General features: G+C 38.6%; 1 protein-coding gene across 2 annotated transcripts; it reads left to right on the top strand.

The window, feature by feature from the left end:
- The first annotated feature begins 40,671 nt into the window (after window positions 1-40,671).
- Window positions 40,672-88,509, top strand: PTGFR (prostaglandin F receptor). Of its 2 annotated transcripts, none has more exons than XM_049879590.1 (3): window positions 40,672-41,102; window positions 42,638-43,507; window positions 84,033-88,509. In XM_049879590.1, exons 2-3 carry the CDS (start codon window positions 42,710-42,712, stop codon window positions 84,333-84,335), a joined length of 1,101 nt encoding a protein of 366 aa, XP_049735547.1. In that variant the 5' UTR covers window positions 40,672-41,102; window positions 42,638-42,709; the 3' UTR covers window positions 84,336-88,509. The 2 variants fall into 2 exon arrangements, with proteins under 2 accessions (XP_049735547.1, XP_049735548.1); XM_049879591.1 differs by lacking the exon at window positions 40,672-41,102 and adding an exon at window positions 41,753-41,969.
- The last annotated feature ends 55,670 nt before the right edge of the window (window positions 88,510-144,179 follow it).

Consider the following 144,179-nt stretch of genomic DNA (forward strand, 5'->3'; position numbering starts at 1 on the left):
GTGATCTCATTCAACCTCACAGCTTTAAATGTCATCTATAGGTTGACAGTTCCCAAAGTTGTATCTTCAGCTTGAACTTTTCCTCTGATCTCTAGACTTATTATACAACTGCCTAATCAACATTTCTACTTATATTTCTAACAGGCATATCAAACTTGTCATATCTGCTGCTGAATTCCTAATCTCAGTCACCAAACTTTATCTACCGCTGGTTTTCTCCTTCTCAGCTGATAGAAGCTCCAACCTTCCAGTTGCTTTGGCCAAGATCTTTGAAGGTATCCTTGACTCTTCTCTTTCTCTCCAATCCACATGGAATGCATCAGCAGATCTTATGGGCTCTACTTTCAAAACATATTCAGAATTTAACCACTTCTCAGATTTCCGTAGCTCCCACTCTGATTTAAACTACCATCTTATCCTGCTTGGACTATTATAGTTACTTCCCGTGTTAGTTTCTGTCTTAGTTATTTAGTGCTGCTATAATAGAAATACCACAAGTGGATGGCTTTAACAGACAGAAATTTATTCTCTCACAGCCCAGGAGGCTAGAAGTCCAAATTCAGGGTGCTGGCTCCAAGGCAAGGCTTTCTCTCTGTGTAGGCTCTGGGGGAAGGTCCTAGTCATCAATCTTTCCTGGGTCTAGAAGTTTCTCAGCACAGAGACCCCAGATATAAAGGACGTGCTCCACTCCTGGTTCTTCTTTCTTAGTGGTAAGACGTCCCCCTCCTCTCTACTCACTTTTCTCTTTTAAATCTCAAAAGAGATTGATTCAAGATACAACCTAATCCTGTAGATTGAGTCCTTCCTTATTAATGTAACAGTCAGCTCACTTCCAAATAGCATTGTAACAACAGGCACAGAGGCTAGGATTTTACAACAAATAGGATAATTATATCAGATCACAAAATGGAAGACAACCACACAGTGCTGGGGATCATGGCCTAGCCAAACTGACACTTATTTCTGAAGGACACAACTCAATCCATGACAGTTTCCTAGGGCTTATGTAACAAAATACCACAAGTTGAGTGGCTTACAAAAACAGAAATGACTGTTTCACAGTTCTAAATGGTGGAAGTCCAAATCAGGCTATTGGCCATCTTGATTTCTTCTGAGGGTTTTATGAAAGAAATATTTCCAGGCTTCTTTCCAAGTTTTTAGTAGCTTCAGGCGTTCCTTGGCTTGCAGCTGCAGAATTTACAAGGCTCCCTTTCTTCTTCTGTCTCTTTGTGTCTGTTCTCCCCTTTTATAAGGACAGCAAGTACCCAGGTGGAAATAGGACCCACCCTATTGTAGTATGACCTCATTTTAACTGATGACATCATCAAAGACCTTATTTCCAAACAAGATCATGTTCATAGGTACCAGGGATCAGGACTTCAACATATTTTTTTGCGGGCGACACAATTCAATCCGTAACACCTCCTAACTGGATGTCTGATGCATAAGAGTAAGTCAACGGTGAGCACAGTAAGAGTATTTATGACAGAGGAAACTGCTAGTGCAACGGTCCTTAAGTGTCCTCTCCCATTACAGTGTAAGCTTCATGAGGGGAGGGATTTTGGTCTGCTTTGCTCACTGTTATATCCTCTAAGTGTAATACAGTGCCTTAACAATGCCTCAAAAACTATTTTCTGAAAAAATACATTTTTACTTTTCGTGGTATGTTATGACAGGGAGCCTATGAATCTTTGGCATACTATTTTTATAGAATTATAAAAACGTTGCAAATAATTTTTTTCTTCCTCTGTCACTGTCTTTGCCTTGAATATCTATTGCTTTTTTATTTGACCTTTTGGTTATGCTTTATATTTCTAAAATCCTTCCACAAACTATTGCCTCATTTTAGGAAGAGAAGGAAAGTGGGATAAGGGAGTGATTTTTTGTGATCTCATTTATTTGCAACTTAGTATTTTATTCTTAAGGGTGCATATTAAGATTTGTAACAGTCATTAAAATGTAATAGGAAGAATTACAAAAATTTATTTTCATGAAGATTTCTTTATGAACATTTGTCTTGTCATTTCTTAGGAAATATTTTCAGTGTAATAATGATGCATATATTTATCTAAAAATTTTGTACTTCTTAAAAATAAGAAAAATATACTGCTACTAACTTCTAATATTCCATCCACCAAAGAAAATTTAATTAGAATCATTTAGAGTCTCAGATATTTCCTTTGATAAACAATGACCATTTTTCAAAGGGAAAGTTTTTATTTCTTCCCTTTTTTAATGAGGAAAAAAACAGTAAGACTCAGGCATTTATTTGAAATAGTCTGGCCAGTCCTTTCAGCATAGTTTCATGCTCCCGTCTTCGTCTCAGGCACATGTGTATGAGAGGAGGATGATGGAGTGTCTGGCTTCCTCTCTGTGACCAGTCAGCCTGCAGCGGCTGGGAATAGCCTGACTTGACAGCTCCTAGTTTCCCAGGGCTGCCATAACAAAATACCACTAATTGGGTGACATAATTATAAGAACTAAGATTTGTTGTCTCACAGTTCTTGAGGCTAGGAGTCCAAAATCAGGGTGTTGGCAGGACCATGCTCAAAGCCCCTGGGGGTAGATCCTTTCTTGTTTCTCCTGGCTTCTGGTAGCTAAAGTTGTTCCTTGGCTCGCAGTTGCAGCATGACTCTCTTAACATGGCTGTCTCCCCTCTGCCTGTCTCTCCGTGTTTCTTTTCTCTCTTCTATAATGACACACTTGTACAGGAGTTGGACTTACCCTACTCCAATCTGATCTCGTGTTAACTTAAGTAAAAACATCTTCAATGACCCTATTTCCAAACCAGGTTCACAGCACCGGTTCTGGGGGTTAGGAATTCAACATATCTTTTGCGGAGACACAATTCAGTTCATAACACTTCTAGAGGCTTTGGACCTCTACTCTCTGTCCTCCTCTGAATCACTTGATCTACTTTTCTGTGTTTTGGAATGCTGCTGGTAGATGGCTAACATTAATTTTTTATATTATCTCCCAACCTTTTTTTTTTTCTGGAAGATGTCCAAAATCTAGGTTTCAATTTTTATAAAATCATCTTGAACCTCATAAAAGTATAAAAGAAGACGTTTTAGTGCTAAGAATCATAAACCTGTCTTCAGTGCTCATAGAAAGAAAACAATTCTGGACAAAGAAATAAATGTACAGTTAACATTGTTATTGCTTCAGTAATAAAAAAAATCTTTTTTTCTCAATTATTATTTAGTTTTAAGAGAAAGTGAACTCATTTGAGCCGTTGGTTGTTACTTCTGACTTATAGCTGGTTAATTCAGCCTGGACCAGTTTCGTACTACCTGCTCTCTCACTGCACACATGTGCACACACACGTGCACATTTATTTTTTGAAGTTAAATGTCTTGGAACCACTAGGGAAAAGAAACAGCTTTCAGTTGATAAATACAGTTTTTCATGAGATTTTAAAATCAAATGGTTATAATGACTTATAAAATTCAACTATTTTTGCTGAAATAGGTATTCGATCTTATATTTAGAAAAACCCTCTTTGGATTATTATTTTGAAAGTTTGCTTTTATTTTTCAATGCTGTAAAAGTGTTCTTATTATTTAATTAAATTCTTACCAGACTCTAGAGAAAAGAGACTTTTTGAAAAGCATTTATTATATTAGAAAAGCTCGTGTTTTGCAGTGGGAGAAATATCATGGCTCTATCCACATATAGCATCATCATTATTATTATTGGATCGGACTCTTGACCTCTTCAAATTTATAAATCTAAGATAATTCATTTGTTTTGTATTTTTGTTATTAGTATGCACACCCATTTACAGTTGCATTTTTTTAGGGAGTTTTTTTTACTGGTTCACTTTTACTACTCTGAGAAGTACTAGCTTTGTCCTTCAAATACCCTTTAGAAATGAAGTTACATGAAAACAAATGAAACATATTTTAAGTGGTGCATGTGCTTGTTCCTGTATATTCCTTGTTTTTGTTGATCATAGAAATATTAAACATTTATTAAGCATTTATTGTAATAAATGTGAAGTTTATTTACTCCGTGATACAACCCTATGAGGTGGGTAGAGGTGACATTCAAAACATTTAACAACCTGTAAGGCATGGGCTCTGCCCCACTGGAATGGATTTGGGCCACAGAGATGGAGCCCTCTGCCGTGCAAGGAGTTAACTTTTTAATTGCTGCATTATGGGGTAAAAGTGATCTAAGGGGAGGGGCACTGAGGGGCTTCAGTAGGTGGCTATTTATCTACTGGTATGAAAACATTTAGCTATTTTAGGAACCAGTGTTCCCATACTGGTGTACACCACGGAACATCAGCACTAGAGGTAGTATCAACAAAACAAAACAAAACAAAAACAAGCCCATTGCTGTTGAGTTGATTCTCACTTATAGCAACACTTTGTCGAATTTGAAGATAAGAAAATCAAGGTACAGCATGATCAATTAAGGCTAACAACTATACTGCTGAAGCCGGAATTCAACTAGAACATTGGTGGCACCAACTGTGCTCTTAACCAGTGTGTAATCCTAATTCACACAGATGACCTCTGCTTATGTGAAGCGATGGACAGTGTAGAGCTTTGAGTAGAAAAGGAGACCAATGGACTCTAAAATCACCATTCAGACTGCTAGTTTCTACATTCCAGGTGACATCATAAGTAATTCAATTATTGTAGTGACCCTCATAAACCATGGAGCTGAGAATTGCAACTGGATATATCTGGGTATTTTTTTTTTTTAACTCACAAAAAGTATGGAAAACTTTATGAAATTATGTATCTTGTCTGAAAACAGGCTGATTTAAAAAGAAATGGGAAAGGGTTGTAAATGTATTTAATGAAATTTTATTTTTACTCTAGATGAAGGTTTACAGAACTAGCTTCTGATTAAACAATATACATATTGTTCTATGACATTGGTTAATGACCCCATACCATGTCAACACTCTTGCTTCTGAACCTTGGGTTCCTTATTACCAGCTTTCCTATTCCCTCCTGTCTTCTAGTCCTTGCCCCTGGGCTGGTGTACCCCTTTAGTCTCATTTTGTTTTTTGGGCCTGTCTAAAAAAAAAAAAAAGCAGGGTGAACCTCAGGACTGACTTCATTACTGAACTAAAAGGGTTTCCAGGGGCCATACTCTCAGGGTTTCTGTTAGGCCAGTAAGCCTGGTCTTTTTTTGTGAGTTAGAATTTTGTTCTACATTTTCCTCCAGCTCTGTCCAGGACCCTCTATTGTGATCCCTGTCAGAGCAGTCAGTGGTGGGATCCACGCACCACAGTGGTGGTATCCATCTAGTTATACTGGACTCGGTCTGGTGGTAGCCATGGTAGTTGTGGTCCATTAGTCCTTTAGACTAATCTTTCTCTTGTGTCTTTAGTTTTCTTCATTCTCCCTTGCTCCCGAAGGGGTGAGACCAGTGGAGTATCCTAGATGGCTGCTCACAGGCTTTTAAGACCCCACACGTTACTCAACGAAGTGGAATGTAGAACATTTCCTTTGTAAATTATGTTATGCCAATTAACTAGGTGTTCCCTGAGACCATGGTCTCCATCGCGCTCAGTCCAGCAATTCTGTCCTTCAGGAAGTTTGGATGTGTCTATGGATCTTCCATGACCTTGTCTTGTACAAGTTGTGCTGACTTCCGCAGTATTGTGTACTGTCTTACCCTTCACCAAAGTTACCACTTATCTATTGTCTATTTAGTGTTTTTCCATCCCTACCCCTCCCCTCCCTTGTAACCATCAAAGATTGTTTCTTTTTGTGTGTTAACCATTTCATGAATTTTTTAAGTAGTGGTCTCATACAATTATTTAATGAAATTTTAATGTGAAAAAACATAATAGTTATGAATATATAGTGTTGCATATCATAAAATGGGTATCATCATTCAGTAATTGTGCTATAAGTTGTACTACATCCTTTAATTCTTAATATTCCTGACTATATATTATTTAAGCCTTGATCTCACAATGGTTTTATTAATGAGCATAAGAGCATGGCTGCTACTTGGAGGGTGAAGATGGTGGTGAGGTCTGTGTAATGTCTTAGCTCGCAGAATCCTCAGATCCAGACCATTTTTCCTGTGTTTAGCACAGCATCTAGCTGATGGAGCTCTATAAATATTTGTTCTAAGTACAACTGAGTGAAGTTCTGGGATGAGCACAGAAGAAGAGAAGCTTTCTGAGAATGTATAAATTCTTCCGTGAGGAAAGTTCCATATTTACATATTTCCTTTCTCTTTTGGTCATTTTGGTTTTGTTAGAGTAAAATAACAGTAACTGTATATTCCAGTACCCTTTGACTTCTTTGCTGTGGGAATAGTCAGTGAATTGATTAAACATGTGAGCTCTGGATCATTACCACCGAAGTCTGAATCTCAACCCACCACTTACTAGCTTTGAGACCTTGGGTAATTTATTTACCTTCTTTGTGCCTCAGTTTCCTCATTTACAAAATTGGGATAGTTGTAGTACTGGCCTCATAGCATTGTTCTGAGAATAAAATCAGTTAATGTACGTAAAGTACTTAAAACAGTGTTTGGGTCTGTAGTAAGTTCTCCAAAAATGTTAATTACTTCTGAAAGCCCAGGTGCACTGGTGAAAAAGTATGAAAACAGGAAATGTCAAGAGGTTCCAAAGTCTATAATACTCCATGAGAACAATTATTAAATGTCTTATGAATGATTAGGAGAAATAAAGAGACTGGCCTCACTTTAATGGGATCTAGTCATTTTGTTAATTACAGGTTAGGAGATCAAGATAAAGTGGCAAAACAGAGGCCCACCTGACTGTGGTCCTGATGATCAAGGCTTCATTACTGAGCTACCAGGAGGAATAAGACAATGGCTATGCCTGATGAGGTGATCAAAGAAACCAGTACAACAGAATCTTCAGATTTAATTAAACATTAATTTTAATGATTTTTTTTCATTGAACTGCTGCTTGAAAGAAGAAACATAAACTAATTATTTTGAATGTCAAGTGTATGCAGCGGCGGAGCATGATCTGAACCATTCTCTATTCTCATCATGTATTTGAATGCAACCATCAGCCATAGTTTGTCCAGCTATGTAGAGGGGCTGCTCCCACTGGAGGGTAGACATGTCTCCTGTTAGTTTTGCCGTAATTCCCTGGAAACTTTGGGCCAACTTCTAACATCTTCTGGGCAGTATTTCCCCATTTTTAAAATGAGGAGTTGCAGTAGATGTTCCATGATTGGACTTTTTGAGTCGGTTATTACCATAAGACTATGACATTAAAAAAATTAGAGGGAATAGCCTTATCAGCTACTTACTTGCTGACCTGGTTAGACAAACTACTTAAATTCTTAAAGCTTTAGTTTCTTTATTTGTACAATGAGGAAGAGAATACCATTTACCTCATAAGGTGTAGTGAGGATTCAGTGATACACTGCATCTACTCCTCACTTACTATCTCGTTATCTGACATTTTGCATTACGATAATAATAAAAAATCTACTATCCAACTATTTTGTGCATTAATGACGTACATCTGGCAGTAACGAGGTGTGACCCACCATAAATGAGGCAAGAATAATGCTGGCTGTGATGGCTAGGGTTATTTGTCAGCTTCTCTGGGTCATGATTCTCAGTGATTTGGCCATTATGTAATGATGTAATTTGGCAGTTATGTAATGATCTAGTCATCCTCTATTTTTGTGATCTGATGTGGTCATCCTCCATTTTTGAATAATGCTTGTTTTGGCAAAACAACTGGGCCTTGGAACTTAACCACATCGATAAGTGAGGAGTGGGTGTATATATAAATTACTCAGATTAGTGTCTGGCTCCATGGTAAAGACTTAATACATATTAGATATTATCGTGACTTTTTATATAGTAGAGTTGGAATTTCTGGGTGGTTCAAATTGTTAACGCACTTGGCTGCTAACTGAAAGATTGAGGGTTTGAGTCCACTTAGAGATGCCTCAGAAGAAAGACCTGGCAATCTACTTCCAAATAATCAGCCATTGAAAAGCCTATGGAGCACAGTTCTACTCTGACACATGAGATCACCATGAGCCAGAACAGACAACTGGCAATTAATGGGGTTTTATAGTAGAACTGGCAATATATTTAGAAACTGATATACTAGTTCTATCCCCTAATTATTTATACAAAAATATACACTAGAGCTTCACATTGGGCTTTAAGCTTCCAGTTAGGTGCCTGTATGAGACATTTATTTTAGAGCTAAAATGCTAGTGAATGTTAATAATAGTCAACATTTCCCAGATCTCTTGGCATAGTGTCTGTTCTTGGGCCTGAAACGATGCATTACTTTGCATCATTTTCTTTACGCAACAATCTTTTAAGGTAGGTATTGTTATTTCTGTTTAGTTACTTTGCCTGCAGCACCCTATTTATTCTTTGTTGTTGTTGTTAGGTGCCATTAAGCTGATTCCAACTCATAGCGACCCTCTGTACAACCGAATGAAGTACTGCCTGATCCTGCACCATCCTCACAATCATTGTTATGCTTGAGCCCATTGTTGCAGCCATTGTTTCAATCCATCTCATCAATGGTCTTCTCTTTTGCTGACCTTCCTTTGCCAAACATGATGTCCTTCTCCAGGGACTGGTGCCTTCTGATAACATGTCTGAAGTATGTGAGATGAAGTCTCACCATCCTTACTTCTAAGAAGCATTCTCACTGTACTTCTTTCAAGACAGATATTTGTTCATTCTTTTGATAGGCCACGATATATTCAATGTTTTTCTCCAACACCACAATTCAAAGGCATTAATTCTTCTTTGGTCCTCCCCAGTCATTGTCCAGCCTTCACATACATATGAGACAATTGAAAATACTGTGACTTGGGTTGGAGCCCTGGTGGCGTAATGGTTAAGAGCTCAGCTGCTAACCTAAAGGCCCCAGTTCAAATCCACCAGCTGCTCCTTTGCAACCCTGTGGGACAGTTCTACTCTGTCCCACAGGGTCTCTATGAATCAGAACTGACTCAATGTCACCTAACGAAACAGTGACAAGCCTGGCTTGGGCCAAGTGCACCTTAGTCCTCTATCGACATCTATGCTTTATAACACTTTAAAGAGGTCCTTTGCAGCAGATTTTCCCAATACAATAAGTTGTTTGATTTCTTTACTGTTGCTTCCATGGTCATTGATTTTGGATTCAAGCAAAATGATATCCATGACAATTTCAGTCTTTTCTCCATTTATCATGCTGTTGCCCACTGGTCCAATCGTGAGGATTTCTTTTTTTTCTTTATGTTGAGGTGTAATCCATACTGAAGGCTCTAGTCTCTGATCTTCATCAGTAAGTGCTTCAAGTCCTCTTTACTTTCAGCAAGAAAGGTTGTACCATCTGCATAACACAGGCTGTTAATAAGCCTTCCTCCAATCCTGATGCTACATTCTTCTTCATATAGTTCAGCTTCTGGGATTATTTGATCAGCATACAGATTGAGTAAGTATGCTGAAAGGATACAAAGCTGATGCACACCTTTCCTGGTTTTAAACTCTGCAGTATCCCCTTGTTCTATTCGAAACACTGCCTAGGTACAGGTATAGTTTCCTCACGAGCACAATTAAGTGTTCTGGGATTCCCATTCTTTACAGTGTTATCCATAATTTGTTATGATCCACACAGTCGAATGCCTTTGCCTAGTCAGTGAAAGACAGGTAAAAATATTTCTGGTATTCTCTGTTTTTAGCCATGATCCATTTGACATCAGCAATGATATCCCTTGTTCCACGTCCTTTTCTAAATCCAGCTTGAATTTCTGGCAGTTCCCTGTTGATGTACTGCTGCAACCACTTCTGAATGATCTTCAGCAAAATTTTCCTTGCATGTGATATTAATGATATTATTTGATAATTTACACATTCTGTTGGTTCACCTTTCATTGGAATGAGCATAAATATGGATCTCTTCCATTTGGTTGGCCAGGTAGGTGTCTTCCCAGTTTCTTGGCATAGACAAGTGAGCACCTCCAGAGCGGCATCCATTTTTTGAAACATTGGTAGCCTGTCAATTCCTGCAACCTTGTTTTTTTGCCAGTGTCGCCAGTGCAGCTTGGGCTTCTTCCTTCGTTAACATTGGTTCTTGATCATATGCTACCTCCTGAAATTGTTAAGTATCGACCAATTCTTGTTGGTATAGTGACTCTGTGCATTCCTTCTATCTTCTTTTGATGCCCCTGCATCATTCAGTATTTTCCCCACAGAATCCTTCCCTACTGCAACTCAGATCTTGAATTTTCGTTCAGTTCTTTTAGCTTGAGAAATGCTGGGTGTGTTTTTCTCTTTTATTTTTTTAACTCCCGGTCTTTGCACATGCCATTATAATACTTTACTTTGCCTTTTGAAGCTGTCCTTTGAAATCTCTTTGGCATTTTGATTTCATCATTTCTTCCATTCGCTTTAGCTACTCTATGTTCAAGAGCAACTTTCAGAGTCTCTTCTGACGTCCATTTTGGTCTTTTCTTTCTTTCCTGTCTTTTAATGACATCTTGCTTACTTCATGTATGATGTCCTTGATGTCACCCCAAAATTTGTCTGGTCTACAATCATTAGTGTTCAATGTGTCAAATCTATTCCTGAGAACCAAAAAAAACCCCACTGCCGTCAAGTTGATTCTGACTCATAGTGACCCTATGGGACAGAGTAGAACTGCCCCATACAGTTTCCAAGGAGTGTGATGGTCTCTAAATTTAGGTGGTCTATACTCAAGGTCGTACTTTGGCTCTTGTGGACTTGTTCTACTTTTCTTCAGCTTCGTCTTGAACTTGTATATGAGCAAATAATGGTCTCTCCCACAGTCAGTCTGTGGCTTTGTTCTGACCGATGCTATTGAGCTTTCCATTGTCTCTTTTCACAGATATAGTCAATTTGATTCCTGTGTATTCCATCTGGGAAGGTCCACATGTGTAGTCGCCATTTATGTTGTTGAAATAAGGTATTTGCAATGAAGACGTCATTGGTCTTGCAAAATTCTATCATGCAGTCTCCAGCATCGTTTCTATCACCAAGGCCATATTTTCAAAGTACAGATCCTTCTTTGTTTCCAACTTTTACATTGCAATCACCAGTAATTATCAATTTACTCTTTATAATAATACTATTAGGTAAATATTTTTATTTATGTAAACAGATGGGAAAACTGAGGCTTACAGAGGTTAAGTAGTAGGGCTAGTTTTGACTTCAGTATATTTAACTACCAATGTGTACTACATGTTGCATTAGGTTACACATATTACATCATATTTTCTTTTACCCATGTGCTATGAATAGCTTTTTTTTTTTCCCCTCCAAAGAATGGATATATCCCTTCTCTTCATTGTAAAAGTCATAAGACTATTTCTTCCCTTATTCTTTGGCTGCTTAGCTCCATAGATGAGGTTCAATCAATAACACTGATGAATTGCCTGTTTAGACTCTCCTGTTTTCCATACCTTACTCTTATTTGCATCTTTCCCAGTTTTTATCTTTAATTTTAGCTTTCACTTTTTTATTTTATCATCAATTTTAATGCCCCCTTTAAGCCACAGTTAGATCCTTTGTGGAACAAAACAGTGAATGAATAAATAAATAAAGCATATATTCATAACCTTATAAACTGCTCTACGAAAAAGCTGGGCAATGAATGAGAAAGACTGAAGAATAACTGATGCCTTTGCATTATGGTGTTGGTGAAGAATATTGACTATATCATGAACTGCCAGAGAATGAACAAATCTGTCTTGAAAGAAGTACAGCTAGAATGTTCATTACAAGTGAGGATGGCAAGATTTTGTCTCACATACTTTGGATGTGTTGTTTGCAAGGACCAGTCCCTGGAAAAGGATATCAGCTTGGTCGAGTAAAGGGTCAGCAAAAGAGAGAAAAACCCTCAATGAGATGTATTGACACAGTGCTGCCACAATGGGCTCAAGCATAATGATTCTGAGGATGGCTCAGAACTGGGCAGTGTTGCAGTCTATTGTGCATATGGTTGCTATGAGTCAGAATCAACTCGATGGCACCTAACAACAACACAAACTGTTCAGCAAACTGGATTAGAGGTCAAACTTGTTTCCAAGTTTGGTTGTCACAATCAAGTGATAAAATACACATTTTTAAGAATCAGTATTGTGAATTGTTTTCTGGAGTTGTAATTTCTTTTCCATGAGGTAGCAAACATTTTTAAGAGCATGCCAAGTCTAATATATCATTCAGTAATTGTTGACTGGCTAGCTAAAAATTCTTAATTAATAACTTTAAGTGTGTATAGTCCTTTACAGATATTTTACAATATATAGACAAAGCAGAAAGGTAAAATAAAATAACAAAAGGAAACCAAGAAGGGCATATTTCAATACAATCATTCAGAAGAGATTCAATTAAATTATTTTGGAGGAAGAACGGTTATAAAATGTCATACATTGTGGCAGAGGTAAATTATGCAAATAACAACAGGAAGGGTGGCTTCTTTGAACGCCTTTACCAGATTGTGAAATCCTCTGTCAATGGTTCTTGAGGTTGCATATTGTCATGGATTGAATTATGTCCCCCAAAAATGTGTGCATCAACTTGGTTAGGCCATGATTCCCAGTATTGTATGTTTGCCCTCTATTTTATGATTGTTAATTTTATGTTGAGAGGATTAGGGTGGGATTTTAACACCATCCTCACTTAGATCACCTCCCTGATCCAAGGTAAAGAGAGTTTCCCTGGGGCATGGCCTGCACCACCTTTTATCTTTCAAGAGATAAAAGGAAAGAGAAGCAAGCAGAGTGTTGGGGACCTCACACTACCAAGAAAGCAGCCAGGAGCAGAGAGCATCCTTTAGACCTGGGATCCCTGTGCTGAGAAGCTCCTAGTCTGGGGAAAGATTGATGAGAAAGCCTATGGAGAGAGAAAGCCTTCCCCTGAAGTTAACACCCTGAATTTGGACTTTTAGCCTACTTTACTGTGAAAAAATAAACTTCTTTTTGTTAAAGCCATCCACTTGTGGTATTTCTGTTATAGTAGCACTAGATGACTAAAACACATATGATGCATTCAAATTCTGAACTAAATATTATAAAATGCAGACATTAAAAATTCTCATTACAATTCTATTTACACAGCAATTCAACTTTATTATCCCAACTGCTATTATTGAGTTTCTACTATGTTCTGGGCTTGGGCTTGAGATATCTCAGGGAACAAAACAAACAAAATTCCTATCCTTACAGTGGTAGGCTGAATAGTGGTCCCCAAGGATGTCCATGTCCTAATTCCCAGAACCTGTGAATATGTTATTTTATATGGTAAAAGAAATTTTACAGATATAATTTAGTTAAGGATTATGTGATGGGGAGATTATCCTGGATTATCCAGTTGGGCCCTAAATGTAATCACAAGGGTCCTTACAAGAGAAAGGTAGAGGTAAATTTTACTTCACAAGAGGAAAAGGAGATGACACTACCAAAGCAGAAATAGAGTGATGTGTTTAAAGATGTAGGAAGGGGCCGCAAGCCAAGGAATGAGGGTGGTCACTAGAAGCTGAAAAAGACAAGTAAACGGATTCCCCATTTGAAGCCTCCAACCCCTTGATTTTAACCCAGTGAGATTCATTTCAGACTTCTGACCTCCAGAACTGTAAGAGAATAAATTTGTGTTGTTTTAAGCCAGCAAGCTTATGGTAATATGTTACAAAAGTCACAGGAAACTAATACAGCCGTGAACTGTATAACGTCTGTTCAGGCAGTGTTCAATTGCATATACGTCCCTGGTTCCATAAGGTTATAATAGAGTTCAGAACTCCTGATTGAAGAACAGGACTTAGCAGATGTAACTGGACGTGGTGAATGCAGCAGCTTCCCACATGCAACACGTGTATCTCATGTCTCTTGTATACAAAGTGATTGCACTGCCAGGCATATAATGGTACAGTGTGTACATAGCCTATAATACGTAGGTCTTCATAGTCATAATAAACACCTATGTTACTGGTTTATGTAGGTACTGCACTGTACTGTACTTTCTATGTCCCTGGGTTACAAACATATATGACTTACATACAACCTGTAGTTATGAACAAATCCCATAAAGTCTATTATATTAAAAATTTAAGAGGCGGGGCCAAGATGGCGGACTAGGTGGACACTACCGCGGATCCCTCTTGCAACAAAGACTCGGAAAAACAAGGGAATCGATCACATACATAACAATCTACAAACTCTGAACAACAAGCACAGACTTAGAGATGGAAAACGAACAAATACGGGCAGACAGCGACCGTTTTCAGAACTAGGAGCCAGTGTACCAGGCAGGTGACCTTTGGAACCTGATCTGGGGCAGAGCCCAGGGGGGCAGACGCCACAGAAGGGTGGCCCAGCCCTTCCCCCCCAAACCCATCCTGGGAGGAAGTCTAGCTGGTTGGCGTGGGCGGCGTAGCGGTGCAGCCGGAGGGAGAAGCACCCGGGAGGCAGTGACTGATCTGGGAGTGGGGAGAACAGCGTCCTAGCCGGGGAGCCGTCCTGCCGGGAGTTCGGCGGGAAGTGGGTGGGGCGCGAGCGGGGGGGGGGTCAGCTATACTTCCCTAAAGCGACCCTGGGGCGGGGCCCACACGTTTGTGCCGGGGGATGCACACCCAGTCCGCGCGCGTGGCACGACGCACCAGAGGGAGAAGTCCCCGGGAGGAAGTGACTGGTCTCGGAGCGGGGAAAGCGGCGTCCCAGCCGGAGTGCCATCCCCCTGGGATTTGGGCGCGCGCGCGGGCGGCGTGTGAGTGCGGGGTCCAATTATATTCCCCTGAATTGACCCAGGGGGCGGGCCCACCTGGTCGTGTGGGTGACGCCCACCCAGTTCGCGTGAGAGGTGTGGCGCACCAGAGGGAGAAGTCCCCGGGAGGAAGTGACTGGTCTCCGAGTGTGGAAATCAGCGCCCCAGACGGGGAGCCGTCCCGCTGGGATTTGGGCCCCTGGGCGGTTGGGGTGTGAGTGCGGGGGTCCAATTATATTCCCCTGAATTGACCCAGGGGGCGGGCCCACCTGGTCGTGCAGGTGACGCCCACCCAATTCGCTTGTGCGGTGCGGCGCTCCGGAAGAGGAAGTCCCCGGGAGGAAGTGACTGGTCCCGGAGTGGGGAAAGCAGCGTCCCAGCCGGGGTGCTGTCCGGCTGGGATTTGGGCGTGCGCGCGGGCATGGCGTGACCGCGGGGTCCAATTATATTCGCCTGAATAGATCCTGGGGGCGGGCCCACCCGTTTGTGCAGGAAACGCCCACCCAGTTCTCGCGAGCAGTGCTGCACACCGGAGGGAGAAGTCCCTGGGATGAAGTGACTGGTCTCAGAGTGGGGAAAGCAGCGTCTCAGCCGGGGACCGGTCCCGCCCGGATTTTGGCGGACGGGGGCGGAGCGTGAACGCGGTGTTCAGCTCTATATTCTGTGGTGCTACACCCCTAGCTCTCTGATCCCTCCCCCACCCTCCCCAGGCGGCTCCATTAACATCTGAATACCCGGAGCCAGAGGGAGAATTCAGATAGGGATCTGACTGCATTTTTTTTTAGCCGATTACCTGGAAAATCTAGTTTCCCAGCGATGGCTCGGAGACAGCAGTCCGTATCAAACCACATAAAGAAACAGACCATGACAGCTTCTCCAACCCCCAAAACAAAAGAATCAAAATCTTTCCCAAATGAAGATACAATCCTGGAATTATCAGATACAGAATATAAAAAACTAATTTACAGAATGCTTAAAGATATCACAAATGAAATTAGGATAACTGCAGAAAAAGCCAAGGAACACACTGATAAAACTGTTGAAGAACTCAAAAAGATTATTCAAGAACATAGTGGAAAAATTAATAAGTTGCAAGAATCCATAGAGAGACAGCATGTAGAAATCCAAAAGATTAACAATAAAATTACAGAATTAGACAACGCAATAGCAAGTCAGAGGAGCAGACTCGAGCAATTAGAATGTAGACTGGGACTTCTGGAGGACCAGGGAATCAACACCAACATAGCTGAAAAAAAATCAGATAAAAGAATTAAAAAAAATGAAGAAACCCTAAGAATCATGTGGGACTCTATCAAGAAGGATAACTTGGGAGTGATTGGAGTCCCAGAACAGAGAGGGGGGACAGAAAACACAGAGGAAATAGTTGAAGAACTCCTGACACAAAACTTCCCTGACATCATGAAAGACGAAAGGATATCTATCCAAGATGCTCATCAAACCCCATTTAAGATTGATCCAAAAAGAAAAACACCGAGACACATTATCATCAAACTTGCCAAAACCAAAGACAAACAGAAAATTTTAAAAGCAGCCAGGGAGAAAAGAAAGGTTTCCTTCAAGGGAGAATCAAGAAGAATAAGTTCAGACTACTCAGCAGAAACCATGCAGGCAAGAAGGGAATGGGACGACGTATACAGAGCACTGAAGGAGAAAAACTGCCAACCAAGGATCGTATATCCAGCAAAACTCTCTCTGAAATATGAAGGAGAAATTAAGATATTTACAGATAAACACAAGTTTAGAGAATTTGCAAAAACTAAACCAAGACTGCAAGAAATGCTAAAGGAGATTGTTTGGCCTGATGACCAATAATATCAGGTACCAGCACAATACAAGGTCACAAAACAGAACGTCCTGATATCAACACAACTCAAATAGGGAAAGCACAAAAACAAACAAATTAAGACTAATTCTAATAAATAAATAAATAAACAAAATAATACACATAACAGGAAATTATGGAAATCAATAGATAAATGATCACAATAATCAAAAAGAGGGACTAAATATAGGAGGCATTGAACTGCCAGATGGAGAGTGATACAAGGCGATATAGAAGGATACAAGTTAGGTTTTTACTTAGAAAAATAGGGGTAAATAATAAGGCAACCACAAAAAGGAATATCAATTCCATAACTCAAGAAAAAAGCCAAGAAAAACGTAACGACTCAACAAACACAAGGTTAAACATTATGAAAATGAGGATCTCACAAGCTACTAAGAAAAACGCCTCAGCACAAAAAAGCATGTGGAAAAATGAAATGGCCAACAACACACATGAAAAGGCATCAAAATGACAGCACTAAAAACTTATTTATCTATAATTACGCTGAAGGTAAATGGACTAAATGCACCAATAAAGAGACAGAGAGTCACGGACTGGATAAAGAAACATGATCCATCTATATGCTGCCTACAAGAGACACACCTTAGACTTAGAGACACAAACAAACTAAAACTCAAAGGATGGAAAAAAATATATCAAGCAAACAATAAGCAAAAAAGAAGAGGAGTAGCAATATTAATTTCTGACAAAATAGACTTTAGACTTAAATCCACCACAAAGGATAAAGAAGGACACTATATAATGATAAAAGGGACAACTGGTCAGGAAGACATAACCATATTAAATATTACGCATCTAATGACAGGGCTGCAAGATACACAAATCAAATTTTAACAGAATTGAAAAGTGAGATAGACACCTCCACATTTATAGTAGGAGACTTCAACACACCACTTTCGGAGAAGGACAGGACATCCAGTAAGAAGCTCAATAGAGACACGGAAGACCTACTTACAACAATCAACCAACTTGACCTCATTGACTTATACAGAACTCTCCACCCAACTGCTGCAAAATGTACTTTTTTTTTCTAGTGCACATGGAACATTCTCTAGAATAGACCACATATTAGGTCATAAAACAAATCTTTGCAGAGTCCAAAACATCGAAATATTACAAAGCATCTTCTCAGACCACAAGGCAATGAAGCTAGAAATCAACAACAGAAAAACTAGGGAAAAGAAATCAAACACTTGGAAAATGAACAATACCCTCCTGAAAAAAGACTGGGTTATAGAAGACATCAAGGAGGGAATAAGGAAATTCTTAGAAAGCAACGAGAATGAAAATACTTCCTATCAAAACCACTGGGACACAGCAAAAGCAGTGCTCAGAGGCCAATTTATATCGATAAATGCACACATACAAAAAGAAGAAAGAGCCAAAATCAGAGAACTGTCCCGACAACTTGAACAAATAGAAAGTGAGCAACAAAAGAACCCATCAGGCACCAGAAGAAAACAAATAATAAAAATTAGAGCTGAACTAAATGAATTAGAGAACAGAAAAACAATTGAAAGAATCAACAAAGCCAAAAGCTGGTTCTTTGAAAAAATTAACAAAATTGATAAACCATTGGCCAGACTGACTAAAGAAAAACAGGAAAGGAAACAAATAACCCGAATAAGAAATGAGAAGGACCACATCACAACAGAACCAAATGAAATTAAAAGAATCATTTCAGATTACTACGTAAAATTGTACTGTAACAAATTTGAAAACCTAGAAGAAATGAATAAATTCTTGGAACAATACTACCTACCTAAACTAACACATTCAGAAGTAGAATAACTAAATAGACCCATAACAAAAAAAGAGATTGAAACGGTAATCAAAAAACTTCCAACAAAAAAAAGTCCTGGCCCAGACGGCTTCACTGCAGAGTTCTACCAAACCTTCAGAGAAGACTTAACACCATTACTATTGAAGGTATTTCAAAGTATAGAAAAAGACGGAATACTACCCAACTCATTCTATGAAGCTACCATCTCCCTGATACCGAAACCAGGTAAAGACATTACAAAAAAAGAAAATTTTAGACCTATATCCCTCATGAACATAGATGCAAAAATTCTCAACAAAATTCTAGCCAATAGAATCCAACAACACATCAAGAAAATAATTCACCCTGATCAAGTGGGATTTATACCAGGTATGCAAGGCTGGTTTAATATCAGAAAAACCATTAATGTAATCCACAATATAAATAAAACAAAAGATAAAAATCACATGATCTTATCAATAGATGCAGAAAAGGCATTTGACAAAGTTCAACACCCATTTATGACAAAAACTCTTACCAAAATAGGAATTGAAGGAAAATTCCTCAACATAATAAAGGGCACCTATGCAAAGCCAACAGCCAATATCACTCTAAATGGAGAGAACCTGAAAGCATTTCCCTTGAGAACGGGAACCAGACAAGGATGCCCTTTCTCACCGCTCTTATTCAACATCGTACTTGAAGTCCTAGCCAGGGCAATTAGGCTAGACAAAGAAATAAAGGGTATCCAGATTGGTAAGGAGGAAGTAAAGCTATCACTATTTGCAGATGACATGATCGTATACATGGAAAACCCTAAGGAATCCTCCAGAAAACTACTGAAACTAATAGAAGAGTTTGGAAGAGTCTCAGGTTATAAACATACAAAAATCACTTGGATTCCTCTACATCAACAAAAAGAACACCGAAGAGGTAATAACCAAATCAATACCATTCACAGGAGCCCCCAAGAAGATAAAATACTTAGGAATAAATCTTACCAAGGATGTAAAAGACCTATACAAAGAAAACTATAAAACTCTGCTACAAGAAATTCAAAAGGACATACTTAAGTGGAAAAACATACCCTGCTCATGGATAGGAAGACTTAACATAGTAAAAATGTCTATTCTACCAAAAGCCATTTATACATATAAAGCACTTCCAATCCAAATACCAATGTCATACTTTAAGGGGATAGAGAAACAAATCACTAATTTCATATGGAAGGGAAAGAACCCCCGGATAAACAAAACATTACTGAAAAAGAAGAAAGTGGGAGGCCTCACCCTATCTGATTTTAGAACCTATTATATAGCTACAGTAGTCAAAACAGCCTGGTACTGGTACAACAACAGGCATATAGACCAATGGAACAGAATTGAGAACCCAGATATAAATCCATCCATGTATGAGCAGCTGATATTTGACAAAGGACCAGTGTCAGTCAATTGGGGAAAAGATAGTCTTTTTAACAAATGGTGCTGGCATACCTGGATATCCATTTGCAAAAGAATGAAACAGGACCCATACCTCACACCATGCACAAAAACTAACTCCAAGTGGATCAAAGACCTAAACATAAAGACTAAAACGATAAAGATCATGGAAGAAAAAATAGGATCAACCCTAGAAGCCCTAATACAGGGCATAAACAGAATACAAAACATTACCAAAAATGATGAAGAGAAACCAGATAACTGGGAGCTCCTAAAAATCAAACACCTATGCTCATCTAAAGACTTCACCAAAAGAGTAAAAAGACCACCTACAGACTGGGAAAGAATATTCAGCTATGACATCTCCGACCAGCGCCTGATCTCTAAAATCTACATGATTCTGTCAAAACTCAACCACAAAAAGACAAACAACCCAATCAAGAAGTGGGCAAAGGATATGAACACACATTTCACTAAAGAAGATATTCAGGCAGCCAACAGATACATGAGAAAATGCTCTCGATCATTAGCCATTAGAGAAATGCAAATTAAAACTACGATGAGATTCCATCTCACACCAACTAGACTGGCATTAATCCAAAAAACACAAAATAATAAATGTTGGAGAGGCTGCAGAGAGATTGGAACTCTCATACACTGCTGGTGGGATTGTAAAATGGTACAACCACTTTGGAAATCCATCTGGCGTTATCTTAAACAGTTAGAACTACCATACAACCCAGAAATCTCACTCCTCGGAATATACCCTAAAGATACAAGAGCCTTCACACAAACAGATATATGCACACCCATGTTTATTGCAGCTCTGTTTACAATAGCAAAAAGCTGGAAGCAACCAAGATGTCCGTCAACGGATGAATGGGTAAATAAATTGTAGTATATTCACACAATGGAATACTACGCATCGATAAAGAACAGTGACGAATCTGTGAAACATTTCATAACATGGAGGAATCTGGAAGGCATTATGCTGAGCGAAATGAGTCAGTTGCAAAAGGACAAATATTGTATAAGACCACTATTATAAGATCTTGAGAAATAGAAAAAATGGAGAAGAACACATACTTATGTGGTTACAAAGAGGGGAGGGAGGTAGGGAGGGAGAGGGCTTTTTATTGATCAATCTGTAGGTAAGAACTGCTTTGGGTGAAGGGAAAGACAACACTCAATACAAGGAAGGTCAGCCCAATTGGACTGGATTAAAAGCAAAGAGGTTTCCAGGATAAAATGAAAGCTTCAAAGGTTAGCGGAGCAGGGGCTGGGGTCTGGGGAACTTGGTTTGAGGGGACTTCTAAGTCAATGGGCAAAATAATTCTATTATGAAAACACTCTGCATCCGACTTTGAATTGTGGCGCCTGGGGTCCTAAATGCCAACAAGCGGCCATCTAAGATACATCAATTGGTCTCAACCCACCTGGAGCAAAGGCAAAGGAACAACACCAAGGTCACATGACAACTAAGAACCCAAGAGACAGAAAGGGCCACACGAACCAGAGACCTACGTTATCCTGAGACCAGAAGAACTAGTTGGTGCCCGGCCACAATCGATGTCTGCCCTGTCAGGGACCACAACAGACAATTCCTGAGGGAACAGGAGACCAATGGGATACAGACCCCAAATTCTCATGAAAAGACCATACCTAATGGTATGATTGCGACTAGAGGAATCCCAGAGACAATGCTCCCCAGAACTTCTGATGGCACAGGACAGGAACCATCCCCGAAGACAAATCATCAGGCATGAAAAGGACTGGTCAGTGGGAGGGAGAGAGATGCTGATGAAGAGTGAGCTAATTAAATCAGGTGGACACTGGAGAGTGTGTTGGCAACTCTTGACTGGAGGGGGGATGGGAAGATAGAGAGAGAGGGAGGATGGCAAAATTGGCATGAAACGAGAGACTGTAAGGGCTGACTCAATAGGAGGAGAGCAAGTGGGAGAAGGGAGTAAGATGTATGTAAACCTACATGTGACAGACTGATTGGAATGGTAAATGTTTGCTTGAAGCTTAATAAAAATTAAAAAAAAAAAATTTAAGGCACACAGAACAGTTCATAATAACAAACTATTTTGTGATGTGCAAGAAAACATTATTATTACTGTATTATTATGTTAAAGATGTTTTAGTGTATCTGGAAGTGTTTCTTTAATGTTTTTATGCATAGAAAGTTATGGTATCTACTATATACTAAGACAAACATTTCACCAACTGACATTAGGTACAAACCATACCTAACTGTTCTGACTTACATACAAATTCGACTTAAAGACAAGTTTAGGAGCAGAACTCATTCATAAACCAGGGGCTGCCTTTGTATAATATGGTGTTCACACAATGTCTAACATCCTATTTCACAGACTGTACCATGGACACTAAGCAACATATGACTGTATACTCATGGAGATGTCATTCTAGAGGAAGAAACACACAGTGAATAAAAATTACTATCAATCAATCAGATTGTGTGTTAGAAGGTAATAGGTGCTATGGAAAAGAGAATTGAAAGTTCCTGGTCTGTGCAGGGGTGGTGGTGGTGAGAATAGACCTCCCTCATTAAGAAGGTGAGAGTTGAGGAAAGATGTGAAATTGATAAAGGAGTTTCTAAGTGGATATCTTCAGGAAAAGTATCCAGGCAGAAAGAACAACAGCACAATTGCCCTAAGGCAGGAGTCCGCCAGGTGTGTTTCAAGAGAACTAGTCCAGGCGACTACAAAAGAATGAGTGACAGGGAGAGGAATAGGAAAATTAGAGAGTTAACCTCAGGCTAGAATACGTAGGACCTTGTAGATCTTTGTAAGGCCTACTGTTAACGAGAGGAAACCCTTTTACAGAAGTTATTTACTAGAAGTTATTTTCTAGAAGATAATAAAAACTTGGTCCAGTCAGTTAAATTGCAAGTCAATTAAAATTTATTGATAGAGTAAACTATATACAGGATAACGAGGTATCTCCTAAACTAGTTTCAGAACACCAAATGCTTTGGCAGAATGAAATGAATCAACTGATTACGTGTGTGACACAAAAATTTTCTGCTGTTTTTGAGTCTAAATACATAACAAGTCTTCTTGTTGTTTTTAGTTGCCTTTGAGTCCATTCCAACTGCTGGTGACCCCATGCGTGCAAGGTAGAACTGCTCCATAGGATTTTTAATCCTTTCAGAAGAAGATCACCAGGCTTTCTTCACCAGGCGTGTCTGGGTGGGTTTGAACCACCAATCTTATGGCTAGTAGTTAAGCACTTAACTGTTCATGCCATCCAGGGACATAAGCCAAATAAAATCATTTCACTTCCTCCTTTTAGTTTTTACCTTGTTGAGCAATTATTTTAAGGTCAAATTTTCATAACTTATAATGAAATAGTTTCATCTTAAAATTTTTTTTTTTTTCTTCTCTAACATATAGTTTTTGGACTACATATTCAGTCTTGGTTGAGTCTACACCTGAGGCGGATTCTATATGTGAGGCCGGCATGTCAAAAATAGTGACTAAATTTCTGCCAGATGGATCCACTATGGGCCTGCCTGGTAGAGAGCCTGGCTGACCATCTTGAGCAGATGTTCTGGCAAGTTGTAGGCACAACGGCCCAGCAACTGCCAGCGTAGACCTGGCCTGGCGATTCATTTCGTATTCCAACCAGCTTTAGCCTTTTAACTGCAGCAAGGTTTACCCAATGTGTTTTCCATTCAACACCCTAGATGTGGTTAGATTCTAAAATCACCTGCAGATGTGGTGCGATTATGAGCTCAAATTCCCTGTCCTTCTGGCATGTTATATTTGGTTTGTGTCTACTTTACCATTTCTATCAAAGGTCCCTTGCCCACTTAGCTCAAATTTTGGCTGTGTAACTTGACAGCAAGCTTTCTCAGAAGCAGTCTGGAATCCTTGCATTAGAATTTTCTTCAAGCTAATCAAATAAATATTCATTGAATAAATGAATTAACCAGTATTAGAATTAGCCGGGAGGATCTGTCCTTCCCTCCTTCAGTCCCTCTTAACTTTATGATTTTGCATAATCCTGGACCTGTTCTGATGTTAGCTGGAAAGATATCAGTGGACTTAGACCATCAGCCAAGGGGAACTGGAGCAGACCTTGTGTACACAATACCTAGAATGAGTCCTAGGCACTTTCATGTCTTCCATTAATCCCACCATGTTCATTCAGTCTGTACAAATGGGTCTAGGTTTCTTATTTTATGCTCCAGTTCCTTGTGTAACTGGTGCTCTGTCCTGAACAGCACCCCCTTTTGGCTGGGCCCTTGACTACCTGCATAGTATACGGGAGAGGGCCAGTTTCGTTTAACAGGCCAAGGAATAGGTTTGGGAGTGGTGGAGTAAGAGAGGGCCTGTGAGGCTTGGGGCCGCCTTAGCCAGCGACAAGCTCAGTACTTGGTAAACAAGCTTGCGTGCACATTTCTTTTTATGCTCTGTGATTATTTTCTTTTTATTACTTTAGTTTTTAGAAAAGTCTTTGTACCCCCTATGCCAGTTTAGCTGTGCAAAAGGGGCTCTGTATTTGTGACGATTAGAGCATTAGGATAAAGCGCTATACACATCAGAGCTTGTGAGTTGCTGACAACAATGATTTAAGTAAGAGGGTGTGAAGGCAAGCCAGGCGCTAATGGTTTTCTCAGGTACTCACCCTGCTGACATCTTTAGGCCTCAGAACAAACCACCAGCCCCACTGAGACCTGATGTTTGTTAGCAGGTTTAAAAAGATATAGCTCTGGGCTAATCACTCCCCCTTCTCAGGAAGTCAGGCAGGCATGATGCCGTAGGTTGTTTGTTAAAACCAAACAAACCCATTGTCATCGAGTTGATTCCGACTCATAGCAACCCTGCAGGACAGAGTAGAACTGCCGCATAGAATTTCCAAGGAGTGGCTGGTGGATTTTAACTGATGACCTTTTGGTTAGCAGCTGAGCTCTTAACCACTGCGCCATCAGGGCTCTGGTTGTTTGTTAGGAGGGTTAAAAAATTACAATTAGTCAGGTAGTCTGGTTGTATAAAATAGCTGGGAGAAGAAGTTTCCTTTGTCTCCTCAATTACGGTGTTAGTGGGGCACGCATAGCATTAAGTTTATAGCTCACCTAAGTGGACTTACCTGGCCAGGGGTAGACAAGAAGGAGGTAGTTTCCCATTGTTTCTCTCAGCCACGATGCCAGGTGGAGGGCAGGTGTGGAAGCATATATCCACTGGAGCAGTTTCCAGAAGCCAGGGGGGATGATGTATCATGTAACTGTGCCGTTTAAGTCTCTCACCCATGACACAAAATGAGTGGAGGAATTGTTATCTCTGCCCAGACAGCTTTTGACCCAAGGGGACTGCTCATCTGTTGTATACTGTCCACTCCTTACTATAAGTAATAAAAGCTACTTTCCATGTGTTCTGGCTCTCATCAGAAAGACATGATAGAATGGAGCAATCCATATTAGTTCCTGGTGGCCTTTTTTACTGGGCTCCTGGCTGTCCAGAGATCAGGGATGACCTGAGAGTACATAGCAGGTTTATCATGTTGCACCTTAGATCAGGAGTAGCAGAGCTGGGCCTGACAATGCTGTCACTTAGGGAGTCCCATGCAAAGGGGAAGGTCAAGAGATGCAATCAGGGATTCTCATCAAAGCTTTGAACCAATTTGGACTGGTTCAGTCATGGCCAATGAAGTGAAACCAGAACAGACCTGAATGTTTAAAGTTTGGGTGATCTGAAACAATAACCGGAAAAGGAAAAATCAAAGCCCTGGAGTGGGAAACTCAGAGTAAGTATAGTGAGCCCTTTCAGGAGCCTCATGTGTGAGACTGGATTATTGGCAGGACTGTGGAGAGTGACACGTTCAAAGTGGTTCGGTCGGCCGCCATCCTTGAGAGGGCACCACTGTGTTTCTGACTCTGCTCAAAATCTAATGGACAATAGATTTGGTTGCTACGTGCAACGCTTACTCTGCCCTTGTTTTCTAAGAGGAAGGTTAAGTTTCCAGCAGGGCTGCGACTCATAGTTTCTCCCATTCCAGCTATCCTTCCAGATCACCCAAATTTTGAAAATTTGGGTCTGTTCCAGTTTTGCTTCCTAAGCCATGAATGAACTGGGAAGAACTGGTTCAAAACCCACCTTCATCCATTTTTTTCCACCTCCTCTCATGAGATTCTTTTCCCAAAACAAAAACAGCTACACTAAGTTCAAAAAAAAAAAAAAAAAAACTTCAGGGTACTTATAATTTTATGTACCACTTCATTATTGCTTTGTAGTATTTAGAATTCATCAATTCAATTTTCTCAAAGTATTTTGGAAAAATATTCACATCTGTCTGGTTGTTCAAAATTCCATTACGTGTCCATTTACAAAGATGCATATATTCATTTGCTAAAAAAAAAAAAAAAAAAATGATGTCCCTGCCCTCATGTAATTAATAGCGAGGGGACCATGAGATCGAAACACAAACATCCATAATGCAAGATAAAGAGTGATGGCTTTGGAAGAAACAAAAATTAGGAATTCAGTGAAATAGCTTTCCAGCTTGGGATAAGATAGAAAGAGGGATGTTTGGGGAAGGTTTGAGAGAGAATTTGGTGATTAAACAGGCTTTGAAATACGGGCAGAATTCATGAAGAGAAAGGGATGGAGGACGTTTTAGGAAGTGGAAATAGTGGAAGCAAAAGGACAGAGGTGAGAAAGCAGGGGGAGTTTTAGTGGATGGTTTGGTCAAAAAGTATGGTAATTGAAGGGAACAGGTGGAATACAGGGCCAGACTGGGGAGGTCTAGCTTATGAGACTACGGAAACTGGGTGATTTTAACTTGCTGACTAATTGGAAGCCAATAAAGAATTTTAAGCCCAGCTCTCTACTTTTGGAAGACAAATCTTGCAATAATACATACAGTATGATTTAAAGCAGGAAGAGAAAGGAAGCAGGGAGATTGTCAGGAGATTAGTGTATTTGCTTAAGTGAGAGGTGAGACTCTATCTTTTTTTTCCCCCCCACAGTGGGGTTGAAGAAAAGTAGGTGAATGTGAGAATTTCAGCAGAGCTGGAACTAGTTGGACTTGGAATTTAATTTGAAAGAATTTTCTTGGTAGAAGGAATTCTAAAGACCATTAAAGATGCTTTCCAATATGTAGATTAGACATCTGAGGATCAGAGAAGTTAAATGACTTGCCCAAGATCATTGGCTAATTAGTGAGTGGGTTGGCGTGTCGAGATTAGCATGAGGAGATGGGGGAGGGGAGGGGGGCATCTATGGTGACTAATACATTGACCTGCTGGATGCCTGGGACCATTTACAGGATAAAGATGTAAGAAGAATGTACATATTTTGAGGCAAAGTTTTACCCTCATTCAATTGTATTTACCACTACCCATCTGTCAGTTTGTTGTACTGTGGTTGACTGCATGTTGCTATGATGCTAGAAGCCATGCCATTGGGTTTTCAAATACCACTAGGCTCACCCATAATGGGCAGGTTTCAGCAGAGGTTCTGGACTAAGATTAGGAGGAAAGGCCTGGAGATCTACTTCTGAAAATTAACCAATGAAAACCTTATGGATCAGACAATGTACCAGGCAATGAAAACCTATTGTCTGATTCAGTGCTGAGAGATAGTCCCCTGGGTTGAAGGATCATGAAGATGGTGCAGGACCAGGCCACATTTTGTTCCTTTTTACATAATGTTGCCATATATCAGTGCCAATTCAATGGCAACTGACAACAACAATTGTATTTAAAGCATCGACTATGGTAGAAATGATGCAGACAGTATTAGATGTGCAGCAGAGGAGTTCTGGCTTTCTGGAAAGGGAGACATTCCTGTCTGATGATTATCCTCCTACTGAGAATAAAGGTCTGATTATATGAAAGAACAAACTTCCCAATGTGTGAAAAAAAACTCAACATCTCCAGTTGTCAGAGACACAGCATTCTGACAGCAGTTTTTTTTCTCTCCAGTTAGTGATAAATGGCTCTGACTGATACTTCCAGAAGTTGAGACCCTTTTACTGTCAGAAAAACCATATTCAGAAGAATGAGAGCTGAGTTTTTTTTTAATATTAAAAAAATGTATTACAATGCGATGCTTTCAATTTTCAATTTGATTTTTTAGAAATTCACAATAGAAGAAAAAATGACAACCATGCTAGAGAACGTTATGACTGGCTTTTAGAAAATAAGATGTGATGCTTCAACTATGCCTAGAAATGAAACGTGTTACGGAGAATGTGGGTAATTAGTTGCACAATTCAGGCTGAAAGCTGCTTTTTTCCCTCATTGTTTTTTCTGCCTTGTGGTTGAATAATTTGAGAGTAACATCTCTTGTTTTAATTTATTCAGCCTAGCTTTTCATTCTCCACTTTACATTGTCTAAACCAAAAAACCAAACCCCTTGCTGTCGAGTTGATTCTGACTCATAGCGAACCTATAGGAAAGAATAGAGCTGCCCATAGGGTTTCCAAGGAGCTCCTGGTGGATTCGAGCTGCCGACCTTTTGATTAGAAGCCTGGATTCGAACTGCCGACCTTTTGATTAGAAGCCATAGCTTTTAACCACTATGCTACCAGGGTTTCCTCATATTGCCTAGACAGATAAAAAAAGTTTATGTAGTTAATCAACACACACTAGTAAACACCGACAAAGAAATTGTGCTAAGTTTTATAAAGGATGTACAAATACAGGGAATACAGCCTCTTTGTCAGCTTAACAGGTGGAGAGTTTTTGGTGCCATAAAGGAAGGAAACATTGCTGTCGAAGTTTATTCAGCCATTTACCAAATACCTATTGATTTTATATTAAAACCAAGCACTGTGACTGGAGCTGTATAGATGACTAAGACCCAGTTTCTGCATTCATTTTGTGAAAGATGAGAGATAAATACAAAAAGAAGGAAAAAAGTGCAGTTAAATGTACTAAAATATAAAGCTTTTTCTTTCCTCTTGTGGTCTCTCTCTCAACTTGTCATGGTAATTTTTTAATTTCTGTTTAATGTTTAAGTAAATAAAAATTAAGATGGTAAATTGTTGGCATGAATGTTATTATTTATCTTTATATTGCTCAATGCCAATTACATGCTAATATCAGAGCATTTAATTTGTGTGGAATCACTGAAACTACATAATTTTTATCATGTGTTATATTGTGGCTTGTCATGGGAGAGTGCCTCTATCTGCTCAGAAGACACAAACTCAAGCCAGAATCAGGAAGGTTGGAAAGAAGAAGAGAGGATCTCCTGAGGCATAAAGCGGCATGGCGGCTTAGGGAGCGCTCTGGGCATAGGATTGGTACAGACCCTCGCAGGAAACCAAGGGCCCTGCTCTGTGATTTGGCCTGTGCACATGTCCGTTTGGGCCTCATGGCTACTGGGTTCCGCCTCTCACCCGCTGCTGGACCTATGTGTTGTGTCCCAGCAAGGGGGCCGGGTCAGGGGAAGTCAAGCCTGGTGTCTCCTATTCCCATGAGCCTACTACCCTAACTCATGTGCCTAGGACTGTAGTAACAGCAATACCACATAAAAAACAGAAATTTATTTTCTCAGAGTTCTGGAGACTAAAAGTCCGAATAAGGGTCTTGGCTAAGTCAATTCCTTCTGCGAGCCTCTCTGCTAGTTCCTGGTGTCTGCCGGTGATCCTTGGCATTCTTTGGTGTTTCTTGGCATCTATTTTCCTCCTCCATGTGTTTCTGTGTCTGTTCTGATCTTTTTATAACTCAGAAGTGATTAGGTCTAGGATTCGCCCTCATCTGGTATGACCTCATCAATATAACAACAACAACAACAAAACTCTATTACCAAACAGGGTCTTATTTATTTACTGGACAGAGTTAGGGCTTCAACATATATTTTTGTGGGACACAACTCAATCCATAGCACTATGGTAGGTGGTGACTCCTAAAGAGCTTTAAACTTCTGTGCCAGGATGTGCTGCACATATGGATGACGGTGGGTGAGAAGGTTGCCCCTGCCCTGGTCGAGATATACCTCAACTGGAGCAGGAGTGGCTGCTACCATGGCTGCCCCAAGATCTTAGAGGGTGTGTGTGTCCAACCCCAACCCTACCCAATCTCTAGGCCAGGCCCCTTCCAGAATGAAGGGTAGAAGCAGTTGCTAGACAGGAGTAGAAAAGGGGAGGATGCTGGGTGAGGTTTGGGGTAGGGCAATGGGTGGCTGAAATCCTGCTCCCATAAGACCCATCCCAGGGAGGTGGGACTGTGCTTCAGCCTGAGATTCCAAGCCCCTGGAGCATGCTCCATTGTTCCATTGGACTTCACTGACAAAACACAAATTCAAAGATAAAATTATTAAGATCACGGCTGCATATATGTGACAGACTGACCTGATTTGTAAACATTCACTTAAAGCTCAATAAAAATTATTAAAAAAAAAAAAAAGATCGTGTCTGCAAAGCACTGAGCCCTAAGTGTGACACCCTGTGCAACTCCCCTGTATGCATTTCTAAGAAGCCAGTCCTATTTAAGAGTCTAGCTTTTAGCTGTAAGCCTACCAGTATTTCCCCTTCAAGCTCTCTTTTATTGAATTACATACAGTTCAAGAGACCAATTAAAAATTTTTTTTAAAAGGGTTTTTTTTTTTTTTTTTTTTTAACTTTTCCAAGGATGGTTTAATGATCCTTCATGGTGGTTTCAGATTTACTCTGGTTTTGGGTGCTGGTGTTTTGATGTTTCACTAAAGCCAAGTTCACGTGAAAATTATGGACAAATTTTTTTTTATTGCATGCAGTCAAAGAGTCAAGATGACCCCTGATAACCACTTAGCCACAAAGGAACATGCCATGACAGCTGCCAATACTTGGACAACCCTCTGTTTCCCCATACAGTGTGCAGGGGAGGCAGTGGTTAAGACCATGGGCTTGGGCATTGAACAGACCTGGGACTGAGGTCCTTCTTGTCTGTAGTGAGATTTAACCTCTTAATCTTTCTGTACCTCAGCTGCCTCATTCGTGAAATTGGGATCATGGTTTTGTGTTTTCTCATAGAGTTCTTGTGAGAGTTAGTTGATAAATACATGTAAAATGTTTAGTTCAGCTCTCACTACCCAAACCCCAGTGCCGTTGAGTCAATTCTGACTCATAGCGACCCTACAGGACAGAGTAGAACTGCCCCATAGAGTTTCCAAGGAGCACCTGGTGGATTCGAACTGCCGACCCTTTGACTAGATAGATCTAAATCTTCTAATAGGCAATCACGAACAAAAAGGTGAAAGGAGCTGTATTAATTTCCTGGAGCTGCCATAATAAATTACCACAAACTAGGTGGCTTAAACCAACAGAAGTCAATTTTCTTACAGTCCTGGGGGCTACATGTCTGAAATTAAGTTGTCAGCGAGGTCTTCTCTCTCTGAAAGTTCTACAGAAGAATCTGTGGCATGGCTTTCTATTACTTCTGGTGGTGTTGGCAATCCTTGGCTTTTCTTGGCTTGTAGATGCATCATTCTCATCTCTGTTTCCCTCATCGCTTGTCATTCTCCCTGTGTGACTGTGTCTACGTTTCTTCTCTTCATATTGGATTAGAGTTCACCCCAATGACCTTATTTTAACTTGGTTACTTCTGCAAAGACCCTGTTTTCAAATAAGGTCACAATCACAAGTGCTAGGGATTAGAAATTCAACATCTTTTTGGGGAACACAATTAAACCTATAACAGAGGCAAAGTTTGCTTCCACAGCACTGTCCTCTATTTCAGCACGCTGCTTTGGGAGGCCCAGTACCTTCAGGCTAACATTTCTATGATGCTGCATCTAGTCCATTCTCTCCACACAAAAAAACTTTTTTTTAAATTGTGTTTTACATGAAGGTTTACAGAACAAATTAGTTTCTCATTAAACAATTCATACACATACTGTTTTGTGACATTGGTTACCACCCCCACAACATGTCAACACATTCCCCTTCAAGACCTTGAGTTCCCCGTTATCAGCTTTCCCGTCCCCTCTTGCCTTCTCATCCTTGCCCTGGGCTGGTGTGCTCATTTAATCTTGTTTTGTTTTATGGGCCTGTCTAATCTTGGTGAACCTCAGGAATGACTTCAGTACTTTAGGGGCTTCTCCAGTCTCCATCAGACCAGTAAATCTGGTCTTTTTTTTTTTTTTCGGCCACACCTAAAAAACTCTTGGTTGTTACTTTCAACCTCATCAAATATTATTTATCCTGTGTTCTACCTGCTGATTACCATTAAAAAAAAAAAAAGTTAACTAGGTAGATTAAATTTTTTCTTAGTTAAATCCTCAATATCTTTGTCAAATATTAAAGTCAGCTAAGTCAGGAAGGTAATGTTCTAATAGAGCAAATGGGAGCCTGGAAAAGGATGAAGGTGAAATAGAAAAGTAAAAATAGAGGGTTACTAATAAGAACTAGGGTGCCCCTGCTAGATTTTAGGTTTCTGGAGGGTGGAAACTGTAACCACATTATCTCTGAACCTTTAACATCTTTAGCACAATGCCTTGCTCATTTTCAGAGTTCAACAAATTTGTTGGATAGTGACTGACACCAAAGAAAGGTGAGGTGTGGGATTTGAGGAGACTTAGGAGGGCCTGCACTCTTCCCTGTGTTCCCTGAATCAGCAGAAAGAGCTGAGCACTTCGTGGTTTGGGGTTGTATCTCACTTTTACCAGTGAGACCTTGGCCATATAACTTACGCTCTCTGGTCTTCAGTGTCCTTGTCTCTGCTCTGTATATAAGGCTAACAATAACCACCTGGTGGGGTTAATGTGTACTTTACAAGAGCCTGTCACAGTGCTTGGCACAGATTAAAAAAAAGGTATTCAAAAATTTTAGCTTTCTATTCTGCCTCCTCCCAACTTTTTCCTTCTTTCTACATCCCAGATTTTCTAAGATGCTCTTGTTATGAAAAGTAAACAAAAACATTAGTGCTAAAAAAAAGTGCCACTGTTGGTCCTGGATATTGTAAAAGAGTGTAGGTGGTTACTGTAAAACCGTCTACACTAAAAGAAAAACAATATAGGCGCCTGTCTTTCCAGTGGCAGGGTAAGCAGTGGTGTCACTAGGGTTGGCTCACCCAGTGTAGTAACTCATGGTGTCACTCGCCCCAGCCACCCACGGGCCTCCTCCTGTACCAGACCATACAGAATCCTTAGTAATGTTTTTCATACTAAAGTTACTCATACATCTTAATTCCCATATATCACTCGTTCTTTTCCCTTAATTACTACTTCATTCTCAAGTTATTGATATAGGCTAACAAATACTAATCACCACAATATTGCAGCTAAAACATCAGAAAATTTGACAAAATTAGCAACTATAAAAACATCAGCAGCAAAAACAACAGGACATGCTTGTAGTACGTGCAGCCAAAACCACGTGATTTGAAGCATTGTTGTAATTGGGTAATAAAGACAGTTCTGACTGGAGGGCATTAGAAGGTTCAAGAAGTAAATTAGCATAGAGTTTTAGCCTTGTAGGTATATTGATACATGTAAGCTGGGCTTACGAAAAATGTTTTTGTTGTTATAACTAACTGCAGGGATATTTTTATAAAAAATAATAAATTTCTGCTGAAACGCTGTACAAAAATTTTATAACAATCATTTTTGTGTCACCTTCTCTGACAGTGTCACCTGGTGAGGTCCGCACCCCCCATACCTCCCTAGTGATGCCACCGAGGGTAAGCAACAACAGCCCTGTGTGTAAAGAATAGCAGTTTATGCGTTATTTGACCCAGAGGCAGTGTGGAGAATTGGTTTTGTGGTCATACAGACAGGGTTTTGTCACATACACTTGCCTTTCTAATCAAGCAAGTTATTTCTTTGTGCTTGGGTTTCCACATCTGTAACATGTGAGTAATAATCCCTACCTACTTCATTGGTTTGTTCATTAATTCATTCCTGAACATCTACCACAGCATGTGCAAGGTGCTGGAAACACAATGAACATGATACACTTGCAGTTAGTGTGGATTACAGAAAGCACACTAACTTGGATCCCCGTGCTGAGCCCTGAAGACTGAATAGGAGTCAAGGAAAGCTTGAGGAGTTGGAGGAAGATTGTTAAAGGTAGAGGGAATTGTGTGTATGAAGGCCAGGAGATAGGTTTCAGGAGCTGAAGGAATGTCACTGTTCCTGAGGCACAGAGTTCTAGGGGATGAGGAATGAGAGTTAAACCTGGAGAGAAAGTAGTTGGATAGATTAGGAAGGGCCTTGAAAACCATGTTAAAGAATTCAGAGTTTATCCTAAGGATCACAATAAAAAAAAAAAAAAAGGATCATAATAGCACTTCCCAAATAGTACTTTCTGGTAGGACCAGAGTCCAGGAGGACTCACTGAACAGTTTCTCCCTCCCAGAAGACTTACAATGCACATTAATATCTGTTAATGTTCTACGGTGAAGAATTCTATTTAACATTTGCTTTATAGCTTCCCCAAATCGAATTAATCTCTTTAAAAAATATTAACCTCTAATGAACAGAGGCTCCAGAGAGCATACTTGGAGAATGATAGGAAATGGGAAGCCATTTCATTTCAGGGTTTTAAGTTGGGGACAGACGTAACTATTTTGTTGTTCTTAGAAAGCATTTTAAAACCATAGTAATAATATGTACCATATATGAAGTCTCCCCGGGTGGTACAAATGGTTAGATGCCAGACTACTAACTGAAAGGTTGCTGGTTGAAACCCACTCAGAGGAGCCTTGGAAGCAAGTCCTAGTGATCTGTTTCCAAAAGTACGCAACGTTGAAAACCCTATGAAGCAGTTGCACTCTGCATGCTTGGAGTCACCATGAGTTAGAAACAACTTGGGAGCAATTAACTAACAACAAAAACAACACCATACGTGAAGCATCAGGCATTTTTGAAGCACTTCAATCGTCATAAAAAGTCTATGAGTAGTATTATTATTTTTCAGTGTTATAATGAGGAACCCAAGTCATAAGGGGATTAAGTAATTTCCTAAGGTTACATAACTTGTTATAAGCGGAGGTACTCGGATTTGAACTCAGTCAAGTCTTGGAACCTACCCTCACCAGATCAATCTGATTGCTTGAGGACAATGGACTGGAGTCAAGCAAGACAGGAGATGATTAGCAGGAGGCTGATGCTGTAATTTAGATTGCAGATGATGGCCACTTGGGCTTCATAGATTTGTTCAGAGATTTGAGCGTTACGCCATGATTAAAGCAGCTAGTATAATTTTAGTGGGTTTTTTTTTAGTGTAGTTTTTACTATCTGGCAGGCAGTCAACCTATGGTAGTTTTCCCATACATATATAAAAACATGATATATGAAAGATGTGGAATTCTAGATTAGTGTATGTGGGGAGGGATTATCAGTAATGTTGCCATGAAAATTGGTTATCCCTATAGGGAAACACGTTGGATTCCTACCTCACGCCACACACAAAATCATTATCTGAAGGAGTAGAAATTTAAATGTGAAAGGCCAAATGTTAAAACATCCAGAAAATATATAATACAATATCTTTAGAATCTCAGGGCCTAGAATTTTTAAAAAATACAACATAAAAATTGCGAGCCATAAAGATGAGATTAAAAAAAATTAATTTTGATGGCATTAAAATTATTAATTTTTTTGGTAAAAAAGTTTAAAGAAAGTAAAATACAAGCTGTAATTTAGAAAAACACATTTGTAAAACATAACTCATAGAGGATTAATATCTAGAATATAAAAAGAATCAATAAGAGCATGGCAAACAACCCAACATAATATTGGACAAAAGACAAAAAGATTTCACAAAAGAAGAAAAACCTGAATGGCACAGGGAAACCTAATTTAGACCCACAATGTGATACCATTTTACAACTACCTGACTGCAAAAATTAAAAAGCTATGCAGTACCAAGTGTTGTCATGAATGTAGATGAAGGGGAACACTTACACACAGCTGGAAGGAGTGTGAATTGACACAACCACATTGAAAAACATTTTAGAATTATCTTGAGAAGCTGAACATTTGAATACTCTATGATACAGAAATTTTATTCTAGGGTATATATCCTAGAAAAAACTCTTATACAAGGTGACAAGTAGGAGAATATTTATAATAGAATATAAGAACAAAAAACTTGAGATAACCTAAGTAGCTATTCACAGAAAAATAAAAAAATGCATAGTGATATATTAGGATATAATAGAACTTTGGAGGTGAATAAAACACTATTGCTCTCAACAATATGTATAAATCTTATAAACTTTGTATGAGAAAGGCAAGTTGAAGAAGGCTAATCTAAAAAACAAATAATATTAAGTGACATATCATTTCACCTATGTGATAAAACAATATACATAAGTTGTAGAATGATGGCAAACATACAATTCAGGATGGTGGTTGTTTCTGTTATCACTGGGGGAGAGATACAGGAGACTGGAATGAAGGGCACACAGATGGATGTAACCCTATTGGTAATGTTTTATTTTAAGTAGTTTCAAGGATGTTTATTTTATGATTATAATTCACAACTTACAAATACGTTTATGTTATATATACTTTTATGCATCAATAGTTACATAATAAAAATAAAAAGATGAAAGATAGTGATTATTATTTTCATTACTACCACATTGAGTCATGTTTCCACCATTAATCTTGATGCCAGAAAAGCTTTTCTGAACTGTTTCATTAAACTATAAAAGTCAACTTCCAGCACTCCCTGGATTTTTATGGTGTTTTTATTTGAATCTCAGTGTCACCAAGTTCCTGTTTCTCTGACAATAGTTATAGTGTGTACATCTTTTGAGCAAGGTGTCTTGCTTCTAATCCTAAATGAAGGTGGTTTCCAAAAACCTACACACCTATCATGGATATATTTTCTTCTGGAAAGGCTGGGCATCAACTCTGCCTCCATTTTACACAAAGGATATCCTGGATGTCTACAAGCACATCAAAGTTCTGGGCATGCATGTCAGAAAAGTAAACCCATTCCTCTAGCCTTGAAGCTACACAATAACAGGGACTTGTATGTTTTGTTCACACAGCTGTATCTCTGGACCCTAGAAACACTGCCTGGCACAAATAAATTACTAAATGAGTGTATACATGAATAACTTTGTCAGTGTACATTCAGAAGTAGCAAAATAAACTGTACTATTTTGTAGAAGGGTTTATCAGCACTTACCACCCCCCCCCCCCCACCCCGCTAATATTTGATGTGATAGCTTTTCTCATCTGCTGGCCTGTCTTTGAGAACTTTGACTATGGTTGGTTCAGATTTGGGTTCCACAAGTCCAGATATGCACACTGTATTTCTTTTGAGTGTAGTCGCTTGTTACTTTGACTCTTCCTTACACATTAGTATTTTGTTCCATTAGTATATTTTCTGCCTTGAGGAGAAGATATTTTGGTGTGAGAATCTTTAATTTATTGAGATTTATTTATTTCTAATTTTATTTTAACATTTATTCAGAATCTTTTATAGGTACTCAGGTGAAATGTGTCTGTATTAAGGAATGGATTCTAAAAAACACTTTAAGAATACATGCAAACCTGTACAGCAATGTTCATTGCAGCACTTTTCACAACCGTCAAACAGAGGAAAGAACCGAAATGTCAACAGATGAATAGACAACCAAAATATGGTATATATACACAATGGGATACTAGTCATTCATAAAGAGAAACTAAATCCTGATGCATGTTACAACAGTGATGAAAGCGGAAAACATGCTGAGTGAAATAAGTCAGTTGCAAAAGAACAAGTACTGTATGATCTCACTTATATGAAAAAAAAAAAAAATCGACATTGAAGTTACCAGGAATGGGAAAGAGGAAATTTTTGCTTAGGGGGCAGTGTGTTTATGTTGTACAACTTGAGGAATGTAGCCAATGTCACTGAATTGTAAATGTAGAAATTGAGATGGTGTATGTTTTGTTATGTATATTTTCATCAAAATAAAAAGAATACATGCAAAGAGATTCATATTTATGCTTATGCCAAAAAAAGGTAATCCAACAGAATGTGGAAATTATCAAACATTTTCTTTAATATCACACCCAAGTAAAATTTTGCTGAAGATCATTTAAAAGCAATTGCAGTAGTACATTGACAGAGTAACTGCCAGAAATTCACAGCGGATTCAGAAGAGGACATGGAAGGAGGGATATCATTGCTGATGTCAGGTGGATCCTGGCTGAAAGCAAAGAATACTAGAAAAATGTTTACCTATGTTTTAAGGACTATGCAAAGGCATCTGACTCTGTGGATCATAACAAATCATGGATAACACTGTGAAAAACGGGAATTCTAGAACACTTAACTGTGCTTGTGAGGAACCTGTACATAGACCAAGAGGCAGTTGTTTGATCAGAACAAGGGATACTGCGTGGTTTAAAGTCAGGAAAGGTGTGCATCAGGGTTGTATCCTTTCACCATACTGATTCAATCTGTATGCTGAGCAAATAATCCGAGAAGCTGGACTATATGAAGAAGATTGGAGGAAGACTCGTTAACAACCTTGCTTGCAGAAAGTGAAGAGGCCTTGAAGCACTTATTGACAAAGATCAAAGACAATGCCTTCAGTATGGATTACACCTGAACATAAAGAAAACAAAAATCCTTACAAGCAGACCAATAAGTAACATCATAATTGGAGAAAAGATCGAAGATGTCAAGAATTTCATTTTGCATGGATCCACAGTAAAGGCCCATGAAAGCAACAGTCAAGAAATCAAATGACATATTGCATTGGGCAAATCTGCTGCAAAAGACTTCTTTAAAGTGTTAAAAAGCAAAGATGTCACTTTAAGGACTAAGGTGAGCCTGACTCAAGCCATGGTATTTTCAATTGCCTTATATGCATGAGAAAGCTGGACAATGAATAAGGAAGACTGAAGAATAATTGACACCTTTGAATTATGGTGTTGGTGAAGAATACTGAAGATACCATGGACTGCCAAAGGAGCAAACAAATCTGTCTTGGAAGAAGTTCAGCCAGAATGCTCCTTAGAAGCAAGGATGGCAAGACTATGTCTTATATACCTTGGATATGTTGTCAGGAGGGACGAGTTCTTGGATAAGGACACCGTGCTTGGTAGAGTAGAGGGTCAGCAAAAAAGAGGAAGACGCTCCCATAGCGGCTGCAACAATGGGCTCAAACATAACAATTATGAGGATGGCACACAACTGGGCAGTGTTATACATAGGTCACTATGAGTTGGAACCAACTCAACTCAAGGGCACCTAACAACAACAACAACTTGCACAGTAGGTATCTTTTTTTAAAAATGCATTTATGTAATACTTTGAAATATGAAGTATTATAGTTTGGAAGATATTACATTATGAATGTTATGATCTGACTCTGCATTATTGAGAGATCCTCCTCCCCTCCCCCCAGTAGGTAGAGCAGCTGATGTTAGTGAGGTGCTCCAGTGAGAGCCTGAGAGGTTTCAAGATTCTGAATTGTTGTATTTGGAAATGCTGACTACAGCACTTAATTGAAGCCACATTTGGTAAGCGGCCAGGCATTGACCTAGGTGAGGATGGGGCGATGAACAAGACCTCTGCAGGAACTCAGTGAGAGATGTAAGTAAACAAATAGTTGCAATGTAATTTGATTTAGTGCTGTTAATCATTAAAGGGAAAAATTAAACAGTGCTATGGAAACTCTGGTGGCATAGTGGTTAAGAGTTTCGCTCCTAAGGAAAAGGTTGGCAGTTTAAATCCACCAGGCACTCCTTGGAAACCCTATGGGGCAGTTCTACTCTCTTACAGGGTTGCTATGAGTGGGAATTGATTCAAAGGCAGTGGGGCAATGGGCATGTGTCACAGTGCTATGTGTCATGCAAATGTTTTGTGCTGGACTACTAACTTAACGGTTGGCTGTTTGAACCCACCTATCAGTGCCTTGGAAGAAAGACCTGGAGAACTGCTCTCGTAAAGACTACAGCCATTGAAAATCTTATGGAGGGAGCTGTGCCATTCACGTTTTCAGTGTGGTTTATTATATACTTGTTCTTTGGATATTGGCCATCCAGATATAATATTGCTCTACTAACAAGAATATCTGATTAACCAAAATGTTCAATTCCCTGACCATATCTAATTAATAGTTTATTTTACAAGTTAGGATTATATAATTAAAAAAAAAATCCCAATATCTACCACAGAGGAGAACAGTGCAATCGTTCTTTCTATAGTTAATGGCTAATTTATTTTATCTCACTTTAGCATTTTATGATCCTTTTCAATTTCCAGGAATTTAGAGGCCCCTTCTGATTTTAGACTGGAGAAAAGGGAGTTTATTTCTGTGTGCCACTGTTTTTTCACCTAGACGTTGGCAACTTTTTACTAAAATAAAAGGAGCAAAGGTCAGTAACACAGTCACATAATTGTTTAGTTGGAAAAAAGGTATAGCATCATTACTAGGTATGGATCAAAATGATATTAGGAAAAGCCACCACGACAGTGCAACAACTGCTCAAATCATAATTCCTAATGAAGCAGTTGAATGTTCTTTTCTGACGGCAACTAACAACAACGATCAACGCTAAAATGATTTCTCCCAAATTTGTTAGATGCACATTTCTTTGGGCATAGCACTAGAAATCCCCCCACCATGGGGCTTTTACAATCACTAAAATGTTATTAATCCGTTATCTCCATGTGTCTGTCCTTCAACAATGTGTTCATCCCTTTCCTTTCTCACATTCCTTAGAAAGCTAGAAATATAGTCCAATCCTCTGTGCCAGTGAACCTTCAGGCTGTGTCTCCATTTACAACCGTTGCCTTGAATATTTATTTTCAAGTCCTCCGGGACGTCGTCTGGTTTCTTTATCCTTTTCGAGCTGCACCTGGAACGAGTGCGTTCCGCAAGCTACAGTTCTGACAGTCTAACACGCTGTCAACAAGCTGTTTCTCGGGCCTTCCTAAGCTCCCCAAACTCCTATCTTGCAGCCTCCGAGGAGATGGCCCTTTTGGCCTCAGATGAGTTGAAAACAAAACTTTTTCCTAGCTGGTCCTGCCGCTGAGAGGGCAGCTCCGATGCTGATGGGGTGAATGTTGCATCTCAACGCCGAGCTCTAGTCTTTTCCTGGCCCGGCTCTGGATTCATGGAAAAGGGGCGGAGAGGAGAGGAGAGGAAGGCGTGGAGGTCATCCGCGCCCTCCATCCAGCCCTGGCTGCGAGCGCCTTTAGGTGTCGAGGGTTCGGGGAGGGCGAGCGCGCCTGGCAGGCTCCGCGCCCGAAGAGCGTGAAGAGGGGACGCGCGCCGGGACCCGAGGTGGGAGCGCGGCCCTGCGAGGGGAGTAACCTGTGGCTGAGTCGAGGTGGAGTCAGGGGCGGGATGGCGCACCGAGGATCGCGCTCTTCTGCTCTGTTTAGAGCTTCGCCGGCGGCCGGGGATACCAAGGTAACCACCCCTCCAGCGGCTGGATTACCACGCGCCAGGCTCGGGTGCTCAATCCCAACAAGGTTTAACCAGTCCACTCACCCCTCTGGACGCTCAGCTGGCCGCGCTGTCAGGGTAACTTAACCTGAGCTTGGCAACAAGTTTGGACCAGCTTCTCCAAGCTGGGGAGACTCGCAGAGAGAGATGGGGTCCCTAGGCTGACATGTCCCGATTCTGAGCTGCGCGGATGGGGTCCAGGTAGAAGGAGTCTCAGAAGAGGTTGAATGGGCAAAAGGAGAGGTGCCCTTGTGTCCCGTGATTCCCCTGTAGGCGACACTTCAGGCCCCCGCAGGGGCCGGTGCAGGCCTTTGGCGCCCCCCGGGGTGGGAGGGAAAACAGCTTTCTGGTGTTTGAGCAATCACAGAAAGTTTAAGCAAGTTAGGAGGTTTGGGAGGATGTTGCAAGCAGAGACGAGGGGCGGGGGCTGGGGGGAGCGGGGGCGGGGGGCGGGGGGCAAGTAACGGGCGAAAGTCGAGCTGTGAGTAAGATCTGGACAGAGCGTCGGCCCTCGGGGCAGCCCGGGCGGCCTCGCTCGGGCCGGCCCCAGGAAAGGCTGGCTCCGGAATTCCCAGCCTCCCGGAAAGCTGTTCGGGAAACGCCAAACGAATTAGCACAGGCGGAGTAGCTGTGGTCGCGGGTATCCAGTGTCGGTGACTCAGGCCTTTCCCCACTAGGGAAAGAGCGACAAATAAATACTCGCATTGGATGTTGCTACTCTTCAGCTTTAACTTAATCAGCTGCATCTAGGCAGATGTGGACAGAGATAGATGTGGACAGAGTGAGCATGGCCTGCTGCCATCCCCTTCTTGAACCAAGATCTCCACGCAGGTGATAGCTGGGCCAGAAAACTTTCCTCTAGATTCCCCACTCTGCCCTCCGTGGGTCAGTGGGTGTGATCTACTGTTATTAGACTAAGGCTTTAGAAATGTATTCAGAGGGGCCCATGTAACATCAGTGAGCTTGCCAGTTCCTCTCTTTCCCTTCTTCTCCTTACACCTCCCTCCCTCCCGCGGTCCCCCAAAGTTTGGAGAAGCCTGTTATGTCTGCCTGACAAACAGGTGGCCTTTAGTTCAGGCCTTTAGTTCACCTAAATAATCTGTACTTTAGAGATAAAGCCCATCAGAGAAAACAGTAGAAACTTGAAAAGTTCATCTGGGTATTTAAATAAATTATCATCATTTTAAAGACAGTAGTGATTTCTTAAACCTTAAAGTTTTAAAGTGTCAGTGAAGTGTCAGCTGAAGGCATTTAGGAGGTGCCCATTTGCAGGTAGATCACAGAGGTTAACCACGAGGCCTCAATTTTGGCAGCTTCTTTCCTTTGACAATGAAGTGTGGAACCGCAGGCAGATGTGTGCTGCTTTCAGTATGATGCAACCTTGCTTGTGATAGGCCGGATAAATCAGATTCCCATCACAGGGTGCTGTGGTGCTTGGGTCTTAAATGTCAGACGAGCAGCACCGCTGTGTTCATAGCCTCCCTCTCTTTATGTTACAGATGTCTGGACTGCAAGCCTGCACTGATTTGAGAGGGAGATGACTTGAGTGACCAGCTTCTATCTCCACAACAATGTCCATGAACAGTTCCAAACAACCAGTGTTTCCTGCAGCTGGACTCCTTTCAAACACAACCTGCCAGACGGAAAATCGGCTTTCGGTATTTTTTTCAATAATCTTCATGACAGTGGGAATCTTATCAAACAGCCTGGCCATTGCCATTCTCATGAAGGCGTACCAGCGATTTAGACAGAAGTCCAAGGCATCATTTCTACTTTTGGCTAGTGGCCTGGTGATCACAGACTTCTTTGGCCATCTTATCAATGGAGCTCTAGCAGTATTTGTATATGCTTCTAATAAAGACTGGATCCGCTTTGACCAATCAAATGTCCTTTGCAGTATTTTTGGTATCTCCATGGTATTCTCTGGTCTGTGCCCACTTTTTCTAGGCAGTGTGATGGCCATTGAGCGATGTATTGGAGTCACTAAACCAATATTTCATTCTACGAAAATTACATCTAAACATGTGAAAATGATGTTGAGTGGAGTGTGCTTATTTGCTATCTTTATAGCTTTGCTGCCCATCCTTGGGCTTCGAGACTATACGATTCAAGCATCGAGGACCTGGTGTTTCTACAAAACAGAACACGTCGAAGACTGGGAAGATAGATTTTATCTTCTACTTTTTTCTTTTCTGGGGCTCTTAGCCCTTGGTGTTTCATTCTTGTGCAATGCCATCACGGGAATTACATTGTTAAAAGTCAAATATAAAAGTCAGCAGCACAGACAAGGCAGGTCTCATCATTTCGAAATGGTCATCCAGCTCCTGGCTATCATGTGTGTCTCCTGCATTTGCTGGAGTCCGTTTCTGGTAAGAGCCTAATATTTTGACCAGTTTTTGCTTTCTTCACTTTATCCATTTTCAATACAAGGTTGGTCTTCTTTTTAAAAGTTGTTAGTCTTGATGGGAAATGCTGTTCAGTCTTGTAAATGCTGGAGTTAACTCCTAAGCAAAACTTATTTCAGCACTCTGCTCAGGCTTAGAATTAAGCTATTTATGACGCACATGATCATCTTCCCACAAACCTGAATAGAATTAAATATATTGCTAAATAATTCTAACGAGAGTATTATCTGCTTGCAGTGTAGCATAGTTTTAACAGAAGGAACATGTTTTCAATATACTGAGTATGATTAGTGTCTAGAATGTGAAAAAAAAGTTACTAAATATAACATTGGAATGGACTCCAGTAAGTCACATAGACTTTTAATTTGTAAACAAGGCATATTAGCTGTCTTGTTCTTCTAAGCATGGGATGACCAGGCTTCTCCACTTGCAAAGGCAGGCATGAATAGAAATATTAATATATAGAAGTCAGGCTAAAAAATCACTGGTTCACTGACCTTGAAACAATGCAGGTATTGCAGAGGGAGGTGTGACGGGCAGCAGAGCCAGGATCAGGTACAGAATTTGGAGCACATAATGGTGAAAAGTGAAGAATATGAAAGGACTGTTCTGCTATTTGTTTTCCAAGTTCCCATGCAGTCATTTCATTCTTTTTAAATTTTTAATTAATTAATTAATTACTTTTTTTTTTTTTTTTTTTTACCAGCAACTATATGTGACAGGTTGGTATTTTGATTTGGAAATTAAGGTTAAGGTTAAAAACTTAGAAACAAATTTAAGTCATTTATATTACCTGCCAGTTAGAAGACAAAACAAATCATAATTGATAAGTATGACCATGTCTTTCTCCAACATCCTACTTTATGATGAACAGAGTGTCAAAATGCAATGAAAGAGAAAAAAGTCTTCTATAGGGAGCTAGTGACAGCGAAGATGGTTTTCATTCTACTTTGTGTGGCAGTAGGGAAACTGCCTGGCACTCAGAGAGGGTAACACAGGTGATAGAAAAGTGGAGGTGAGACACAGAGGTAAGATAAAGGTCATGGTGATGAGAAGGTATCTACCTTGCACAGTAGAATGAAGGTGCTGGTTGCCAATGCAGTTTTCTAGGCTCCAGCAGGCCCCCTGTCTAAGAATATTTGCTAGTGGAATTTTAATAAGCAGTTCAGATGATTCTGATGCACATAAAAATTCGTGTGAGCTGCTGGTGCAGAGAGATGCTAAAGTAGAGTCAATTTTATTTTACAAAGGATTTTTTACTTTCCTAATATTTCTTTATTTTCTATGTATATTATTGCCTCACAATGAAAAATTGGCTTCTTGAATTGTTAAGTCATTTAAATATATTCCCATGCTGAGTTGGCCAGTACATAAGACTCCAACTAAGGGGAGGCTGGGCCTGTCACTGGCAAGTCAATCCTTGGGGGCCTACTTGTTAATTTTGGAGGCTTTAGGTGAACCCAGGCATAGATCTGATCTATGCTCATGCCAAAAACCAAACCAAACCCATTGCCATTGAGTCGATTCCGAATCCTAGCTACCCTATAGGACAGAGTAGAACTGCCCCATACAGTTTTCAAGGAGCACCTGGTGGATTCGAGCTGCCAACATTTTACTTAGCAGCCATAGCTCTTAACCACTATGCCACCAGGGTTTGCAAGCTCATAGAATAGTCATTTTAATCAGTATAACACAGCCCAGTTCTAACAACACTTGGGATCAGTTCAGTGTTCATTTTTGAAGAGTTTATATCACTTGACAAAGTATATTTCTTTGGAGTGATGATTCTTTATTCTTAGTTACATTTTAAAATAAAGTAGTTTTTCAAAATAAAATAATGAGTTTGAGTACAATCAAAATTAACTTGGGGTTGGAAAGATAATATGAAAAAAAATGAGAAAAGAAATGACTAAAACCTTAAACAATGAAATACTGAACTAAAAGAGTGACAGCTAATCTGGTCAATTGAGGTAATTACTTGTGTTTTAGTTTTTACTTCTGAGTTACTCTTAAAGTTCCACTTAGTTCTGGCTGTTGGCTTTGAGAAGCAGGAGTGGTAGACTAACTACTGTAAGACTATGGAAGGTAGCAAAGTTTTGGAGTGTTGCCATGAATATTTTGAATTTGTGTTTTTCTTTAGTTTTCTTTCCTGAATTTTTGGTTTCCTTTACTTCCAGAATAGATACTATAATGTAATTCAGATTCTGGATATATGTCCTGGTGGAAACATAGTTTCATTTTCATGAAAGATTTTCCGTGGTCTATTTTCTATTTAATTATGAACCATTGAAATATCTTGTGACACAGATGTATCAGTACTTCTAAAGTACTTATTTTTAGTGTGAAAATTTTTTCTGTGTTAGACACATAGTAGGTACACCACAGATACTCCTTGAGGCATTGATATTTTGAGTTGTTTCCAGCATTCTTTGCATTCCTGGTTTCTCTTGTGGAAACTTGGGTCTTCATGCCAATTTCTGACTAGAGGATTTTTATCTTTGCAGGTCTGGACATAAGTGCCTCTGGGATTAGGTTAAGATCATCAGACAGGTCTAAGTTGAACCCAAGTAAAAAATTCGGATTTGAGAATCCCCAAATAACACCTGGCCTTAACACCTCAGTTGAAACATTTCTTCTTTTAAAGCCTAGAGGGAATTGCTTAGATGCTAATGACTGAGCCATAGTTATCCTGCCCAACCTGTATTTTACTAGTTTTTTAAGTTTTTCAAGCACCTCTGAAACCTAAAAAAAAAAGTTTCTAGTTTCCCATAAATGATGACAAAGGTGACAGCATGCAGGTCAATGCCCTAGTTTACACCATATGCCTTTTCCCTATGATTGATAAGGATGAATTTCTGGATTTGTAATCTGAATGAACATTGCACACACTCTCTGAGCTGTGTTCACTGTCATTTTCAAGCCTGAAAATGAAATAAAGATATAAGTGCATACATGAAAAAGAGACAATAAGCATCGTGTCTGTGTTTGACAGGGTGCTTTACAGCAAAACTTACCAATGGAGGCATAATTTCTAAAGTTACTTAAATTTGTAGCTAAAAATAAAGGGGATACTTAATTTTGTCAACTGGGTTTTAATCAATTCAGAGTTGAGATAATTATGACATTGTTTGAATTCTCTTTTATTTTTCTGTGTTTTTGTTTTCTCAAAGGGATGTATCCTTTTAGAAGCTGAGATTTAGAAATGTAGTATAAAAATAATAGTAGCTTAAGATACATCAAATATCTTATGGCATTTAAAAATTTAAAATATCTGGATTTTGTAGTTTTAAATATGGTTCCACAATTTATATAAATTAATTTAATTATAATCCTAACTGAAAAAACTCAGGAAGCTACAGAAGGCACTTATTAGCTTACAATTCCATTTAGCAACAAGTTAATTCCAAAATCTTTGAGAGTCACACAACAATCATAATATTGTTTCATGCGTTTCCTAGGTGAATCAGTTGTCCTAAATAAACAAATCTTGAAAACATTCTTTTGATGCTTCTATTATGAGGAAAAAAAAAAAAAAAAAGAGCTTTACAAGCAATTTCAAGTAACATTTTCTTGATTTTCTTTGCTTCTGCCTGTATATGGGTAGTGATTCTTTTTAATGCACCATTTCCAGAATGTATAATCCTAAAAGAAATTCATTATTGTTGCTTTGTGTATTTCGCCAGATCAGCAGAGCAATAAATACTTGTTGACTGGTTGACTGTAACTTAAGTAGTATGAATGTGAAGAGATTGGTAAGGATTGACCAGAATGAGGATCCTGAGTTTTGCAGCTATGAGTTAAGCAAATACTAAACCAGACGGTAATTTTTAAATCTGTTCCCTAAGTCAGCAATTTTGGACTTAGAACAGTATTAAGCTGAGCTGTCTTTTACTAGAAAGCCATACTTTGTTTTGCCTTTTCTTCAAGGACAGAGGATCATTCTGAATTGAGAAAAGAAGTATAACGTTCGTACATGAAGAGCTTCTTAATTTCTTACGTAGGTTAGTTTACACATGAGATGTGTTCTCTTGCATATGTAGAATTTGGATTTGATTTTTCTAAGGTTGTAATTCGCACTAATATTTCTAGTCAATGTAGTTAAACTAGTCACTGAATGACTAAATTTGGCCACTAAGGTGTTTGTCAGATACAGACCAAAGAACTGGGTGACCAATTAGGTGGACTTTGACTGAAATTACTATAGGTATCAGCATCATATTGATTTGATCGTAGCAGGCTAACGATAAATGACGGGACAGAGTGACATCATGGAACATTTGACTACTAGAGAAGAGTGTTTTCTTTGAAAGGCAGCCCTCATCATCATATTCATCATATTTAAGAACTGTGTAATGGAAATCTGTATGTGTGTCTTGTGAACATGCCTCAACACTAAAAGGATGGTTAATGGATGTACACTTACATGTTTTAAGTTAAAACAAAATTTGGGAAACATATAAACATATACATACATAAATGTGTGTATACACACCTGCATAATTGTTAAATTGTTTTCCAAATTAAAAAAAATTCGATTGCACCAGATAAGAGGGTTCTAATGGGTTACATTCTCAAAAGAAAATGGACTTTTAGAGTTTCAGGTCAGATTTTGTAAAACAGGGTTTTTTTGTTTTACTCTTGGATTGTTGCTGATTTTAGAGGCAATCTTTTCATAAATTGCTTTAGTTTGTTTCCTTCGTGCGGTGGGAATGCTCCTTTGCTTGGACTAGGAAAACAGAAATGGTATTGTTTGAATAAAGGACACACTGGTACCTGGGTTCTACTTGTGTGAAATCCTTAAACAGCTCTGAAATATATAACTCAAAATTAACATCCAGAAAAAATAGTATATTGTAGAGATGTATTAGCATAGTTTACGTGATGAGAATTCAGGCTACTTTCAGGTTTGGGTGGGTGTAAAGTCAGTGGTGTGGGTCAATGACAGAGGCTGGCAGACAAGCGGTTCTGGGAGATCTGGGAGCACATTCCCATGTCCAAGCCTTGGTGTTCTGTCTCTTGCCTAGAACACTTTTTTTTTCTCACAACCACTTGACTCTTTCCCTCATTCTTCTTCAAATAAACCTCAGTGCTGTCGGGTTGATTCTGAGTCATAGTGACCCTATAAGACGGAGTAGAATGAATAAGGAAGACCAAAGAAGAATTGGTTCCTTCCAATGATGGTGTTGACAAAGAATATTGGATATACCATGGACTGCCAGAACAAACAAATCTGTCTTGGAAGAAGTACAGCCAGAATGCTCCTTAGAAGTATATCTTACATACTTTGGACATGTTATCAGGAGGGATCAGTCCTTGGAGAAGGACATCATGCTTGGTAAAGTAGAAGGTCAGTGAAAGAGAGGAAGACCCTTAACGAGATGGACTGACACAGTGGCTCCAACGATGGGCTCAAGCATAGCAATGATTGTAAGGATGGCACGGGACTGGGTATTGTTTCATTTTCTCGTAGATAGGGTCACTATGAGTCAGAACCAACTCGATGGCACCTAACAACGACAGCAACAGAAGCGCCCCATGGAGTTTCCAAGGCTGTAATCTCTACAGGCGCAGATTACCAGGTCTTTTCTCCTGTGTAGCTCCTGGTGGGTTCGAACTGCCGGCCTTTTAGTGAGCAGTCCTTTTCACTCTTCTCAGATTACTTAAATCACCTCTTTAGAAGGCCACCTATCTAGGTTATCTTAAAAAGTACCCTTTCTCTTCTCTATTCCCTTCCTTTATTTCTCTTTGTAGAGCCTAGCAGTATCTGCTAACATGAGATGTATTTCTTTGTTTATTTAGTTGTTATTTGGTGTCTGCTCCTAGAACGTAAGGGAAGGGATCTCCTGAGGGAAGGGACCTTGTTTATTGTGGATCCTCAGTTCCTAGACCAGTGCCTGGCACAGTGTTGGGTCAGTAAGTATTTGCTGAATGAATCTCACCTAAAGAAGGGCTCAGTGGGTGATCGCACCCATCTCCACTTTGGATCCACTTTCTGTTGAGGTCAGGAGCTGGTAGGTAGGCCTTGGGAATACTTCTAATTGTGAAACGGATTGGGGAAGTCTGAGAAGGGAAGGTCTGTTCAGAAATCGCCCAGAAGTATCAGTTTAAGAGGTGAAGTCCTGGAGAATCCTAGACATTCTAAAGTTTGACTCTGGGGCTAGAACTTAGGAATTTTACCAGCATTCAGAGAAATTTCATGGATAAGCTAGGTTTGGTATTATTATGGTGTTACAATTATTTTCTTACATGTTGATTTCTCCTTTTAATTTCAGTGAGGCTTGGGGGCTATTTTCTTAGCTTGTATTTTAGTTTCTACACACAGTGGGCCATTAACCAGTTTGTTGAGTGAATGAACTAATGATCTACATATTGAATGGGAAGCATTGAAGGCAAAGGAAAATATTAGGCAATATAAATTTGAATTAATTTTAATTTTGCCCCATAACATTTAGCACCGTCTATAGTCACACATTTTTTTTTTCCCCCAAAATGTATTTATTTTTTTATTGGTGCTTTATCTTTGAGGGAGTCATCTCAGGGAACAAGAGGAGAAAATTATTTTGAGTAAAGACTTCCAGACATTGTTTGTTCAGTGTCATAAAATAAAATATCTCTGTGGTAATTGTTGAAATTTTTCTGGATAAAGTGCTTGCTTACTTCAAGCCTTGAATGAATATACAGGGCTCAAATTGTATTGTTAATGAGACTAAAAGTTTGGTTATGTTTTATATTCTGGTTGGATTAATTCTTGGAAAACTCCAACAGATGTTTGTAGTGGATACTGTGGAGCCCCACTTAGACCCCCGTTTTGGGTGCATCTTACTTGTGCACAGTTATGCACCCTTTTCTGGGAGCAGCCTGTGTCTGGTGATAGGTGGGTGTGGGGATACAAAGCATTAACTCTTTTGCTTCATTTGGGGCATTTCTGAAGGGCCACTCAAGCTCCAGAACTCCCCGAGAAATCTACTGAGGCTTTTCTTGCAGCATCATTGCCGCTCAGCTTCTCTCTCTGCACAATCCTGCTTCCCTCACTGACGCCTCACACACCCCAGTAAACTTTCTGCATGCAAATCTCGGTCTTAAAATCTATTTCCTGCAGAGTGCTATTTAGGACAGTCTTCCAGAAGTCCATTTGTTCATGAATTATTTAAATATAAAGTCTATTATGCATAGGTTTATGGTGATTTGATAGATATTTTGTGCTGTGTATGCTGCTGTTAGCTGCTGTCCGGTTAGCTCCTGACTCATGGTGACTCCATGCACAGTGGAACAAAATGCTGCCTGGACCTGTGCCATCCCCATGATCAGTTGCAAATTGGGCCATTATGATCTATAAGGTTTTTACTGGCTAATTTTCAAAAGTAGATTGCCAGACATTTCTTCTTTGTCCATCTTATTCTGGAAGCTTCACTGAAACCTGTTAATCTTCACAGCAACATTCAAGATCCACTGACAGAGGGCTGGTGGCTTTGCGTGAGGTACATTGACTGGGAGTTGAACCCAGGTATCCCTCATGGAAGGTGAGAATTCTACCACTGAACCACCAGTGCCTCCCTGTGCTTGCTATATATACGTTTCCTTTGAGTGGATTCCGACTTAAAGCAACCCTATAGGACAGAGTAGAACTGCCTCATAGGGTTTCCAAGGAGCAACTGGTGGATTCAAACTTGTAGCCTTTTGTTTAGCAGCTGAACGCTTAATCACTGTGCCACCAGGGCTTAGGCCTTTGGGCCTTTGAAATTAAACTTGTAGCATCACCTCCCTCTGTGGAAGTGTATAGTGTAAAACTGGTCAGAAAATGGCAATCAGTTAAAGAAGAAAACACTCCTCGGTTGGAAATTCACACAAAAGTCTGTTGCTTTGAATCTGCACAGTGGTCTGCAGTAATTTGGTATTTTAAGTTCCTTTACTCTTGGCAAAACACGACTTCCTGTTTTTAAGGAGAAAAGACTTCTAAAAGGGCCCAAAGATATCATAGACATGGAGACGGCACTTACAAAACATTAGTTGAATGATTTAAGTGTAAACGAGTCAAAAACATGTGGATTAAATTTATGCCCTCATGGATATAAAAAATCTTCTGGCTTAATGTGTTTGGGGCTTTTTATTAAGCCCCAAAACATTTGAAGAACAATTCAAGATGTTGATGTGCCCCAGATTTCTCAGGGTTGACACTTTTAACTTTATTTGCTTAAGACTTATCCTTACAGCAGCTGTATAAAATACATTCCATTTATGTTGGTTTTGGAAGGCATTCATAGACACACCGAAACTGACCTGGTATATCAGTGTCATTTACCTGTATTCAGAGAGGACTCCATTTAAAAAGAAGAAATTTGTCTTTTGATATTTATCAACATTACCGTCCAAAGCTTGTGTAAATTTGTCATTCTGTCCGTCTTCTGCCCTGGGTGTAAGGGTGCTAATGCCACAGAGCAGTGACTATAGTTGTGGCTTTATACAGACTGGGAGGTGGTTTTTCTTATTCCTCCAAAGTTATTGAATCTCCACATAAAATTCAGACTGTGGAATGTGTAAACTGTGTGGTTGTGGTGTGATGGTGAAGGAGACAGAAACAGTTAGGTTATGTACAAGGAGCAAGTTTCTTATGCACCATCTCAAATCAGACCTTCCCTTTAGAGCAGTGTAGTTGTTCAGAGTACAGGCCGCGGGTGTGAATCCCAGCCCCACACCCTCTTAGCTGTGACCTAAGTTATTCTAAGCCAATTTTGCACGTCTGTGAACTGATTATAATAAAGGTACTTGCTCAGAGATGCTGTCAGATTAAATGATTTGGGCTCCCTAAAAGCTCATTTTTAAAAGCTCACAATGGAATGATTAGCACATAGTAAATGCTCAATAAAATAAAAAGTACTCAAAAAGCCTGTTGCTATTATTGCCACCAACCATCTCAATTAAAAATAATCATCTGTGTATAGTTCAGATGTTTTCCATTTTCTCCACCATTAAGAAGGGTTGGTTGCAGGGGAGAGAAAGATTGGGAGCACATAGCTTCAGAAAACTTTTTTGGACATTTCCATTTGAAGTTTCAGATTATTACTCCTTATTCACTGTCGCATCAGAAGTAGAGATGTTGCCTGATACTCTTTTGCATCGTATTCTAGTAATGATTAGACTGTTAGCTTATAATAGATTCTTATTAAATAATTCTTATTCTTAAATAATGCTTAAACATTAAAGGATTCTTATTCTTCTTATTAAATAAATCTCATTAGTCTTATGAAGTATTAATTAATTTATAAATAATTGTAACCAAATTAAAATTCGCCTAAAATTATCAAGACCATTATGTGTAAGGAACTACGCTTGAGCTTGCGAGTGGTACCAGGAGTAAAAACTATAGCTCCTCCCTCAAAGAGCTTACAACTTAAAGTAGTAAGACATACACTGTCTAAGACCTAAGTTATTACTCTTGGAGAGAGAACAGAGTGCAGTGATTAAGAGCTGGGGTTAGGGTTCTCTTTCTTCCACTTCCTGGTTATGTGACCAAAACCACTCTGTGACTCAATTTCTTCAGATGTAAAGTAAGCATAGTAATAGTACCCACTTCTTAGTTGTGAGGATTAAATGTATTAATATATGTAAAGCATTTAAAATAGTGCTTGACATACAGTAATACCCTATGTTTTAGATATTATACTATTATGATTATTGTTGATGTTACTATTAAGTAATAATGTTATAATTAATCGCCAGTCAATAAGTTTGTCAATGAGAAGATCAAAGGCACTATATTAATAGTTGTTAAATAATATTAAATATTGAGTGCTGTGGGATGGAGGGATGGAACTGTCACTTCTCGATTTGGTGATCCACAAGTAATTATTTGTTCATTTATTGGACAGATAATTTTTGAGTGCCTACATGTGTCAGGAACTATTCTAGATGCTGCAATATAATCACTGTGACTTAAATGTTCACAAGTATCTATGTCCTTAAGCAATAGTTCTTATAGAAAATCAAAAAGAGGACATGAATAGGATACTAAAATACGAGATGGCAGGTATTATGTTCTGAATGTATTTGGTTATTTTTGATAACTGATAAAAAGGAAAAATTTCCATAGTATATCATTTGGAAAAGGAGCCCTAGTGGCACAGTGGTTAAGGTCTCAGCTTCTAACTGAAAGGTAAGCAGTTTGAACCCCCTAGCTGCTCTGTGGGAGAAAAGACCTGGCAATTAACAGCCTAAGAAACTATGCGGCTGTTCTACTCTGTCCTATAGGGCCGCTATGAGTCAAAATTGACTTGACGGCACAACAACATATCACTTAGAAAAAAGATAACTGAAAATAATGTGATTCAAAGTCAAGTAATACAAATTCTCAAAACCAGGGAGAAAAGGGATAATAATGTAATATATAATACCTAGAGATGGGAATATGTGCAAATAAGCAACTCTTTAGTATTTGGGACAGACTTTAACAGCATTAAGATAACAAACAAACAAACAAAAAAACCAAACCCGTTGCAGTCGAGTCAATTCCAACTTGTAGTGATCCTGTAAGACAGAGTGGAACTGCCACATAGGGTTTCCAAGGAGTGCCTGGTGGATTCCAACTGCCGACCTTTTGGTTAGCAGCTGTGGCTCTTAACCACTATGCCACCAGGGTTCTGCATTGGGATAGCAAACCAAAAAAAAAAAAAACCAAACCCATTGCCGTCGAGTCAATTCTGACTCACAGAGACCCCACAACTACAGGGTAGAACTGCCCCACAGGGTTTCAAAGGAACACCTGGCAGATTTGAACTGCTGACCTTTTGGTTAGCAGATAGTAATAAATATTTAAAGTTAAAGGATTTTCCAATTAACAGAACATGAGTAGTAGGAAAATTAAATACTAAAAACTTAAGAATTCAAATTAGTCATTTTACACTTTTTTTATTATGATAGTTAAAGTGGCTGAAGATGTAGAAGAGAAATAAATGGTTACAAAAGTCATTAACTCTTAGAATTTAGGTTAAGAATGTGTTCTAGGGGTAAAAATAAAGAAAAGCAATTGAATTGCTAAGAACATTAATAGTAGAAATGAAGAAAATAAAAAAAGTCATTTATGCTTTTATGTACTCATTCATTTATTCATTGATTTATTCTTTCAGCAGACATTTGCTGAGCAAAAGGCTGGGTGTCTCTCTGGTGGAGTGTAAAGGATAGAGACAGAGACATGACCTGGGGGAATGTTTTTCAGCCACATTCTAAGCCTTGTGCTCCCTGTATCCTTCACGTTATCCATGATATTTGCACTGTTCTCTCCAACCTCTAACACTTACATGAATTCTCCTTTCCCTTCTTTGTTCATTTTTAATATGGGGATAAATATAATTATTTGTATTTTTCTGGCTCTGCCTGGGAGCAGGGAGTTAAATGCTTAGTAATAGCGGAGGAACCCCTGGGCCGAAAGGTGCATTAGTAAGCATTAGAATCATAAAATTGCTGTCGCATCAGTGGCTGTTGTGGTGGTGATGGTTATCATTATTATTTTAATATACAGTCTTCCTCTGTGTTTTTTCTTGCATTTATGTTCATGGTAGAGATCCAGAAAGTGAGAGGAAAAATAAAAACCACATGAATGACAGGCAGAATGTAGGGGAAAGAGGAGCAGGGACAAGGCAATGGAGGAACAGAAAGCAGTGTAAGAGAGAGAGAGGCACTTATGCGTTAGGAACTTGATTGGAAAGACAAGACCTCCTTTTATTTCTATGGACCTATTGAGGAATATTAAATTTCGGGTATTATATTCTAAGTTACTTTAAAAAAACAATGTTTTCTTTAACTGTAAAATCTTCTTGTAAAAACATAAACTACAGAATAAAATAAAATAAACCTTTCTAAATGTCACTTGGAAATCCTGGTGGCATAGTGGTTAAGTGCTACAGCTGCTAACCAAAAGGTCGGCAGTACAAATCTGCCAGGCGCCCCTTGGGAACTCTACAGGGCACTTCTACTCTGTCCTATAGGGTCGCTATGAGTTGGAATCAACTCAAGGGCAGTGGGTTTTTGGTTTTTTAAATGTTACTATCCAGAGATAACCACTATTAGCATTCTGGGTACACTGTTTTGCTCAAACTGCATGTGTTTTTACATTTTTATTTTTGGCTTAATATGCTGTGAGCATACATACATGTATGTGTATAAAAAGCCTGTTGCAAGTTGATTCTGACCCACAGCAACTGTATAGAACGAGCAGAACTGCCCCACAGATTTTCTAAGGAGTGGCTGGTGGATTCCACCTGCAGACCTTTTGGTTAGCAGCTGAGCTCTTATCTGCTGTGCCTCCAGGGCTCCAATGCATATATATGTGTACACCTAAACAAATTAAAAAAAAAAAGAAAAAACCATTGGCGTCGAGTCAATTCTGACCCCATAATTACATGCATCTGATATTGGATTGGGGAAGAATATTTTTTATTTCATATAAGTTCTATAAAGGAGAAGTCTGAAATAAACATATTTACATGTATCTTTTTTTTAATTGGGTTAGGGAAGAATATTTTTTATTTCATTTAACTTTATAAAAGAGAAGTCTGAAATCAATCTACTTATTTCCTTAGTGTTTGGTTGCTTGTAAGATTATTCTTGGGATTTATCTCAGTGTGGGCAGGGCATATTTTTATTACTTTTTGCTTGTACTCAGGATTTGTTCTAACCTCAGAGAAATTTTCTTTTTATCTTCTATTTATACTTCTGCCTACTTTGTTCTTTCCTTATGAAATGCCTATAATAGGTATATCAGAGTTCCTTGGTTTATTCTTCAAAATAGTTACCTTTTCATGCATCATATTTATCTTTTTATTGTTTTCTACAAAAATTCCTTAGGCAAAATCTGTTTTCTGTTTTTATTACATTGCTGGTATTTTGAAATTTGTTGTGTTGTTAGGTGCTGTCAAGTCAGTTCAGACTCATAGTGACCTTATGTACAACAGAACGAAACGCTGCCTGGTCTTGCCCCATCTTCATGATCTTTGTTTTGCCTGAGCCCATTGTTGCAGCCACTGTGTCAATCCATCTCTTTGAAGGTCTTCCAGTTTTTCACTGACCCACCACTTTACCAAGCATGATGTCTCTCTCCAGGGACTGGCCTCTGCTGATAACATATCCAAAGCATATGAGACGAAGTCTTGCCGTTCTCGCTTCTAAGGAGCATTCTGGCTGTACTTCTTTCAAGACAGGTTTGTTTGTTCTTCTGGCAGTCCATGGTATATTCAATATTCTTCAGCAACACCATAATTTGAAGGCATTAATTCTTGTTTGGTCTTCCTTATTCATTGTCCACATTTCGCATGCATATGAGGTGATTGAAAACATCACGGCTTGGGTCAGGCACACCTGACCCAAAATTTGGTAATAGTATTTTCCTCTAGTGTGTGCCTGAGAACTTCATGGTTTTGCTCAATAGTTTCTTTCCATGTGCGTTTTTTCAGTCCAAAGTTACCTGATGCACTGCCCCTGTCCTCAGTCCTCGTGGTCCTCATTAGGAGTGTGTAGCTAACAATCATTATGGATTACTGTGCATGGGTTCATTGTAGTGAGCAGAGAATTTATTTCTGATATAGTTTAATCTTTATAGGCTTCATCAAAAATATAATTTTTATGACTGACAATATCAATATTTCTGTCATATACTATCTCAGAATAAAAAAGAAATAACCAATGTACCAAATAATTAAAAAATAATTCCGTAAGGTTTTTTTTTTTAATCAACTTTGATAGCATGAGGTGGTTTTGAAACTATTGTAGAATGGGTGATGATTCTTTTCTCCACTGAAAATCCTGATGGCTAAGGTAGACTGTTTCTTATTTCAAGGAAAAATAAAGAATTACTGCTGCCAGTCAAGAAAAAAAAAAATGCCAAACACTTGTGATGCATGGCATTTGGAAGACATCTTTTCCTTTTTAGTGTATGTGTCTCTAAGCTCATAGCTGGCTGATCTATGGATATGGATGCCAAGACCAGCCTGCTAAAAGGTTTCCTGGAGAATGGAGAAGGCAGCAGTCTGTCAAGGAGTAATTTCCACTGTGTGTTATTGACCTTCTTCTAATTGCCTACTTTAGGTTTGTCTGTATAAGCTAAATGGTCATTATACAAAAGCCAGTCTGCTTATTTTGATAGTTTAAAAATTGATGTGGGTTTCCACATGGTTGATTTAGCAAGACATTTTATGTTTCACTGTAAAGATGAATGGATAACCCGTTTTGCCTGTATCAACGCCCTGTCTTTAATGCCTCTCTTGAGTTTGAATTGACATTAAGGTGTAACAACAGTGTCAGTGCTACCTTTTTCTTAGACATCTGGCTTGTTTTTACATGATTCCCAAAACTCAAGTTCAAATTACCTAGAGAATATTTATCTACTAAACGGTTTAAAGAGACAAGCGCCAATCAGTTAAAAATCATGCTTTATAATGATTTCTGAATAATGCTGTTATGGATTGAATTGTGTCACCCAAAAGTATGTGTTATAAATCCTAACCTCTATGCCTGTGATTGGAAACCCTGGTGGCGTAGTGGTTAAGAGCTAAGGCTGCTAACCAAAAGGTCGGCAGTTTGAACCCAGCAGGTGCTCCTTGGAAACTCTGTGAGGCAGTTCTACTCCATCCTGTAGGGTTGCTATGAGTCAGAATCCACTTGACAGCAATGAGATTCCTGTGGTTTCAAGTCACTCTCTTTTGACATATAAAAGAGATTAAACAAGCAAGCAAGAGAAGCAGGGATGGGGGAAGAGAGATGCCAAGCCATGTGAAGATTGCCCAGGAACAGAAGCTCAGAAGAGATAAGGACGCTCCTCCAGAGCTGACAGAGAGAGAGAGAAAGCCTTCTCCTAGAGCCAGCACCCTGAATTCAGACTTCTAGCCTCTTAAACTGTGAGAAAATGAATTTCTGTTTCTTAAAGCCACCCATTTGTGTATATCTGCCATAGCAGCACTAGTTAACTAAGACAAATGCCCTGTAGATTCAAGTACTCAGCAAAGTAATAGAACCCAATTTCTCTGGCACCCCCCTAGAAGGCCAAAACACCCTCAAAATATTTCAGCTTGAAGGGTGAAAATCTCTCTTTTGGAATTAACCTGACTTTCCTGTCCACTGAAGGCCACTGGGATTTGTGGGAAACATTCAGGAAACTTCTTTGCGGTGGGTAGAGGGAAAAACCCAGCCTTAGGCCTCCCAACTCAGTGACAGACCTTCCAACCACCCAGAGGAGGGGACAAGACAGAGAAATTAATGTGCTATCATGAGTTTAAGACCATACAAATAGTTTATCTAATAATGCTTTTATATTTAAGGGAACCCTGGTGGCATAGTGGTTAACTGCTACTGCTGCTAACCAAAAGTTCGGCAGTTTGAATTCACCAGGCATTCCTTGGAAACTCGATGGGGCAGTTCTACTCTGTTCTGTAGGGTCGCTGTGAGTTGGAATCGACTCAATGGCAACATGTTTGGTTTGGTTTTGGATTTTATATTTAAAATCAGAACACTTGGATGCTCATTAAGTAACTAACTATTTTTACTTCAAAATTTTATGAAGAAAATTCAATGTTTCATAAAATGCCAAAGTTACATGGTCTAACATGAAAAAAAAGTTAAATATATACATGACTGGAGGCTAAAAAGCTCTCTAAAAAGAATGTGTTACCATAGCCCGTTGCACTGATTCACGCATAATTTTCTTTCAATAGAGAATTACATTTCTGAATTTCTTGATTTGTCTGCATTTACGTTTGTAATATTTTTCTCCATGAAACCTGCTGTCATGATTCTAGCTCTGATTTATCTCTCTTTCTATGGGCACAGCATAGGCTATATAATGTTATCATTAGCTCTATTTGTTTTTCGACTGTTTGTCTAATCTCTCAAGCAGAAAAAGAGCTCCTTAGCGACAGTCAACTTCTGGTGTTTCTACAATTTCCTCTGGTGCCTGGTACACCACTTGGAAAGGCTCAAGGAAAATGCAGCTTGTCCTTTAGTATCCTTTAATCACAAACGACGTTCGTGAATGAAATGGCATCCTCATAGCTATGATAAGTAAATGCACATAGAAATATCACATTAGGCTTGTATTTTTAAAGTGTTATTTTTGGAAAAAAAGAGCAAAATGTTTAAAAATATAACTATTAAAATATCACTGTGATGATCATTTTAAATTTAAAGATCTTGCTTAGAAATTTTATTGTGTTTCATAAAATTTTGTAGATTTTAGTGTAAGGCTTAATTGATGAATTAATTATCTCTCTGCCAGACAGTGTTCTAAGCACGTTACAGATGTTACCTCATTGAATTCTTGTTACATTTTCCAGTTGTATATTTCCTCAGACATGGAAAATATTTATGACTAGTTAGAGGGCTTACCAAGGATGCAGTCATATAAGACTTGACCTTGTTTCCCTCCAGCACTGTGAGCAATTGCACAACATCATTGGCCATATGTTATAACTGAAGGTTTAGCTAAAATTAAAAAGTCTTCAGAGTTAAGTCAGAATTCATGGGGAAGAGCTCTGATACAAAGAAAACGCTTAGACGCTGAGCTGATTGTGACTGAGAAAAATGTTATTCAAGTGTTGTCAAATTGGTTCTGAGTCAACTCAGTGAACAATATGTTGCCCAGTCATGAGACATCTTCACAACCATTGGTATGTTTTGAGAAAGACGAACATAATTAACAGGAAGATTTTTTAAATGCCGTTGTTATATGGACATAGCCTTGATTGAGAGCAATATTTAAACACTACCTAAAAAGGCTGCCTTCAATAAATTAAAAAAGAAAATTTGCCTCTTTGCTCCTATTTAGAGGACTGATCCCACCCTTAATCTCCCACCTTCCTCTGCCCCAACCTAAGTGGGTCCTCGTTTATCCGGATAATTAAAAAAATTCCAAAGTAAAAAAATTTGTGCAGAATTTTTTACTCTTTGAAAAATGTTTTTCTCTCCCCGTCTGCCATTGGAAGGTTAAAGTTTCATCCAGGCGAACAAAGTCATTGCTGAGTCTTTTGTGGGGACCAGTCAGACTTTGATTAAAACCAGAGACTGCCATGAGGAGCCTGCTTCAGAATTTTGATTACAACACAACAAACTTTTGTCTTGAAAATATGTTCAGCTGTCACTGAACTGCCTGTTTATCCCAAATGTCTTGCAAAATTTGATGATTTTTCTATCAAGACAGTACTGTTTGCAGTCACCTCCATCCAGCTTACAGCTGGAGGATGTCTTCAGCTTTGATTTTTAAAGAGAACCAATCATATGGCCTTAGTGAGAATTAACTATAAAAAAGCAATTAAAACAACCATAAATATAATACATTTAGAAATTCTCATTCATTTTTTTGATAACTTTTTCTCGGTGCCTTCCATGTGCCAGACACTGTTCTAGGTGCTAGGGTTCTGGTACTGAATAAGACAGGCAATATCCCTGCTCTCATGGAGGTTAAATTCTTCTGGAAGCAGAGCTGGGAGTTAGTTGCAGGGAGCTGGAACCTAATGGGCGAGGGATTGACAATAAGTAAACAAAAAAAATTAACAGGGTGATTTCAAATAATGATAAGTGCTGGGACTGAAGGTGGGGATGGGGCTGCTTTAGACTGGGTGGTCAGGGAAGTCCAGAGGATGAGCTTAGCTCTGAATGTCATGGGAAGGTCAGATGTGGGGGCAGGATGGTCCAGGCAGAAGAACAAGCCAGTACAAAGCCCAGCTTCTTGTGGTGAGGGACAGTTTAGAGGCCATTAACTGAAATGCGAGAAGCACAGGTGAAGGTGGCAGGATTTGAGGGGGGCAGAGCGGATTGTTTAGGACCCCGTAGACCATGGCGAGTTTGGATTAAAATTTGATTGGAAGCCATTGGAGGGTTTTAAACAAGTAGAAGATACTACAGTGGAGCCTGTGGGAGCTGGAACTGAACAGGATTGCCTTGTTTTTCTGGGTCTTGAAAGTTTTCTGCCTTTGGCAGGGGCAGTCTTACCACTTTTCTAATGCCCATTTTAGTGGAAAATATTTGAGTTTTCCTTCTCTGACAGGTTTCTTCTTGTTGGGGATTGAATTGTGTCCCCCCCCAAATTAGTGTGTCAATTTGGCTAGTCCATGATTCCCAGTATTGTGTGATTGTACACCATTTTGTTATCGGATGTGATTTTCCTACATGTTGTAAATCCTACCTCTATGATGTTGATGAGGTAGGATTAGTGACAGCTATGCTAATGAGGCAGGATTCAATCTACAAGATTAGGTTGTGTCTTCAGTCAATCTCTTTTGAGATATAAAAGAGAGAAGTGAGTAGAGAGACTTGAGGACCTCATACCACCAAGAAACAAGAGCCAGGAGAATAGCATGTCCTTTGGACCAGAGGTCCCTGCACTGGGAAGCTCCTAGACTAGGGAAAGATTGATGACAAGGACCTTCCTCCAGAGCTGACAGAAAGAGAAAGCCATCTCCTAGAGCTGGCACCCTGAATTCGGACTTCTAGCCAATTAGACTGGGGGAGAATAAATCTGTGTTTATTAAAGCCATCTGCTTGTAGTATTTCTGTTATACAGGTTCTGGGTTTCACAGGTTTTACTGTATTTTATTCATGGCTTAAAGTGATCACTTTGCCTGCTGGGTGGAGGATGGATTATAATAGAGTAGGCATGTAGCAGAAAATTATTTGTTTGAAATTTTATTTGATGCATAAGTAATGCATATATTACTTTTCTATACTTCTACTGGGAAGTAAGGCAAATGATATGTCAATATTAAATAAAATATTAACTCTGATGTTACAAAGGAGACACTTTCAAGGTGTTTCTCCTTAAGGCTTAAAATACAATTTATATTTTGTGGCAAAAATTTTCAAGGAAACTTGTTTAGTTATGCCTTATGTATTCTACTTGGTTAATCATCTCAATATATCTTCTCTGTTGGTTTGTCTATGAGTCCTGGGAGAAAGATGTGGCAGCCTGCTTTTACAAAGATTACAGCCTTGGAAACTCTGTGGGGCGGTTCTGTCTTGTCCTATAGGGTCACTATCAGCTGGAATCGACTCAACAGCAAAGGGTTTCGTGGTTTGGTTGGGTTAGCAAAGGGTATTTTGGTGGGCATTTATTCATTTTGTAGAGAATATGTGATTATCCACCTGCATTTTGCTTTTATTTGAGATGAAGTCATTTGGCTCCCTTCTAATTTCTCTTTATTATTATTGGTTTTGGTTTTGCACAAGTTCACAAAAAAAAAAAAAAAAAATTAGGTAACTCCATGTTTTTGTTACAAATGGTTCTCTGTTTCTCGACCCTAAAGAAATCAGCTTTGAGGTAACCTGATACTTATTTTACTACAAAAGAGAAATGTTCAGCCATTACTGTGTTTGCCATTGCAGTATGAACAACTCAAATGTATACACATTTATGGAAGAGCATTTATTCTATGTCCAGTGGGTCATGGACCAAGAGTTTGACATCCCTTTCGGGGCTTATTCCAGGGTCAGACTCTGGAATTAAAAACTCTTTTTTTTTTTTTTCACCATTGATTTTAATACCATAGTTCCCACAGTTTAAACTATATAAAATATGAACAGTGCGTATCAATTTATTTTGCAGAATTTTTCTACAAGGCCTTAAAATATTTTAAAATGTAAGCACCCCACAGAAGTGAATCTTTCTGGAAGAGAAAGAGAGAGATGGCCCCCATCAAACTAACCTCAGCCAATTCTAATTTGAGAAGAGATTGTGTCTTCTGAGTCAAGGTTCTTGACTACTCTCTAGCTTTTCTTGTTGGGAAAAAAAGGTCATTATTCATTTCCAGTTGAATGACACAGCTAAGGACCTCAATAGGATTCCCTGATTTGGAAAACTGGTTGAGTTTCCCACTTAAGCTCTGTATTCATCTACAAGTACTTATCAGGAACCTACTATATGCATAAAACAAACAAACAAGAAAACCCAAACCCCGTGCTGTCAAATAGATTCGGATTCGTAGAGACTCTTCAGTTCTGTGATTGAATTTTTATTTCTAATTAGGTGAGTTCCTCTAACCTCTTGTAGTGTGGAGACATTTCTCTCCACCTGAGTTTGAATGCGAAACCCTGGTAGCATAATGGTCGGTAGTTCAAATCCACCAGCTGCTCCTTGGAAACTCTATGGGGCAGTTCTACTTTGTCCTGTAGGGTCACTATGAATCGGGATTGACTTGACGGCAACAGGTTTAGTTTTGAATGTACTATCCATCTGTCCTTGGGCAAATTGCTTGAGGCTCTCTCTGAGCCTCAGTTTTAAATTCTGTAAAATGTGGATAATAATATAGGTTATGCCAAAGACTTGACCAGGTAATATATTAATTTTCACATAAAAGGAGCTGCATAATTGTTATTGTTACTGTTATCATCATTATGCCATTTGGTGTCCTAGTAAAGCTCAGTGGTATTTTGAAAAACATTCATGAGTGTCTGCCATAGGCACTTGCACATGTGTGACATGGATATACAAACATGGCTAAAATGGGATCCTAACCTCAATGGAATTTATAGTTTGTTTGGGTAGGCATGGACAGAACCAGCTCCATTACAAAAGAACCCTGTGAATAAGTGCCCATGGCCTTCGAAAGAGCAGCTTGCCAAGAAACTTCATCTGTGTTTGATTTATGCCAAGGGACTAGTATAGAGAAGTTTTGATCAAAGCCTTCTTGAGTTCAGGTTCATGGTGGTCTCTGATGGTTTCTGGGTTTAATGGAGTAGCCTCTTCACTACCAATCACCAGGCAGATGATTTCATGTCTTTTGGTTTACTTGTTGACTTACAAAGTTTCTTTTTTCTTGCCTTTCTTATGTTAGATTACCTCATCTTTTCCTCACACTGATTTCTTTTCCATAAACTTGTAGTAAATGCCGTTTTTGGTTTGCACCACTTCCTTTCTTTTTGTGATGTGTTTATATGGATGGGTTTAATAAAGTCAGTTCTTAAAGATGCCAGCCAGACACCATTACCTTTTGGGATCCTGGACTTCTGCCAGTTCAAGGGTAGAGGGGTTTCGAATCTTGTATCCTTCACTGATGAACTCAACAGGGAACTCTGAAGAAGGCTCTTTCAGCCTATCCTGTTTATCAAATCTTACCTGAATGCAAAGTCTAATGTCTTACTGATTACGTATGTTTATTTCCTCTTGCTTATTTCTGGAGAAAGTCATGTTATTTTAAGCGAGGGCATTTTTGTGGTATTATTTGCATAACCTCTTAGGAATACAATTTCTATATAACCACAGTGGAAGGAATCAGCTTTCTGGTGTTGCAAATAATTCCACAAAACTTGGTAGCTAGGTGGAAAAAATCACAGAGAATTTGTATACTGGAAAGAGAGCAGTTAAACTGAAACTGCAATTTTACACTTAGTGCAAAGAAGAAATTTCCTGGACTTTAGTCGATGATCATCTAAGGGAATGAAGACAGTTTTGATTATCTTTGGTGGTCTTTTTCAGGCTTCCTGTTGGGATTATTTAGACTTTTATTAATGATATGAGTAAATTGTTAGTGCCGTATGGTGATGAGTTGCTTTCAGTTTGGGATCAATCATACCTTGAGTGTGCTTATAAAGTGAAAATAATTTGGCCTCTTAAGTTGTTTTTAAGTTAAATTTACATACCCCTCTGGTGGACTTTATAAAGGCACTTATTAAGTATGCTGATTTGCTTTAATTGTCATCTTTTGATTACACTGTGGGTAATGAAAATCAAGCTCTATGAGGGATTTTTAGCCTTGACATTTCATATTTGAAAGCAGGCAATGCAAGGCCCCCAGCACTCGTGCTCTGGGAACAATTCTGAGTTCATGCAGAGAGAAGAAATCAGGGCTACACTTTTATAACCTGTCCCCTGAGGCAGGACAGAGTAGTCAGCCTGCTGGTCAGGTGCAGGTACGTGGGCTAGTTCCCCTTTCTTCACTTCCATTCTCCAGCTCCATAGCCTAGCTTCCTTCTTGGCCCTTGTCACTTCTACGCCAACTCTGTTTTTTGCTCCCTGCAATTTTTTAAGTAATCCTCTTGTCTTGTTGATGTAATTGTGCTTTCCCTGACCACAGGGGGGAAAAAGAATTGAGAAAAATTCTTCATGGGGAAAGTGGAAGTCTAACGTTTGTCTTCCCAGCCAGTTCAGGGAGAAACACGTAATAATCACTTAACAATTTCAAGGTGCAAGTCTGCTATTCAGCTGGTACACACCTGTATGAGTAACTACTTGTATATAACCTGTGACGTTCTCATCGATTGGTGCTAATATTCCAAATATTTTGAATATGGCCAATGAGATGGTATATTTATTAGCAAAGCCTTAAAAATACAGAAAAGAAGACATTAAAATTTTAAAGCCCTTTAAAGGTCTTGGTTAAGTAAATTCCCAGGTAACTTATAGTTTACATGTTATTTGGAATGTTTTGAACATTCTATTCTATAGTTGGTATTGCAAGCGTAGAGAAGTGGCTTTGGTTTTTCTAAGTAGGTCTTGTATTCAGCAACTTCCTGAACTCTTTTATTGGGTTCAGTGATTTTTTCACTCTGATCAGTTTTCTAGGATACAAAAGTTTTATCTCTTTTCTTCTAATTGTTATACTTATTATTTATTTATCACAGCATTGGCCAGGAATTATAGTACTCTGTTAAACAGTGATAGCAATGGTGGGCATCCTTGACTTGTTCCAGAGCTTGAAGGGAATGCATCTATATTTGTTCCATTTAAGTATAATGTCTGTTATAGGTTTTTGATGTAGAACTTTTACTAATTTTAAGTCCCCCATAAGTCCTGTTTTAGTTTCCTACTGCTGCATAACAAATTACCACAGATTTAGCAGTTTAAAACAGTCCCTTTATTATCTCACAGTTTTATAGGTCTCAAGTCCCAATGGGCTCAACTGGTTCTCTGCTAAGGGTCTCACAAGGCCAAAATCCAGGTACCAACCAAGCTGGGCTCTTGCGTGGAGGCTTAGGGAGAGAATCCACTTCAAAGCTCATTCAGGTTTTTGGTAGAATCCAGATCCTTGGTGCTCTAGGTCTCAGGTCCCTGTTTCCTGGCTGCCAGCTGTAGGCTGCTCTCTGGTCCTAGAGGCTGCCAGCATTTCTTCTCACATGTCCCCCTCCATCGGCAAACAAGGTACACAGAGTCCTTCTCATGCTTTGAATCTCTCTGGCATCTCAGGCTATCAGCCAGAGAAAAATCTGTTTTTAAAGGGGCTCATGTGATTAGATTAGGCCCACCTACTTAATCTTACCGTTTTAAGATCAACTGTGCCATATAACATACCATTATTATGGGAGTGGTATCGTATCGTATTCACAGGTCCAGGGCTTAGGGTAGGACATCTCTGGGGAGGAGAAGGGGGGATCATTTTAGAAATTCTGCTTACCACAAGTTCATACCCAACCTCTGTTAAATACTGTCACATTTTCATTTATATTCTCCCGTGCCTTTTCTTAAAGCATATACACATGTATTAAAAAAAATAGAGAGGCTATACTAAGTGTGTGACTTTGGGAGTCATATCTTTACTAATTAGTTGAACCTAGACAAGTTAATTAGCCTACTTTTCTCTCTTTTTCTTATCATTAAATTAGGATTATTAGTAATACCTATCTCAGAGGGTACCTAGTAAATAGGTAAGAAGTTTTAGCTATTGTAATAATTATCATGTTACTCTAACTGAAATACATACTATTATTTTGTAATGATCTTTTTCTCTTAATTATATATATTTTGTCTTAACTGTAACCATTCTTATGCACCATCATTTTAATGGCTGCAAGCTATTCCATAGTGTGGGTATGTTGTTGTTGTGTGCTGTCAAGTTGATACTATAATCTATTTTACAAATCCCTGATTATTGTAGGTTGCTTCCATTTTTTCATATTTTAAACAACATTGAGATGAACATCCTGTTGAGTTTTGCACACTATTTCTATTTACTCTTTGGAATGAATTCATAGGCATTAAATTGTTAGGTTCAAGGGGAATTACCTTATGAAGGTGTTATGGATTGAATTGTGTCCCTCCAAAATATGTACGAATCCTAGCTCCTATACCTGTGGATGTAATCCCATTTGGAAGTAGGGCTTTCTTTTTTATGTTAATGAGGCCATATCACTGTAGGGTGTGTCTTAAGTCTGATGACTTTTGAGATACAAAAAGGGCAGTTTAGACACAGAGAAGCAAGCACAATCGGGGGAAGAGAGATGCCATGTGGAGATCACGAAGGCACCAAAGAACCCCAGGGCTACAGAAGCTGAGACAAGGATTTTCCCCAGGGTGGACAGAAAGAGAGCCTTCCCCTAGAGGTGATGCCCTGAATTCAGACTTCTAGCCTCCTGAACTGTGAGAAAATACACTTCTGTTCTTTAAAACCACTCATCTATGGTATTTCTGTTATAGAAGCACTAAGAAACCAAGACGACTTGTGATGTATTTTGTCAATTCACCCTACAGAAAGATTTAAGTAATATGCATGCTCCTTCCACCCCAGTGGTCTCACTTATTTAAAAACAAACAAATAAACAAACAAAAAGCTTTTACATTTATGGAATAATGTATGTAGAGAGTAAATCCCGTATGGTTAGCACTGTGGAGCAGTGGAAGAAAGAGGAGAAATAGTTCAATTCAGAACTCATAAAGAAGTGGTCAAGAACAGAAATCTGAGCGAGAGAATAGATTTTGAGGAAAGGAGAAGGTAAGAAAACAAGCAGAAGTATCTTTGGACTGACTAGGAAATAGGGAATCTGGGGAGGTAGGGAATATACCTGACTTTTAGATATGACTTAAAGGTCAATTTAGAAAATGTTTCATTTTTAAGTGAGGATTACTTATCTTACAACTGGGTTTTATTTTAATTTTTAGTGTTAATGGCACAGTATTTTAAACTAACTTATATAATAAGTAGACCCTACATTGTTATTATGATGAGCCATATTTATTCTGTGCTCTAAAATGATAACTTGTCAATGGATGGTATTTCAAAATTTTGTTAGCTGGGGACTGTCTGCATTTTATTGTTTCAAGAAGAGAGCCCCAGGGTTTTTCAGTTACTCTGGTGATTTATTAGCTCAACTGTTGGCCTGATACACTCCTAATTCTTGAAAACTGTATACCTGGCATGTCAGTACAATATTTTTGAAAATGAAAAAAAAAAAAAAGTAATATATCAGCAACTGTTTTGGAACAGAGAGATCTAGTTGCAAATGACAATACACAATAGTGATTGGATGGCCTAATCTTTACAGTGCTTTTCAGGCAGCCAGTGTAATAGGGGCTATTGAGTATAGTCATCAGCTCATTAGAAGAAAATGATATACCTTGATGAAGCCACATGTCCAAGGCTAATGTACCCTTCTCGATTCCTGTACCTAGCCCACCAAACTTCACCCCTCCCACGCCACATTGAGCAACTGCATATACTCAAGACTTGATGGGTTGGTTTGCACTGGAATATGCTAGAGCAAGGGTACTCCATCTAGCTACAACAAAATGAAGAAGTGAATGAATTCATACTATCCAGTGTTACTGGACTTTTATTAATTCTTGATCCAGGACCAGAAAATAATAATAGCAGTAATAACTATAATAATTATGGTTAATATTCATAAGTAAGGACTCAAAGTAATTTAGTAGGAACTTATTAAATACCTGGTACAATAATCTACTCCTCACTTACTGACGTGGTTAGGTTCCAAAGTTCAGTGTTATAAAATAATGGAGAATGATCATATCAGATCACAAATATTATGTGGGACATATCCCTCTGGATGTGAAAGGTGGAAAATGTAGGTGGGTGCTATGTGTCCTACTGGTCATGAAAGGGTTACTGCCAGACGGATATTGTTAATAAGCAAAATAGTCAGGTAGTAGATTTTTTACTATTGTCATAAATGGGAAATGTTAGGTAATGAGATAGTCAATAAATGAGGAGTAGGTGTACTAAGTTCCTACTGAATTACATCTAGGACTTATGAATATTAACCATGCTTATTGTAGTTGTTATTATTAAATATTTTCTAATGTAATTTCGTGGGAACTTATTATGTACCTTGTACAATACTGGGAGACCTGGTGGTGCAATGGTTAAGCTCTTGGCTGCTAACTGAAAGGTCAGTGATTTGAACCCACCAGCCACTCCACAGGAGAAAGATGTGGCAGCCTGCTTCTGTAAAGATTACAGCTTTGGAAACACTATGGGGAAGCTCTGCTTTGTCCTTTAGAGTCGATATGAATTGGAATAGACTCGGCAGCAATGGGTTTTTTTTTTTTTTTTTTGGTTTTGGTGCAATACTGAGTATTTAAATAATTATTTAATTTTAACCTTATTAAAATTGTTTTTGTTTTTCCATTTACTGATGAGGAAACTAAAGTACAGAGATAAGAAGGAAATTAACTGAGGTCACATTGTTATTAAGTGATAGAACCAAATTTTAAACCCAGGACTCTGACTATAAAACCTATATTTCTTCAAAAAAGTTTAGATTTACCAAATGGTTGCAAAAGTATTATAGAAAGTTCCTGTAGACCCTTCTTCCAGCTTCCTAATGTTAACTTATAAATGAAGAATTAATCTTTTATAAGATTAACCTAACTATACTACAATGATCAAAACTAATACATTCACGTTGATAAAATATTACTAAATATTAATAGATACATATGTGATCAACTTGATGGCAATTGGTTTTGGTTTATATGTTATATAATAAGTATAAATATAATAAACAATATTATTATCTAGAATTTATCTGGATTTTACCAGTTTTTCCACTAAATGTCCCTTTTCTCTTCGAGGATCCATCCAGGATCCCATATTGCCTTTAGTGTCCTCCAGTCTGTGACAGTTCCTCGTTCTCTCCTTGTCTTTCACGACTTTCACACTTTTGAAGAGAATTGGTCAGTTATTTTGTGAAATGTCCTTCAATTTGGGTTTGCCTGAGTGTTATGCCTATTTTCTTAAGTGCTAGGCCTCTTAACAAAGATTCAATTTATTATTATTATTTTTTGTACAACTAATTTATATTTGTGTGTTTATTTTGACGGACTGTGTCACCTTCAGTGCCTAGAATCCTGAGTAGTAAAGGATGACACAAGGAGCGGTATTGCCCCTGCTGTTCCTTACAGAGCTGGAGAACTTAGACTTGGCAGGACCTCTGCAGCCAGAATCGCTTACTTGATTTATCCACAGATGGTGCCTTGGTCATCCCGTGGGCGGTGTTGGGTGGGGACTTTTCTTGAGTGTGCTTAGTCTCTGAGATCTGGGTGCCTGATTCTCTGACTCTCTGGCTGGTTCAAGTTCCTTCATGCCCCTTATTTGGGCCAGGAATTATGGAACCATGTTTTAACTATTTAGAGTAGGAATCAGTTCTACATTCTTTATCACAAGGCACCCATGACAGACACTGAAACCTACTAAGAGGTGTAGCTGGCCCTCTTCACAGCTTTGGACAAGACCATTGTTGCTGAGCCATGTAGAAAGTAAAGCAACAAGATAAGGAAGCATTTCTGTCAAGAGCTTTAAGCAAGGAGGCAAGTGGCTTGTCCTATGCATGCCATAGGAAAATTTTTTGTTTTTTGCTTAAAATGCTTTAATAGCCTTTAACGGTTTAGCATGCCTACAGAATAAAGGCCAGATTCCTTACTCAGGTAGGGAAGACCCTTCCACGATCTCCCGGCTTTCTCCTCTGTGCTCTCGCATGGCCTCGATTATAGGACATTGCACAGCTGCAATCATTTTCTTATGAGGAATGAAGTCCCTCCCATTACCAAATAGGATCTTCGATGAATTAACCTTGATCTCTCTATGTGCCTATTACTGTGCTCGATTGGTAGTATATGCTTTATAAATTCTTACTGAATAAGTGAGTATCAGCATAGGCTGCCCCTTTTGTTATGTACATTGGCAGAAATGTAAAGAGGACCTTAAAAGTGCCACTTTAGCAATCAACATCTCAAGGCTGCACTGATAGATGGAGACTGGTTGTGCCCAAGGTGCATTGACCGGGAATCAAACCTGGGTCTCCTGCACAAAAGGTGAGACTTCTACCACCGAATGAATCACCACTGCCCCCTTAGGATATGTATTCAGAAAATTACATGAGAGAAGGTAAATTTGATCAAAAGATTTCAGCCATTAAAGCCATTATGCCAAGAATACCAGGGCATACGTGGGACTTATAACTAAGGAACATGTATTTCAGTTTGGTAATGAGGTACTCCGAAGAAAAGTTAAAATCGTACCTATATAATTCCAAAAAACCAAGTTCAAAAATTAAAAAAAGTCAGTGATCAACAAGTTGTTTTAACTTCCTGACCAAACAACCAGATCAACTGAATGAAGTACCACCATGAAACTGAGTTATGTTTAAATAAATTCACTGGTTAATCAAAAAAATCTGAGTTATTTTGGCCAGAAGTATATGCTGTTTTCATTTTAAAACTATACTGATATTGTGCTTTGGAATTAAATAGACATTGGTGATAATTCTGGCCCAGTTCCCTTCTAGCTAAGTTTCTTGCGCAAGTTATCTAAAATTTGTACATCTCAATTTGTTAATCTGTAAGGAGGTTATAATAATACCTAAGCTATAAAAGTTACTGAGGGCCTTTGCATTTGGCCTATAGACTTAAGTGGGCTTGTTCAAAGACTGGTTTTCTCTAAAAATATGGATATCTTTGATCTTTAAAGGGATACTCATTTCATTAAAAATCCCCATTACATAGTAAATCACTATATTAGAGCTTAAAAAATGCTTCAGAAAATCTTTCCAAATGACTGTAATAATAAATGAAGTATGCCAGTTGGAAATTTCACTCTGGAAAAATAATTATGTGTTTCAGGATGAACGTTTTACTGCAACACTTGCTGGTACAGTCTGCATTTGCTATTAAAACAGTGTTGCCAATAGTGGAATAAAGTAATCTTTTGTTTCTGAAACAATTTGACTCCAGCACTATGACTGATTTCATACTAATGTTTTCACTTTAATTCATAGATGAAATAGCAATGATTAGTTTAGTTATGGATAAACACTTCTTGATGAGGCTGAAAATGTCTTATATGTTTACCAGTAATTACAGCTCAACCAATATTATCTTAGCCTAACTATGGGTTTGATGTAGATGATCTCAGCTTGAAAAAGCCACGGTTTAAAATGACATTAAAAGCATAGCTTTAAGTAAAATGCCTCAAATCACTTTTGTGACAAGGCAGGACGTACATACAAACATATTTTCATAAGCATGTGTTATTCTCCTAAGACTTTGACAGTTTGCCTACTGATTTGTTGTTGTTATCAATGTGGCTAAAGAAGAGAAATTAAGGAGTAAAGGTAACAGTTAGGCCAGTATATATATATATATATATATGGAATTAAAAAAAACCTCCGAAGACCATCCCTAAGAATGAGAGAAAAGAGACCCCGAAATGAAAATCAGTGCCATTTATCTGGAAGAAGGTATAAAGAAGGAAAAAAAAAAAAATAATGAACATTATCTTATCCTGTCATTTTAAATCTATTAGTTAAACTTGGTTTTAATATGTTTCCATTATGGAACAGATAGCTCTCCTCTGTCCTTTCATCATTTTGACAGCCATTCTTCTGAAGGATGCCTTAGGTAAGTGGTGCTTAACTCATCTTACTTACTTGCTAGTCACATCTCTTGTTATGGACACTGGAGATTTGGAACAAAACATTTATTCACATAGATTGCTAATTTACAAGGAAAAGATACTGGTGAGATATATTAATAGGAATATTGGAAGACAGAGTGCAAGAATCAGCTAGAAAGACAGCTAGAGATAGGCAGATAGAAATAGAAACCTGGAGAGTTAAAAATGACACCCACTAATGCTAGGAGGCCAATACCTGAATCCTTGCCCATCATCTCCCACTGTCCAGGTCCACCACATATTAGCTGGATGACTTTGGACAATTTATTTAGGCTCTCTGCCTCAGCCTCCTCATCTTAAAATGGGAATAATGCTACTTTCCTTATAGAGTTGTTATCAGGATTAAATGAGTTAATAGATATAGAGTGTTAAAACAGTGACTGGAACATAGTAAATACCCACTAAATGTCAGCTATTATTGTTTTTTATCATCTTGTTCATAAATATAATTTACCACTACTGGTCTCATTATTGGGAACCCTGGTGGTGTAGTGGTTAAGTGCTACAGCTGCTAACCATAAAGGTCGGCAGTTCAAATCCACCAGGCGCTCCTTGGAAACCCTATGGGGCAGTTCTACTCTGTCCTACAGTGTTGCTACGAGTCGGAATCGACTCAACAGCAATGGGTATGGTATGGTATGACCTTGTTGTTGCAAATGGTATAGTGGGACAGTCACAAGCTTGGAAGCCAGATAGACTTGGGTTTAAATTCTGCTTCTACCACTTATCAGCAGTGTGAACTTGGGCAAGTTAACTTCTCTGGGCTTTAGTGTTCATATTTGCCAACAGGGCACCTCCCTTCCCTTTTCCTGGTAACAACCATGTTCTTTCACTTCTCACTTCCTTGAAGACACACTGGGGTAAAGGAATTCGTTATTCCCACCGTACCCCAGGACCACACTGGACCTGGGCTTCCCGCACTTCTGTGGCTGGAGGTACCACATCCTGGCAGGACTATTCAATGGCCAGCAGGAGGATGGCTGAAGCTTCTCTTGAGTTAACTTAAACTAGTTGAATAGTCTCTTTGATTTAACAATGATTGAATCTAACAATTTACAGTGCAGAAGCTGTGGGGATGGCTGAACTCCTTTAACCTAGAGAAAGTCTTCTGAAAACACACAGAAGTCTCTGTTGTAGCACTTGACAGTCACCCCCCACACCCACTCCAAGCTTCTAAACTCTTCTGGGATCTGTTTTAGGTAGAGTCTCTGAATTTGTGCCTCTCCTTTCCACTCACGCCCATGATTCTCAATTTTGATCGGAGACCATAGGCTTTCCTTAAAAAGGGCAGCATAGGTTTATGGGAAGATTATGATTTATCACTTCAAAAAAGTGAAAACTCACTTTAACTGCTCCAGGTTCCTTTACTCTTAAGTAAACAAGCATTTATGGGAAGACTATAGATGAACAGTTTCAAAGAGTAAGAGACATTCCTTGAAACACAAGTTCATATAAATTTGCCTTTACATCTATTGCTTTTCCCCTTAAATTCTTGACTCCTTGGATTTGGAATAGCCTGAGTGCTTTATGCTTAAATCGCCTAATTTCTGCATTTGTATTCGGCTGTTTATTCCAAAATGCAGAGTCTCTTCCCATCTATCCCATATATGGTCCAAGAGAAGGATGTGAGAAAGTTAAAGACACAGTTCCCACCTTCAAGGGAGTTATAATCAAAGACTATACATATACTGACATTATCTCATTATGATATATTCTACATATTATACTGACATTATGTCTATCAGTGATAATGGAGTGGTACCAAGCATGATGGGAGTGTAGAATAAGGAGGGATTACAGAGCTACAGAAAGATTAGGGAAGGAGAAGATGAGATCAGAAAAATGGCAGGATTTAGATAGGCCAGGAGGAGGACACAGATCATTTCTAGTGAGGGGAGGGCAGGGAAAATGATGCATTTTCAGCATTTATAATATTTCTGATAAACAAACTAAATAAACTGAATGACCGAGGCTGGAAATCTAGTTAGAACCGTATAATGGTCTGGTTTTTAAGTGATGAGACACTAAACAAGAGAGGGCAGGGAAAGCAAGGCGTGGGTTTCAAAGGCATCATGCAAGTGGACCAAGGACATGTGCATCTGCTCTCAGCAAGGGTGCAAATGCACCCCAAATGTTTAATTGGATGCTGGGTCAGTTTTGACAGCCAAGTCTACAGAATTGAAAATTCATACTACCCAGGAAATCCATTAATACGGAGTCATAGACATGTAACTATAAGTGCATATTTGTATATGAATATTCATATAGCCTTACATCCAAGTCTTTGAATTGACTGAAAACAAACAGAGAAAGTGAGGGTCATCTTACTCTATGTATCCACCAAAGCAAAATTAATACATAATAAACTTGTTTCCTATCATGTACTAAGAGCTAGAATCAATTCACAAGGGCATATGCAGGAAAGAAAGTTGACATAATCATGGGGGCACAGATCTTAGTAGTTTGTCCAGATCACAGGAATTGTTCCACTGAACTTTGTACTCATTGGTTCATGTATAGAGTGTTAAGTTTATTTCAAGCCAGTGCATTTTTTAAAAAAGAAGATTGAGGTACTAGAGTGTGAGATGAGCCGCCAGGGTTTTGCAAACCATGCTACATGAGGAACAGTTGATGAAACAGAGAAATACATAACACCAGTGTTACTTTTAGGAGCCCCGGTGGCACAGTGCTTAAAATAATCGACTGCCAACTGAAAAGTTGGTTGTTTGAAACCATGAGTGGCTCTGTGGTAAAAGACGTGGCAGTCTTCTTCCATAGAGATTTATGGTCTTGGAAACCTCATGGGGTCACTATGAGTTGGAATCGACTGGACAGCAGTGGTTTTTTTGGGGGGGGAGTGTTATTTTTAAAGCACTTAAAAGGCTGACACTTAACAAGTTACTTGTTCTGTGATGCTCTGGAGAGCAAAACTAGGATATGCAGAATAACTCATGATAATGGAGAACTCTCACCAACTTCCACGGTTAAAATGGAACAGCATGTCATGAGGTATTGCCGAGTCTTTTCCAGCTGATACTTAATGATACCTGCACGGAATTTCTGCTCTGTGAAGAACACTGCACTAGATAAAGGAAACTTTTCTGCATCTCTTCAATCTTGTGGTTCTGACTTGTCATGTGAAGTGATATAGACAATCTTTTGTATGTGGAATAAATGAAGGCACATTTCTTTTCCTCTTGTTCTCAGAATTCCTGCAATTACTTTCTGCTTTACTCTCTGAAGCATGCACTTGGGTCTTGGTAGTGATCACACAAACACATATTACTGTAGGCAGTGACTACTACTGAATTCCCCGGACCCTTCTGACTTGGAGATGATGGTCAATCTTAAACTTTGTTTGGTTGCCCCTCCCTTATCATCCTCTGCCTGTCTCCTGGGAAGAGCATATATATTTTAATATGAAGGGAGAAATAAAAGGGCTTCTTCAGGCATTTTTTACAGCTGGAGCAGCACCTCAATTCTGCCTTGCTTTCTCCTTTCATTCCCACCATTGCTTCAGGTGGGTGGAGGTGTTGCCAGGAGCAGGGGCAAGAGTGGGAAAGCTAGTCATCTTGACATTACAGAGGATCCCAAGGATCTCCTTCCCTAAGCCTCCTTGCTTTGAGGTCTCTGTTCTTCCAGGCAGATGCCTCAGTCAGTGTAAGTGTCTTCCACTCCTCAGAAAGCTTTCTCTGTTGTCCTGGGTGAAGTTTGCCAAGAAGATTGAGCAAGCAAACTGCTGGGCTTCTAGACAGGCTAGCATAGTAATTGGAAGGCTGGGCCCTGGTTAATTCACACCCTGACACTTACCATAGGCAGTTCTCTTATCTTGCTGAGCCTTAGTTTTCTTATCTGTAAAATGTAGATGACAATAGTACATATATTATAGGTGGTTGTAAGGATTATTTGAGCTAATACATAAAAAGAACCTTCCTAGCACAGGGGAAAATACTTAGTTCTAGTTATTATTTGTGGATAGATCTCTTGCTCCTAGGTGTTACAACAATTTACTTTGGTTTAAAGGAGGTTTTCCGCCTTTCCCCTGAGTCAGGGTATAAAACTGGCCCTCCCCTAACTGCTCAATGACCAGTTCTTGTGAACTAGTACTAGCCTGTGTTTTGAGAGTGGTCAAGTTCTATGATAGAGTTCTGCAATGCTCTTTGTAATAAGGATGTTCTCTTGACTAAGTAGTTATTCTTATTCAATTATGAATAATTCACTTTTATTGTAACCTCCTACAATCTCTGCTTACATTGTAGAACTCATCTTTTGGTTGTAGTCCTTTTGCATTTCCTATTTTTTTTTCCTTAAAGAAATGATCACATGTGACATAACATATATATAAATCATATTTATTTTTAATATTTTGTTAGCATTTAGTATTCTGGGATAAATGGCTAAATTCTATTCTTTTGAAAAGTGTAAAAAAGAAATTACAATGTTATCTTGTAAGGACTAGCAGCAGGGGATTGTGGACACTTATTCCTCGGAGTTTCGGGCAGAAATCTGTCTACTAAACAGGTTCAGAGTCAAGAAGAGACTGGGATAATGAATGAAAATACATGGACTCTGCAAATGTTTGTCATGAACCTTTTCTAGAAAGGTTAACTTCTTGGTTTGTTAGGTGTCACATGCTTTTTCTTTTCCTAAACTGCTCAGTTTAAAATTTTTCCCACTATTCATTTTATACATTATTTTCTCACCCAGTGTGAATGAGCGAAGATGCCTATAAAGCGTGACAATTTAGGATTGTCTCTTTCCAAAGGAGACAGTAATGATTAAAATTGTGTCCTGTTTTCTCACTTCACCACAACTTTAGAAGTCGTTAAGCAGGGACAGAATATGCTTCCATTCGGGCCACTGGTTAATCCTCTAGCAATAAATCAAGCAGGAAAAAAAAAATTAAGGTATACAAATGTTTGCAGCAGTGACATAGAACTTGGGGGCGGGCAACATTTCACAGTGATCCAAGAGCTAAGGTATAAGAAATACCATATGCTTTTGTCCTTTTTTTTCTTTGCTATTATAACATTTCTGTGTCTTCCTCATTTCCAAATCACTGACTATATGTAAAATATTCTCTTAATTTTCCTGTGTATTTAGTAATGGCAATGATTTAAATATTATTAGCTTCTGTATTCCATGATGTAGAAATTTATATGATTTAGATATGGAAAAAGTTTTTGTTTGAAAGGATGTACCCTGAGTGAGCCTCTGCATTTCAATTTGTTAGTTTTTTTTTTCCAAAAAGCATATTATTATGGAGTTGCAAAATAGTACATTTTTTCCTGAAGGTTCTCATAGTTACTGTTGCAGATGTAAAGCATTCTATTTGAAGAAGAAGTGCTATAGAGCTACATCATCAAATTATGTTTAGCTCTAAAAGTCGCCTGTTAAATTGACATGGCTTCAGTGATTTATGTAAAGTGCCTTCTCCAAAAGTGCACTGAAGTTATATTAAAATGAAATTTATTTTTATATCCTCATAGATGCTGTGGCATTTTAAAGTCATTTATGCATAGTTCTTCAGCCACTAGTTATCCAAATTAGTACATACCTTAAAATTCTCTAAACGTGGAGACATAATGGGATGGTCCCTTGGCAAAGCCTCCAGAGGATGTTTTTTGTCATTCTGGAAGTCTGAATTGTGATGCTACAAACCCAATTAGCTTTCTGTCTTTGTGATTATCTGAGTGTGAAACTTAAAGATTCATCTATGGTGATACTGTTATAAGGGGCAATAATTTGCAGATCAATGGATTGTACTTCTGTGTATGCATTCATTCCCCAGAGAAACTGTCCTGAACCAGCTTTCTTCCATGATGATACTGTTGTTAGTTGCTATCAAGGCATTTCCTGCTCATGGAAACCTGTGCGTGCAGAGTAGAACTCCTCCATATGGTTTTCAAGGCTGTACCTTTTGGAAGCAGATCACTAGGCCTGCGCCATCCTCACAATTGTTGCTATGCTTAGCCCGTTGTTGCAGCCCATTGTTCGGCTAGTGGTTGAGTGCTTGACCATTTGCGCCAGCCAGGGATTCTTCATGATGATGGAAAGGAGGAAAGGAATGACCTGCTTCTTGGAATAAGATGAACAATGTGTGGAAATACTTCAATGACTAATTGAGAACCACGTATAATTGCCATAGATGTTTGTATGGAAATAGATTCTGGAAAAATTCTAGAAAACAGTTACGTATCTAAAGAAGTTGAACATTTCACCAGAGATAGTTTTATGTACTCACTTAAATGTCCTTCAAAAAATAGTGCGACATTAATAATTCAGAAAAAAACTATATCAGAATCTGCATAAATTCAAAATTAATAGTATCAGAATAACTGAAGTTTTGGTATACTAGAAAAATTGCAAAAACTTATAATTTTCAATGACTACATCTGTGATCATGTATTAGTAAACAACCCTGACTGTGCACCTTGTATTTTTCTTTATTATACTATCTACAACATTGAAGCTGTTGGCTTTCATGTTGGTCTCTCCTCAGAGGGACTTCATTCATTCAACAAATACTGAGTGACTGCCCTACTGTATGCCAGGAGCTGGGGATATAGCAAAGAACCAATCAGACAAAAATATATGCCCTCAAGAAGCTTATATTTTTAGTGTTAAAAACAGTAATAAAAACTAGATAAATAAGCAAAATATAAGTTAGGTAGAACTTCTCTGACTTTCCGCATTTCTGATATCTAGCACAATGCATGGTACATAGTAGACATACAAAAACCACTCGCTGCTGGACTGACTTGCTTTTATGAATACCAAAATGAACAGTTGCATAATTCTTGCTTTGCCATTGTTTTTATCTGTTGACGATAACTGGAGTCCAGATTCTGGCCAAAAGGTATGCAGACATAGGGTGGGGGGCGATGGAGTAACTTTTAGACTAAATCTTTTGCAAGCATGGCATCTGTTATCTATGAGTGAAGTGTCCTGGAATTCATTAATTTAGGTGACCTTAATAGTTAATATAATTTTGTATTGGATGGCTCAAATGAATGGAGATTTCATTAAATTATCTATCAATTTTGCTTTTTTCCACCTGGCTGTGAACATAAACTCACCTTCCCATGCACTTCTTTGACTTCATTATTTCTCTCTGATCTGTAGTGCCTACTGTCCTTTCAGACTCAGAGGCATCAGGCTAACTCAACAATTTTTTCATAAAATATCCAAATTGTTGGCCCTAGGATTCTAATCCTTAACAAAGATAGAAAGCTGTCACATGCCAAGGTTCAAGAGAAGATTTTTAGAAAAATAACATATAATGTTCCATGTGCTGAGTTGCTCTTGGAAACAATATGAAAGGCTGTGTGCGTGTGTGTGTATGCGTGTGTGTGTGTGATGAGAATCTGTACAGAGCTCTCTGGGATTCAAGTTTGGGTAGGCCAGCCAGAGAAGAATGCTCCTAAGGCTTGTGAGGAGGAGCTGGACAGAATCTAGGGAAAGTGGCTTCAAAATGATTTTGTTGGGCCAGCATGCAGACATTCCTTGTTCTTACCCCAGGTCCCATCCGCCCTGCCAGTCCTATCAGGTCAAGTTTTTTTTTTTTTTTCAATTTTGTTGTACCTTCATTGCCACTTCACTCATTTACCCATCATTGTTATTGTTGTATGCCCTTGAGTTGATTCTGACTCATAATGACCTTATAAGGACAGAGTAGAACTGTCTCATAGGGTTTTCTAGGCTGTAGTCTTTAAGGGAGCAGATCGCCAGGTCTTTTGTCCTGCGGAGCTGCTAGCTGGGTTCGCACTGCCAACCTTTTGGTTAGTAGCCAAGCATTTAACCATTGTGGTACCAGAGCTATTTCATATATACATTTGTTGTTGTTGTTGTTCTTAGGTTCTGACTCATAGTGACCCCATGTACAACAGACGGAAACACTCCCTGGTCCTGTGCCATCTTCACAGTCTTCTATATACACATACCCACTCCAAACCCACTGCCGCTGAGTCAATTCCGACTCATAGTGACCCTATAGAACAGATTAGAGCTGCCCCATAGAGTTTCCCAGGAGCACCTGGCGGATTCGAACTGCTGACCTCTTGGTTAGCAGCCATAGCACTTAACCACTACACCAAATTCCCCCATTAGTTCTAATTTTTTAGTAGTTTCAACAAATTAGTTGGAAAAAATAGCACAAATTATAAAAACAGTGCATAGTCTACCTAAAAAAATCAGTAAATTAGTGGTAAATCGAAGAAGAAAATAAAAATTTGCTGTAGTTCCAGTGTCTAGATTTAACCACTGAAAGCATTGATATATAGCCCAGTCTTTTTTCAGAGCAGAAATTACTTATCTGTTTTGTTTCAAAATAAGGATCACACAGTCAGTGTAGTTTGGTAACTTTTTTTTTTTTAAGTTAACACTAAATCACCAACATTTTCCATAAGTTATTAAATACTCTTTTAACATGTTTTAACACTGGAATATTTCTTCATTATACGAAATTACAATAATTTATCTGTTATTGTAGACTTAGGTAGTCCCAAATTTTCCCTATTATCAGTAATATACCCACAAACTTTCTTTTACATAAAACTCTTCCCACAGCTTTATTGGTGGTGAAGTAGGTTAGTGTATGTTTGCAGTCAGGCCCTAGAGCAACCTCTCTTGAAGGCTGGGAGGGAGAGTGAGAGTGGATGCCTGGGCACTGCTCTCGTGTCCTGGAGAGAAGCCTCAGTGTCGGTTTATGGCTGGTGACCAACTGTTTGCAGAGAAGGGAGGAGAGTCAGAGAAGTGCAGGTTGTATAACTCAAGCATTTTTTTAATGTGCACATTTCTAAACCAGGGCCAGCTGTTTTGTGCCATTACGCTGTTCTCAGTTGAACACAGTGGTGTCTTGGCTGGGCTATGACACCCCCAAGAACAGTTGTTGTTGTTAGTTGCCATCGAGTCGATTCCTACTCACGGCGACTGCATATGTCCGCAGTAGAACTGCTTCCTAGGGTTTTCAAGACTGTGACCTTTCAGAAGCAGAGTGCCAGGCCTGTCTTCTGAGGCACCTCTGGGGGTGGGTTCAAACTGCCAACGTTTTGTCTAGTAGTCAAGCGCTTAACCATTTGCATCACTCAGGGTCTTCTCCCTAAGAATATGTCTACTCATGCATACATTTATTACCTGTGAGAAAAAAGAAATATTTATTCACTCATACTTGAAACAAAACAAAACAGAAATCCAGCACAGTGTATGCTTGGTTCATCAATGTATTCTCAGTACCTAGCACATTGCTTGGCACCTAGGAGATAATCAATAGATTATGTGGAGAGGAAAGAAAAAATATAAAGTAAAAATATCTCAATCCAACTGCCAACCAAGTCTTTGCCCTGCTTTCTCCTAAACTGAACTGGACTCATATAGGCTTATTTCTTCAATCCAGTGGATTTGGGAGGTAGTGGTACAAGAGTCTGTACCTGACCCAGGTACTGTTGTATAGGGACTGCTGTTTTTTTCTGTATTGGAAACCTGGTCAGCCTTATATACCTACAGAATTTTAGGCTCCGAGGAAGAGAGCCTGGAGGGAAAGGACCATTTCCCAAGGGATCTGCATGGACTGCAAGATGCAGTTCCTTTTAGAGGCATAAATAACCCTGGAATCCTTCAGTAGTAGATGCTATTGCATTAAAACTTTAAGAAATGTTTAAACCTCAGAATACTAGGCTTTTGTGATAGATGGTCAGATGTTTCTCTGATGATTAGCTTCTGTGCTTCTAGAAATAGTCTCAATGAATAAACATAACACATAACAATTCTTTCCAACACTTACTGTGCATATTTTAGTTTTTGGCTTTGTACTGGGTATTACAAATAAAAAGAAAATGAGACATACTCATAGATATATAGATAAATGCATAATTATATAATAGATAAGTGATATCACTGGGTATTAACAGGGTATTGTGGGCACATAGGGGAAGGAGCAACTTAATTCATCTTGATGAAGCTAGGGAAAATTTCATGGAGATGAGAGCCATTTTAACATAGGTTTTGAAGGATGGGTAGGAGTTTTGTCACGGAGAGAAAGGGGGAATAGTTCAAAACAAAGGGAGTCATACAAAGCAAAGCTCATAGAAGCCCTCAAGACCCCTAGAAATTCAATTGATACTTTTTGGAATATATTAGACAGGTTAAGATTGAGGTGATGGGTATAGAAAAGGGAATATGAAATCTGAGACATTTGTATCATTGTAATTGCTGAGCAGAAAATTCTAAAAAGTAACATTTCAAGACAATGTCAGGTACCATGTGCAAATTAATATCAGACACTCTAAATTCATTTCTGTAACTCTCTGTGTTAACTTATTTATACTTTATTTAATTAAATATATTTCCAGTTTTTTGTAATTGAAATATACAAATGTATGTTGGCTTTGAATTTACAGTTCCCAGAAGTCAGAGAAGATCAGTTACTGGTATTAGTTTTTGCCTTTCCTTGGATCATTCTGTTTGTGTGCATTTGACTTACTATAGAAGTTATCATTTTTGTAGTTATGATGTCAGTTTGAATTCAAAGGATTCAAATATATGTAATCAGTGTTTCAACTATCATTCTTTTTTTTTTTTTTTGGTCAGTGTTTTGCAAAAGAAACTTTATAGAAAGTGAAATAAATACCATGTAGGATACCTAGTTATCTTAAAAGACTTTAGGGCTCTAGATAGAGATGGTGACTGCACAGCATTGTGAATGTACTCAATGCCACTGAATTGTCCACTTTAAAATGGTTAATCTTATATCTGTGCATATCACCTCAGTATTAAACAAAGCAAAACCATAGGATCAAAAACATGTCTTTATCAACTGATTTCCCTGTTTTGTTTTCCAGGTGACAATGGCCAACATTGGAATTAATGGAAATCGCTCTTTGGAGACCTGTGAAACAACACTTTTTGCTCTCCGGATGGCTACGTGGAATCAGATCTTAGATCCTTGGGTATATATTCTTCTGCGGAAGGCTGTCCTTAAGAATCTCTACAAGATTGCCAGACGCTGCTGTGGAGTGCATGTCATCAGCTTACATATTTGGGAGCTTAGCTCCCTTAAAAGTTCCTTAAAGGTTGCTGCTATTTCTGAGTCACCACTTGCAGAGAAAGTAAATCAGCAAGAACCTAGTTTAATAGGACAGTGAGTCAGTGGAGGTCTAGGACAAAACTACGGAAAGTATTGGCAATGTTTCAGTTAATTGGATTTATATATATAGCCTAACTGGAAAATTCAGACCTCAGCATGTAGTTTGGGGGCACTTTTGCCAGATTTGGCTGTTCAAATTTGTTAAATTAACTGGATAATTGCATATTTCCACTTGCTTTGTGTCTACCAGAGGCGTATCTAAGGCAAGGCATGTAGGGTGCATGCCCTGGGCGCTGCTTAGGCGAGAGGGGATAAGCAGTTTCTGTTGGCCATCACAGTTTCCATCTTCAGCTGTGAGAGATCATTCAGCAATTTAACACTAATTGCCGTAGGCGCTATTTTCCGTAGATACACCACTGGTGTCAACTGGACATAAACATGACATGATTCCATGAGAGTTAAATCAGAAAAAAATTTGAGCTTCTCTGTGTTGTTTGTGAACTTATCTGTGCTTTTGGAACGAGGGCATCTGAGGCCTAAAGCATTTACTTGGTCTGTTTGCCAGAGAACATCTTGATGCTACCTGTACATTGAAATGGCCACTTTGGGGTCTCTGCTTTGTAGCTGTTCCTTATAGATCAGGTACAATGAAATTTTTCATCTGGTCTGTTTTACCCCTCATTGTGTAGCCTCAATCGATACATGCATAGTCACATCACGTGGGATTCACTGTGGCTTAACCTTGCAAGCCTGTTTAGAGTTAGCCCATCCTTGTTATGTTTGACAATTAAATTATGACTGCCTGCATTTATTATTATGTAGGTAAATTATTGTTTGGGAGTGCCTGGGTGGAGTAAATGGTTAAGTGCTCAACTACTAGCTGAAAGATTGGTGGTTCGAACCCACCCAGAGGCACCTTGGAAGACAGCCTTAATGATCTGCTTCCAAAAGGTCACAGCCTTGAAAACCCTGTGGGGCAGTTCCATTCTGCAACACATGGGGTCACTATAAGTCAGAATAGACTTGGCAGCAACTAACAACAAAAGCAAATTGTTGTTTGAAAGGTTTTTGGGAAGTCATAGATTTACACAGCTTTCAGATAATCCATTTTTCCTCTGAAAATTCTAATGCACTGATGCACATTAAATACTTTTTAGAGAAATGAACGCTCTAACTCAGCACATACGCAGATGACTTGCATTATAGCAGCTCCTAAAGCTCTACCATCTGTAATGGATAATGCAAACAAACAGAACCTGAACTCAAGTGTCAAGTGCAAAGAATAATGGCAAAAGGCATTTTATCTTCAGCTGTTACTTCTGTGTCAGAGAACAAAAGAAACACAATCTATACATAATATCCAAAGAATGTCTGTGGCCTAGTGTCTTTCTTCCTGCTTTATACACACATACACAAACACACAAGGACATCAGAAACTTCCGTTGCTAGTGGGTTACTTAGATCTGTAGGATGGCCTCTTCTAAAGCCTGTCTTACCAGGGTCAAGGGGAGGATTGATAATTAGCCAGGCATTTGCGGATCATTATTATGGTTAATCGGAGCCCTGGTGGTGCAGTGGTTAAGAGCTCGACTGCTAACAGAAAGATCAGCAGTTCGAATCCACCATCCGCTCCTTGGAAACCCTGTGGGGCAGCTCTACTCTGTCCTGTAGGGTCACTGTGAATCAGAATCGACTTAACAGCAATGGATTTGGTTTTTTGGGTTAATATGGTTAATCAGGTGACCAAAGGATAAAAATCTCTCCAAATTTCCCGTTAATAATGCAAACTTTTTTTTTTTTTTCCCACTTGTTTGTGTAGTTCAACACAGGGAATTTTAGTAATCATTCAGAATATCCTGGGTCCATTAGTGGGTAAGATAGGTAGTTCTGCTGTTTAATAGGAAAGTTCATTATTGTATGATTCCTTTGCTTTTGTTAATTTGGGTCCCTTTTAAAACTAATCTTCCTGTGAGACTGATTCTAGATTCTCCAAGAAATTTGTGTAGTTCAAGTAGGCATAAATGACTATGTTCTTAAATTCCTGCTTGTAACTGGTAATTTGCATTTGTAGTTGTTACCTTTTGTGAATTTCAGTATATTCTCATGAATAAAGCAAAAGAAATTGAGCAAATAACCTCACTGAAGATTTAAAGATAATAACTTTGCCTGTGAATTTAAAGAGGGGAAACACACACACACACACACACACACACACACACACAGAGGCACATGATAGTCTTAATTTAAGACCAGTGAATGATTAATCACACAAATCTAGGTCGCTCTCATGTGTAGAGCACATAGATGCTTGAAAAATACTTGCCAAATTTAATTGTAGACAAGAGTTTCTTAGTGAAAATGAATATAGAATTATAAATTTTTGTGCATTTGTAATTTAAACTGACAGTTCTAGTTACATATTGATTATTGTGGGATATATATACATATATATATAATGCACATATGTGTGTGACTATATGTATCCAGTGTACTTGCTTTAAAAAAAAGTCATTGTAATTTGTGTTTGCTCTTATATTACCTAAATGTTGTCATGTGTTGCAAGAGCACTTAAAGCCCAGAAGAACATTTAGATGGTTCAGAAGAGATATTTATTTCCCACAACTACTTAAGGGTGTTGATGTCCCTGTAAAATGAGCCACAAGGAAACAAAGCTCTGTCCTTTCTCTTTGTACTAAGTAGAATGCTACAGCGAACATTTCTGTGTATAGCAACTGGAGAGAGACATGAAGAAGAAACCCTCATTCTGACACTCCAGGCCTATTCTTGAGGCTTCCAACCAGTTGGCAGCATTGTTGCTCTGTTGCCATGATGTCACCATGGCCATATGTATCTGCACATTGTGAGATTGTGGCATGACCACATGTGTGAACACATGAGTATGAAGGGTTTGGGGAGTAATAGGGGAGTCACTCTGTATCCTGAAAGGGATATTATGTTATCTGAGCATAGGTTTAATGCAACTGAATTCATCTTCCAAAAAACCAAATCCATTGTCGTTGATTCAATTCTGACTCATTGGGACCCTGTAGTGATATTAAGCCCAACGAGTAGGAAAAAAAAAAATTATAAAAGAATATGCATATAGCTTGTTTCATTTAGGCTTTCCTTCCAAGGAAAATTAAAAAAAAAAAAATGAGCACAACAATGTGTGTATGTGACTTAAGAATTTTATTTCTGTTATTGTATAGGTTGCAGCGTAGTTTGGCAAGTTATTGTGTAATGAAAAATAGGGTAAAACATCCACCAAAAACTTTTATATAAATGTTCAAAGTGAAAGTATATTTGTTCAGACTTCTAGAAATAAATAGTACAAATAGTTTTTCACAAGTTTACCAGTGTGCCATGTTTTAAGCTCTGTCATTAAATTTATAAGCAGACTGTCAAAGAAACTGAATTTCCCTTCTATTGGGTAAAGTATTCCTCAAGCAACTTCAGATAATATTTCATCATAATCTTCCTGGAGACTGGATTTTTTTCTAAGTGAGAGTTTTAAAAGATGAGACTAAAAAAAAAAAAAAAACCACCTGGGTTTTGACGATAATGATGACAGGGACAGATAGTGCTGACTCATAATTATATCCAAAAAGGTTTAGAATTTTGCTGATGGGCTTAGCTAGGTAGTAGAAATAGGCTCTTTTCATTTTTCTCTAATTGAAGAAAGTTGCTTCTCCTTATCTGTATCGCTGAAGTGGAAAATGCCTAAAAGTTAACATATATATGTGTGTGTTATGTAACAAACAGTCTCGTTTGCTCACTTTCAGACTTACAAAGAAAAAGCTGCTTTAGTTTTGTGCGTCGTCTGAGTTTAGAACCCAAATAATAGAGCAATTTTTAAACATGGAGAGTGGGCTTTTTGTGAGACCTGTGGCCAGTTTCACCTGTATCACCATCATTGCTCGCATTAATAAACTGTCTAAGGCCAGGACATGAGGCATGGGATCGTTACATTTCCTTCTTCATCTTCATCTAGGTGTCAGGTATTTTACCACCTACTAAATAATGTTGGACTTCAACTTGCTACTGACACATTTTAATATAGTAGATGAAACCTGCTTTTCTTTGTCATGTGAATAAATACATTCTGTGCTCTTTGTACTTCTTGGATTGTATAAGAGATTAAATGGTGATATGTATATTTTGTTGCTTGCATCCGTATGCAACTCATGTAATATTAGTGCTTTGATAAGAATAAAACTTCAAATGATTTTGTAATAAAGTTGGACTAGTGTTTATCAAGAGTGGTTATTTTTATGAAGGTCATCTAAAAACTTGGGATTCTTGAACCTAAACTCCCAGCTTTATTTATTAGATGGGAAGAATCTTAAATTGCTTTGCATCATTACCTTTTGCTACCTGTATTTGTCTTCTAGGTTTGCTGTAACAAAATACCTCAATCTGGGTGGCTTAATAGAAACCTGAATATAGGGTGTTGGCAATGTAGATTCCTTTTGAGGTTCTGAAGAGGAATCTGTTCCATGCCTCTCTAGCTTCAGATGGCAGCCAACGATCCTTGGTGTTCCTTGGTTTGTGACACCATGACTCCAAACTCTACCTCTGTCTTCCATGGCTGTCCTTTCTGTGTCTTTTCTGTTTCTTTGTGTGTCTCTTCTTATAAGGACACACGTCAGATGGGATTAGGGCCCACCCTACTACCTCAGTAAATTTCTCATGTGAGTTTAACCAATCTCATTTCCGAAGATGTTATTTCCAAATTTGGTCACATTCTCAGGTACTTGGACTTAGGATTTGAGCATATCTTTTTGGGGGGACATGAATCAGTCCATAACACTAGCCCTTCCTTGTCCATACTTTGTTCTATCTGGTCTCTCTTTTTCTTGTGTCTTACATTATCTGTTGTTGTTTTGTGCCATCGCATTGATTCTGACTCATAGCGATCCCATGTGACAGAGTAGAAATAGGGTTTCTTAGGCTGTAATCATTTTGGGAGCAGATTGCCAGGTCTTTCCTCCAGCAGAGCTAACCACTGACCTCTCAGTTAGCTGAGCACTTAACCATTGTGCTACCGGGGCTCCTTTCACATTATCTAAAAAAAAATTTAAGCAGGTCATAATTCAGATGAATCTAATAATTTCCGAAATGTGGCAGTTTACACGCGCTGGTCAGGATATGAGTTATGTTTGTGTTAACATACAACCCCAAAATCTTCATGCTTTTAATTCACAAAGGTGTATATCTCACTTATGGTACTGGTTGGGTATGGTACTTGTAAGGAGCCTGGTGGTGCAGTGGTTAAGCACTCAGCTGATAACCACAAGGCTGGCAGTTTGAACCCATTAGGCATTCTGTGAGAGAAAGATGTGGCAGCCTGCTTCTGTAAAGATTACAGCCTTCGAAACCCTATGGGGTGGTTCTACTCTGACCTATAGGGTCACTATGAGTCAGAATTGACCCGATAGGAACAGGTTTTGGTTTGGATGGTACTTGTCCGCTCAGATGGGGAGCTCTACTTATTGTGGTCACTCAGAGACCTTGAATGACAAAGCAGCCACAATCTTGTATGTTTCTGGATGGAAAAAAAAGAGCATAGTGAATTATGCACTGGCTCTTGGAGCATACATACTTGGCTACTAGCCAAAAGGTTGGAAGTTTGAACCCACTCAGAGGTACCTTAGAAGAAAGCCCTGGTGATTTACTTCCAAAAGGTCACCCAAACCCAAACCCAAGCCCACTGCTGTAATGTTGATTCTGACTCATCGGACACCCTGGTGGCTTAGTGGTTAAGTGCGAAGGCTGCTAACCAAGAGGTTGGCAGTTCAAATCCGCCAGGCGTCTCCTTGGAAACTCTATGGGGACGTTCTACTCTGTCCTATAGGGTTGCTATGACTTGCCAAAAGCTCACAGACACTGAAAACCCTATGCGGTGCAGTTCTATTCTGACACAAGTGAGGTCGCCATGAGTCAGAATCAACTCGAAGGCTACTGGTTTGGTTTTCTGGTGTTCTTAGAGTTTGAACCTTGAGATAATACACATCACTTGTGATCGCATGTTCTGGGCCAAAGCAAGTGATAAACTCCTTGTCAAGTTGATTACGACTCATAGCGACCCTACAGGACAGAATAGAACTGCTCTATAAGGTTTACAAAGAACAGCTGGTGGATTCGAACTGCTGGCCTTTTGATTAGCAGCTGAGCTCTTAACCACTGTGCCACCAGGGTGATAGGCCCTACTAACTTCAGTGAGGGGCAGTAAGTGCAATCTTTTGAGACACGAAGGTGAAGAACGGAAAATAATTAGTGGACAGCACTAAGGACTTCCACGTTAGGTGAAGATTTTTCAGTCTTGTCTTCCTAATAGCATTCAAAGGGGAACCATTGAGACCCCTCCCTTAACAAAAATCATGGGATGAAAACATTTAGGACTCATCTTTGTAAGCACTGAGAAACAGGTTCTTGAAATCATACAGATAAGTAAGAACGAATGCCACGTATGCTGTTTGTAATTGACAGAAATCTTACATGATTAAAAAAATAAAAACCACTGTAGAATAAAAAGGGAAAAGTGTGGTTCTTAAAAATACAGGAAGCAAGACATTTTTGGACAATCCCCAAGCATACCTAGTTGCACATGGTCTGAAATAGTTGGTTTTCTAGTAGATGAGAATGACTGAAATGTATTTTTGTACTTTCAGTTTCCTTATGATAGAATATGTTTACCTTGATATCCCCTGTGCCACTGAATTCTATCGAACTGTCAGACAACCTGAAGAAGTATAATAGCACTGGAGCAAGGTTAAGCTACATTTCTTTTCATTTTCTCAGAATGGGAACCCATCCCTACATTTTGAACCCAAACATGGCAGCACATGAAATAAATCAGAAATTTGGCTGAAATTAAATCGTGCAATTTTGAGGTGTAAGTTCATATATACCACGTGTTCTGTTTCAAAGTTGCTACAGGGAGTTATTGCAAAGAATTTCTAGTAGAACTGTATTTCTGTCCTCTCTGTATATCATTTGAAAAACAATCTGATAAAAATATGATATGCAATGAAGATGAAGCGTTTTGAAAGTTTTAACACAATCAAAAACTCATTTGTTAAAGTATATTTAGTCAACAATCTAGATGATTTATGAAAAAGTAATAAAAATATGATTTTTATATTTATCTTTTTTCATGGTATAATAGAAGCAGAATTATTGAAATCTAAAGGAACTGTATTTTGGATTTGAAGTACACTTTAAACTTGCACTTAGATAAGGAGGGTCTTGGGGTTCCATATTTAATTTCATTTGAGTTATTTTCGTTGTCTTATTGGTAAAACCCAAATTGACAAAGATGCATTCTGTCATTGCTAAAGTGCTAAGAGTCCCCTGTTAAATGAGCCAATCCTGCACTGGTATTTACCTATGTAGTTTAAGTTTAAAAAGTGAAATTATAGTAGACGTACTGTTGTGTTATACAACTTTTCTATTTCCATAGTGGGTCCATGTCAGAATACTGTTTTTAACAGCTAAATATTACATAATGTAAATGTACCATAATTTAATTTTCCTACTGACAGAGTTAAATTTCGTGTTTCCAGTTATTTTCCCCTTTCAAATACTCCCATCTGAACATGTACCTCCTCATATGTCTATCCTTGAGGCTTGTGGAATTGCTGGATTAAGGCATGCTTATTTTCCATGTCGATGTTGTTAGTTGCTGTTGAGTTGGCTCTAACTCATGGTGATCTTATGTATAAAGGAATGCAACTGTGGCTGGTCCTGTGCCATCTTCATGATTGTTGTGACTTCTGAGTTCATCGTTGTGGCTTTTGAGCCACTCCATCTCACTTTTGCAATCCGCTACTTCACCAAACGTGAAGTACTGTTAAGTTGTGCAATTTGTACTCCCATTTACTTCTGAGAGAAAATGCCCCATGCCTGATTTCACCTATTCTGTGTTTAGCCATCTCTTTACCTTCACCAATCTGATTTCCCATTGCAAATGAAGATGAGGGGCTTTTCATACACATAGTAGTCATTTGCATTTCCTCTGTGAATTTCCTGTTCTTGACCTTTGCCCGATTTTTTTAAAAATAATTTTTATGGTGCTTTAAGTGAAGATTTACAAATTAAGTCAGTCTCTCACATAAAAACTTATATACACCACGCTACGTACTCCCAATTACTCTCCCCCCTAATGAAACAGCCCGCTCTCTCCCTCCACTCTCTCTTTTCGTATCCATTTCACCAGCTTCTAACCCCCTCTACCCTCTCATCTCCCCTCAGGCAAGAGATACCAACATAGTCTCAAGTGTTCACCTGATCCAAGAAGCTCACTCCTCACTAGCATCCCTCTCCAACCCATTGTCCAGTCCAATCCATGTCTGAAGAGTTGGCTTCGGAATGGTTCCTCTCCTGGGCCAACAGAAGGCCTGGGGGCCATGACCACAGGGGCCCTTCTAGTTTCAGTCAGACCATTAAGTCTGGTCTTTTTATGAGAATTTGGGGTCTGGATCCCACTGCTCTCCTGCTCCCTCAGGGGTTCTCTGTTGTGTTCCCTGTCAGGGCAGTCATCGGTTGTAGCCAGGCACCATCTAGTTCTTCTGGTCTCAGGATGATGTAGTCTCTGGTTCATGTGGCCCTTTCTGTCTCTTGGGCTTGTTAATTACCTTGTGTGCTTGGTGTTCTTCATTCTCCTTTGATCCAGGTGGATTGAGACTCATTGATGCGTCTTAGATGGCTCCTTGCTAGCGTTTAAGACCCCAGACACCACTCTTCAAAGTGGGATGCAGAATGTTTTCTTAATAGATTTTATTATGCCAATTGACTTAGATGTCCCCTGAAACCATGGTTGCCAAACCCCTGCTACACTGGCCTTCGAAGCATTCAGTTTATTCAGGAAACTTTTTTGCTTTTGGTTTAGTCCTGTTGTGCTGACCTCCCCTGTATTGTGCGTTGTCTTTCCCTTCACCTAAAGTAGTTCTTTTCTGCTATCTAATTAGTGAATACCCCTCTCCCATCCTCCCTCCCTCCCCCGTCTCGTAACCACAAAAGAGTGTTTTCTTCTCAGTTTAAACTATTTCTCAAGTTCTTATAATAGTCATCTTATACAATATTTGTCCTTTTGCAACTAATTTCACTCAGCATAATGCCTTCCAGGTTCCTCCATGTTAGGAAACTTTTCACAGATTCCTCACTGTTCTTTTTTGATGTGTAGTATTCCATTGTGTGAATATACCAAAATTTATTTATTCATTCATCCCTTGATGGGCACCTTGATTGCTTCCATCTTTTTGCTATTATAAACAGTGCTGCAATAAACATGGGTGTGCATATATCTGTTCGTGTAAAGACTCTTATTTCTCTAGGATATATTCCGAGGAGTGGGATTGCTAGGTCCTATGGTAGTTCTATTTCTAGCTTTTTAAGGAAGCGCCAAATCGATTTCCAAAGTGGCTGTACCATTTTACATTCCCACCAGCAGTGTATAAGTGTTCCAATCTCTCCACAGCCTCTCCAACATTTATTATTTTGTGTTTTTTGGATTAATGCCAGCCTTTTGTTGGAGTGATATGGAATCTCACTGTAGTTTTGATTTGCATTTCTCTAATGGCTAATAATAATGTATCTGTTAGCTATCTGAATGTCTTCTTTAGTGAAACACCTGTTCATATCTTTTGCCCATTTTTTAATTGGGTTTTTTTTTTTTAATAACTTTTATTGAGCTTCAAGTGAACGTTTACAAATCCAGTCTGTCACATATAAGTTTACATACATCTCACTCCCTACTCCCACTTACTCTCCCCCTCTTGAGTCAGCCCTTTCAGTCTCTCCTTTCTTGACAATTTTGCCTGCTTCCCTCTCTCTCTATCCTCCCATCCCCCCTCCAGACAAGAGTTGCCAACACAGTCTCAAGTGTCCACCTGATATAATTAGCTCACTCTTCATCAGCGTCTCTCTTCCACCCGCTGACCAGTCCCTTTCATTTCTGATGAGTTGTCTTCGGGGATGGTTCCTGTCCTGTGTCAACAGAAGGTCTGGGGAGCATGGCCGCCGGGATTCCTCTAGTCTCAGTCAGACCATTAAGTTTGGTCTTTTTATGAGAATTTGGGGTCTGCATCCCACTGATCTCCTGCTCCCTCAGGGGTCCTCTGCTGTGCTCCCTGTGAGGGCAGTCATCGATTGTGGCCGGGCACCAACTAGTTCTTCTGGTCTCAGGATGATGTAGGTCTCTGGTTCATGTGGCCCTTTCTGTCTCTTGGGCTCATGTGGGCTTGGTGTTCTTCATTTTCCTTTGCTCCAGGTGGGTTGAGACCAATTGATGCATCTTAGATGGCCGCTTGTTAGCATTTAAGACCCCAGACGCCACATTTCAAAGTGGGATGCAGAATGATTTCATAATAGAATTATTTTGCCAATTGACTTAGAAGTCCCCGCAAACCAAGTTCCCCAGACCCCCGCGCTTGCTCCGCTGAGCTTTGAAACATTCATTTTATCCCGGAAACTTCTTTGCTTTTGGTCCAGTCCAATTGAGCTGGCCTTCCATGTATTGAGTGTTGTCTTTACCTTCACCTAAAGCAGTTCTTATCTACTGATTAATCAATAAAAAACCCTCTCCCACCCTCCCTCCCTCCCCGCCTCGTAACCACAAAAGTATGTGTTCTTCTCAGGTTTACTATTTCTCAAGATCTTATAATACTGGTCTTATACAATATTTGTCCTTTTGCCTCTGACTAATTTTGCTCAGCATAATGCCTTCCAGGTTCCTCCATGTTATGAAATGTTTCAGAGATTCGTCACTGTTCTTTATCGATGCGTAGTATTCCATTGTGTGAATATACCACAATTTATTTACCCATTCATCCGTTGATGGACACCTTGGTTGCTTCCAACTTTTTGCTATTGTAAACAGAGCTGCAATAAACATGGGTGTGCATATATCTGTTTGTATGAAGGCTCTTGTATCTCTAGGGTATATTCCTAGGAGTGGGATTTCTGGGTTGTATGGTAGTTCTATTTCTAACTGTTTAAGATAATGCCAGATAGATTTCCAAAGTGGTTGTACCATTTTACATTCCCACCAGCAGTGTATGAGAGTTCCAATCTCTCCGCAGCCTCTCCAACATTTATTATTTTGTGTTTTTTGGATTAATGCCAGCCTTGCTGGTGTGAGATGGAATCTCATCGTAGTTTTAATTTGCGTTTCTCTAATGGCTAATGATCGAGAGCATTTTCTCATGTATCTGTTGGCTGCCTGAATATCTTCTTTAGTGAAATGTGTGTTCATATCCTTTGCCCACTTCTTGATTGGGTTGTTTGTCTTTTTGTGGTTGAGTTTTGACAGAATCATGTAGATTTTAGAGATCAGGCGCTGGTCGGAGATGTCATAGCTGAAAATTCTTTCCCAATCTGTAGGTGGTCTTTTTACTCTTTTGGTGAAGTCTTTAGATGAGCATAGGTGTTTGATTTTTAGGAGCTCCCAGTTATCGGGTTTCTCTTCATCATTTTTGGTAATGTTTTGTATTCTGTTTATACCTTGTATTAGGGCTCCTAGAGTTGTCCCAATTTTTTCTTCTATGATCTTTATCGTTTTAGTCTTTATGTTTAGGTCTTTGATCCACTTGGAGTTAGTTTTTGTGCATGGTGTGAGGTATGGGTCCTGTTTCATTCTTTTGCAAATGGATATCCAGGTATGCCAGCACCATTTGTTAAAAAGGCTATCTTTTCCCCATTTAATTGACACTGGTCCTTTGTCAAATATCAGCTGCTCATACATGGATGGATCTATGTCTGGGTTCTCAATTCTGTTCCATTGGTCTATGTGTCTGTTGTTGTACCAATACCAGGCTGTTTTGACTACTGTGGCTGTATAATAGGTTCTGAAGTCAGGTAGAGTGAGGCCTCCCACTTTCTTCTTCTTTTTCAGTAGTGCTTTGCTTATCCGGGGCTTCTTTCCCTTCCATATGAAATTGGTGATTTGTTTCTCTATCCCCTGAAAATATGACATTGGAATTTGGATCGGAAGTGCGTTAAATGTATAGATGGCTTTCGGTAGAATAGACATTTTTACTATGTTAAGTCTTCCTATCCATGAGCAAGGTATGTTTTTCCACTTAAGTATGTCCTTTTGAAGTTCTTGTAGTAGAGCTTTGCAGTTTTCTTTGTATAGGTCTTTTACATCCTTGGTAAGATTTATTCCTAAGTATCTTATCTTCTTGGGGGCTACTGTGAATGGTATTGATTTGGTTATTTCCTCTTCGGTGTTCTTTTTGTTGATGTAGAGGAATCCAAGTGATTTTTGTATGTTTATTTTATAACCTGAGACTCTGCCAAACTCTGCTATTAGTTTCAGTAGTTTTCTGGAGGATTCCTTAGGGTTTTCTGTGTATATAATCATGTCATCTGCAAATAGTGATAACTTTACTTCTTCCTTGCCAATCCGGATACCTTTTATTTCTTTGTCTAGCCTAATTGCCCTGGCTAAGACTTCCAACACGATGTTGAATAAGAGCAGTGATAAAGGGCATCCTTGTCTGGTTCCCGTTCTCAAGGGAAATGCTTTCAGGTTCTCTCCATTTAGAGTGATATTGGCTGTTGGCTTTGCATAGATACCCTTTATTATGTTGAGGAATTTTCCTTCAATTCCTATTTTGGTAAGAGTTTTTATCATAAATGGGTGTTGGACTTTGTCAAATGCCTTTTCTGCATCAATTGATAAGATCAGGTGGTTTTTGTCTTCTGTTTTATTTATGTGATGGATTACATTAATGGTTTTTCTGATATTAAACCAGCCTTGCATACCTGGTATAAATCCCACTTGATCAGGGTGAATTATTTTTTTGATGTGTTGTTGGATTCTATTGGCTAGAATTTTGTTGAGGATTTTTGCATCAATGTTCATGAGGGATATAGGTCTATAATTTTCTTTTTTTGTAATGTCTTTACCTGGTTTTGGTATCAGGGAGATGGTGGCTTCATAGAATGAGTTGGGTAGTATTCCGTCATTTTCTATGCTTTGGAATACCTTTCGTAGTAGTGGTGTTAACTCTTCTCTGAAAGTTTGGTAGAACTCTGCAGTGAAGCCGTCCGGGCCAGGGCTTTTTTTTGTTGGGAGTTTTTTGATTACCGTTTCGATCTCTTTTTTTGTTATGGGTCTATTTAGTTGTTCTACTTCTGAATGTGTTAGTTTAGGTAGGTAGTGTTTTTCCAGGAATTCATCCATTTCTTCTAGGTTTTCAAATTTGTTAGAGTACAATTTTTTATAATAATCTGAAATGATTCTTTTAATTTCATTTGGTTCTGTTGTGATGTGGTCCTTCTCATTTCTTATTCGGGTTATTTGTTTCCTTTCCTGTATTTCTTTAGTCAGTCTAGCCAATGGTTTATCAATTTTGTTAATTTTTTCAAAGAACCAGCTTTTGGCTTTGTTAATTCTTTCAATTGTTTTTCTGTTCTCTAATTCATTTAGTTCAGCTCTAATTTTTATTATTTGTTTTCTTCTGGTGCCTGATGGATTCTTTTGTTGCTCACTTTCTATTTGTTCAAGTTGTAGGGACAGTTCTCTGCTTTTGGCTCTTTCTTCTTTTTGTATGTGTGCATTTATCGATATAAATTGGCCTCTGAGCACTGCTTTTGCTCTGTCCCAGAGGTTTTGATAGGAAGTATTTTCATTCTCGTTGCTTTCTAAGAATTTCCTTATTCCCTCCTTGATGTCTTCTATAACCCAGTCTTTTTTCAGGAGGGTATTGTTCATTTTCCAAGTATTTGATTTCTTTTCCCTAGTTTTTCTGTTATTGATCTCTAGTTTTATTGCCTTGTGGTCTGAGAAGATGCTTTGTAATATTTCGATGTTTTGGACTCTGCAAAGGTTTGTTTTATGACCTAATATGTGGTCTATTCTAGAGAATGTTCCATGTGCACTAGAAAAAAAAGTATATTTTGCAGCAGTTGGGTGGAGAGTTCTGTATAAGTCAATGAGGTCAAGTTGGTTGATTGTTGTAATTAGATCTTCCGTGTCTCTGTTGAGCTTCTTACTGGATGTCCTGTCCTTCTCCGAAAGTGGTGTGTTGAAGTCTCCTACTATAATTGTGGAGGTATCTATCTCACTTTTCAATTCTGTTAAAATTTGATTTATGTATCTTGCAGGCCTGTCATTGGGTGCATAAATATTTAATATGGTTATGTCTTCCTGATCAATTGTCCCTTTTATCATTATATAGTGTCCTTCTTTATCCTTTGTGGTGGATTTAAGTCTAAAGTCTATTTTGTCAGAAATTAATATTGCTACTCCTCTTCTTTTTTGCTTCTTGTTTGCTTGATATACTTTTTTCCATCCTTTGAGTTTTAGTTTGTTTGTGTCTCTAAGTCTAAGGTGTGTCTCTTGTAGGCAGCATATAGATGGATCGTGTTTCTTTATCCAGTCTGTGACTCTCTGTCTCTTTATTGGTGCATTTAGTCCATTTCCATTCAGGTAATTATAGATAAATAAGTCTTTAGTGCTGTCATTTTGATGCCTTTTTATGTGTGTTGTTGACAATTTCATTTTTCCACATACTTTTTTTGCTGAGGCGTTTTTCTTAGTAAATTGTGAGATCCTCATTTTCATAGTGCTTGACTTTATGTTAGTTGAGTCGTTACGTTTTTCTTGGTTTTTATCTTGAGTTATAGAGTTGTTATACCTTTTTGTGGTTACCTTATTATTTACTCCTATTTTTCTAAGTAAAAACCTAACTTGTATTGTTCTATATCGCCTTGTATCACTCTCCATATGGCAGTTCAATGCCTCCTGTATTTAGTCCCTCTTTTTGATTATTGTGAGCTTTTACCTATTGACTTCCATGATTCCCTGTTATGTGTATTTTTTTTTTTTAATTAATCTTAATTTGTTTGTTTTTGTGATTTCCCTATTTGAGTTGATATCAGGACGTTCTGTTTTGTGACCTTGTGTTGTGCTGATATCTGATATTATTGGTTCTCTGACCAAACAATATCCTTTAGTATTTCTTGTAGCTTTGGTTTGGTTTTTGCAAATTCTCTAAACTTGTGTTTGTCTGTAAATATCTTAATTTTGCCTTCATATTTCAGAGAGAGTTTTGCTGGATATATGATCCTTGGCTGGCAGTTTTTCTCCTTCAGTGTTCTGTATATGTCGTCCCATTCCCTTCTTGCCTGCATGGTTTCTGCTGAGTAGTCAGAACATATTTTTATTGATTCTCCCTTGAAGGAAACCTTTCTTTTCTCCCTGGCTGCTTTTAAAATTTTCTGTTTTTCTTTGGTTTTGGTGAGTTTGATGATAATATGTCTTGGTGTTTTTCTTTTTGTATCAGTCTCAAATGGGGTTCGATGAGCATCTTGGATAGCTATCCTTTCGTCTTTCATGATGACAGGGAAGTTTTCTGTCAGGAGTTCTTCAACTATTTTCTCTGTGTTTTCTGTCCCCCCTCCCTGTTCTGGGACTCCAATCACCCGCAGGTTATCCTTCTTGATAGAGTCCCACATAATTCTTAGGGTTTCTTCATTTTTTTTAATTCTTTTATCTGATTTTTTTTCAGCTATGTTGGTATTGATTCCCTGGTCCTCCAGATGTCCCAGTCTGCATTCTAATTGCTCAAGTCTGCTCCTCTGACTTCCTAGTGTGTTGTCTAATTCAGTTATTTTATTGTTAATCTTTTGGATTTCTACATGTTGTCTCTCTATGGATTCTTGCAACTTATTAATTTTTCCAGTATGTTCTTGAATAATCTTTTTGAGTTCTTCAACAGTTTTATCAGTGTGTTCCTTGGCTTTTTCTGCAGTTATCCTAATTTCATTTGTGATATCATTAAGCATTCTGTAAATTAGTTTTTTATATTCTGTATCTGATAATTCCAAGATTGTATCTTCATTTGGGAAAGGTTTTGATTCTTTTGTTTGGGGGGTTGGAGAAGCTGTCACGGTCTGCTTCTTTAAGTGGTTTGATATGGATTGTTGTCTCTGAGCCATCACTGGGAAACTAGTTTTTCCAGAAAATCCGCTAAAAAACAAATGCAGTCAGATCCCTATCAGAGTTCTCCCTCTGGCTCAGGCTATTCAGATGTTAATGAAGCCGCCTGGGGAAGGTGGGGGAGGGAACAGAGAGATAGGAGAGTAGCACCTCAGAATATAGCCAGAGTTGATTGTCTTGCTTGGAATGACTATTATATCTGAGATTCCCGCGGGCGTGTCGCCTATGTGTGCTGGCTGTGTGGAGATTGCCCCCGGGGGGTCTGGCCCGCTGGAGTCACGGTCAGATCCTCCACTTCCAGCCCCAAGCCCAGCGTCAAGGCTGCCCTACTGGGACGGTGCACTCTCGACTCCAAAATCAGTCGCTGCCTCCCGGGGACTTCTCGTCCCTCCAGCCGCGTGGCCGTGCCGCTCCCGAGAACCAGTTGGGCCTCCTCCCGGGGTTAGTTCAGATGGGTGGAGCAGCTCCCCGTGCTTGTGCCGTGACCGAGTGTCCCAGCTGGGACGCTGTTCTCCCCGCTCCAATACCAGTCGCTGCCTCCCAGGGACTTCTCCTACCGGCTGCGTCCCACGCTGCCCGTGTGACCCGGCTGGTCCCCTTCCCGGGGTTAGTTCAGGGGGGTGGAGCAACTCTCCGTGTTTATGGCGTACCTGCGTCCAGTCCAAATCCCTGCGGGACGGTTCCCCGGCTCGGATGCTGCTCTTTCTGCTCCAAGACCAGTCACTGCCTCCCGGGGACTTCTCCTACCGGCTGCGTCCCACGCCGCCCGTGGAACCGGCTGGTCCCCCTCCCGGGGTTAGTTCAGGGGGGTGGAGCAGGTCTCTGTGCTTGTGCCATACCTGACTGGTGCGCTGGCTCCAGGCTCTGGAAACAATCGCTGCTTCCCCATATTAGTTCGTTCTCCGTCTCTAAATCTGTGTTTGTTGTTCAGGGTTTGTAGATTGTTATGTATGTGATCGATTCACTTGTTTTTCCGTGTCTTTGTTGTAAGAGTGATCCGAGGTAGCGTCTGCCTAGTCCGCCATCTTGGCTCCGCCTCAGTTGGGTTGTTTTTTGTAGTTGAGTTTTTGCAGTATTGTGTAGATTTTAGAGATCAGATGCTGATCAGAAATGTTATAGCTAAAAACTTTTTCCCATTTTGTAGGTAATCTTATTACTCTTCTGGTGAAGTATTTGGATGGGCATAGGTGTTTGATTTTTAGGAGCTCCCAGTTATCTGGTTTCTCTTCTGCATTGTTAGTAATGTTTTGTATACTGTTTATGCCATGTATTAAGGATCCTAACATTGTCTCTATTTTTTCTTCCATGACCTTTATCCTCTTAGATTTTATATTTAGGTCTTTGATCCATTTTGTTTTAGTTTTTGTGCATGGTGTGAAGTATGGGTCTTGTTTCATTTTTTTGCAGATGAATATCGAGTTATGCCAACACTGTTTGTTAAAAAGATTGTCTTTTCCCCATTTAACTGTTTTGGGGACTTTGTCAAATATCAACTGCTCATATGTGGATGAATTTATGTCTTGATTCTCAATTCTGTTCCATTGGTCTATGTGCCTGTTGTTGTGCCAGTACCAGGCTGTTTTGACTACTGTGGCAGTATAATAGATTCTAAAATCAGATAGAGTGAGGCATCCCACTTTGTTCTCCTTTTTCAGTAATGCTTCACTTATCTGGGGCCTCTTTCCCTTCCATATGAAGTTGGTGATTTCTTTCTGCACCTCATTAAAAAATGGTGTTGGAATTTGGATCAGAATTTCATTGTATCTATAGATGGTTTTGGTAGAATAGACATTTTTACAATGTTAAGCCTTCCTTTCCATGAGTAAGGTATGTTTTTCCACTTATGTGGGTCTCATTTGGTTTCTTGCAGTAGTGTCTTACAGTTTTCTTTGTATAGGTCTTTTACATCTCTGGTAAGATTTATTCCTAAGTATATTATCTTCTTGGGGGCTACTGTAATTGTTATTGATTTGGTGATTTCCTCTTTGATGTTCTTTTTGTTGGTGTAGAGGAATCCAACAGATTTTTGTATGTTTATCTTGTATCCCGATACTCTGCTGAACTCTTTTATTAGTTTCAGTAGTTTTCTTGAGGATTCCTTAGTGTTTTCTGTGTGTAAGATCATGTCATCTGCAAATGGAGATAATTTTACTTCTTCCTTACCAATCTGGATGCCCCTTATTTCTTTATCTTGCCTAATTTCTCTGGCTAGGACCTCCAGCACAATGTTGAATAAGAGTGGTGATAAAGGGCATCCTTGTCTGGTTCCCGTTCTCAAGGGGAATCCTTTCATACTTTCCATTTAGGATGATGTTGGCTTTTGGCTTTGTATAAATGTCCTTTATTATGTTGAGGAATTTTCCTTCAATTCTTATTTTGCTGAGAGTTTTTATCATGAATGGGTGTTAAACTTTGTCAAATGCCTTTTCTGCATCAATAGATCATGTGGTTCTTGTCTTTTATTTATATGATGAATTCCATTAATTGTTCTTGTATTATTGAACCATCCCTGCATACCTGGTATGAATCCCACTTGGTCATGGTTAATTTATTTCTTTGATATGTTGTTGAATTCTATTGGCCAGAATTTTGTTGAGGGTTTTTGCATCTAAGTTCACGAGGGCTATACATCTATAATTTTCTTTTTTTGTAGTGTCTTTACCTGGTTTTGGTATCAGGGATATGCTGGCTTCATAAAATGAGTTTGGAAGTATTCCACCCTTTCCTATGTTATGAAATACCTTTAGTAGTAGTGGTGTTAATTCTTCTTTAAAAGTTTGCTAAAACTCTGCATTGAAGACGCCTGGACCAGGGCTTTTTTTTTTGTAGGGAGCTTTTTGATTACCTTTTCAATCTCTTCTTTTATTATGGGTCTATTTAGTTGTTCTACCTCTGTCTGTGTTAATTTAGGTAGGTAGCGTGTTTCTAGAAATTCATCCATTTCTTCTAGGTTTTCAAATTTGTTAGAGTACAGTTTTTCTTTGTAATGTGATATGATCCTTATACTTTCATTTGGGTCTCTTGTAATATCACCCATCTAATTTTTTATTCAGGGTATTTTCTTCCTGTGCTGTTTTTCTTTTGTCACTTTGGCCAATGATTTAACAATTTTGTTAATTTTTTTCAAAGAATCAGCTTTTGGTCTTGTTAATTCTTTCCATTGTTTTTGTTTTCTATATCATTTAGTTGTGCTCTAATTTTTATCTTTTCCTTTCTTCTAGTGCCTGAAGGTTTCTTTTGTTGCTCTCTTTTTATGTGTTCAAGTTGAAGGAATAATCCTTTCATTTTGGCCCTTTCGTCTTTTTGTATGTGCATTTATTGATATAAATTGACCTCTGAGCACTGCTTTTGCTGTGTCCCAAATGTCCTGATAGGAAGTGTTTTCATTTTTATTGGAGTCTACGAATATCTTTATTCCATCCTTAATGTCTTCTATAACCCAGTCTTTTTTGAGCAGGGTATTGTTCAGTTTCCAAGTGTTTGATTTCTTTTTCTGTTACTGATGTCTACTTTTATGGCCTTATGGTCAGATAAGATGCTTTGTAATATTTCAATGTTTTGGATTCTGCTAAGGCTTGCTTTCCAACCTAGTATGTGGTCTATTCTAGAGAATGTTCCATGTGCACTAGAAAAGAAAGTATACTTGGCTGCTATTGGGTGGAGTGTTCTGTATATGTCTATAAGGTCGAGTTGGTTGATTGTGGCATTTAGATATTTGGTGTCCTTACTGAGCTTCTTTCCAGATGTCTTGTCCTTGACCAAAAGTGGTGTGTTGAAGTCTCCTACTATAATTGTGGAGCTATCTCAGTTTTCAATGCTGTTAGAGTTTGTTTGTGTATCTTGCAGCCCTGTCATTGAGTACATAAATATTTAATATAGTTATATCCTACTGGTATATTGTCCCTTTAATCATTATATAGTCTCCTTCCTTATCCTTTGTGGTGGATTTAACTTTAAAGCATGTTTTGTCAGAAATTAATATTGTCACTCCTGCTCTTTTTTGATTGTTGTTTGCTTGATATATTTTTTTTCCATCTTTTGAGTTTTAGTTTGTTTGTGTCTCTTGTAGGCAGCATATAGCTGGATTGTGTTTTTTAATCCATTCTGCAATTCTCTGTCTCTTTATTGGTGCATTTAGTCCATTAACATTCATCGTAATTATGGATAGGTATGAGTTTAGTGCTGTCATTTGGATGTCTTTTTTTGTATGTTTGGCAGTTTCCTTTTCCCATTTAATTTTTTGTGCTGAGTAGTTTATCTTTATATATTATCTTTTCCTCTTTTTCATTGTTGTTGATTTTGTTTCTGCTGAGTCTCTATTGTTTTCTTGTATTTTATTTTGATGAGTAGGATAGTTAATCTTCTTTGTGCTTACCTTAATATTTACCCCATTTTTCTAAGTTTAAACCTAAGTTTTCTTTCTTTGTATCACCTTGTCTTCTGCATATGAAAGATCTATGACTACATTCCTTAGTCCCTCTTTATTATTTTGATGTTGTCTTGTTTTACATAATGATATCACTGTTTCCCTGTTTTGAGCATTTTTTTATCTTGATTTATTTTTGTGATTTTTCTGTCTGGGTTAACATCTGACTCCTTTGTCTAGTGTTCTAGTCTTGAGTTGATACCTGATATTGTTGATTTTCTAACCAAAGAACTCCCTTTAGTATTTCTTGTAGTTTTGGTTTGCTTTTTATGAATTTCCTAAACTTCTGTTTATCTGGAAATGTCCTAATTTCACCTTCCTATTTGAGAGACAGTTTTGCTGGATATATGATTCTTGGCTGGCAATTTTTTTCCTTCAATGCTTTATATAAGTCATCCCATTGCCGTCTTGCCTTCATGGTTCCTGCCGAGTAGTCCAAGCTTATTCTTATTGACTGTCCTTTGTAGGTGACTTTTCGTTTATCCCTAGCTGCTCTTAAAATTCTCTCTTTATCTTTGCTTTTGGCAAGTTGAAATGTAATACGTCTTTGTGACTTTCTTTTAAAATCTACCTTACGTGGAGTTCAGTGAGCATCTTGGATTGAAAACTTCTAATTTTTCACGATATCAGGGAAGTTTTCTGCCAACAAATCTTCAACAATTCTTTCTGTATTTTGTTGTCCCTCCCTGTTCTGTTACTCCAGTCACTCATAGGTTATTTCTTTTGATAGAGCCCCACATGATTCTTAAGGTTTCTTCAGTTTTTAATTGTTTTATCTGATTTTTCTTCAAGTGCATTGGTGCCAAGAGCTTTATCTTTAAGGTCACCAATTCTGCCTTCCACTTACGTGATTCTGCTCCTCTGACTTTCTATTGAGTTGTCTACTTCTGTAATTTTATTGTTAATCTTCTGAATTTCTGATTGGTGTCTCTCTATGGATTCTTGCAGCTTATTAAATTTTTCATTATGTTCTTGCATAACCCTTTTTAATTTCTTCAACTGTTTTTTCTGTGTGTTCCCTGGCTTGTTCTGCATATTGCTGGATGTCTTTTCTGCTGTCTTGAAGAGTTCTGCACATTAGTCTTTTGAATTCTGCATCTGGTAATTCCAGGAAGGCACCTTCATCCATAAGACCATTTGATTCTCTGTTTTGAGAGCTTGCTGAAGTGATCATGGTCTGTTTCTTCATGTGGTTTCATGATGACTGTTGTCTCTGAGCCATCTATAAGTTATTGTATTCATTTATTTTATGTTTGATTACTGTGTCATGGCTTCTTGGTTTGTTTTGTTTTGATATGCCCAAATGGGTTGCTTGAGTGAGCTAGCTTGAATATTTTCACCTTTGGAGCTCTGATGTCCTGTCACCAGATGGCTAGAGCTGTTATCAGGTATATGAGCATATGCATCCATTCATTTTTCTTGTATGGATTCAACTCAGGTGGCCAGGTAGATGGTCATCAAGGGGGTGGTACAGGCTCTGCCCTACAGTCTTAGAGGGGCAGGAGTGTTTGGTGTAGGTACCGGAGTCTAGTTGCAACAGGGGGTCATGCTCTGAACAAGGCAGGGGACTGAGAACCATCCCCTGAGTGTCTCTGAGGAAAGTGCATCCCTGTTCCCTACAGCATACAGGTGGGTGGGTTCTGCAGATGGATCATGGGCACACAATGCTTTGGTTGTAAGGGCTGGGAGGTACCAGTTATCCTTGGACCCCCGTCCTTGGACCCCTGTGGCTGGATGGCCTGAGTGGAGCCACCAGTCCTTAGGCCCCTGATGTGGGTAGGTGGGGACCCTGCTTAATAGGCACAGCAGTGTCAAATACCAAACACTCACCTCTCCACTGTACAGCTGAAACAGTTGCAGTCTGCCAGCAAGGGGCTAGTCTCCTGAAAGAGGACCACACAGATCCATGCAGGGGGGAAAGGTATTCAAAGTCCATGGACTGTTTATGCCTGGACAGGAGCCGTTTCTGTCCTGAGCTCCCCAGATTTGTGGAGCTGGTAAATTGTCTTTTCCCCTTGTTGTGAATTTATTTCTTCTCCAAGTCTGGGAGCATGGCTCAGGGCACTCAAATGGGCCTATCTCAGGCCTAGGGAAATCAACAGCCACTGAAGCCGGCTTGGGGTGGGGATGCAGTAAAATATATGCAAGTACTTACCTTTTGCCGAGAAAGCCGTTCTCTGGTTCCGGAGGTGTGAGTAGGCTGTGCAGCTGGCTGCTTCTGCCTGAGGAAACTGCAGTCGAATGCTACCACCAGCCTGCTGTAGCCAGTCCTCGGAGTGGTGCCTGAGGGATCCCAGTGATTCAGGTCTGGCAACTCCTCTCCTCTTCTGAACCCTCTCTCTCACCCCTTGCCGCTCAGTCCATTTTCTAACTTTGCCTTTGATGTTCAGGGCTCCTAGCTTGTCATAAATATGACCATTTCACTTGATTTTTTGGTTCTTTGTTGTAAGAGGGACCACCGGAAGCATCTGGCTATTCTGCCTTCTTGGCCCCACCTCTCCCATGACAAAAATTTTAGAAAATAAAAATTTTAAGTTATATTCTTAAAGTCTTTTTTTTTTTGGTGTTTTCTTTTTAAATTTATTTTTTGTTACCTTTTTTAAATTTGTTCTTTAGATGAAGATTTACAGAGCAAATTAGTTTCTCATTAAGCAATACACATACTGTTTTGTGACATCGGATGCCACCCCCATGACATATAAACATTTGCCCCTTCTTGGCCACAGGTTCCCCATTACCAGCTTTCCTGTCCACTCCTACCTTCTTGTCCTTGCCTCTGGACTGGTGTCCACATTTAGTCTCATTTTGTTTTAGAGGCCTGCCTAATCTTTAGCTGAAGGGTGAACCTCAGGAGTGACTTCAGTAGTGAGTTAAAAGGGTGTCCAGGGGCCATACTCTCAGGGTTTCTCCAGTCTCTGTCAGACCAGTAAGTCTGGTGTTTTTCCGGAAGTTAGAATTTTGTTCTACATTTTTCTTCCGCTCTGTCCAGGACCCTGTCAGAGCAGTCTGTGGTGGTAACAGGGCACCATCTAGTTGTGTTGGACTCAGTCTCCTGGAGGCTGTGGTAGTTGTGGTCCATTAGTTCTTTGGATTAATCTCTCCTTTGTGTCTTTGGTTTTCTTCATTCTCTCTTGGTCCAGATGTGGTAGGACCAGTGGAGTATCTTAGATAGCTGCTCACAAGCTTTTAAGACCCCAGATGCTATGCACCAAAGCAGGATGTAGAATATTTTCATTATAAACTTTGTTACGCCAATTGAGATAGATGTTACTTGAGACCATGGTCCCCACAGCCCTCAACCCAGTAATTCGGTCCCTCAGGGAATTTGGATGTGTCTATGGGACTTCCATGACCTTGCCTTGGACAAGTTGTGCTGGCTTCCCCAGTATTAAGTACAGTATTATGTACAGTATTACCCTTCACAAAAGTTACCACTTATCTATTGTCTAAAAAAAAAAAAACAAAAAAAACCCTATTGCTCTGGAGTTATTCCAACTCATAGGGACCCTATTGGATAGAGTAGAGCTGCCCCATAAGGTTTCTAAGGAGTGCCTGGTCAATTTGAACTGCTGACCTTTTGGTTAGCAACAGTAGCTCTTAATCACTTTACCACCAGGGTTTCCACCTATTGTCTAGTTAGTGTTTTTCCCTCCCCACCTCTCCCTCATAACCATCAAAGATTGTTTCTTTCTGTCTGTAAATCTCATGAGTTTTATAATAGTGGTCTCATACAATATTTCCCTTTTTGTGATTGACTTATTTCACTCAGCATAATGCCCTCCAGATTCATCCATTTCGTGAGATGTTTTGGAAATTCATCATTGTTCTTTTTTGTTTCATGGTATTCCATTGTGTGTATGCACCATAGTTTGTTTATTCATTCATCTGTTGATAGGCACTTAGGTTGTTTACGTTTTTTGCTATTGTGAATGATGCTGTAGTGAACATGGATATACGTATGTCTATTTGTGTGATGGCTCTTATTTCTTTTAGTATACATTCCTAGGGGTGGGATTGCTGGATTGTATGATATTTCTATTTCTAGTTTTTTAAAGAAGCTGCATATCATTTTCCAAAATGGTTGTACCATTTTACATTCCCACCAGCAGGGCATAAGACCTCCAAGCTTCTGGCCGCCTCTCCAACATTTGTTATTTTCTGTTTTTTTGATTAGTGCCTGTAATGTCTGGGTGAGATGGTATCTCATTGTAGTTTTTATTTGCACTTCTCTAATAGGTGGTGATCTTGAGCATTTCCTCATGTGTTTGTTAGTTGCCTGAATATCTTCTTTGGTGAGGTGTCTGTTCATGTCCTTTGTGCATTTTTTAATTAGATTATTTGTCTTTTTATTGTAGAGGTGTTGGATTTTCCTATAGATTTTAGAGATTAGAGCTTTGTCGGGTTGTCACAGACAATTTTTTTTCCCCCAGTCTTTAGGTTCTGTTTTTACTCTTTTGGTGAAGTCTTTTGATGAGCATAAGTATAATTTTTAGAAGATCCCAGTTATCTAGCTTATCTTCTGGTGTTTCTGTATTCTTAGTTATAGTTTGTGTGCTGTTTATGCTGTGTATTAGGGAGCCTAGCTTTGACCCTATTTTTTCTTCTATGATCTTTATAATTTTTGGTTTTATATTTAGGTCTTCAATACTTTTTGAATTAGTTTTTGTGTGTGTTGTGAGACATGGGTACTGTTTCATTTTTTTTTTTTTTACAGGTGGACATCCAGTTTTGCCAGCACCATTTGTTAAAAAGACTGTTTTTCCCCATTTAGTGAACTTTGGACCTTTGTAGAAGATCAGGTGACCGTAGGTGAATGGATTTATATCCGGGTTCTCAATTCTGTTCCATTGGTCAATGTGTCCGTTGTTGTACCATTACCAAGCTGTTTTGACTACTGTAGCTGTATATAGTAGGTTCTGAGGTCAGGTAGTGTGAGTTTTCCTACTTCTTTATTCTTTTTCTTCAATAGTATTTTATTTATCTGGGGTCTCTTTCTTTTCCGTATAAACTTAAGGTTAGTTTTCCCATCTCTTTAAAAAATGCTATTGGTATTTGGATCTGGATTGTATTGTATTTGTAGATTGCTTTGGGTAGAATTGACATTTTCACGATGTTGAGTCTTCCTATCCATGAGCGTTGTATGTTTGTCCATTTATGTAGATATCTTTTGATTTCTCGCAGTAGTGTTTTGTAGTTTTCTTTGCATAGGTCTTTTATGTCCCTGGTTAGGTTTATTCTTAAGTATTTTATTTTTTATGGGCTAGTATTCGACGGCACTGGGTTTTTTTTTTTTTTTTTTAAATAAATAGTATTGTTTTCCTGATTTCTTTTTCATAGTTCTCTTTATTGGTTGTACAAGAATCCAACTGATTTTTGCATGTTGATCTTGTATCCTGTTACTCTGCTGAATCTTTCTATTAGTTCCAGTAGTTTTCTTATGCAGACCTTTGGGTTCTCTACATATACTCTCATGTTGTCTGCAAATAGGGATAGTTTTACTTTTTCCTTACCAAATTGGATGACCTTTATTTCATTTTCTTGCCTTATTGCTCTGGTTAGGACTTCCAGTACAATGATAAGAGTGGTGACAAAGGGCATTCAATACATTCTTAAAGTCTTAGGTAAATTTTCATTACTCACCCATTACCATTAAGTCCAGCTTGACTCATAACAACCCTATAGGACGCAGTAGAACTACCCCATAGGGCTTCCAAAGAATGGCTGATGGATTTGTACTGCTGACCTTTTGGTTAACAGCCCAGATCTTAACCAGTGCACCACTAGACTTTTAAAATGTTGAATATTGCTTCCCTGGCCTCTATTATTAACTAAGATTAGGAAACTTAAAATATTAGTATTCAACGGTGACACTACTGACCTATTTATTACCAGTATGGCATGGTCTTTGAATTGATTTTCTAGTAAAAAACAGAAGTTTGTGTAATGTCATTTTCCCTTTTTGCCAGATGTCTGCTGTGACCAACAGCATAGAGTTTCCAGATGGTTAAGTGGCTTAGTATAGTCGATGATGTTGAGATAAAAGTACAGTATTGGTCCACATGGGGACTTAACCTGTAAGTTCAGGTTTATTAACACTACTGCTAATCTAGTGGTTTTCAAGTGTTAACATGTGCCAGTTTTACATGCAAAGTTTGTTAAAATCAAACTTTTGGGTTCTACCTCATTGATTGATTCAAGAGGTCTGAGCTGGGGAAAGAGAAATTTCATTTCTAACAAAGTTCCAAGAGATAGTGATGTTGCTAGTCTGAGGAATATACTTCGAAAACCACTGACTAATCAACTACCCTAACCAGTTGCAGATGACATGACATGAAACATACAAAGAACTATGAAGCTTTTTTTGACAATGCAAAATCGTACTATGATTTCAGTAGTGAAAATTTGATTCCTTCCTTAAATATTTTTTCTTTCCCCAGCCGTAAACTAATTGGATCTGAACAATGTAAGACCTAAGCAGAAGAATATGGCACAAAATAGATAGATAGTAAAAATCACATACAAAAAAACAAAGCAGACATATGTGAGGCACGAGTTATGTATACACCTGGTCTCAAATTTCTTATTGCTTTCAAAAGAATTTTTTTTATATTTGCGGACAGGCAACATTTCCATAGTAGTCTCTGGGAATGCTGCTCACATTTTATAATTGTAACCAATTATTTATTTATATATTTTTAAGGAAAGTTCAAGGTCATTTGGATTAATTTTACATTTTCCTCCCTATACTTCCAATGTTTATAATCTTCATTGATCCTTGCATTTTCCACTCTTGTTTGAGTCCAGTTAGTCTTAAAATAATTTCCTACTCTAGTATTAAATCTTTAGTCAGTTATTGGCTTTTCAAGGGGTACTGAAACTTTTCATTTTCCAGATAAAATGTAACACTAATACTTTGCATCTGGGAGAGTTAGGTAGACAACTAGAATGACAATTGAGAATAAACAGACCAAGAACAAATAAAAGTACTTGAATGCAAAATTCTATTTTAAAGGCATTAAAAATACAAGGCCTTTTATATGAGTCCACACAAAAGGTATTACTAAGATGTCTTAGCTGCTATAATAGAAATACCGCAAATGAGTGGCTTTAACAAACAGAAATTAATTTTTTACAGTTTAGGAAATTAGAAGTCCAAATTCAGGGTTCTGGCTCTAGAGGAAGGCTTTCTTTCTCTGTTGGCTCTGGAAAAAGTCCTTGTCTCTTTGAGCTTAGGCTCCTGAGCATTCTTCACATGATTTGGAATCTCCCTTCCCCTGTCTTTGCACACTAGCTTGCATTTAATCTCTTTTGTATCTCAAAAGAGATTGACTCAAAATATACCCTACACATAAAAAAAAAAAATCTATTATTATTATTTTTTTTAATCCTGTATCATTAACAAAGACAACTTGCTCCCAAATGGGATTATAACCCCAGGCATAGTTTAGGATTTACAACACATATTTTTGGAGGATACAGTTCAAATCCATAACATAAGGTAAGGGGGAAAACAAAAAGGTTACAGAAACAAAAGCCTAGGCTGTGCTTTTACAAGACACAGTTCCACCCAGGAAAGTTCCTGTCCCTCTTAAGAGTATATCATTGGTTACTGTGAGACTTAAAAATGATATCAAAAGTAAACACATTTAAAAATATATTAAGTAATCACTTGTTTAAATGTATCATTCTGATGTCTCAGTGCCAAATATGCTAATTTGTAAAGCTTGAATTACTAGAAGAGTTGAAAATAGCAACAGGACATAGTTTTCCGAAGATCATGACATTTGTCATCACTTTATGATTTTTGTTTATGAGATTAGTGATTTCCTCACAGTGATACTTGAAAGAAAATGCAAAACAGAGAGCTCAAAAATGTCCTGAGAGTTAAAGAAGCTAAAATCAGAAGTCCTACATTTAGCTAGTTGCTTTCCAAATGCTTTGTTAGGCAGTTGTTAAAATTGTCGTTTAGTGATGCCTTTATTGATGCCTTAAGTAATAATGGTGTTTTCCATGTGGCAGAATTCTGTGGAAGACCTAACCCTGGCTTCTGCAGACCTTAATTTCTTCTGACTTGTGTCACACACCTCCTAGTCCTTATTGCTTTCACTAAACAAAAATGTGTTTCTTTGTATTTGTGCAACGATCCAAACCCCTAGACCTGAACTTATGTTTTAGGATTTTTTTTTTAATGTTTATTTTTCAAACATCTTTTTTTTTCTTTTTACCCTCTTAATTATTCATTTGCTCACTGAATGCAATTAACCTATATTTGCAACACGCAAGCCACCACAATATGACCAACTGATAAAAAGACACGTAGCAGCAGTTCGAATCTGCCAGGCATTCCTGAGAAACTCTATGGGGCAGTTCTACTCTCTCCTATAGGGTCGCTATGAGTCGGAATCTACTGGAGGGTACTGGGGCTGGGTAGTGTCAGTTTGTCATACTTTCGTGGCTTTCCTGTTGCTGTGATACTGGAAGCTTTACACTGGTATTTCAATACCAGCGGGGTCGTCATTGTTGGACAGGTTTCAGTGGCGTTTACAGGCTAAGACAGACTAGGGAGAAGAACCTGGCAGTCCACTTTTGAAAAAATTGGCCATTGAAGACTTGATGAATAGCAGAAGAACACTGTAACAGTGCTGGAAGATGAGCCTCTCAGGTTGGAAGGCACTCAAAACACAACTGTGGAAGAGCAACCACCTCAAAGTAGACTTGACCTTAATGACATGAGTGGCACATATCTTAGTCTTCTAGTGCTGCTATAACAGAAATACCACAAGTGGTTGGCTTCAACAAACAGAAGTTTATTCTCTCACAGCCTTGTTTTTGTTAACCCAAAAACTACCCAGTGCCTGTTAGGTGCAATTAAGTCCATAGGTCCCTCGGCCCTAGACTTCAGCTCCTACTTCCAGGCCCACTGGAATGGCAACTCTGCTCCATTTGCTTTAGGTGGCCCCATACTCCTACTCCATTTGAGTGGTGATTCCACCCTTTGAGACTGCAGCAGCTGTGCTTTCTGGTTCCTTGGCCTCTCGGCCCCTTGGGCTTCACTTCCTACATCTGCCTTTCTAGGGCAAGTGTTCCAAAACTCTTCAGCTCCGCCAATAAGTGCCTGGAGGCACCCTACTTCACCAGTAAACTTTGGCCTGAAGGCACTCAGCTCTCTTGCCCTGTGAGTCAGCATGCCTAGCTCCACTGGTAAGTGCTTCAAGGCATCCCACTCCACCAGGAAGCCTCTTGCCAGCTTTCTCACTCTGTGGGTTGACTCCAGTGCTGTCTTGCACTGGTCACCTGGTTCTGCTGCTGCATTTCCCTGCTGTCGCTTCTCTCTGCCTTCACTGCCTCCCTTCTGAGTCTTCATCAGAATTGTATTTGATGTCCAAAATTCCATCGGCAGTCTCTTCAAGGCAATCTAGGCTTTTACTATTATGCACTTTAAAACTCTTCCAGCCTCTTCCCATTCACAGTTTCCAAACTGCTTCCACATTTAGGTATCTGTTAGAGAGCACCCCACTCTGAGTACCAAATTCTGTCTTAGTCATCTAGTGCTGCTATGACAGAAATACCACAAGCAGATGGCTTCAACAAACAGAAGTTTATTCTTTCATAGTCTAGTAGGTTGTAAGTCTGAATTTAGGGTGGCAACTCTAGAAGGAGGCTCTGAGGAAAGGTTCTTGTCATCTATCTTCCCTTGTCGAGGAGCTTCTCAGCTCAGGGACCCCAGTACAAGGGACACACTATTCTCTGGCTTTTGTTTCATGGTGGTATGAGGTCCCCTTGTCTCTCTTCTTGCTTCTCTCTTTTCTATCTCAAAAGAGATTGGTTTAAGACACAGCCTAATCTTGTAGATTGAGTCCTGCCTTATTAACATAACTGCCTCTAATCCCACCTCATTAACATCATAAAAAAAAGAGGTAGGATTTATAACATATAGGAAAATCACATCAGATGACAAAATGGTGGACAATCACACAATACTGGGAATCATAGCCTAACTGAGTTGACACATGCTTTTGGGGGACACAATTCAATCCATAACAGCACTTAACAACAAGAACCTATATTTATTGTGTACCAGACTCCATCCCATACACTGAAGATGCAGTGGAGAACAAAACATACCTGATCTCAGGCCTCAAAAATTTATAGTCTGGGGGGGAAAAAATAAAACCTATTGAACCAATTCTACCAATAATGTAACTGTGTCAGTGCTATGGAAAAATAGGATGCTCTGAAACGGGGAGAAAAGGGGTGCCATATAGTCTACTCGGTAATTAGATTAGGCCTCTTGGATGAAGTGTTCAATCTGAACCCTGAAGGGTGAGTAAGAATTAGCCAAGGGAAAAGTGACAAGGTGAAGAATTTTCTAGGAAGAACCACATGTGCCAATCACTGAGGTAAGAAGGAGCTTGGATTTGTATGGTAGCTATGGTTTTGTGCCATAATGTCAAGGTAGAATCAACTGATTTTTGTCTCTTCTGTTCCCTAAATATTTTATTAGGCCATCTGCCATGCCTATGAAGATAGGTTGTTAGTCTTCTACTGATTTAAGGCTTATGTCCAACTAACATACAAACATATTTTGGAACAGCCTGCTTTTGCTTATCAAAAGGATCTATTACGGATTGTGATTCAGCTCAGAATACTGACAGCAGTTCACTATGACAGCCACATTAGCCCCTTAGCCCATGGGCTGGTATTCTTATCATTCACTTGTACATGTGTTTAAGAACATTCCAGATACCTGATTTGTGGAGAATGAGCATGGGGAGAAAAAAGGAAAAGATTGTAAAGTCTCTAACATCAGAAGAAAAATCTTGTAGATTTCAAGAATGGAAGATGACTTATCATCACATTACAACATTGCCCTTGGGAATCATTCAGCACTCATAAGCATCACCAGTAGTTCTTTACAAGGTTATGACCACCCTCTGAAACAAAACAATTGCAATTCTGAGTAAATTTTGCAAGTAAGTGTGGCATTATCAAATTTTAAAATATTGATACCGTTTGAGAAACACCCTGTGGTTAGACCTCCAGTTGCCTAATGACACATTTACTTACAGATACAAGTCATTCTTTGTCTTAATAATTAAAAAATGGTAGATGGCTGTTGAATCCCAACATGGAAACTTCTTAATTTTGTTCTTCATTGCAATTGCCACTACAGTTCAAGTACCACCATGCTTTACCTGACCTATAGCTGCCTCAGTGGTGTCTTTTCCACCACTTTTTTCCACAAAGAGTCACTCTTTGACCCTTCATGTTGAATTTGGAGATTTTGCCCAAAAAATAATTTTAATTATTTTGCCTACTGTCTTTCAAATTATGCTGATTCCTTGTTGCCTAATTAGTATGATTCACAAAGTCTTTCATGATCTTATCGGTAGTGGATCGTTTTTGGACAGTCTGAGCAGCCTCTAAACCATCCTCGCTTCTCTCAGATTTGTGTGTCTCTTTCCATTGTTAACAGGAGTGTGTTAGTGTGATGATCACTTTTACGTGTCAACTTAGCTAGGCCAGTTATTTAGTCAAACACTAATCTAAGTGTTGCTGGAAAGATATTTTGTAGATATGGTTAACTTCTACAATCAGTTGACTTAATAAATTATGGGGGTGGACCTCATCCAGTTAGTTGGAAGGCCTTAAGAGTATAAACTGAAGTTTCCAAGAGAAAAAGGAATTCTTCCTCAAGATTGCAGCATCAGCTCCTGCCCAGTTTTCAGCCTGCTGGCCTGCCCTAGAAATTTGAGACTCAATCTCCAAAATCATGTGAGACAATTGCTTTAAATAAATGTTTTTATATACATATTGTTTCTCCAGAGAACCATGACTGATACAGTTATCAATAACTGTACTTGGACGTTGGATGTGTCTCATTATCAAGCTATGAAAATCAGATTCCCTTGCCTGGAATTTTAGATTTGTAAGTTTATCAGTTATTTCATTTGATCCTTACTGAGATATTGTTATGGCATTGTATTAGCATATCATTTTATATAGACAAAAACTATGGCTTAGAGAGGCTATTTGCTTAAAAACACGGAGAAGATTAAATTACTAGCGTCTTAAAATCCAGGCTGTACTGCTGCCATGCAAAAACTTGGAGTGTGGTAGTATAATTGAATAAGCATATGAACCATCTCACTAGAATAATTGAGACTATTATTAAGAAGGTCGTTTGTCTAAAGTTATTTAAAAGTAATTAAGAATTCCATGTTTAGTATATAAACCCCAAATACTACTTACTAAATTTTTGTTGTCCCAGAAATATGTCTAACCACTTTTAGTCTTCAGTATAAACATATGTAAAAAATGGATAATTAGGATGAATTATTTTTCAAAGAAATATTTATTTCCTGTTGGTGATTGGTTTTAAGAAATTTTGGGACAATAAAGTTACTACTGATATGCATATATTTCTGCAGCAACTGTAACCAGGTACCCAGGAAAGAGGGGAATAGGTGTGTGTATGGGTGGGAAGGGAAATGCAGTTTTTGAGTATACTCTGTTTTAGTCATTGCACTTGATGCCCATTTTTTACTTAATCCTCACAAAACCCCATGAGATAGGTATTATTTTCACCATAATTAGAATGAAACTGAAGTAAAGAAAAATATATGACAACAAAAGCAAGAGCAGCAAAAGACAAAATATGTAACAGGGACCTCATAAAAAGTCAATACTTTTGTTCATCAAGGTACCTTAGCAACATTGTAAAGAGACAACCGACAAATTGAGAGAAAAATTTCAGTAACCATTTATCTGATAAGGGTCTAAGCTCCAAAATATATGAAAAACCCATACAACTCAACAACAAAAATCAAACAACCCAACCAAAAACAGCCATGTCAACAAAGAGGTTATCAAATGGTCAATAAGCACATGAAAATATGCTCAACTTCATTAGCCAATAGGGGAAAAAAAAAAACAAAAAACAAACCTGTTGCTCCCGAGTCGATTCCAACTCATAGTGACCCTATGGGACAGGGTAGAACTGTCCCATAGTGTTTCCAAGGAGCGTCTGGTGGATTTGAACTGCTGATCTTTTGGTTAGCAGCTGTAGCTCTTAACCACTATGCCACCAGGGTTTCCCATTAGCTGTTAGGAAGATACAAAATCAAAACTGCTATGAGATACCACTTCACACTCAGCAATGATTAAAAAAAAAAAAAGAAAAACAAGAAGAATTGTAGAGGATATGCAGAACCCTTATCCATTGCTGTGGGAATGCAAAACAGTATAGCTGCTGTGGAAAACAGTTTGGCAGTTCCTCAAAAGGTTGAACATAGGACATCATATGACCCAGCAACCCCAATCCTAAGTATACACCTGAAAGAAGTGAAAGCAGGAACGCAAGAAGAAATCTGTACATCAGTGTTCATTGCAGCAGTTTTCACAGAAGCCAAAAGGTGGGAACAAGAAATGATCATCAGTAAAGAATGGATAAACAACATGTTTTTAGTACATACAATAGAATATTGCTCAACCATAAAGAGAAATAAAATCCTAATGTAAACCACAACATGGGTGAACCTTGAAAACATGCTGAGTGAAATGCCATTCATAAAAGGACTAATACTGTAAGATCTCACTTATACATGAAATAAGCAGATATATAGAGACTGTCATGGATTGAATCATGTCCCCCCCAAAATGTGTGTATTAACTTGGCTAGACCATGATTCCCAGTATTCTGTGGTTGTCCTCCATTTTATGATTATAATTTTATGTTAAAGAGGATTAGGGTGGGATAGTAACATCCTAACCAGGTGACATCCTTGATCCAATGTAAACGGAATTTCCCTGGGGCATGGCCTGTACCACCTTTGATCTTTCAAGAAATCAAAGGAAAGGGAACTAAGCAGACAATCGGGAACCACCAAGAAAGCAGTACCGGGAGCAGAGTGGGTCCTTTGGACCTGAGGTTCTTGTGCTGAGATGCACCTAGACCAAGGGAAGACCGATGACAAGGACCTTCCTCCAGAGCCAACAAAGAAAGCCTTCCTCTGGAGCTGACACCCTGAATTTGGACTTCTAGTCTACTGGACTGTGAGAGAATAAACTTCTCTCTGTTAAAACCGTCTACTTGTGGCATTTCTGTTATAGCAGCACTAGATGACTAAGACAGAGACCAAAGCTTGTTAGTGACTACCAAGGTTGGGAGGGAGGGGGAGAGGAAGAGTTTTTGCTTGGGGGCACTGAATTTACCTTAATGGTAGAATAAGATAAAGATAGGGATAAAGGTTGTGCAACATGAAGAGCGTCATCAAGGCATTGAATTGTGCATGTAGAAACTGTTGAATTGTTCAATGTTTTGTTGAATAGATTTGCACCACAAAAACAAACACACAAACAACAAAAAGAAAAAAATCTTGTAGAAGTCTAAAAGGCTTTGTGCATTCATCAAACCATAACCTTACTATTAAGTGTTAACTATTCCAGAGAATTTTGATTTCACAAAGAAATGTTAGGAGCATTGCACTGATAAAGAGTAGGTAAGCAAGAGAAGAGAAAACCTAAGATAGTCAAGTCTGCCCAGTGAGATATGAATTTAATTTGTGTAATGGGAATGTTAAATAGCTTTACTCTGTGAATGACTGAACTGTGGCATATAAATTTAATGCTGAACGTTTGCACATCCACAGTTCTTAAAATTATTTGCACCAGTTTCTTTCACTGGTTTAGATAAAAAAAAAAAAAAAATTTTTTTTTTGAAGATTAATTAGAAACAAATCAGAAAGAAATGATTAGAACAGCACTTGAGTTAGAGGCAGCAGAAGATGCAGTCACAAGTCACTCAACCCTAGGCATTTGGAAGCTTTCTGACTACTGGGAAAGGCTGTGGTGCACTGTTCCACTTTTTTCTTTAACTTTGATATTTTGTGCCTTCAATGTATTCGTATACTAGCTTCTCCCAGACTCTAATGTAGAAAAGACCAGCTATTAATTGATGCTCTTTAAACAAAGTTTTCCTGGCCAAATACATTTGAAACACTCATTCTAAGTCTTTTCACAGGGTATCACAATCTACAATAGCATAAACCTGTTTAAATTTGTTTAGTGATTTAAAAATGTGTTGAAAATCTTTTAGTTTGGTATACTTGCTAGAATCCCTTAAAACCATTTTGGGAAGCACAGTGATAAGAACCAGAACATAGTTTCTTGTAATTCTTAGCTATTATTTATGAACTTTTCCCGAGTATTACTATCCTAGATATTAATTAAAGAAGGAAAGATCCTGAGCCATAAAATTCTAAGAATCACAAATGCACTATGCATTCTTGATCTGCGAGAGAGTAATTCAAGATGGCTTTTTTACTTTTAAATATTCATTTTCATCAAAAAGGAGAACAACCAGGAAGAATTAAAGTTATTTTGGGACTAGATGAAGTAACGCTTAAATTGCTGCTTTATTTTCTATTATTTACTTGCTTGTTCCTTAAGAGAAATATATTACTTGCTCTCACATTCCAAGAGGTGCTTGATGTTGTTCCTTCCTTGAATGCCTGAAACAGTTATTAAATGAATGAGAAAGTATTAAATGGAAACCATCTGAGAAGAAATGCTGTGCCACTCTAACAAGGATTTAAACAATTTTTTCGGGCCTGAAAAGAACTTTGCTCTAATACCAAATTTGTACTATCTGTGGTCCTCTCTTAGCCATCACTGTTTCTTCCGTTTGCTTATTCTCCAGCAAAGTAAGTAGATCCAAGCATTGGATAATGTTGAAAATACCTAGGCGAGCCCGTGAAATCAGGCTTTCAGGAATGGCCAGAACCCAGGGCAACCCAATGGAAGGATGCTGCGTGTATTCATTGTCTTTTACCAATAAAGTAGAAAACAGAGCAAAGAAAATGGAGAAAATAATTGGAGTATGTTTCTCTCAGTCTAATTAGTTGGTTTCTCTTCTATGCCTGCTTGATTTGTTTTTGTCATGTTTGATTCCTTTTAGGATATGAGCCCCTGGGAATTCTTCAGTTTAAATATTATACATTGTCAGACACTTGCGAAAATAATCTAGTTAGCCAAAATCTCCATCTTGATTGTAATACCATTATGGTGCCTCATTATTATTGATGTCAAGTGACTTCAGCCCATCATATAATTTGAGGTTTTTGAAGGAACAGAGTACCTGTGTTGTTTTAAGAAATGGTTGCTGCTGTTTCTGATACTCGTCGACTCTTCTCTATGAGGCTAAAACAGAAAGAGAGAAAAGGAACGAATATAATGACATTGCCACATCAATAGGTGAAACCATAGGACTGAAAGTTTCCAATCAGAAGTGGGCCATTTTTCTAGTGACTTTTGAAGATGAAGAAAAATTTTCCCTATCCGATAGGAAGTTGCAATTTGTTATCAGGGAAGTTTTCCTTGTGATGGAACTACAATGGCATTTCTCTTGCAGTTGTGATGCATCCACCAACAACTTCACAGCTGGTTTTGTGTTTCTATTGCTTAATGCAAGAGTCACATGGAATTTTAAAGGGGATAGGGATTGTATTGCCTCACCACAGAAGATTTTAAAACATTATCTCATGCCAGATTTTATACAAAGATTTAAATTAGTTTCATGTCTGATTAACTGACTTTGATGTGACTATAGCAGTGGTTTTGCATTCTGCTATTGAGCGTGTGAATTTGCCAGAAAAGCTTTGCTAAAATATAAGATTCTGAGCCAAGGTTTTAGGATTCTGTTGGAAATGCGATTAGACATTATAGTGTTCCTATCATTTTAATATTATTGTGCATTCCACAAAGGAAAAAAGAAAGTTAGCATCTGTAGAGATATCAGGGCAGTAGGTATCTAGGGAAAGATATTTACATGGATTTAAAAGATTACATCATATCCAGTAAACTCACAGGCTTTTTTTTTTTCTAGACAGCTGTAATGATGGTAAACTCATTTACCAAAAAGTGAATTCATGGAAATCAAATATACTGTTAAAACAATGCAATCAACGTCAAATAAAGTAGTCATAGATTTAGGTAAAAAGAAGATAAGGAGAGTTGCTGGAATATCAAGTGAAGTAAAACAAAGGATGAGAAAAAAATCACGTTTGGGAGATTTCTTGAATGTAGCTGGGCTGTCTATTTCAAACTGCCCAACTAATTAGATAAGGAGCCCAGCCCCCAGGACCTTTTCTGCCCATTACTGATTTCCACCTTTCAGCTTTCCTTACCTACTAATTTAGAAGAACAGAAATGTGTCTTTCTTTATTTTCCTCCTTCTTCATTTTTTTCTAAATTGACCTAGGTTCAATATTCACATAATGCATTTTGCTGGAAGAAAAAAGAAAAGGGGAGGGGGGAACTGTGTGGTTAATTATGCTATCTCTTCTACTCTGTTGTTATTATTAGGTGCCATCGAGTTGGCTCCGAGTCATAGCGACCCTACATACAACAGAATGAAACACTGCCCTATCCTGCACCATCCTCACCATCGCTGCCATGTTTGAGCCCATTGCCGCAGCCACTGTGTCAATCCATTTCATTGAAGGGTCTTCCTCTTTTTCTTCTACTCTATAGCTCATTTATCCTGCAAGTAATATTCCAAGAAGATCAGTTTTTTTTTCTTATAACTTTTACCATTAATTTGTAAATCAACTCATTTTATTAAATGCTTTTTAGCAAGTAGAGGATTTTTTTTTTCCTCTGTCCTGAAACTGGCTAAATAAAACCTGTTATAGAAGATTTCTTGCTAAAGATTTTTAATCATTGGAAATTCATCCCTTGAATGCTGCAGAAATGTATTCCTGGGATTAGGGGAGTTGATATATTGAAGATATTGACTATACTTGTGTTGTTTTAAAGAAGTCTTAAAAATACCAGAGTCCCACAAGGCCTACCCTTATAGAGGAATCAAGTATATATATCACTAATAAAATGACCCTAATCTTGTTGGTGTGTACCTCTGCAATATCAATTAATCATCCCACAGCATTATGGAACTCACTAGGTGAAGAACATTGCACTAAGTACTTTATAAATCAATGTATACGACCTTAAAAGTGGAAAAGAAGGAAGCGTAGAGGAGATGCAGAGAAAAATCCACTTTAATGTGCTGTTTATTTACAAGTCTGAAGTCCTGTGCATTAATAAATTAAGTGAGAACTAAAGAATAATAATTATTTAATGGACTAGTTCAGGGTTGTTATTGTACTTGGGATAAACTAAAACTGTTTTGATGAGCAGGAATGATTATTAACTCATGGTTTAGAATCTTGAGTCTGCAAAGTTGAACTGAAACCATTTCTGATGTGAGCAGAAATCAAAATGGAATTCTATCATATTCAACTATATGGAGGATTCCACAAATGGGACAAATTGAACACCTGACATATCTATTCTCTGGGAAGACAGTTTGCCTCAGGCAGGATTGATTAGATACTCCCATCAGTACCGATAAAGGAAGATAGAAGAAATGCGAAGGGAAGAGGTGAAGGAGAGTGCTTCAGTCCCAACCAGTATTGAGGACTATGTTAATCCAAGGGTTTTCAGCAAGTTTTATGATGTTTAAACTCCAGTGAAAGGCAGGAATGAGGAAAGCGTAAATTGTGTTAGTCCAGAATAGTTTCTCAATTCCTGAGATGTTTATTCTTCTAAATTGGGACACAAAGCTCAAAAAGGCATGAAAAACAACGGCACAGCTTCTGTTACTATTATAATAATAACACTAAGGCGCAGCTTCCTGATGTCAGCTCCTACTCCAACAAATGAGAATTATTCTTGAAAAACTGTTCTATCACCCATGAAACACAGTATTGGAAGTTTTGTGTATATGATTATATAGGGTAATGTGTACATAAATGAATATAGAAATATGTAATAGATAATATGCAACACATAAATTTGTTCCTTTGTTACTTCATCTCTTCCTTCCTTTTCTCCTTTGTTACTTCCTTTGTTCCTTCATTCCTTCATTCTTTCATTCCTTCCTCTCTCCTTCTCTTCCTCCTTTCCTTCCTCCCTTCTTTTCTCTTTCTTATCAAGCATGCAGTTCAATTTCAAGTTATTGCACAGATAATGTGACTCCTCTGGGTTGATATTAATAATTATTTTAGCATAACTAGTATAGTTTTCATTTAATGAGTGGCTTCCTTCTCACCAGGCCTGTGCTGACGCTTTTACATATATTATTTGATGCTTGCTCCAATATTGTGAAATAGGGGTTGTCAACCCATGTTACAGATAAGGGATCTGAAATTCAGAGAAATAAATAATCATGTAGCCAGGATCTGAGTACAGTTGGTTTGATTCTGGACCTCATGTACTAAGTTAATGTACCCCCCATAGAGCACAAATATGCACATGTCTATGTGTGTATATATGTATTTATGTCCACCAATTGTCTATCAGTTTGTTGTACTGTGGTGGGTTGTGTGTTGCTGTAATGCTGGAAGCTATGGCACCGGTATTTCAAATACCAGCAGGGTCACTGGTGGTGGATGAGCTTCGGCAGAGCTTCCAGACTAAGAAGGATAAGTTAAGAAGAAGGACATGGCAATCTGCTTCTGGAAAAAAAAAGTAGCCAGTGAAAATCTTCAAAATATCACTTTGAGGACTAAGGTGCACCTGACCCAAGTTGTAGTATTTTCAGTGGCTTTATTTACATGTTTTTTTTTTTTTTTATTTACATGCAAAAGCTGGAGAATGATTAAGGAAAACTGAAGAAGAATCGATGCCTTTGACTAATGGTGTTGGCAAAGAATATTGAATATACTATGGACTGTCAGAACGAACAAATATATGTTTGGAGAAGTACAGCCAAAATCCTCCTTAGAAGGGAGCATGGAGAGACTTCGTTTCACACACTTGGACGTGTTAACAGGAGGAACCAGTCCCTGGAGAAGGACATCATACTTAGTAGAGGGTCAATGAAAAAGAGGAAGACGCTCAATTAGATGGATTGACACAGTGGCTGGAACAATGGGCTCAAAAAAAGCAATGAGGATGACGCAGAATCAGGCAGCATTTTGTTCTTTTTTTTAACATAAGGTCGCTCTGACTTGGAATCCACTTGATGGCATTTAACAACAACATGTAAATAAGCTTCCTAAGTGCTATGAGTTGGAACTGACTTGATGGCAATGGGTAAGTGCTTAAAGGAGCCCTGGTGGCAGAGTTGTTAAGAGCTTGGCTTCTTAACTAAAATGGTGGCAGTTTGAATTCACCAGCTGCTCCTTGAAAACCCTATGGGGCAGTTCTGCTCTGTCCTACAGGGTCGCTATGAGTTGGAATTGACTCAGGACAATGGGATTTTTTTTTGTGTGTGTGTGTGGTTTTTAAGTGCTCAAAGGTATCTCTGGGCAGTGTAGTTAGTGTAGTTGATTGTTAACTGGAGATTCTAGTCTCCAGAGGCGTCTCAAAAGAAAGCCCTGGGTATCTATTCCCCAAACATTACAGACATTGAAAGCCCTAAGGAGCACAGTTCTACTCTGACACACGTTGGGTCGCTATGAGTCAGACTTGACTTAAAGTAACTATTATTTATTTATTTATTTTTAGGACTTAAAAAGAGTTAACATGCTTCCCTGGGATACTAAGTGGAGAGTGACTTAGACACGTAGACAACTTCTTAGGCCCCAACAGTGTAACATTTCTGCCTGTCACAATCACAGACACAGCAAGCGCACACATACATCCTTAAACTGGTGCTTACCACATGTGGGAAAGAGCGTGCCTGGAAAAGCTTCTCTCCAACTCATTGGACTGCTGGGGTCAGGCGCAGGGTGACCACGGGTACTTCAGAGGCAAAGAATAGGTCCCTAGGTCAGGAATTATGATTCATCTTAAGATGTGGTACCCAGTATTTTTATGACATCCAAATCATACCAGTCCTTTTTTTAATAACTGAAGGTTGGATTGCTTCTGCTGCCAGGAAAATGGGCCATTATGTCCTTAGATTGTTACTAACACCTCACAGTGATTTACCTCTCACTTTTACTGCTTTGTTTGTATCTTTGGTGGTGGAGACCTGATTGAACTCCAGGTTGCAGTTGTTAATGTTTTAAAATAGCATGATGTTAGTTCTAAATTAACCTCAGAAGGAATGCTTATAGTTTGTGTTATGGTAGGTGATTTTTCAAAACTATGGGTGAACAAGTTGAAAAGTCACATACATCGTGTCCTATTTTCTACTTTGGGTGTATTTATGTTTTGAAGCATTTCGGAAGAAAATATGCTTTCGTAAACAGCACAAAGTGAGTTCAAATCCTGACTTCGTTAATTGCGTCGCCATATTATTTCATTCCTTAACAATTTTAGCCTCAATTTCCTCAACTATAAAATTGAGATAAAAATCCATAACGTTCTAATGGATTTTTAGGATTAAGCAAGATAATGGGTATGAAAAAGTCATTGTTCCATGCCTGGCACTAGTAGGAATTATTCTTTCTATTTTCTTTAGCTTGGGAAATTTGATTTTAAAATGCTGCTTTTAAGATGCATGTTATATATCCCCAACAAATCAAATTAATATAGTGAAGCCTATGAGAGCTGGAACTCTACTGGACTGCTTTGTTTTTCTGAGTTTCACATTTTCTGCCTTTGACAGGGTACAGTCACCACTTTTCTACCGCTCTCTATTTAGTGGAAAATATTTGAGTTTTCCCTCTCTGACAGGTGTCTGCCTTATACAGGTTCTGGCTTTAGCAAGTTGTATTGTATTTATAGAAAGATGCCAAAACGACACCTTATATCTCCTTAAACCTACCATAAACCCAACAACCCATTGCCATAGAGTTGATTCTGGCTCATAGCAACACTATAGGGCAGAGTAGAACTTCCTCATAGGGTTTCTAAGTTTGTAATATTTACAGAAGCAGACTGCCACATCTTTCTCCCACAGAGCCCTTGATGGGCTCAAACCACTGACATTTCAGCTAGTAGCACAGGACCTAACCACTACACCAAGTCAAGTAATACCAAGTGGAGACAATAATGTTGGCTAATAAGAGCCTTTATACGCTGTTAGTGGTGAGCAAAATTAACAATAATTTTGGAGACACGGAGAAAGCATTTAATGAAATTAAGTAGGTACACATCTTAAAGATCCAGACATTCTACTGCTAGGAACACTACCAGAGAAATCCTTTCACATATGCATTGTTGCATTTTTTTGAAATAGTGCAAATTTAGAAATGACCTAAATGACCACAAGAAGGAATGGATGACTACGCGTCTATTCGTATCATGCATATCCAACAGTATCCAGGGATTAACTAGATAACTACAAATATAAAATTGGTAGATATCAACATTTCAAAAACACAATTTTTTGTTTGTTTGTTTTGAGGAAAACATAGATGTATATACCTGGAAGCTTATAGGAAAGTAAAGAGGTAGAAGAGCAAGGTCTGGGGGATGAAAGAAACCAAATATAAGTGGCTAGGCCTGTGAATTAAACATGACAGATTATACCAATTTAATCATGCTTACCTAAGACTCATACAATAGTAATTTTAACAGAATAAGGATAATATATTACATATTTTTATTCCTCAAACTATCTCTATTGAGTACTGATAGCACCAATTTGAGGGCCTTTTAAAAAAATACAGGAAAGGCTTTTCTTTGCTGAAGCTTTTTCTACTTCTAGGTGTTCCAATTGGTCAGGACCTAAAGACAGTATCCACATGGGCCCCGTCTGGTCCCTGTAAACACTTAGGCAAACTTGCCCCTGACAGACCAGTGCCAATAAGCCGCTTCTCCTTTGATTTTTCTACCAGCTGTTAGTCAGCCTGCCCCTTGTCTTAAAATTTCAAGGCATCAGTCCATTGTATTCTTTTACTGCATGGGTAAAAATTAAGCTCCCAGAAGAGTCTCTTTGGAAACTCTCACTAGGCTTGAGGTAACAGCAAGTTACTCCTCTTTGAGTAGAGCTCTTGCCAATGAAATCTCTTCCTAATTTATCTTTCTCTAATCTCTCTCTTTTTTTTTTTTTTTTAAATCTCTAACAACCCGATTGTTTTATACTCTTAAAATGGGTGAAGAGTTTAAGAGTCAGGATTTTTGTCCCTGGAACTGGCATCTTCTTTGTTATCTATGCTCCACTCCAGGTTCTGTTATATTTCCCTCTGCTCCTAGAGGCTTGAGTAGTGCAAAAGGTTAATATGCTTGGCTGTAACCCAAAGGTTGGAGGCACCTTAGGAGGAAGGCCTGGTTGGTGATCTACTTCTGAAAAATCAGCCATTCAAAACTCTGTGGAGCACAGTTCTACTCTGATACTCATGCGATTGCGATGAGTCAGAGTCCCCTTGATGGCAATTTCTGTGACCTAGACTATGAGTCAAAATCAACTTGATGACAACAGATTTGAGTTTTTTGTTTTCTGAGACTAGACCGGGGACATTTTTTTTCCTTTAAAATTTCTGTTCCCTGTACAATTTAGCATATAAAAAAAGAAAAAAAAAATTTTATAGTAGGTGTTTAATAAATGCCTTTTAAATTCACTTAGAATAGAACAAAAGCTTACTGTGTCTTGGCTTCCACTTTTGCAAACCCCCTTCCCCGAACAGTCATTTCTCCATACAACAAAATATTTAAAAATGTAAATTTGAAATGTCACTCCCTGGCCTGACTTTCTTCAATGAGTGCTTACCACAGTTTGGATAAAATCCAGCCTGTCTACAAGGCCCTGCCTGGCCCAGGCCTGACTATTCCTTCCACCTTATTTCCGGTTTTCTCCCCTGGCTTACTCCTTACCAGCTGCATGGGCCAATTTGCTATTTAGTCACCCACCAAGCAAGCTGCCAATCCAGGAATTCTGTGCTTGCTAGCCTTTTCCCTCAGATATTTTCATGGCTTGCTCTTTTCTTTCTTTCACAGCTCTGTTTAAAGGCCATCTCATCATCCCTGATGCCTTTCCCAATTACTCAACCTAAAATAGCTCCCCACCTCAACCTTCTGTCTTCATATGAGGCTTCAGTTTTCTTCATAGCACTACCTGACATTATACACTTGTTCTTTGTTTCCTTCCATTAGGATGGGAGCTCTACAAGGCCAGGGACTTTGTCTGTTTTGTCCACTGCTGTATCCCCAGTATCTAGAACAGTCCTTGGCATATGGTAAGTATCGTCCTTACCTTGGCTGGTTGAATCTTATGGCAGAAACTCTTTGGTATTGCAGGATTTGGCATCAACTTCCTTTTCTTTTCTTTTTGCTTTTTATTTCTTATCAACTTCTCTTGCTTTCTAGTTCAGAACATTCTGCAAGTTGTATTCAGATTGTGGATGGCCAATTTCTTTTAATTAAATTTATAAGCTGTTAGATGCTACTCTGTATGATACCATTCCCAGCCAGTTTAGGTAATTTCATTACTCATCTGGGTAAATTGATTTGTCATTTTTCAGGCTTGTCCCTTTTAAGAAATGTATCACCACCTCAGTTTTGCTGAAGCATTTCTTTTTATCTAGAAATCCCTCTTCTCTTTATCTAGAAATCCCTCTTCTCTTTTCCATCTAGTGAATCCATTCATCCTCAGCTCGGCTCCACCATTGCCTTGAAGGCTTCCACAGTGCTCATTTAAGGGTGTAATTTCTCCATCCTTTGAATGGTTATGGTGCTTCCAGTCCTATCTCTGTGGCTTATCTATTACTTTTTCACTCTGGTTATTTACATATATTTTTTATCTTTCCTTTTGCGGGAAAATCTTCTTGCTTTATTTGTCTTTGAGTCCTCCATAGTATCTACCTCCCAGACCCCAGTATATGTTTATTGAATTTTACTGATTAGTTAATGAAAACAAAAGAAATTTTTACAATTCTGAACTAGGGTAGGGCAAAGAGTATTCTTCACTGTTTCTATATGGTGACCCAGACAAGCTACATTTGTTCAGGTTCTCTCAGGTGGTGAATCATACAGCTAGTGTTTATGAGACGTCAGGTCTTCTGATTATTTATCCAGTGTGCTTCGTCCTCTTACCTATTTCCATAAGTCATATCTGTGACTTAAAATCATCAAATATGCAGAATATTAGAATGCTTTGCTATGAGATACGGTTCTAAATATTGCAGAAAATGATCCATTTTTAAAAACTACAATTATATTTCTCCCGGCATCCGTTAAGCACTCAGCTGCTAACTGAAAAGTTGATAATTTGAGTCCACTCACAGGCACCTAGGAAGAATGCCCTGGCAATCTACTTCCAAAAAATCAGCTGTAGAAAACCCTATGGAGTACAGTTCTACTCTGACACATATTATTTTATATTGCTCCCCAAATAGTACTCTCATATTCTTACTTTTCAATGACTTTCTTAATGGGATGAAAATAAAGGTCAAGTTCATTAATTTAAAATCTATCACGATGTTTTCTTTTTAAATTTTATTGGGCTTTAGATGAAAGTTCACAGCACAAATTAGCTTCTCATTCAAAAACATATACCCAAATTGCTTTGTGATATTGGTTGCAATCCTCATAACGTATCAACAGTCTACCTCTTTCCACCCCAGACTCTCTGTGTCCATTTGTCCAGTTTTCCTGTCCCTTTCCACCTTCTTGTCTTTGTTTTTCAGCAGGTGTTGCCCATTTGGTCTCACATACTTGATTGAACTAAGAAGCACATTCCTCCCCTGTGTTATTTTTTATTTTATAGGCCTGTCTAATCTTTTTCAGATACAATTTACAGAGCAAATTAGTTTCTCATTAAATAGTTAAAACACATATTGTTTTGTGACATTGGTTGCCAATCTCATGACATGTTGACACTCTCCCCTTCTCAACCTTGGGTTCCCCATTACCAGCTTTCCTGTCCCCTCCTGCCTTCTAGTCTTTGCCCCTGGGTTGGTGTACCCATTTAGTCTCATTTTGTTTTATGGACCTGTCTAATCTTTGGCTAACGGGTGACTCTCAGGAGTTACTGCAGTGTTAACTACGTCCAGGGGCCGTACTCTCGGGGTTTCTCTAGTCTCTGTCAGAACAGCAAGTATGGTCTTTGTGAGTTAAAGTTTTGTTCTACATTTTTCTCCAGGTCTTTGGGACCCTCTATTGTGAAAACCTATCACAATGTTTTAACTGATTCAGTAATGAAAATGCTGTTTTTTTTTTTCCTTTTAAATATGGATATCAATTTCTTTGTTTTTTTAATTGTGCTTTAGGTGAAAGTTTACAGCTCAAGTTAACTTCTCATCCAAAAGTTTATACACATTGTTTTGTGACATTGGTTGCACTTCTTACAATGTGACAGCACACTCTCCCTTTCTATTCTGAGTTCCCTGTGTCCTTTTGACCAGTTCTGTCTCTTCCTGCCTTCTCATCCTGCTTTTGGACAGGAGCTGCGCATTTGGTCTCATATATGTGATTGAACTAAGAAGTACATTCCTCATGTGTATAATTTTTTGTTTTATAGTCATGTCTAATCTTTGTTTGAAGACTGGGCTTCAGGAATGGTTTCAGTTCTGGGTTAACAGAGAGTCTGGGGGGCCATAGATTCGGGGGTAAATTTCTTTGTTATGTAAATTTAAAAATTTATGTTTGCTGTTTTATTCTAAGCATAATAAATAGTTAAAAAAAAAAAAGTCAGGAAAAATATGTTCCAGAAACAAGTCTACTAATATCTCAACTAGAAATTTGGATTTAAGAAGTAACTTTACTTAGCTTCTTCCTTTGGACTGTGGCGTTGGTAAAAATGAGATACAATGTTGATTGGTTTCAATACAATGGTATTGTGACAATAGCGTGACATTTAAAAACTTTGAAGTCCTTCCAAAAAGGGAAATTATTTTAGCCTTTAATTTTTTCTTTAAGTGTATATATATTCCTACTGTGCTTCAGATGACGGTTTACAGAGCAAATTAGTTCCTTATTAAGCACTTAATACATATTTTTTTCTGACATTGGTTGCCAGCCCCACAACAAGTTAACACTCTCCTCTTCTTGATTTTGGGTTCCCCATTTCACCAGCTTTCCTGTTCCATCCTGCCTGTTTGAGGTAGGAGTTTGGATGTGTCTATGAAGCTTCCATAACCTTGCCTTGGACAAGTTGTATTGATTTCCCCAGTTTTATGTACTGTCTTTCCTTTCACCAAAGTTACCACTTAGCTATTATCTTGTTAGTGTTTTTCCTGCCCCACCCCCATCCATCACATAAAAAAAAGACAAGAACTACATGATCTTATCAACTGATGCAGAAAAGGCATTTGACAAAGTCCAACACCCATTCATGATAAAAACTCAGTGAAGCAGGAATAGAAGGGAAATAACTCAACATAATAACAGGCATTTATAAAAAGCCAACAGCCAACATCATCCTAAATGGAGAGGGCCTGAAAGCATTCCCCCTGAGAATGGGAACCAGGCAAAGACATCCATTATTGCCACTCTTATTCAACATTTTGCTGGAGTTCCTAGCCAGAACAATTAGGCTAGAAAAATAAATAAAGGACATCCGAATTGGTAAGGAAGAAGTAAAAATATCCCTATTTGCAGATGATAAAATCTTATGTACAGAAAACCCTAAAGAATCCACAAGAAAACTACTGGAATAATAGAAGAGTTCAATAAAGCATCAGGATACAAGATAAACATGCAGAAATCAGTTGGATTCCTCTACACCAATAAAGAGAACTTCAAAGAGGAAGTCACCAAATCAATCCCATTTATAATAGCCCCCAAGAAGATAAAATACTGAGGAATAAATCTAACCAGAGACATAAGAGACCTATACAAAGAAAACTACAAGACAGTACTGCAAGAAATCAAAAGAGACTTACAAAAGTGGAAAAACATACATTGCTCATGGATAGGAAGACTCAACATTGTGAAAATGTCTATTCTACCCAAAGAAATCTACAGATACAATGTAATTCCAATCCAAATTCTAGTGGCATTTTTTAATGTGATGGAGAAACAAATCACCAACTTCATATGGAAAGGGAAGAGTTCCCAGATAAGTAAAGCATTACTGAAGAAGAACAAAGTGGGAGATCTCACACTATCTGATTTTAGAAGCTATTGTACCACCAAGGTAGTGTAAACAGCCTGGTACTGGTACAACAACAGATACATAGACCAATGGAACAGAATTGAGAATCAAGACATAAACTCATCTACATATGAGCAGCTGATATTTGACAAAAGCTCAGAGTCTGTTAAATGGGGAAAAGACAGTCTCTTTAACAAATGGTGCCTGTATAACTGAATATCCACCTGCAAAAAAATGAAACAAGATCCATACCTCACACCATGCACAAAAACTAACTCAAAATGGATCAAACACTCAAACACAAAAGCTAAAATGATAAAGATCACAGGAAGAAAACTAGGGACAACACTAGGAGCCCTAACACATGGCATAAACAGAATATGAAACATAACTAACAATGCACAAACATCAGAGGAGAAACCAGATAACTGGGAGCTCCTAAAAATCAAATACCTATGCCCACCCAAAGACTTCAGTGAAAGGGTAAAAAGATTACCTACAGACTGGGAGAAAATTTTTGGCTCCAACATATCTGAAAAAAACTTATCTGATCAGGGTCTAATTTCTAAAATCTACAAGATACTGCAAAACTTCAGCAACCAAAAGACAAATAACCCAGTTAAAAAAATGGGCAAATCTCCTGCCTGGAGGGGAGATGGGAGGGTAGAGGGGTTTAGAAGTTGGCAAAATGGACATGAAAAGAGAGAGTGGAAGGAGGGTGCGGGCTGTCTCATTGGGGGGAGAGTAATTGAGAGCGTGTAGCAGGGTGTATATAAGTTTTTGTTTGAGAGACTGACTTGATTTGTAAACTTTCACTTAAAGCACAATAAAAATTTTTTTTAAAAATGGGCAAAAGATATGAACAGGCACTTCACTAAAGAAGACATTCAGGCAGCTAACAGATACATAAGGAAATGCTCAAGATCATTAGCCATTAGAGAAATGTAAGTCAAAACTACACTGAGATTCCATCTCACCCCAACTAGGCTGGCATTAATCTAAAAAACACAAAATAATAAATGTTGAAGAGGTTGTGGAGAGACTAGAACACTTAAACACTGCTAGTGGGAATGTAAAATGACACAACCACTTTGGAAACTGATTGGGTGCTTCCTTAAAAATCTAGAAAATAGAAGTACCATACGATCCCACTCCTTGGACTATATCCGAGAGAATTAAGAAGTGTCACACGAATAGATATATGCGCACCCATTTTTATTGCAGCACTGTTTACAATAGCAAAAGATGGAAAAAAACAAGGTGCCCATCAATGAATGAATGGATAAACAAGTTACGGTATATTCACAAATGGAATTTATGCAATGATAAAGAACAACGATGAATCCGCAAAACATTTCATAACATGGGTGAATCTGGAAGGCGTTATGCTGAGTGAAATTAGTTAGCTGCAAAAGGACAAATATTATATGAGGCCAGTATTATAAGAACTCAAGAAAAGGTTTAAACACAGAAGAAAATATTCTTTGATTGTTACCAGTGTGGGGAGGGAGGGAGAGGGGAATTCACTAACTAGATAGTAGACAAGTATCATCTTTAGTGACGGGAAGGACAACACACAATACAGAGGAAGTCAGCACAACTGGACTAAATCAAAAGGTAAGAAGTTTCCGGAACACAATCAAATACTTAGAGGAACAGAGTAGTAGCGATGGGGGTCTGGGGACCATGGTTTTGGGGGACATCTAGGTCAATTGGCATAACAAGGTTTATTAAGAAAATGTTCTGCATCCCACTTTGGTGAGTGGCATCTGGGGTCTTAAAAGCTAGCCAGCGACCATCTAAGATGCTTCAATTGGTGACGCAAAGAGGAATGAAGAACACCAAAGACACAAGGAAAATATTAGCCCGAGAGACAAAAGGAGCTACATAAACCAGAGACTCCATCAGCCTGAGACGAGAAGAACTAGGTGGTGCTGGGCTGCTACCAATGACTGCCCTGACAGGGAACACAACTGAGAGTCCCTGATGGAGCAGGACAAAAGTGGGGTGCAGAACTCAAATTTTGGTAAAAAGACCAGACTTAATGGTCTCTCTGAGACCAGGGAAACCTCCGAAGACATGGCCCCCAGACTCTCCGTCTTACTGTGACACACATGGGCTTGCCATATGTGGGAGTTGACGCAATAGCAACTGTTTTCTGTGAATGTTTTAAAACATTTGTTTATTTTACAAATATTGTGTGAGTACTGGCGATCTGCCTTCGTTAAGATTATATCCAAGAAAACCCTATGGAGCAGTGACACATGGTTTGCCATGAGTCAGAATCGACTCGATTGCAGCTAACAACAACTTACTATATGCCAAACACTTATTATTAATTGAATTATTCCTCATAAACACATTTGTAATTTTTTAAATTTTCAGGATTTGGCATAGGTTTTAATTGAACTCTTTTCCGGTAACATTCTTGTTCTCTTGTTGTTTTTCCTGTTGCTTACTTTCTAGGCAAAAACCAAAGCAGCAACTTGGGAAACAGAAGACAAAGAACACTGAATATAACTCAGCAGCCTGAAGAAACAATGTTGTTGGACTGGTATTTTGTTAATGGAAAATGTCTTTCTGAGAGCAGTGATGGAATTTACATCTGTGAAGATCTTTGAAAGCATGATTGGTATCTTTTGATCAGGAATGATTTTGGTGAAGCCTTGCGTAGAAATAGCAAAGTGGCTTCTCTGAACTGAGAGGATCTTTTATTTAGTGCTTTGCTTTCATGAGTAATAGTTTTTCTCCTAATACTATTAGTTTGATTGCTAGAGAGAAGATTAGATTTCTTTTGACTTCAAAATCTAGGGAAGCTCAAAAGGAGGAAATAAACCAAGAAAATAACTGAATTATTGCTGGATGAAATGACCAATTACTGTCTTGTCTCTCCCTATTTTGACTTTAGATAACATTTACCAGCTTGTAAATGGTGATAGAATACATACCACTCTAGTGACCTTTGTAAGCCTCAGGAAAGGTCTATTGTACACCTGGCCTTGATTAAATCTCTTTCTTTGAGAAATCTTAGTAGAGCGCTCTGTCTGGAGAGGAAGAATGGCTGAGAGATTTCAATGTGACATTTTATCCTCAGTCTCGCCGTATATACAGTTAATTGAAACCAACCATTTTGCTAGTGAAATGTTACAAAGGTCTAACGTGGGTGTTGTTAGACAAGAATATCTATAGAATGGTACTAACAACAACATATAATAGAGAATCGAAAGAATCCTGCTTTTTCCAAAGATACTTCATGATTTGGAGACATTTGTATGTTCCCTTTGTTGGCCACTTGAGGATGAAGAGAATGATCAAAAAAATAGAAAAGAAAATACGAAATACAATTTGTTAGTTCTTATAGACTTGCAAGCAGAAAGGACTTGTACAAACACATGGATGTTGAATATTTTATTAAGTTGAACTTAAAAGGGAATTTAACATGTTGAGAAGATAGTGTTTATTTCATCTAAAAATACAAAACTAAAAAAAAAAGCCATCTTAAATTCTATTTTCAGTGCTTTTCCACATATGACAGGTAAAACAAGAAGAGAAGCAAAGGAATCCAGATATGGTGTACACACCTAAGATTTATTTTTATTTTCATTCATAGGCCTTAAACTTTTTTCATCTTGGAAAAACCTTACCAGGCATATGCTGCAGACCCAGCTTACTGACTGTACTACTTTATATCAGTGTTATGCCAACTTTAATTTTCACTTTTTGCTGTTTTCTTTCCATTTCTACTACTTTCACTTAACATATTTTAAACCGTATTTATTCCTGTTGCAAAGGTATCATGAGCTTATTATATTTTGAGATGCCATTTAGGAAGTGATGGTAGCAGTTTCCTTCTTTCAGGCTTCTTCACTATTACATAGACCATAACATCATATCAGGATAGCCCAGACCCTGGAAAGAGACTACAGCAGAAACAGTGCTGTAAGTTCATTCAATTCATTTCATTTTCTCCTAGCATGGAGGGAGACTACATTTTTTAGCCAATTGCAGTTCAGTGTGGAAAATGAGTTCTGGCCAATGAAATGGAGACTAAAACTATACATACCTCTGTTAGGGACGGCTCCTGAAACTACCATGATCTTACATGTCTTTCTTCCCCAAATGTTGGGGGAATGCTGTTGTATAGCGCAGCCCCAGGAGCCATGTGTTGAAGATGATAGCACCTTCATTACGCGTGAACTTGTGTGTGCTTTAATCACTACATACAGAAGACTGGTGTGCTCCCTCTACCCCTCTGCCAGGTTATTGGACTGTTTCATGAGCATTGGTTTAAGCCATTGAGATTTAAAACAAAACAAACAAACAAACAAACAAAATTGCCATCAAGTAGATTGCAACTCATAGTGACCTTATAGGACAAACTAGAACTGCCTCACAGGGTTTCCAAGGAGTGCCTGGTGGATTTGAACTGCCGACCTTTTGGTTAGCAGCTGTAGCTCTTAACCACTATGCCACCAGGGTCTCTATTGAGATCTAGCGGGAGATTTTTATAGGACTTATTTATCAGAACCACTACATGGATTAACTGAAGCTTTTAATGGACAAATTGTCAATGAATGAAGCAACTTAACTTCATTTTATCAAGGGAGGAAATGACTTCAAGTACATAAAACAGATGATTTTATGAATTGTTTTAATCCAAATTTTAAAAACAAAAAGATTTCTGTAAATGGGTCCTGATATAGGAGAATGACATTGCAGCACAGTTTCACATGTGCTTACGGCAGTGCGTACTAGTCTTCTCATTTAGAGATGAGGAAACCAAGGCCCGGACAGCCTCTGGAAGGTTACACTGCTGGTAAGGGAGGAGTGTGGCTGTCGAGGGTCTGTCTGTGACCCCCATGCTGTACTGCTTCTTATTGCTCGGAAGCACTCCCCAGCAGTTGGTGAAATCTTAGAGCTGTTGACAAATCGACAACTGCACTCTCGTGACTGTTAAAACACCCAGACATCCTTACTAAGAAGAGCAAATGATGATGACGTCAATGCTGTAACTAAACATTTTGTGCAAACTGTTTTGCTTCAAACTGCTTTCCAATGATGCATGATTGATGAAGAATTGGGGTATGAAGTTTGAGTTTCAACACTTAACAGAAACTTTGCCTCAGATTCATCAGGAGAAGCTGGATTTCCTTTTCCTGTAAATTGCTTCAATGCTGCTAACTCGGCATGGCTGTCTATCGTTAGTGCCCATTCAAAACAAATAGGTATTTTAGGGTCGTCTTGCAAAAACTGATTAGCAAAACTTCCTAACTTGAATCCAGTGCGTAGACACAGGGATATGTCTATCACTAGCATTTTTTAAGTTCATGTTAAAATCTTGAATGACTGTTTCTCTCCAACTATGGATGCAAATAACCCATAGTAGCAGAGTACCCTGCCAACTCTCATTTATTTATTAAATATTTATTGTGCACACATTTGATGGTAGATACTGTTCTAAGTCCTAGGAGTATATTACTGAAAAAAAACAAAAATTCTAGCCCTTACGGAGCAAATTGTGAATATTTTCCTCAGTGAGTGATCCAGTATAATGGCACTGGAAGAAGTTGAAGTGCAGTGGATTTTCTTCTTTTTCTGCATGGCCGACGACCGTGCCTGTTCATGCTAGAACCTGAGTGACAGGAATACCTCTGCTCTGTAAACTTGCAACAGGGGTCAGAGGAGGAGAAGCAGCATTTAGCAGCATCCTTGCACCACCTAGGAGCCATGGAAAAAAATAGCAACCCAACAATATAGATACCAGGAGAGAGAATCAAGAGGAACTTTGTGTTTGGACTGCATGTGCCCCTTGAGTTTTCTGAAAATTCAGAGAGCAAGGAAAGGAAGAGAGGGATGGTGATATGTTAGGTGCAGCTCAGAAAGCTATTATTGAACTATCTATCAATCTATAAAGAGGAATTCAGCTGTTTTTCATTTATTTTCTAATTTCGTTTTAAATATGACATTTAGGAATCCCAAGAATTTGGGGATACTTAAACCAGTTAATATTTAAAAAAACAGAGAAGGAAATTAATATTTGCTGAGTTACTTTTATGTACTGGGTAGTGCAATAAAAAAATTTATCTACGTAAATTTTCACCAAATTGATGATTCTTTATCGCCATTGACTAATTTATTTTGTATTTTCCCTCATTTGTTTTAGACTCTGGGTCAGAACCTATCTATTGATCCATCCATTCATTCATCCATTCACCCACACACCCACCCATCTGCCCATCCGTCCATCCATCCACCCACCCACCCATCCATCTTTCTGTCTCTCTGCATGTGTGTGGCTACTTTTGTATATTGCGTAGAGAAGTGGTAGCAAGAGGTGAGATTTAGATTTAACTACATGGCCTCAGTCCTAGGCAAATGGGATTTTATCACAAAGGCTCTTCTGTAAAGTCCTAAGTGCCTGTACATAGAGCTCAATTCATACACAATGCAGAAGTTGAACAGTTGAATGGGCAGTAAACATTAATTCATTGACCTCTCTGAACCAATCTCCTTATCCATAGAGTGAATAAATAAATGTTTCCCACATGGAACTTTTGTGAAACTAAAGCGAGACAACACATGTGGCAGTGAAAGTGGCCAGCACACAGTAAGTACTTTGTAAACGTTCATTCATTCATTAGTCCATTCAAAAACATTGTGTTTGGTATCATTCCAAAGTTAAGTGACTTAGAAAAGCAATTTTGTAGCATTCAATGGCTTTACTGATACCTATTTTTAAACTAATCTATGTTGGGTAGCCTGTCCAGGACAGTTAATGTGTATGTGTGTCTTCATATGCACACACTGTGCTGGGGATTGGTGAGGATGCATTGTCAGGAGTAGAGTGAGAAAAAGAGAAATAAGAATGGCTATGGTAAGTTAGTGGGAGAAAGATGTGGCAGTCTGCTTCCGTAAAGATTACAGTCTTGGAAACCCTATGGGGAAGTTCTTCTCTGTCCTATAGGGTGGCTGTGGTTTGGAATTGACTTGATGGTACCGATTTTTGGGTTGGTATGGTAAGTTAAGTTAAAATACAAGGGAGTTGATTTGCCATTTTGTATATTAGAAGTATCGCACAAATATGTGGGATTAATATTGACTAGGAGTCTTGAGGCGTCTTGTTCTGTTAGCTGACATTCTTAATGCTTGTAAGTCTGTGTGATTTAGGGTACTTGAACACTGGAAAACCACAGCTAATATTTGGGGAATGTGTTTATATAACTTTTGTATACTCCTAACTAATATTCTAGTACATGTCATTTTAATTTTTATAATATAATTAACAGATTCTTACCCTAAAACTTTTTTATATATAAATAGGTTCATCAAGCTGGACTAGCTATTATTTTAAAAATGTATATTAAAAAGTATAGACTGTGATAAAATATTAGTGTGGTATTTAGATCCTTTTGAGATATCAAGTGTTTTCAAACATGTGGGAAGAAAATAAGCTTAAAACCCTAAATCTGGAGGAATGCTTTATTGAAAATTGTATAAAGAGGAAAAAAAATCTCTTTTAGTTATTATGTTGTTATTGTTAGTTGCCATTGAGTTGATTCCTACACATGGTGACCTCAAGTGTGCACAGTAGAACTGCACTTCATAGGGTTTTCACGGCTGTGGCCTTTCAGGAGCAGATTGCCAGGCCTTACTTCTGAGGTTCCTCAGGGTGAGTTTAAACTGCCAACCTTTCAGTTAGTAGTTCAGCTTTTAACCATTTACACCACCCAATAACTCCTTTTAGGTATAATAGATATTATTAATCCAAAAAAAATTTTTTTTTATGTACTATGTGCAGAGGTATTCCAGTAAGAATTCTGTATCAGTTAGTTTTGGGGGAAAATAGAATTTCCCTCAGATGGCTCTATCGAGTAGATTTTAAAGGGGGTGGACAGGGTTAAGGATAACAACAAATGATGCTGAGGCATCTGGGACCCAGTAAATGTGCAAACTTTTACCATTTGAGAGGGCTTGGAGGGACTAGAGAGTGTCCCTAAATTAATATTAAAAATGGCATTATACTAATGAAGCCTTTTAATAAGATTTTGCATTTTATTCATTTAGCTTCTGCACGTTTTTGCTGCATTTATTCCTAGATATTTGGTACTATGTGGTTTTGGCTCTCATACAAGAAAGCCAGCTCCTGACATACTTTTATTTTGTAACTGGTGAACCACAGATGAATCCAGGCTAAAAGCAAGGTAATTTACTTTGAATTTTTTTTTATTAAAAAATTTTATTGGCAGTATTCCCAGCTTCTTTTGAAAAATGAGGAGATATGGCATGTTCCCACAAATTAACATCTGTCTTGAGTTAAGCTGCACTCTCTCCTTTTGATTGGAAATACCCTCTACAACTTACTTCCATCTTTGCTACTCCTTGTTTTATTCCAAAACTAATGCTAAGTAAAAAGGGACACACATCATTGTTCTTGTGCTGTTATTGATACAGTTTTTCTAACAGAGAAAAGTGGAACATTTCTTGTAAACATGCCTTGGTTTGGGTTCCCTAGAAGATAGAGCCTGAGACGAGGGCTTGAAAGCAGGTAATTCATCTGGAAGGAGATCTCAGGAAGGCAGCATGAGGGAGTAGAAAGATTTTGAAATGGAAGGAGAGAAAACAAGTGAGTAGGCATTATTTATTCCTCATGGGTCTGTCAGTTTGTTGTACTGCGGTGGCTTCGTGTTGCTGTGATGCTGGAAGCTATGCCACTGGTATTTTAAATACCAGCAGGGTCATCCATGGTAGAAAGGTTTCATCTGAACTTCAAGACTAAAAAAGACTAGGAAGAAGGACCTGGCAGTCTACTTCTAAAAAAACTGGTCAATGAAAACCTTATGAATAGCAATAGAATATCATCTGATATAGTTTTGGAAGATGAGCCCCTAAAGTTGGAAGGCACTCAAAATATGGCTGGAGAAGAGCTGTCTCCTCAAAGTAGAGTTGACCTTAATGATGTGGATGAAGTAAAGCTTTTGGGATCTTTATTTGCTGATATGACACGACTCAAAATGAGAAGAAATAGCTGCAAATATACATTAATAATTGGAAAATGGAATGTACAAAATATGAACCTAGAAAAATTGCAAGTTATCAAAAATGAAATGGACCACCTAGAGCTCAATACTCTAGGCATTAGTGAGCTGAAATGGACTACCATTGGCCATTTTGAATTGGACAATCCTATGGTCTAATGTGGTGCCCTGGTGGCGGTGTAAGTGTTCAGGTGCTAACCAAAAGGTCAGCAGTTCAAATCCATCAGCTGCTCCTTGGAAGCCCTATGGGGCAGTTTGACTTTGTCATATAGGGTCTCTAGGAGTCAGAATTGACTCAACTGCAATGGGTTAGTTTGTTTGGTTATGGTCTACTGTACCAGGAATGACAAAAGGAAGAGGAATGGTGTCGCAGTCATCATCAAAAAGAACATTTCAAGATCTATCATGAAGTACAATGCTGCCAGTGATAGTATAATATCATGCCTACAGGCCCACAAGGAAGACCAGTTAATACGGCTATTATTCAAATTAACACACCAACCATTAATGTCAAAGATGATGAAACTGAAGATTTTTACCAACTTCTGCAATCTGAAATTGATCAAACATGCAATCAAAATGCATTGATAATTACCGGTGATTAGAATGAGAAAGTTGGAAACAAAGAAGAAGGACTGGTAGTTGGAAAATATGGCCTGGGTGACAGAAACAGTGCCGGGGATTACATGATAGAATTTTGCCAGACCAACAACTTCTTCATTGCAAATACTTTTTTTAACAACATAAAGGGCAACTATACCTGTGAACCTCACCAGATGGAATATGCAGAAATCAAATTGACTACATCTGTTAAAAAAGATGATGGAAAAGCTCAATATCATCAGTGAGAACAAGGCCAGAGGCTGGCTGTGGAACAGACCACCAGGTGCTCATATGAAGTTCAAGTTGAAGCTGAAGAAAATTAGAACAAATCCATGAGAGCCAAAGTATGACCTTGAGTATATCCCACCTGAATTCACAGACCATCACATGAATAGATTTGATGCATTGAACACCAATGACTAATTCCAGATGAGTTGTGGAATGACATCAAGGACATCATACATGAAGAAAGCAAGTCATCATTAAAAAGACAGGAAAGAAAGAAAAGACCAAAATAAATGTCGGAAGAGACTCTGAAACTTGCTCTTGAACGTTGAGTAGCTAAAATGAAAGGAAGAAATGATGAAGTAAAAGAGCTGAACAGAAGGTTTCAAAGGGCAGCTCAGAAGACAAAGTAAAGTATTACAATGAAATGTGCAAAGGTCTTGAGTTAGAAAACCAAAAGGGAAAAATACGCTCTGCATTTCTCAAGCTGAAAGAAAAAAAATCAAGCCTTCAGTTGCAATATTGAAGGATTCTATGGAGAAAATATTGAAGGACACAGGAAACATCAAAAGAATATGGAAGGAACACACAGAGTCACCGTACCAAAAAGAATTGGTCGGATGTTCAGCCATTTCAGGAGGTAGTGTAAAATCAAGATCTGATGGTACTGAAGGAAGAAGTCGAAGGTGCACGAATGGGAATGGAGAAAAACTAAGCTCCAGGAATTGATAGAATACCAGTTGAGATGTTTCAACAAATGTGTGCAGTGCTGGAGGCACTTACTTGTCTATGCCAAGGAATTTGGAAGACAGTTTCTTGGTCAACTGACTGGAAGAGATTCATTATGTGTACCCATTCCAAAGAAAGGTGATCCAACAGAATGCAGAAATTATCAAACAATATCATTAATATCACACACAAGTAAAATTTTGCTGAAGATCATTCGAAAGCGGTTGCAGCAGCACACTGACAGGGAACTGCCAGAAGTTCTTCTAAACTCAGAATAGGATGTGAAACAAGGGATATCATTGCTTATATCAGATGGATCTTGGCTAAAAGTAGAGAATACCAGAAAGATGTTTACCTGTGTTTTATGGACTATGAAATTATGGGTAACATTGCTAAGAATAATTCCAGAACACTTAATTGTGCTCATTAGGAACCTGTACATAGACCAAGAGGCAGTTCAGACAGAATAAGGGGATAGTGCATATTTCAAAGTCAGGAAAAGCGTGCTTCAGGTTTGTATCTTTTTACTGTACTTAGTTTGTATGTTGAGTAAATAATCCGAGAAGCTGGACTACATAAAGAAGAACGCGGCGTGGCATCAGGATAGGAAGAAGACTCATTAACAACCTGTGATATGCAGATGATGCAACCTTGCTTGCTGAAAGTGAAGAGGACTTGAAGCCCTTACTGATTGTCATGGATTGAATTGTGTTCCCCAAAAATATGTGTTAACTTGGTTAGGCCATGATTCCCAGTATTGTGTGGTTGTTCTCCATTTTGTGAATGATATAATTTTCCTATAAGTTGTAAATCCTAATCTCTGCCTGTGATTAATGAGGCAAGATTGGATTCTTTTTAAGAAGATTAAGGTGAGTTGCAACACTCTTGCCCAGGTCACATCCCTGATCCAATGTTAAGGGAGTTTCCCTGGGGTGTGTCCTGGATCACCTTTTATCTAACAAGAGATAAAAGGAAACAGAAGTGAGCAGAGATTTGGGGACCTCATA

This window comes from Elephas maximus, chromosome 3, assembly GCF_024166365.1.
Source record: "Elephas maximus indicus isolate mEleMax1 chromosome 3, mEleMax1 primary haplotype, whole genome shotgun sequence".
Classification (NCBI taxonomy): domain Eukaryota; kingdom Metazoa; phylum Chordata; class Mammalia; order Proboscidea; family Elephantidae; genus Elephas; species Elephas maximus.

What these genes read in the sequence shown, in the direction of transcription:
- PTGFR (XM_049879590.1), top strand. Translation starts at nt 42,710, where the DNA reads ATGTCCATGAACAGTTCCAAACAACCAGTGTTTCCTGCAGCTGGACTC. An exon ending in TTTGCTGGAGTCCGTTTCTG is followed by an intron (nt 43,508 to 84,032) that starts GTAAGAGCCTAA and finishes TTTGTTTTCCAG; the next exon opens with GTGACAATGGCCAACATTGG.